This window comes from Eleutherodactylus coqui, chromosome 1, assembly GCF_035609145.1.
Source record: "Eleutherodactylus coqui strain aEleCoq1 chromosome 1, aEleCoq1.hap1, whole genome shotgun sequence".
Lineage (NCBI taxonomy): Eukaryota > Metazoa > Chordata > Amphibia > Anura > Eleutherodactylidae > Eleutherodactylus > Eleutherodactylus coqui.
Genome location: NC_089837.1, coordinates 287,871,924 through 287,996,957, shown reverse-complemented (window position 1 = coordinate 287,996,957; position 125,034 = coordinate 287,871,924). Strand labels below are relative to the sequence as shown.

Below are 125,034 nucleotides of genomic sequence, written 5' to 3'. Positions count from 1 at the left end.
AAAAAAACGCTGTGGAAAAGACAGAAGAATGGACATGCTGCATCTTTGAAAACCGCGCTGCAGTTGCATTTCCGCACTGCCGCTGTGCGGGAAAAAATCCGCCCTATGAGAACAGTTTTTTGCAAATCTCATTTGTGCTGCATTGCACTGCAAACGCAGCGGTTTTGCCGCAGTGCAGATATGCAACGGCAAAACCGCAGCAAATCCGCCCATTGACGTAGCTGTTTAGGACTTTTTTTGCGGGGTGAGATGTATTTCAATGGTACTATTTCATGTACCATATAATGTACCGAAAAATGTAAAAAAAAAAAAATCGAAGTGCACTAAAATGGAAAGAAAACGAATTTTCGCCATTGTTGGGTGAATCTTGTTTCTACGGCTCACAAACTCCAACAAAATTGACCTGATAACTTTATTCTATACCAAATCTATGGGGTTTTTTTTTTAGTTTTTTGGCTTTACTTTTTTTTTTTCAAAACTATTTAATATTTTAAATTGTTTAGTGCCTCCAACTTCTCACAGCCATAACTTTTTTTTTTTTTTTTTAATGTTCTGTTGACATAGTTGTGTGAGGGTTCATTTTTTGCAGTATGTCTTGTAGTTTCTGTGGGTATTTTGGAATACATATAACTTTTTGATCGCTTTTTAAAACTTTTTTTTTTTTTTTTTTTTTTTTAGATGGGTGACCAAAAAAAGCGCAATTCTGGTTTTTTTTTTGGTTTTTTTTTACGCATTATTTTGATCGGACTTCTACATACGCAGCAATAACAAATATGTGTCTTTTTGTTTTATTTAGATTTTTTTAATTAGAAATATGGCAAACTCGTTGGGAGGGGAGGGCTGGGTAAATTTTTTTAATTTTTTTTTCTGTAAATGATGTAGTAAAACTTTTTAAGACTTATGTCTCCTTTTTTTTTTGCTCCTACAGTATAATGTAATGCCATACCATTACATTATACTGTGATCTGTCAGGCATTCCCCTGCTGCCATGACACCCGCACAGCAAATTGCTAGGGGGGCCATACGGGACCCCACAACTTCGATTGTGGGATTTAAATACTGCTGGAAGAATTGACAGCTGGATTTAAAGGGTTAACAGCTCTGATGACCACTATATATCGGAGCTGTTGCGGGTGGGTGCTGGCAGTCGCGATGTGTGGAGCGAGATCACCTCGCGATTTCTCTTCATACATACCCAAAACTCTACGCCCTGCAACATTTAATCAGTAATTTTTGGAGGGGCAAATTATTTTGATCTAGAAAATGACTATGTATAAATCCAGCCATTAGGCACATTTACATAACTGATTTTCTCAAACTGAAAGCGATTAACTAATTTTAGCACTTTGTAGGCCATGTTTTGGTCTTAATTCAGGCCTTTCACTAGCCAAGACAGAATCCTACTGCACACTGATGAGGGATAAAACCCAGAAACAGCTGTCTTGGTTTACAATTCCCAATCATTTTTTTAAAGACTTGATTAAAAGATGTGAAATTGATTTGAAGGGATGCTGCCATCCAATAGGTGGCGCTGCAGAGGTATTGTTCCATCTTCCTTATTTGCAATTAGTGTACATCTTGTCACACCTAAAGTATAAAATTAAAAAAGAGATTTCTCATCTGTGTCATTGTGGGTTACAGCTCAGACCATGGATAGAGCTGTGGACACTAAGCAAAAAGATATTAGCTCCTCCTTACCAGCTATACCCCTCCTGCAGGCACCCAGCTAACCAGTTTTAACTTGGCAGCCATAGGAAGCAGGCCTCTCCATTTCCCAGTCTTCAGTCCTTTTTCTATCCAAAAATAACAGGTCAGCACGCAAAGCTTCCATAAACATGTCAAGTTCATAGAATTAAATATATAATTTTGCATACATGCTCTTTTTGAGCATATATAGTGCTGTGCCCTTCTTCCAGCTGCTTCTTTGGCTGCATACTACTACAACTGTGGGTGGTTGCTTCTGTAGGCCTGGACAGGTTCTGCGCTTGTGACCCCCTCAGCCCTTCCCCAGCACCCTAAGGCCATTCTCAGGCACTCCTTCATCCTTTCCTGCTTGCCACTGGACCATGATCCCCGGGGTTGGGAGAGGCATCTACTACAATACAAGAGGCGGGCTGTAGGTGGTCCTTCCTGGGGAATCCTCCATTCACGGCTCTGGGTGACCTTTTCCTTCTCTCCCATTCGCTCCTCAGGGTTAAGATCTGCCCTTGGGTCCTCTTCTTTTTTTTTTTTTTTTTCTTCTTTCTTACTTCTCCTGACCTTGACCCTATCGTCTTCTCCGCTGAGACCTCTGGTATCTTTTGTGGCTCTCCCTCTCACAGCAGTTAGGTCTTGGACCACCAGCATCTGATAGTGTAGGCTCTGCCTAACAGCAGAGGACTCAACCTGGTCCTACTTAATAGCAGAAGTATGGCACGGGATTAAAGCTTTTGCTCCTGCAAAGGTGGGGGATTAAAGCTGAGGACCAAGCGCCATATATTTAGCACACTTGGTCCTTAAGGAAAGCAAATTTGATTAACCCCTTATCAATAAAAGAAGTCTACACCACCCATCTAGTTTGAATTGGGAGCGTAGTGGTTCTAGATTTAGTTAAGAGTAATATCCTCCTAGATATTTAACCCCTTAGTGACAGAGCTTTTTTTCCATTTTTGTTTTTTCCTCCTCCCTTTAAAAAAATTGTAACTCCTTTTATTTATCCTTCAACATCGCTGTATGAGGGCTTGTTTTTTGCAGGACGAGTTGTATTTTTCACTGGTTCTATTAATTGTACCGTACAATTTTTTTTAAAAAAGTTTTTCAGTACAGTATAAGTGGAGAGAAATGGGGAAAAAAATGACATTCCACCATCTTTCGGTTCGTCCTGTCTCTACAGCACACAAACTGCAACAAAAATGACATACCGTAATGACCCATAGAATAAAGATTACTACAATACCAAACCTATAGTGTTTTTGGTTTTTTTGCTGTACTACTTGTATTTTTAATTTTTTTTTTTTAAAGATCCTTAATTTTTTAAAATTATTTTCTGTCGCTAACGTATTTATTTTTCCATCAATATAGTTGTGTGAGGGCTCATTTTGTGCGGTACGTCCTGTTTGTTGTATTTTTGAATACAAATGACTTTTTGATTGCTTTTTATTACATTTTTTCTTGGAGATAGGGTGACCCAAAAAGCGCATTCCTGGCGGTTTTTTTTTTTTCCCGATAACGTTCACCGTGCAGGGTAAGAAATGCATTACTTTTGATAGAGCTGACTTTTACGAACGCAGCGATACTAAATACGTATTTTTGCTTTATTATTTAGATTCTTTTATTGCAAATATGGCAAAAGAGTTTTTTTTTTAGCCTTTATTACTTTTTTTTTTTAATAGTAAAGCTTTATTGTTTTTATTTTTACACTTTCTTTTAGTCCACAACCAGCGATGCTTTGATCGCTTCTGCAGTATGATATAATGCCATAGCATTACATTAGACTGCATTCTGATAGACTGCCTATCAAGCCACCCCACGGGGCCGGTGGATGGGCAGTCTGCCAAGACAGTCCTGGGGCCTTTCAGAAGGCCCCCGGCTGCCATGACACCTGCACGTCTCCCCCAAGCATATATCTATATTACTCTCAAGCTCGGCACTGACAACCAATCAGGTTGAATCAGGGAACCCAAACAACCAATCGGGTTGCTGGAATTGCCTCATAGTACTGAGCTTGAGCGTAATATAGATATATGCCTCCCCCGATCTCACCGTGCGCGTGGGAGGGGGGGGGGGGCTGTACGCCCCCGCCCCCTTCCCGAACATTGGTCAGGGAATTTAAATGCCGCTGTCAGAAATGACAGTGGCATTTAAAGGGTTAATAGTCGCGATTTGCTGCGTGGCAGATTGCAATCACTGCCTGCAGGTGTCACCTATAATAAACAGCTGACGCCTGCGCTGTATGGAGGGAGATAGCGGTGCTATCTTCCTCCATACACGTTCTGCCATGGCAGGACATAAAAACACTCTGGGGCCATCAATAAGGGGTTAAAGACCAGTGCACAAATTAATGGAGTTTGTTTAGTACTAATAGTTACATCAGGTCCGTCTATTGGCATTATTATGGATTTTATTTCAGTTAGTGCTAAGACTAGAATAATGTCTATGCTTCTTGATCGTATTTATAGCTGTCTCCAATGATGTCTTGGCATTACCTAGAAAAAACAACGTATCCGCGTACTTTCTTCAGTAGTTCCCGTTTAAATCCCTCTATACCTGGATGTGATCTTATTTTATGTGCCAGAAGCTCAATTGCCATTGCGAAGAATAATGGCGGAAGGAGGACAACCCTGGCACGTTCCTCTATGCAACGAGATGGTGATAGGTTGGGTGGGGTCACACACTCTATAAGAGTGGATCCAAATCCCATTCTACTCATCACTTCCCACAGAAAGGGCCATTCTACCCTGTCAAATGTTTTGGCAGAGTTTAGTGTGTATCTTATTCGTTCCCCTCTATGATCTATTGGTAGTAGCAAATTAAGACACAGCCTCCAATTATTATTTGCTATGGATCTCGATGGTATGAACCCCCTTTGAGCTGGATGAATAAGAGATAAGACCACCCAGGAGAGACACTCGCCAATACTTTTGCTATGATTTTAACATGCCTTTTTATCTCTAAGACAATGGGCCTATAAGAATCAACCAGTAAGAGGGGACATTTCCTGAGTTGGAGATAATGGTTATTCCTTTTTTTCATACTTGATGGCAACTCATGTCTATGTTCAGCTGCAAGAAAGCGTGACAACAGCACTTCATCAAACTGTTTTAAATATCTCTACCAGTAGACAATCAGTACTCAGAGCTTTATTCTTCTGTATGGAAGCCACTTCCTCTTGTAACTCCTCCAGATCCACAGGAGAGTCAAGGAACTCTTTGTTCCCGTAATAGGGCATGGCATTGTTATGTTGTTAAATATTGTGTAATTTGCTCGCGGTTTTAATGAAGTCTGGTATACAGAGGTGCATAAACGAAATACACAGTTGTACTAATTGAAGGGGTGTCAGTGTCACTAGTTTCCTGATCATTTTTCAAGCCGGTGATAGTAAGTGCTGTATATCTGCGCTCGAGCTAGGACAGCTTGAATGTGCCCAGTTCTCTCACCCCTCCCTCCAAAATATGCCTGTTTTTTCATAAAGCTGACTTTAATAGCCGCAATTTCCAGAGTGTAATGGTTTAGTGCTTCATGCGCTCCCTTCCAGTTAGCTAATGTTTCATGTGTGCGGTTATTCACAAAAGAACTTTCAGGTTCAACTAATAGTTCTTAGCCCAGTATATTACGTTTTAGTTCAACCTGAGTAATTTTTTGAATGAAGAAGTCTCTAAGATGAGCTTTCATGGCCTCACATTCTGTAAATATGTTTGTTGTACAACAAATCGTTGTGTCATTTACAGCATAGGTGAGTGGTCAGAAAGCAATCTGGGTAAATATCTAACCACCAATACACAATTATATAACAAAGCATTGACTACTGCTAAATCAATGCATGATAGGGAGTGATATGCAATGACAGAAGTATTTAATCCCTGGATTTTTAATCCACCACAGATCCAGCCATAGGCATTTCCTGCAGGAGATGTAATAATAAAGTCAGAGTTCTCTTACTCATACTACCCTCTATCAGTACCCTATCCCAATAAGGGTAAATAATGAAATTCAAATCTTCTACTAGGGAAAGAGTATATGGTACCTCTGCCACAAATTCCAGTATGTGCTGCATAACTCTGCCATATAATGAGCTAAAAAGACAAGTATTGTTATATAATTTGCAATGTGAACTGATAAAACTGATAAAACACCCCGCTAGAGTCAATTTTCTATGAGATGCAATGGAATGGGATCGACTTATGAATCAGGATGCTAACCATTCCCCTTGAGTAATTCATATGCTTTTAGTGAAACCGGTTTCCTGCCCAATGCACTCTTATAGTATGTAGGTTTTACTTAGGTGCGTCTATTGTAGACAGAGAACTATCTAACTGTTGATATTGTTTTATAGTTTGAAATATAGTCAAGCACTTAACAGGATCATGCATGTCATGATATAACTATAAATTTACAGAGAGTGGTACATAAAACAATACACTGCTTCCATTTTAACCCTTTCCAATCCGCTGTCTGACGTCTAAAGACATTCCGATTGAAGGCTGTACAACTCCGATGTCGTTAGACGTCTGGCAGGGTATTCTTACTGTAGATTACTGGCCGCTCTGTTGTCGGGGCCTCTCCAGCATATCTCATACCGCAGTACTGGCTCAGAAAGAGAAAGCCCCCCCCCCCCCTAGGTAACCCTGAATCCAAAATTGGATTGCAAAGGGTTAATAACCTCAGAGACCGTTTGATCCCCAGCCTGCCAGAATACTTGATGGATCAGACTTAGTCCATATACATGAGAGAGAGTAGAACAAAAAAAAATGTATTCCCTACAACAAAACTTATAAACATGCATTGGCCCTAACCAGTCAGGGCACCAGTCCTCCATAAGGACAGCAGATTAGCAACAATCTGAGAATTTCTATTCATATCACGTTTCAGTGGTACTATCTGATCCTCCACTTCACTCATCCATTCCTCCACTGCAGTCATGTGCTCTGATAGCTTTTGCATATCATGTCTAAGATGTCCCATATTGTTCTGTAGTAAGCCCACCTGCAGAAGTAGAGTATTTAGTGCAGTATTGCATTTGTTTACTGCCCCCAGAATGTCTTTGTGTGGGTTCTACTTGTGCAACTACAGGTGTCACCTTCATGACCCTTGGTGTTGTGGGTTTCTCTGTCCTTGGTGTGCTCATTCCCCTCCACTCATCAGCATCACTCGCCACCCCTTCAGTAGTGGCACTCCTCATGGGGTTTCCGCAGGTCTCTTGCATACTCTGTTCAGACTGGGGATCTACTCTGGCTAACTGTGCCAGCGTCACAGCAGATTGTCTGCTCCAGTCTACTTTGTGTGCGCAATCAGTTTCCTCCTGCGCACTGTTGCCATCTTGGGTCTTCTCTGCAGCAAGTCATTTGTGCCCTGGAGTGTCAGAAAGGATTTCCCTGGTCCCCTTAGATATGTTAGCGGCTATATGTGCTTAATAGCGTGACTATTTCCCGGTTGCAGGATGTGCTTAGACGCTGCCCCAAAGCTATCTTCTTTAGTTTGATCGCTGTGAAGGATCCGGATCCAGAAGCATCCATATGGGAAGCTTCTCTTGGACGTCCAAAGCGTTCCTCGAAGGTCTTTCTTTCCCACAAGCAATTTGAAGATGTCTAGGGAATCGAATTTCCCTGACAAGCGTTTCACTTCAGCACTTGACATGTATCCTTTTCAAGAAGATGACACAATGAAATGGGCATTATGGTAGAAGAAAGACAGTGTCACCCTTGTCAAAATATATCTCTTCATCTATGACGGATGCCTGCGATCAGAAGCTGTAATTGTTGGCCAAATAGTTGGCCTCTTTGGAGGTGGTGGGTTCAGCACTACTTTGCTTCTACCTTGGTCAGCAGGTCCATTACTCAGTGGGTCAAATAATTGTGCCATGGTATTCTCAGCTGTCTTTCCTCTGTCTTTTCTCCTCTGTCTTTTCTCCTCTGTCTTTTCTCCTCTGTCTTTTCTCCTCTGTCTTTTCTCCTCTGTCTTTTCTCCTCTGTCTTTTCTCCTCTGTCTTTTCTCCTCTGTCTTTTCTCCTCTGTCTTTTCTCCTCTGTCTTTTCTCCTCTGTCTTTTCTCCTCTGTCTTTTCTCCTCTGTCTTTTCTCCTCTGTCTTTTCTCCTCTGTCTTTTCTCCTCTGTCTTTTCTCCTCTGTCTTTTCTCCTCTGTCTTTTCTCCTCTGTCTTTTCTCCTCTGTCTTTTCTCTCACTGACTGACTCGCCAATAATTCTCCAACTTCCCAATGTCGTGGAAACATGAAATTTGGCATTGATTATGTCATAAATAGGAAAAGTAAAGGGGTCCCAACTCGATTATTCAATTTTAGCGCAAAAGAACTAGCGTCCAAATTTTGCGTACGGAATCTAATTCTCTCACTTCCCGATGTCATTTTATATAAAGGAAACGTTGCATGGTTACCTCCACATGGTGTTTCCTGGGTAACGCAAGAACCATGCAAAATGGTGAACATATTTTTTTCCTCAGCATCTCTAAAGTAACCGTGACTTCATTAGATTTTCTGTGTGAACACCAGATAAACACCAGTACCAAATTAACTCGGGCGACGCTGGGTATATCAGCTAGTTATCAAATATTCGCAGGTTCTTCCCTAGAAGAACTCGCAGATATTATGTGAGGCCTCCCTGGATGTGGCTAGACTAGTAGCTCAGGCCTTCGTGGTCTCCAAGACTTTGTGGCTGAAATCTTGGGATGCAGATGCAGTATCTAAAAGGTTTTAACCTTAACTATACCTCCTTTTCAGGTTACTGCTTCTTTGGCGCTCGGCTAGACAAGATTATCTTGGCGGACACAGTTGAGAAAAGCTTCAACCTACCTTAAAACCGGTCTAGCTGAATAACGTTTACGCAGAAGCACTATATTTTGTTCCTTTTGGTGCTCCAATCTGCATGCCGTGGCTCCCAAGAGAACTACAGAGGAAGAAGCTTTCCTTTAGGCCCTGACCCTCTTGGTGTCCTCATAGCAGGTCGAAACATCGCAGCTTTTATGTTGGAGGAATAAAGGATTTATACGTCTTCGTAGCAAGTTCCTGAGTGCTGATCCATTTTCTCTGCTATATGGTAACTATTCTAAGGGTTCCTTGAGTCTGGACTGGATTTATGGGACCGTGCACAATGTTACAATACCCCCCCCCCCCCCAGTTGGTGATTATAGTGGTTGTGCTGCTGTCCATAACTCTACCTCCTAGTGACCTCGTCCACAGGCTTCAACGTCGTCCTCCACAAAATTCTCTGAATGAAGGGCGGCCACCATTTCAGACACTTGGGATGGGGGGGGGGGGGCAACTTTCCACATCACCCTGGATACCACCCCAAGTCATCCCTCTATCTTTCCCAGGGGCTGGAATTTCTGGATCTGATTTTCGATATAAGCACCTATGTTCTGCTACCATCACAGAAGCTTTAGCTACTCCAGGCACAGCTGCGCTCTTTGCACATTTAGACTCTAATCCACATTGCAAGACAGTCCTGGGGTTGATGGTCTCTTCTTAAAAGGCGATCCCATTCAGTCAATTTGATGCCCGACCTCTCCAGTGGACAATCTTCTCTTGACTGGACACTTGCTGGATTTGAAAATTCATCTACCCTTGATGCTTTGTCACTCCCTTAACTAGTGGTTGGAATCCCCTCTAGTTGGCATGGAGAAATCCTTTCGGACACTTCAGTGGTTGGTGCTGACCATGGATTGCAGTCTCCTTATGTGTAACGTCCTTCACCAACTTCATAGAGCAGAGGACGTTTACAGTACAAGCATCGGCCCTCTCAATAAAGGTCGGTGGAGCTTCGGGTCATCCTACTGTTCCTCCATTTCTTACAGCAGCTCACAGGGTTCCCAGTCCATATCCAGATGGATAACATGATGGCGGTCGCGTACGTAATCAAGATGGAGCCCACAGATCAGTCTTGAAGGCGGTGGAAAAAATCCTGCATGGGCAGGAGCACACCTCTCCGCGATCTTGGTGGTTTACATACTTGGTGTGGACAACTGGATAGCCGACTTTCTGGGCAGAGAGCAAGTCAATCTGGGAGCATGGGAACTCTGTCCCATCTTTTAATACCTGTGCCACGGATGGGGTCGCCCGGACATCGATATGATGGTGTCCAGAATCTATTGCAAGATTCCAACCTTTGTGTCCAGGATGAAGGATCACCAGGCTTGGCAGTTCCCCCTACATATCTTTCTCATTCCCACTTATTCCGAGACTCAAGAGGATCAAACTGGAAGGTCTTCCATTGGTCATTGTGGCTCTGGACTGGCCTTGATGTGCATGGTATGCGGATCTAGTTGACTTGCTCATCGACTTTGCAGTGCCATCCACTTCGAAACTATCTTCTCTTCCACCCGATTTTAACCATGCCTTGGTTAATGGTTTGGCGACAACCTGCAATCCTGAGGGCTTAGAGTTTTACTAATTTTGATATCCAGAAAAGCTAGGAAATCCTCCTGTTCTTGGATTTACCACCAGGTGAAGAAAGCTTTCTTCAGCTGGTGCGAACAGTGTGGTTTTGACCCCATGCTCTTTTTTTTTTTTCTCTTTCCTGACTACTGTCTTTTATCCAGGAAGGTCTCTATGTAGGCTTGGCCTCAGTTCCCTGAAAGGGCACCTATCAACCCTGTCCATACTTTTTCAGTGTCCTTTGGCATGAAAAGCGGCCGTCCACACCTTCATACAGGGAGTTGCGCACACTGCTCCTCCCTGTTGTTCTCAAGTTCCGCCTTGGGGCCTCAAATTGGTCATAGATTCCTTGCATTCGCATCCTTCAAACCTATGCAAGACATTCCAGCTCACCCTTTGGCAGTCAAGGTGGCGGTTTTTGTGGCTGACACCTCGATTTGCTGAGTCTTGGATTCGCAACTGTGTCGGCCAAGCGTACCTTTGCTATATTACTTCAGGACAAGGTTGTTCTTTCCTGTGCCCTCCTGACAAAGATAGAGTGACCATTCCACATCAATGAGGACATTGTTCTGCCATACTTCTCTCATCTGAGGGCACACATTCTATATAAGCTCAATTTTAGTTAATGATCTGGGAATCTATTTAGTTCAAATATCCGTCCGCAGGCGCTCAGACTGCCTTTCGTGATTTTGGTTTGAGAAAGGGCCCTGCAGTTTCCAAGGCAGTAATTTTATGTTTGATCAGGTTATCTGTGATAGAAGCATACCGTGCAAAGGGTAGAGATCCTCCCTTCTGTGTTACTGTGCATTCAGAGCGGGCTGTGGGCGCCTCTTGGTTGACGTGTAACGGCGCTTCCGCTCTTTAGATTTGAAAAGCTGCTACGTTGGTGCCTCTACACCCCTTTGCAATGTTTTTGTTTGTTTTTTAACAAGGTTCACACTTTTGCATCTGCTGACAACTCTCTCAGGCGGTACAGTTTGAAGACAGCCATAGAACTGACCACTTGACTTCTTATTTTTCCATTCAACCCGTGGACTGTTCTAGAACATCCCACATTATGAGCTGTGTCCTCCAATGACCAAGATTTTTGTACTTACCGTGGAATCTCTCATCCTGTTCATTGGGGGACAACACCTGCCAGGTTCTATATTGAGAATTGTCTGATATCTCCCTCCTTGTTGGAGTGTTCTCCCTAGAGTTACACATGATTCTTCTTGTTACAGTTTGTATTAATGTTTACTAGTTCTCACTACCAGTTATTTCTTTTCATATGCTACTCTGCTGCTGGTTGCATGCAAGCACTGTAGTTGGCTCCATGCTGTTAACCCTCCTCAGGGGGCTGTATTCCCAAAGGTAAGTGTAGAAAAAGGGCTGAAGACTGGTAATAGAGAGTTTTGCCTCCTACAGACACTAAGCTAAAACTGATTAGCTTAGTGCTTGCTGGAGGGGTAAAGCTGGTAGGAGGAGCTAACATCTTTTTGCTTAATCTGACTTCTAATTCAGTAGCTATACCCAAGGTCTGAATTGTGTCCCCTAATAGACGAGAAAGAGATTTTACGATAAGTACAAAAATCTTGTTATTTGTACACCGCAGATTTGGTCCTCTTTTGGGAAAAATGCCAGATCCTTTTTCTAATTTCGTACAAGCACTTTAAAATGATTGTATCACCTCTGTTTATTTATTGTAATTAAAACCAGATATAAAAATTTACATAATTGTTTTTTTAATTGGAGTAGAGCTTGTTGACCACTAAACATGCCTCTACAATGTAATCAGAGATTTTGCTTAAGCAACAGTTTGAAAGGGGGCGTATTATTGGAAGCAGGGTGGTAGTATTGACGACTGCCTGCCCCTGGGCCATTCTGACCAGCCTGTTAGGAATTATTGCGACCAGTGAACGCGTCAGGGCACACATACACAAGGTGACTAGGCTCAGGATACCCTCAACAGACCACTAGAAGAGTGGATCATCTGACGAGCACGAGCAGCTGCAACTGTTTTATCTGCTATCCAGAGGCAGGTGACACCATCGTTATAGACCTCTTTTTCTTCTTTGAAGCATTTCTAGGCACTTGGCTGAAGGACATTTGGTTTCATGGCACTCATTATATGTACTGGTTTTGACACCTACCCTCCATCTTCTGTGTTTGCAGTGGTGTCATGAATGACACGGGAAACTGGACTGCTACAGCGTGGAACCGAGCTGTCTTCGCTGTGGAGTGGCATTCTGCCCCCCATCCCCGCTGGTATGATGGGGGGGGGGGGGGGCAGCGCATACGACAGTTGGTCACCCCAAGTAGTGGTATGAGGGACAATGACAGCTCAGCAATGTTGTTGCAGGATGTCCTGAATATGTGTTGTCTCTCATGGCGGCTTCCAAGAGGCATTGTCCAGCAGGATAATGCTCAGCCACATAGAGCAAAGGTGTCACAGGAATGTCTCAAATGTTGTCACACTTCCATTGTCTGCTCGGGACAGATTTATCACAATAATACATGTATGGGAGTATCTGGGACGCCAACTTCGACAGCCTACAAGTTTGAATGACCTAGAGCCTCAGTTACAGCAAATGTGGACTTATATACCGCAGTAAACAATATGGAACCTGTATGCTTCCTTGCCTGGCTGTATCATATTTTGCATCCCAGCTAGAGCTTCTATGCCTGCCCATATCACATCTTGCCTCCAAGCTAGAGGGATACAAGAGGGTACCAGAGCCTCCCATCAAGTGTTCAGATCTTCACAATAACTTATCCTTTTGCTCGGACATTGTAATCACTTATATCAACGGTACAATCACAAACACAAAGTTTCATTTGATACCGACAACTAGGTGCTTCATTTTTTAAATTTGATTATATGTGTGTGTAATTTGCTTTTTTAAACGAAACACCTCTAATACGAACATTACATGCTCGCCTACACCAGAGTGTAGTTAAGTTTAGAGCACCCATCCTCAGGAACGCTCTACCCCAAGGCATCCGGACAATTCCCGATGCACGAAATTTCAGATGCGCCTTAAAAACGCACCTCCTGTGAGACGCATACCAAATGCCCTGATGTAGTCCACCTGCCCCTCTCTATGGCTCCCCACACCTTCCACCCTGCCTATCACACACGACCTCTACCCCTGCGCCTCCTTACCACCCCCACCCCGTTTGCTTTCTAATAACTGATTTCCACATGTAAATTGAGTACTGCCTGGGTTCCCCCATGCCTTATTCCCTCCCCCCTCCCCCCCCCATTCTTGTACCTCCTGTATCACCTCCATCCCGTTTGTTTCAAACTGATTGTATACAACATGTAACTGCGGAATACGTTGGTGCTATACAAGGATTATTATTGTAATGTTGCCTGTGATAATGAGATGACTTCTGAAACTTTCACTTTGGGTGTCTCCTCCCCCTCCGCCCTATACAGTTCATTGAGCAAAATGAAATATTCCCCCTCCTCCATGTCCTTTTCTAACATTGAGTCTCCTGTCAATCGTTTAACACCAGGCAATTGCCAGCAAGCTCGAAGGGAGTGAAACATTGTTCAAGTACAATATTACCCTGTGCTTCCTTGTTACTCATCCCAATTGAAATGTTCAGCATAGGGTGAGAAGACTGACATTCGGTTTAGTGTCCTTTATTGGTGCTTTACCATAAGAACTGATTTTCAATGCTTCTCTCACTTCTTCGTCCATCACAAATGTAACTGATGTTTTTACAGAACCCCAACAGATGAAAAACACCCAATGTACACCGCTCAATGTTTCCTTTAATCACAGATTTCTCTTTCTTCGGGTGAATGCCCACGAATGGATTTGCACCGTCTTTCCCGCGGCGGAAGTCTGTGCATAAATTCCGCAGTGGCAAGGTTCTATTGAAGCTAATAACTTTCTGCCTGCTAATGCACACATACGGATTTCTACCACGGGAGAAAAATCGTGGCATGTTCTATTTTACTGAGCTTTTATGCAGCGGGAGGGCTCCATTGATATCAAGGAATGGAGACTGCAGAAATCCGCAATCACTTGCTGGCACTTTTTTGTTTTGAATCGCGGTACTCCCGCGGCGGAAATTCACGGGTAAATTCCGCATCGCTCGTGGGCTTGAGCCCTTACAGTATAAAGCTGTTGTAAAGAACAGAGCCTGCAGTTTGTGAACTCCTACTGAGCAGCAGCCTGTATGCTGACTCTGACCTTGAGGTATTTCTATTTAGTCCACAGCCATTGTTACTTTCCTTTTTGGGGTGTTAAATGGTAATGTGCGCCAATATACTCTTGTTAATGCAAAAAATGTATGAGATCAGCTTAGAGCCATGGTATATAGAAAAACACAATAGTCGAGGGTGTTGACAGAAGACCTGTCAGCTCTCCTGTAATGTCTGCTAGCAGGTACTTGTATCCCCCTAAATGTAACAGTGCTGGATTCTTTTCTTTGCACTATGCTCTTCTGCTGTTATTCCTTCAGGAAAATTATAAATTGATAACTAGGTGTTACCATTCCCCCTTGTCTGAGACATGGCCCTACACAGTCCGGTACTGTCTAATATAGGGACACATCCCATGGATAAGGGCAGCAGTAACATCCAGTTTATACATTTCCAGGAGTTCTGCTCCAGAAGTTATCCCATGGTGAATACAAGTATTTACTAAAAAGGACACTGGATAGGACAGTCTGAGTTGGTTAAATACGAGCTGCCTCTAAGCTCTACACTTTCGGACGGGCTCACACAAGTGTAGGAGACCCACAATGGATTCCAACTGTGAGCCCGGCCAGTGACCCTGCGTACCTCCATCCCTGTAATGCAGGATCTCATGCACAGTGCAGTGTTTGGTTTTTTGCTTGTATTTCCCGCGCCGTTGCTTAGTGATGACGCAGCTACCCAAGGCAAATGTTAATTTCAAATTAACAGGGTCAGACAGCTTACATGGACATCAATGGAGGCTGTCCACGCAGACTCCGCGGCAAAATAGAGCATGCTGCAATTTTTCTTCTGCTCGGAGTACCTAACTTTTATCTGCAAGTGTAAACGAAAAATTGAAAATGACGTTCATTGCCTACGTTTTACTGCAGATTGCCTACACGGATGGCGATCGTGGAATCTACAATACAAATCCACCCGTGTGACCCTGGTCTTCTACAGATTACATGCTGTCAATAAGAGGGTGAAAACATTGTTCCAAATGCTTCAAAGGGAAGATATACCTTCACAACCACTATTGTTCCGCTGCATCTAACATGGAGTAACAATGCAAATGGTCTTAAACTTAACAGACTGAAAACTCTGTAGTCTGTCTGCAGTCACACTCCCTTCTATCTGTCCTATACTTCTTAATAAAGGCCCATTTAGACAACAATTATCACTCAAAATTTGCTCAAAAGCCATCTTTTGAGCAATAATCGTTGCGTGTAAATGTGCCCATCTTTCAGTTTTCTGCCGAATAATGGTTTTCAGTTTTGCTTGAAATCCGTTGTTCACCAGAACAGCTGATAAAAGGACCACACACTGTGTTCTGCCCGAGGACCGTTGATAACAGCTGATTGCATTCTCAGCTGTTCTCAGCTGTCAGCCCTGCCAGCAGAACAAAGAGAATTTATTCAGAGAACAGTGGGCAATCCCCTGAATAAATTCAGCTCTTTGTGGCTCACAGGCTGCTAATTGGTACTAAAGGCATTAGTACCAATTAGCAGATTATGCAAAATGATCGCTCAAAAGCCATCTTTTGAGTAATCATCTGTGTGTCTAAACAGGCCTTTACTCATGTTCTAATAGATTAGTAGGAAATAGGGGACAGTTTACATGGAGAACGGCGTCTTTTCCTTGAAACAGACTACAAACTCTATCGGAGCTGTAAACAAAGAATAATAGATTTTTTTCAGGGCTCTGGCTGAATTTTTGGTTGCAATAGGACAAAACACAAAATTTGTGTGGAGGTGGAGGTTGCCGTTACATCAAAACAGGTGATACTGTTTTTTGGGAAAGAGATTTTTTCATTTACTTCTTCGCAAGAGATGCAAAGTACAACAACATAGTACTTAAATTAGCAAAGCCTGGGCAAGGTTGCCAAATTTATTGAAATCTGGTATTCGAAGCCACCTATATACCCTATGTACAAGTTTAAGTAATGCAGATTCCAAGTAAGTCCAACCAGTCATCAGATTGCAAGCTTTTCTGGCCAATAATTCATTGTGCCTCTTTTATTCTACAAGGTACAGCGCTTTGTACACTGCAAGTGCTATATAAGATAAGAAAAGTATTGTTTGGATTAATTCAAAGTACATCAGGGTATAGGATAACCTACAGCCCAATCAAGATGTAATGCCTTCATCTTCCCTCTCCCCTTATCGTGAAATATCAAGGACAAGTTCACAGACTGGAGGAACTTCTCATAGATAAGAAACATTTCAGATGTCAGCAACATACACAAACCCCCAGAATGGGGTCTCCAAGGTTTGAAGTCCTATTCCTCTTATAGTGACGACTTTTATTATTTTTTTTGCAAGGTTGCCGAGACAGAGTCCAATACATGAACCTTCTGTGACTAAATGTCCTGGTCAGAACTTCCCTTGCTTCAGTTTATCTATGTGATGAGACAGCTTTAGAGCAGGACCCAACTTCAGACCCATATATTTCATCATGACATCACTTCTCAACAGGAGCAAGGCTTTTCCATCAATTTCCTGTTGCAAAAGAAAAAGCAGATGATAGTTTAGTCCACTATATTTTATCAAGTATTTTAGTTTGTAATACTTTATATTGCTTAACATTTTTTTCCTCTGTAAACATTAAGAGTAGAGATGAGCGAGTATACTCGCTAAGGCCAATTACTCGAGCGAGTAGTGCCTTAGCTGAGTATCCTCCCGCTCGTCTCTAAAGATTCGGCTGCCGGTGCGGGTGACAGGTGAGTTGCGGCGGGGAGCGGGGGGGGGGGGGGGGGGGGGGTGAGAGGAAGAGAGAGATCTCCCCTCCGTTCCTCCCCGCTCTCCCCTCCGTTCCTCCCCGCTCTCCCCTGCCGCTCCCCGACCCCCGCATCTTTAGAGACAAGCGGGGGAGGATACTCGGCTAAGGCAATACTGGCTCGAGTAGTTAGAGATGAGTGAGTATACTTGCTAAGGCTAATTAAGAGCCTATACAGCTCTCATTAAATGTATCTAACTCTGGCAAGAAACCAAAGACTTCCTTGTGCAAGAAACAGACGTTTAAACAGTCAGCTGTCCTGCACGGTCTCTCCATTTATTCCATCATATCCTCCTTTTCTCAGCTGATACAAAGAGGAAAGTATTATGATAGCAAATGCAAATTCAGTATTGTTTCAGCAAAGTGGAAAAACCTAAAATATATATACATATAATTTTAGCATTGTTGTAATCCTACTGACCCACAGAAAGAAGACATGCCTAGTTTCATTGCATGGTGAACATCGCAAAAAAAGGCATTTCATGGATTTGTTTTTTTTAAACCTGGCTTCAAAAAGTTATGTGATGCATTCTATGTACCCCAAAGTGGTACTAATAAAAACTACAGCTGGAGAATCAAAGAACAAGCCCTCATATGGCCATTTTAACAAATTAATAAATAAAGTGATGGCTTTTGAAAAGTGAAGATGAAAATCCCCCCAAAATTGTCATATTCTTACATCCAAAATGGGCTGTGACCTTAATGGGTTAAAACCATAATGAACCAATTGAGGAATGAAACTCACTTGTATTTTTTCTCTTCTTAAGCTAAATAGATGATTACTAGAGATGAGCGAGCACCAAAATGCTCGGGTGCTCGTTACTCGGGACGAACTTTTTGCGATGCTCGAGGGTTCGTTTCGAGTAACAAACCCCATTGAAGTCAATGGGCGACTCGAGCATTTTTGTATATCGCCGATGCTCGCTAAGGTTTTCATTTGTGAAAATCTGGGCAATTCAAGAAAGTGATGGGAACGACAGCAACGGATAGGGTAGGCGAGGGGCTACATGTTGGGCTGAATCTCAAGTTCCCAGGTCCCACTATTAAGCCACAATAGCGGCAAGAGTGGGCCCCCCCCCCTCCCAACAACTTTTACTTCTGAAAAGCCCTCATTAGCAATGCATACCTTAGCTAAGCACCACACTACCTCCAACAAAGCACAATCACTGCCTGCATGACACTCCGCTGCCACTTCTCCTGGGTTACATGCTGCCCAACCCCCCCCCCCCCCCACGACCCAGTGTCAACAGCGCACACCAAACTGTCCCTGCCCAGCCTTCAGCTACCCTCATGCCACGCCACCCTCATGTCTATTTAAAAGTGCGTCTGCCATGAGGAGGAACCGCAGGCACACACTGCAGAGGGTTGGCACGGCTAGGCAGCGACCCTCTTTAAAAGGGGCGGGGCAATAACCCACAATGCTGTACAGAAGCAATGAGAAATCCAATCCTGTGCCACCTCCATCAGGAGCTGCACACGTGGGCATAGCAATGGGGAACCTATGTGCCACACACTATTCATTCTGTCAAGGTGTCTGCATGCCCCAGTCAGACCGCGTTTTTTTATAAATAGTCACAGGCAGGTACAACTCCGCAATGGGAATTCTGTGTGCACCCACAGCATGGGTGGCTCCCTGGAACCCACCGGCTGTACATTAATGTATCCCATTGCAGTGCCCATCACAGCTGAGGTAACGTCCGATTAAATGCAGGTGGGCTTCGGCCCACACTGCATGCCCCAGTCAGACTGGGGTTCTTTAGAAGTGGACACATGCAGTTACAACTCCCTGTGGACCCACAGCATGGGTGGGTGGCAGGAAGCCACCGGCGGTACATAAATATATCCCACTGCAGTGCCCAGCACAGCTGAGGTAATGTCGTGCTTAATGCAGGTGGGCTTCTGCCCACACTGCATGCCCCAGTCAGACTGGGGTTCTTTAGAAGTGGACACATGCAGTTACAACTCCCTGTGGAACAACGGCATGGGTGGCTCCCTGGAACCCACCGGCGGTACATAAATATATCCCATTGCAGTGCACAACACAGCTGATGTAACGTCAGCTGTAATGCAGGTGGGCTAAAATTTCATTTGATTACACTGTAGGCGAGGGCCCCCAAAAATTGGTGTACCAACAGTACTAATGTACCTGAGAAAAATTGCCCATGCCCAACCAAGAGGGCAGGTGAAATCCATTAATCGCTTTGGTTATTGTGGCTTAATTGGTAACTAGGCCTGGAGGCAGCCCAGTTAAAATAAAAATTGGTTCAGGTGAAAGTTTCAACGCTTTAGGGTGCCCACCCACTGGCGATTTTTTTTTTCCCTGCGAAATTCGCAGCATTTTTTTCTCTGCAGGGGTCTATGGGACTTGTAATGTTAAAATCGCGATCGCGCAAAATCGCGATTTCGCGGTAAATTGCGATTTTGCGCGATCGCGATTTTAACATTACAAGTCCCATAGACCCCTGCAGAGAAAAAAATGCTGCGAATTTCGCAGGGAAAAAAATTGCCAGTGGGTGGGCGCCCTTAATGAGCATTGAAACGTATAAAAATTGTTTACAAAAATTATATGACTTGGCCTTGTGGGCCTAAGAAAAATTGCCCGTTCGGCATGATTATGTGAGGTTTCAGGAGGAGGAGCAGGAGGAGGAGGAGGAATATTATACACAGATTGATGAAGCTAAAAGGTCCCCGTTTTTGATGGGGATAGAGAACGATGCTTAGGTATCGCTGCTGTCCGCTGGTGGAGAAGAGAAGTCTGGGGAAATCCAGGCTTTGTTCATCTTGATGAGTGTAAGCCTGTCGGCACTGTCGGTTGACAGGCGTGTACGCTTATCCGTGATGATTCCCCCAGCCGCACTAAACACCCTCTCTGACAAGACGCTAGCCGCAGGACAAGCAAGCACCTCCAGGGAATACAGCGCGAGTTCAGGCCACGTGTCCAGCTTCGACACCCAGTAGTTGTAGGGGGCAGAGGCGTCACGGAGGACGGTCGTGCGATCGGCTACGTACTCCCTCACCATCCTTTTACAGTGCTCCCGCCGACTCAGCCTTGACTGGGGAGCGGTGACACAGTCTTGCTGGGGAGCCATAAAGCTGTCCAGGGCCTTAGAGAGTGGTCCCCTGCCTGTGCTGTACATGCTGCCTGATCTCCGCGCCTCCCCTGCTACCTGGCCCTCGGAACTGCGCCTTCGGCCACTAGCGCTGTCGGATGGGAATTTTACCATCAGTTTGTCCACCAGGGTCCTGTGGTATAGCATCACTCTGGAACCCCTTTGCTCTTCGGGTATGAGAGTGGAAAGGTTCTCCTTATACCGTGGGTAAAGCAGTGTGTACACCCAGTAATCCGTAGTGGCTAGAATGCGTGTAACGCGAGGGTCACGAGAAAGGCATCCTAACATGAAGTCAGCCATGTGTGCCAGGGTACCTGTACGCAACACATGGCTGTCCTCACTGGGAAGATCACTTTCAGGATCCTCCTCCTCCTCCTCCTCCTCCTCCTCCTCCTCAGGCCATACACGCTGAAAGGATGACAGGCAAGCAGCATGTGTACCCTCAGCAGTGGGCCAAGCTGTCTCTTCCCCCTCCTCCTCCTCCTCCTCACCACCGCGCTGAGATATAGACAGGAGGGTGCTCTGACTATCCAGCGACATACTGTCTTCCCCCGGCTCTGTTTCCGAGCGCAAAGCGTCTGCCTTTATGCTTTGCAGGGAACTTCTCAAGAGGCATAGCAGAGGAATGGTGACGCTAATGATTGCAGCATCGCCGCTCACCACCTGGGTAGACTCCTCAAACTTTCCAAGGACCTGGCAGATGTCTGCCAACCAGGCCCACTCTTCTGAAAATAATTGAGGAGGCTGACTCCCACTGCGCCGCCCATGTTGGAGTTGGTATTCCACTATAGCTCTACGCTGCTCATAGAGCCTGGCCAACATGTGAAGCGTAGAGTTCCACCGTGTGGGCACGTCGCACAGCAGTCGGTGCACTGGCAGATTAAACCAATGTTGCAGGGTGCGCAGGGTGGCAGCGTCCGTGTGGGACTTACAGAAATGTGTGCAGAGCCGGCGCACCTTTCTGAGCAGGTCTGACAAGCGTGGGTAGCTTTTCAGAAAGCGCTGAACCACCAAATTAAAGACGTGGGCCAGGCATGGCACGTGCGTGAGGCTGCCGAGCTGCAGAGCCGCCACCAGGTTACGGCCGTTGTCACACACGAGCATGCCTGGTTGGAGGCTCAGCGGCGCAAGCCAGCGGTCGGTCTGCTCTGTCAGACCCTGCAGCAGTTCGTGGGCCGTGTGCCTCTTATCTCCTAAGCTGAGTAGTTTCAGCACGGCCTGCTGACGCTTGCCCACCGCTGTGATGCCACGCCGCGCGACAGCGACTGCTGGCGACGTGCTGCTGCTGCTGACACATCGTGATTGCGAGACAGAGGTTGCGTTGGAGGAGGAGGAGGAGGGTGGTTTAGTGGAGGAAGCATACACCGCCGCAGATACCAGCACCGAGCTGGGGCCCGCAATTCTGGGGGTGGGTAGGACATGAGCGGTCCCAGGCTCTGACTCTGTCCCAGCCTCCACTAAATTCACCCAATGTGCCGTCAGGAAGATATAGTGGCCCTGCCCGCCTGTGCTTGTCCACGTGTCCGTTGTTAAGTGGACCTTGGCAGTAACCGCGTTGGTGAGGGCGCGTACAATGTTGCGGGAGACATGGTCGTGCAGGGCTGGGACGGCACATTGGGAAAAGTAGTGGCGACTGGGAACTGAGTAGCGCGGGGCCGCCGCCGCCATCATATTTTTGAAAGACTCCGTTTCCACAACCCTATTCGGCAGCATCTCAAGGCTGATAAATTTGGCAATGTGCACGTTTAACGCTTGAGCGTGCGGGTGCGTGGCGGCGTACTTGCGCTTGCGCTCAAACACTTGCGCTAGCGACGACTGGACGGTGCGCTGAGAGACATTGGTGGATAGGGCCGAGGACAGCGGAGGTGAGGGTGTGGGTGCAGGCCAGGAGACGGTAGTGCCTGTGTCCTCAGAGCGGGGTTGGATCTCAGTGGCAGGTTGGGGCACAGGGGGAGAGGCAGTGGTGCAAACCGGAGGCGGTGAACGGCTTTCGTCCCACCCTGTGGGGTGCTTGGCCATCATATGTCTGCGCATGCTGGTGAGGCTGGTGGTGGTGTCTCCCCCAATGATCTTGGCGCGACAAAGGTTGCACACCACTGTTCGTCGGTCGTCTGCAGTCTCAGTGAAAAACTGCCAGACCTTTGAGCACCTCGGCCTCTGCAGGGTGGCATGGCGCGAGGGGGCACTTTGGGAAACAGTTGGTGGATTATTCGGTCTGGCCCTGACTCTACCCCTGGACACCGCACTGCCTCTTGCAACCTGCCCTGCTGCTGCCCTTGCCTCCCCCTCTGAAGACCTGTCCTCAGTAGGCATAGCAAACCAGGTGGGGTCAGTCACCTCATCGTCCTGCTGTTCTTCCTCCGAATCCTCTGTGCGCTCCTCCCTCGGACTTACTGCCCTTACTACTACCTCACTGATAGACAACTGTGTCTCATCGTCATCGTCCTCCTCACCCACTGAAAGGTCTTGAGACAGTTGCCGGAAGTCCCCAGCCTCATCCCCCGGACCCCGGGAACTTTCCAATGGTTGGGCATCAGTCACGATAAACTCCTCTGGTGGGAGAGGAACCACTGCTGCCCAATCTGAGCAGGGGCCCGAGAACAGTTCCTGGGAGTCTGCCTGCTCCTCAGAATGTGTCATTGTAATGGAGTGAGGAGGCTGGGAGGAAGGAGGAGCAGCAGCCAGAGGATTCTGAGTTGCAGCAGTGAACGGCGCAGAACTGTGGGTGGACGATAGATTGCTGGATGCACTTTCTGCCATCCACGACAGGACCTGCTCACACTGCTCATTTTCTAATAAAGGTCTACCGCGTGAACCCATTAATTGTGAGATGAATGTGGGGACGCCAGAAACGTGCCTCTCTCCTAATCCCGCAGCAGTCGGCTGCGATACACCTGGATCAGGAGCTCGGCCTGTGCCCACACCCTGACTTGGGCCTCCGCGTCCTCGGCCGCATCCAAGTCCTCTAGGCCTACCCCTACCCCTCAGCATGCTGTATTACCAGTAATGCAGAAACAGAACGCTGTAATTAAATGTGCCGCTTATTGGCCTGTGGTTGGAGGCTGACTTCGCTTACGGAACGCCAGGAAATAATTTTGCGCAAGCCTGCTGTAACACTTAGCTGGCTGCGTATGAATTTGGAGAACTACTACACCCAGCAGAGACCCAGAACACTGAGGACACTCACAGGCAGCCCAAATAGATTTTTTTCCCCAAATGTTTTTGCAAAGGCCCACTGCCTATATTCAATCAATATGTCTTCTGTCCCTGCCTAAGCGCTTCTGGCCCTGGAGTATTACTGCAGGGCGCAATGCTCTGCACGGCCGATATACCAAAAAAAAAAAAATGTGCAACACTGCAAAAAGCAGCCTCCACAGTACTGCACACGGTTAGATGTGGCCCTAAGAAGGACCGTTGGGGTTCTTGAAGCCTAAAATACTCCTAACACTCTCCCTATAGCAGCTCCACCAAGACAGCACTTTCCCTCCTCTATGTCAGAACAAATCTGTGGCGAGCCGCGGGAGGGGCCGATTTTTATACTCGGGTGACACCTGATCTCCCCAGCCACTCACTGCAGGGGGGTGGTACAGGGCTTGAACATCGCAGGGGGAAGTTGTAATGCCTTCCCTGTCTTTCTATTGGCCAGAAAAGCGCGCTAACGTCTCAGAGATGAAAGTGAAAGTAACTCGAACATCGCGTGGTACTCGTCACGAGTAACGAGCATCTCGAACACGCTAATACTCGAACGAGTATCAAGCTCGGACGAGTACGTTCGCTCATCTCTAATGATTACATTGTTCTACCTATCCATTACTCCTCTATACAAGAAGTTGTCCTTGTTCCTACAGCTTCTACACCATGATTTGCATTGTATACCAGGGTTTACCTGGTCCTTTGGCACAGCATGCTAAATGTGCATCATAGGGGACAGAAGTGGAAATGCCCTAGCTGGCTTCACTCCCATTGAAATCAATGAGAGCTAAAGTGGTTATTGCAATTCCGCATCTGTCCCCGTTATCTGAGACAGAAGTGCTAGAAGTGTAATAGCTGATTTTAGTTCCCATTGATTTCAATGGGAGTGAAGCCAACTAGGGCCCTTCTGCTTCTGTACCCTATCATGCATGTCCAGCCCACTGCAACTAACAGAGTGCTGGACGATCAGCTAATTGCTCAGGATCTCAAGCCACTGGTCCCTGGCAATTAACTATTAATGACCTATCCTAAGGGTGGGTCATCTATATTTTTTGTCAGGAAAACCCGTTTAATCTCAAGTCCCACACTTAAGTCATAGCGTACTTTAAATCACAACTCATTTGCTTTTGTTGGCTTGTAAGGCAGGGTTCACACAGGGCGGATTCCCGTTGGAAATCTCGCGGTTTCGCCGCAGCAAAAACCGCGAGATTTCCGCCGGGAGAACCGCCGCGGTTTAAGCCGCGGCGGCTTTGAAGCGGCTCGGCCGCATGCTTTTCCGTTGCGGCCAGCGCTCCTATAGAGGAGAGCGGGGCCGCGACGTAAATAAACAAAAAAGGAAAGGTAAACAGACCTGCTCAACCGCAGCCGCGGTTTCAACCGGATTTACCGCAGCGGATTAGCCGTCCCGTGTGGACGAGTTTTCTGAGAAATCTCATCCACATGGCTGGCTAATCCCGAGATTAGCGGCCGCGGGCGGTTTTGCCGCGGGCGGATCTGCTGCGGCAAAACCGCGGCAAATCCGCCCTGTGTGAACCCAGCCTAAGCTCTCAGCTGCAGTACCTCCTGCAGATAAATAATTTGTTAGCACTTTATCTTAGGGCTCATGTGTACTGCTTTATTATGTGTCTGTGTGATTCTCATCCATCACACAATGCCCACACTGTACTGTACTGCCATTTGTGTCCGATTTTACACAAAAAAGTTTCCTAAATTTATTCAAATAAAATGTTATTTTCAGTTATATGATGTATTATGTAGGTATTTATGGGGAAGAAAACAAAATAGTGCCTCATGGAGGGTCTTTGGAGTGACCATGGGCTGAGCTCTAGATCTCTGTTGATTCTAGGTTCATGACTCATGGGAACTGTGTAAAAAATTCCACTATTCTGAATACATATCTTACACTTGGAAAACTCTGCCAAAACAGTCATTGGTCTGCCGGTCAATGTAGACATAGAAATAACCGTCAAAATCTACCTGTACTACCTTGTGGGAATGTTTAAGCTGTTTTAAGAATACAATTTCCTCTACGTCCTCACTCTTCTGTTGCAGTGTTCCGTCTCACATGCTGAAAATGGCATTGAGACAGAACCCTGGACAAACCTATAGGATTTAATGTTTGAAAAGAGACCGTTATGATCTCAGATTTATTAGATTTCTGTGTCTGGAAACCTTTGTTTATCTTTTTAGCTAGATAGCAGAGACTCAACCTATTGGACCCAGGCTCCCACAGTCTAATAGGCTGCTGTCATGGGCTTAGTAGTAATGCAGTGTACCATCCTAGCGATCGAACAATTCTTTTATTTTCCTTCATGGACTATAAAAAAAATGTCAAAGTTTAATTGAAAGAAAAATAATAATAAATGTTTTCCCCACAAAAACCTGTTTTTAATCGTTAAAATACCACCCAAAATGCAACATACAATGACCCAGACAATGAAAAAAAATTTGTTTCTTATCCCACATAGTGAAACAAAACCCCAAAACAATGTTGGGAGTTTGGGACGTCTTTATTCCATCTCCCCCATTAAAAATATGTAATAAAAGTTATATAACACATTATATGTGCCATTAAGATATACCCCCCCCCCCAAAAAAAAACCGACATATGCCCTTATTAACACTTTGTGATGAGCCTATTTTTTGCCTTAAGGTCCAAGCGATTTTCATTGTTACATTGCAAGAACTATAGCTTGTTGACAAAAGCTAGCAATGTAACAATGAAAATCACTTGGTCCTTAAGGCACAAAATAGGCTTGTCACAAAGGGGTTAAACTAGAATATAAGGTAGTTTGTATAGAATACACACAATCACTATATAAGCTGTTTCCTATTGTAGCTTTAAACATTCAGAAGACTCACATGTTTACGGAAGAGTTCAGCATGTGATCCTAGCTGTGGGTCGGCTTCTCTGACAAACTGCATTACATCTTCCATGTTCCATAAAGATGGGTCACGAAATCCCTGCCGACCATTTGCACACCTCTCAGATTCTGGGGTAAGAAGAATGAAAAAAAATGGTATAAATTATCCTATCCATTCAATAAGAAAGCGGGAGGAGCTAAATTTGGTTTTGCTTATCATATCATTCATTATGGTTTTCTAATTTGTCAAAAGATGTCTGTCTGGTTCAAAGGAGTATTTGGACCCTGAGTAAGGCTGTCATATACTTAAAGGAGTTGTTCCAAGATGGCTTATTAACATCATAAAGTGGGGTCCCCTGCTTGGGACTGCTTTCTATGTCCCAAAGCTGAGAGATGCTAAGAGATGTCCTGTCTTGGTGGACCTTTTGCTGTCCTATTTACAGGACAGTCATTCATGTGAATGCTCATCCCAGTACTAAAGGGCTGTTTGCTGGGGGGCAGGGAGAGTGGGACTCGGGACAATCAGCTGAGTGACCTGAGCCCTGCATTCTCTAAAGGGGTGTTGCATCTTGGCAATTGTGCTCTTTGTATTTTAAGGTGTTCTGCATCTTGGTACAATCCCTTTTAATACAGAGATCACAAATATAAGCGGTTTTCTGGGAATCTAATATTGATGACCTATCAATATCTGATTAACAGTAGGAGAATTTCTGCAGCACACAGGTTAGTAGCTAAATATTCAGCCCAGGTATTCAGTCATGCCAAGCCGCATTAGGGGCCATGGACCTTCAGTCCCCTCACCATAGGAAGCATGCAATAAGCGGCAGCATCAGCGGTGCATTCAGTATAAAAGCAGTTTTATTACTCCACGTTTTAAAAGAAACAGGCAACGTTTCGACTCTGATAGTCTTTCTCAAGCTTCATTGCATGCTTCCTATCAATATCTGATCACTGGGCATCCACTGCAGGAGATCCCCACCCATCAGCTGATTAAAGAGGCAACAGTACCTGGGTGAGGCTGAGGCCCCTTCTCAGGTCAGTAACATCACATTCATGACCTGAGGGCAGCTCAGTCCCATATAAGTGAAAGGGACTGTGCTGCTAAACCAGTCACAACCATTGTACAATGTATGGCAATGTGCCTGGTATGTAATAGGCACTGCGGGGCTCACACAAGTGCTACTGTTACTTCAGCTGATCGGTGGGGGTCCCAAGCAGTGGCTCCCACTGATCTCGTATTGATGGCCTATCCTGAGAATTGGAAAAGTTAAATTTCACTTTTGGATTTCATGCTGGACTTCTGTCATCAGGGAGGAGTTAGGACACCTCCATGCATGCCAAAATTGGGATAACTGGTCGCCTTTTTCGACCAGGAGGATCCAAATAGTTTACCATGTCCATTTTAGGTAACACAAGCTATTACTAACTGCAGGTGCTTCGCTTGTTGATTTGTTTTAGGAGTTTTCCCACTATCTAAAATTGCTTCACAGCTACTCTGTACTTCCTGGTTGCTGCTGACTAGGACATGTGACTACTGCAGCCAATCACTGCCTACAGAAGGTCATTGAGTGATTGGCTGCTGCAGTCACATGTCCTGGTCAGCAGCAACCAGGAAGTACAGAGTGGTCGCGAAGCAATTTTAGATAGTGAGATAATTTTAAAGTATGCCAGATACATATAAGAAGATCACACGGTGAAGCCTCTTATCTCTGACTTCCATCGCTTTTCAGAATGTAAGGGTACCGCTCAAAGATTCTCCTGCTGGAAATCTGAAGAAGATTCTAAGCAAAGGTAAAAGACCTTTTCCAAGATGGGCAAAAACTGCCCAAAGAGAAGAAATGTGATGAAATACTGGAAGAAGCAATACATATCTGTTTATTCCCCTGCTGGTCCAGCAATACTGCTCCTATCCTCTCTCGCAGGTCTTTGTTTACCTAACTGCAGTGATGACGTGCCCACATCCACATGACCACTGCAGCCAATCACTAGCTTCAGCGATATGGGGCACAAGCCCACTAAGGCCAGTGATTGGCTGCAGTAGTCATGTGGTTATACAGGCACATCATCACTGCAGCAAAGTAAACCAAGCCTGGCAGGAGAGCATTGGAATAGCAGTGCTGGAGTGGTGGATGAATAAATTACCAAGTAACTGTTTTTTATTGCTTTATCGCATTTATTCTGCTTCGGTATTTTTTTCCGAACACAAAAAATTCCTTCAATAGCAGTCTGCTTAGAATAGCATGTCATTTTTCTAGTAACAGATCTCTAAAAAGTGTCAAAGGGATTTAAAAGTTATTGTCTCACTAAGACCATGCTTTACCACATATCCAATTATGGCAGATAAATGTCAGAGTAGAATACTGACCACTTGGGAAAATAGAGGCCATCTCTTTTTTGTTTGAATGTGCTACTCACCGCCTGAGCTCAGCCGGCGTACAGTTCCTTGGGATAGACTGCTCGGCTGGTGGTGACTCCGAAAGGAAGGAGACCGATATTCTTTAGAGACTCTACATGTGTTTGGGCTACTAGGGGACTCAACAGGACCCAGACGCTGCTCCATTGACCCTGGTAGTCCAGCATCATTCAGGAATGTTTCTCCTGTAGCCATAAAAAGGTTGGAAAACAGATGCTAACATTATTATGAGTGTATTCAAGTTATATTCCTCATTTCTGTTGCACTCCTGAAGGAATCAGAGCTTTTTTGTTTGTTTTTGCTCTGCATTCTGAAAGCCACAGATTGTTTATTTCTCTGTCCATGTAGCTGTATGTGGGCTTTTTTTCTTTTGAATGATGTATAGTGCATACGCACAGCAAAATAATACCATTCGTAATGTATTGAATAATTTGATCACACTTTGATTGAGGGGGTGGGTTTTGGAAAAAGGATTTTTTTTTTTCTTTTTTACTTTTCGTTATTTCCATAAACAATGTTTAATGCGACAAATTTTTTTGGGATGTTCATCTCCACTTTTCAAATCCACATGTTTTTTTAATTTTCCGTCAACATGATCATACAAAGGTTTGTTCTTTTGCATGGCAAACTAATACATTTTTATTGGTACCATTTTTGGGTAAAGATAATGCATTGTACTTAAATAACCTACGGCGGAAATACAGGTTACTGCTCACTGAATATACCAAAAAGAAGTTTCTTTACACTCGTCACCAGGTCTTTGACCAGGGAGATAAGAACGGTCATCTGTTGGCCTATTTGGCTAGGGAGGATCAGACATTGCCGCCAATCACGGAGGTGCGCGATGCTTCGGGGACCCTGGTGGATGATCCCAAACTGATCAATCTAACGTTTGCCCACTTCTATAGTAATCTTTATACCTCCAAACTTAGCTGCTCGGATGAACAGCTAATAGCTTACCTTGATGATATCCCCTTCCCAGCGCTGAGCCCAAGTAGTGCCACTTATTTGGATGGGGACTTGAGTATAGAGGAGGTAATGGACGCTATCAAGTCACTTCCCAATAGGAAATCGCCAGGGTTGGATGGACTCCCTGGGGAATGGTATAAAAAGAATGTGGATTTCCTAGCTCCCCGGCTTCTAACGCTATATAATTCTATTCTGCGAGATGGTGCCCTGCCGGACACCATGCGCAAGGCCATAATTGTCATGATTCCTAAAGCTGGAAAAGATCCTGTAGATTGTGGTTCCTATAGGCCCATCTCACTTCTTAACAACGACGTTAAAATTCTGGCAAAAATACTTGCGACGCGCATAAATTCCATTCTTAAAGAGATCATACACCCTGACCAATCTGGCTTCATGCCTGGCAAAAGTACAGACATGAATCTAAGGCGGCTTTTTGACCATCTGACATATGAACATTCTAACTGCGGAAAACGCACCCTGGTATTTATAGACCAGGCAAAGGCCTTCGACTCAGTAGAGTGGAGGTACTTATGGGCAGTGATGCAACGGTTTGGATTTGGGCCAGTATTTATTAGATGGGTAAAGATCCTATATGATTCCCCAGTAGCCAGTATTAAAACCAATGTCCATATTTCGGCCCAGTTTCCCCTCAGTAGAGGCACACGACAGGGTTGCCCCCTGTCCCCTGCCCTGTTTGCCCTTGCTATAGAGCCACTTGCAATCCGGGTCCGGACCTCGCCGGTAATAAAAGGATTTAAATTTCACAACTATGAAGAGCGCATAGCACTATACGCTGATGACACCCTCCTCTTCCTCCAGGATCCGGAGTCTTCGCTTGACTCAGCACTCACCATTTTTGACATATTTGGCCTGCATTCTGGTATTCGGGTCAACTGGGACAAAACCCACTTAATTGCGATAGACTCTGCAGCGGCTGAGCTCCCTTTGCCCGCTCCACTGAGTTGGACAACTCAGACAACCTATTTAGGTATAAGAGTGTCAGTGAGGGTTTCTGCCTTCTCTGACCTTAACCTAGCTCCCCTCCTGAAATGGGCTGAGGGAATGGCAACACGATGGGCCTCTCTCCCGCTCACTCTGGTGGGCAGGGTCAATTTGATAAAGATGAAGCTGCTACCAAAAGTTTTGTACGTACTCCATAACTCCCCTGTCCTGGTCCCAATCAGATTCTTCGCTACGCTTCGTGGGATTGTACTGCGTATCCTGTGGAAAGCCTCCACCCCCAGGATTAAATTGGAGACCCTGTGCCTCCCGGTGAGCTGGGGAGGATTAGCCTTACCCCATTTTTACTATTACTACCTGGCTAGCCAGCTGGTGTATGCTGGGTGGTGGCTGACCTCATCGGATTACAATCCGGCGGTCAGGCTGGAGCGCAGGGTGGCGGACCCCACCCTGGGATTGAGGGGTCTGCTGATGCGTGGCCGCTCCTCTTCTATTGCCCCCTTACCTGCCCCCATGCTGGTAACACTTAAAATATGGCACAAGGCATTGCGGCTGACCCCTGTAGTGGAAGTCACATGGTCCCCACATACTCCTTTGTGGGATAATCCACACTTGCCGCACCTGCAGCGCTTTACAGAGTCTGCATTCTGGAGAGCTCAGGGTATTAATGTACTGTCTGACATAGTCACGGAGGGCGCCTTCTGCACCTTTCTTCAGCTGCAGATAGTCTACAACCTGCCTGAGCACTCCTATTTCAGATATTACCAGCTACGACATGTGATCAGGGCTCAGTTTCAGGGCCTGTCCATACCGCTGTCCCTGACTCGGCTGGAGGGATTGGCACAGATGTGCAACATGGTAAGACCATTGTCCAGCTTCTATGCCCACTTGGTGCAGTGTCTTGCCCCGTTAAGAGAGAGAGCCACCCAAAAATGGATCATCGACATTCCTGATCTGCTGGAGGGGGATGGTGAGGACATATTGGCGAGCTCTGGTCCTCCCTTGATTAGTGCTAGAGATAGGCTCATCCAGGTAAAGTTCCTACACCGGATATACTACACCCCATCTAGGCTACATGTAATGGGTCTACTCCCCTCGGCGACCTGCCCCCGATGTTTAATTGCCGACGGGACTATCATGCACATGTTTTGGGACTGCGGTGTCATGCGAGACTACTGGGGGGATGTCCTCATATTTATGGAGTCTCATCTGGGGGCCCCGAGGATCATGCACCCTGGGGTGTGCCTCTTTGGGCTTGTTGGGGACCTGCCAGTGGCAGCGGCAACCCGCACCTTATATAAGCTACTGTTTTTCTATGCTAAAAAGGTGATTTTGTTGAATTGGAAACACCCTGGTAGGCCGACCAGGAACGCATGGATCCAGGTGGTGAACTCTGTGCTTCCAATGTACAAACTGACTTATATGGCGAGAGGATGTCCTGAGAAGTTTGACAAGATTTGGGGGAGCTGGGTGAGCAGTCCTGCAACGGCAGTAGAGATGCCTGTCTAGATACTAGGAAGGGATAAAATAAGGTACACCGGCTTGAACCAATCTACTGTTTAGGCTAATCCTTTTTTTTTTCTTTGAGTCGCGCAGGTTTGTTGTTTAAGGGATTAAGGGGGGAGGGTTAAAATTCTTTCTGGGGGGGGGGTGTTCTCTCTAATCTTTCTTATGTCCCTTTGTTTATTTTGTCCTGGGGGGTGGGGGTTCCTCCCGTTCTCTTTTTATTACCGTTCCCTCTCTCCTGATATTTTGGGACTCCGAGGCTTGGAGCCCTAACCTGGTTTGGGTTTGTTTTATTATGAGTAGTTTATAAATAAAAGCAAAAATGAACAGCCAAATACTTTCTTATGAGAAATGCACACGAATATGCGAGACACTCAGTGTTCTTACTTTTGTCTCCTTTTTTTTCTCAATTCTCATATACTGTGATGTATCAACAAGATGTGCATTCTCTTTGGTGTCCGCTGTTTTTGTATATGTATCTATTTTGGCTAAATAAACGTTCCTTTATAAAAAAAAAAAGATAATGCATTGTAAAACTGTTTTATTCATTTTTTTTGGAGGGCAGACAGAAAAAAAACACACCAATTCTGCCATTGTTTTATTTTCTTTCAGTGTTGATCATGCAGCATAAACGACATGATTTTTTTTCTGCAGATTGGTACAATTAAGATGATACCAAAACATTTTTTGTATGTTTTTACATTTTTGCATAATAATAATACTTTTTTTTTTTTTCATTGTTGCATTCAAAGTCCTATAACCTTTTTATTTTCTGCTATGGACAGAGCTCTGTGTGGGCTTGTTTTTTGTGTGATGAGTTGTCATTTTTATTGGTACCATTTTGGGGGTACATAAGGCTTTTTTGATCACTTTTATTAGTGTATTCAATGTATTCTACACTATAAATAGTGTATTCAATGTATTCTGCAGATTGCTACGGATACGATGATACCAAATATGTTGGGTTTTTAAAATTTATTCTTTTATACAAACAGGGGAAATTGCCTAAAGTAGGGGGATTTTTGTTTCTTTTTCTTATGTGTTTTTTTATACTATTATTATTTTTTACCGCTTTTTTATTTCCCTGTAGGTGACTTGAACCAGGAAAGCTCTGATCGCTATGATTATGCGTTGTAGTACTGCAATGCATTATCACTCACTAACGATGACAGGCCTGGACACCATGGCAACTCATCAACCCTCTGTGATTACATAGCTGAGGGCCGATGACATCACAGAGGGAGCGTGCTCCCTCAGTAAACTCTTTACATGCCATGATCTACATTGATCATAGCATGTAAGGTGTTAACAGCAGGAATCGGTGGTCTCACCGATCGCTGCTGTTGCAGTGGGAGACTATCAGTCACATCTAGCTTCCTCTGCGAGATAGCGCGGGCTAATTTTGAGCCTGTGCCATCCACAGGACGTAAGTCTACATCCTGATGCGTTAACTGCTACCCTGCCAGGATGTAAACTTACGTCCTGTGGCATTAAGGGGTTACATTTGTTTTAAATGCTTTTAGTCTCATTATAAGACTTAGGGCTCCTTCACACTGGTGAGCAAATCGGGCAATTCTTTTTGTGTTGTGAGAATGGGTGAAAATGCAAAAATAATGAAGCCAATGAATTTCAATAGTTTCATTCTCATTTGTGATGTTTTCACACCTGCGATGCTGCATGAAAAAAAAATTTCAGCATCTCCTTTCTTTCTGCAATATTGTCTATTGTTTTCAGAGGGGCCGGGCCCATTTACAGCAATAGAAGATCGCGATCCCCTGCTGCTGCAGGGGACTCCTTCATCCAGGGGTTTCACTGTGTTTTCAATTAGACCGTCAGCAGCAGCACCGGCCCCATTGAAAGCAATGACAGAACATAACAATCTCCTGTCTCTGCTGCGACAGCAGTGGCAGGGGTGTTTAGTGATGAGGGGACTCCCTGAGGGGATTAAGGAATCCCTTGCTGCAGCTGTCACAGCAGAGACAGGAGATCGTGATGTTCTTCCATTGCTTTCAATGGGGCTGGCGCTGCTGCCGCCCCATTGGAAGCAATGGGATGAAGGGAACCCCTGCTGTAATGCGAGGCTGTTTTCACATTAAAACGCCTTGCATCCAGGGGTTCCACATCATGGCCCGATATCGCCCCCACCAGTGTGCAGGAGCCCTTACCCTGCAATCCTTTGATCCCATACATAATACACTGTAATGCTATATTACAATATATTATGCCTGCCAATGTTTTAATACGCTTTCATATTAGGAAGACCCGAGCTCCCCTCTTAGGCCCCTCAGCTGCCATAACAACCCGTTTTTGCCCTGCAATCTCATCACTGTGAGGCTCGTAGCTTGAGAGAGAAAGCTAGCTTTCTCTGAATAACCACTTTGGTGTCATGGTCAGCTCTAACTGTGGTATCTGAGGGGTTAAACGTCTGGGGTCAAAGTTAAGTGCGATCCTACCTGATGTAGCAAGGTGTAATCTGTATGTTACAGCTGGCACTAGCGGCAGATGGTGCAGGCACAGCTCCCAAGCCCACACCATCCAGTTAGAGCTGTAATGGTAGAGCACGGAGCCGTTACATATTAAACAAGATAGTTTTCCAAGCTTACCTTCTGACGCATGACAATCATTCTTTGGTACTTTGGGACACAGGGGGGCATTGTATGGAGGGATTTCTTGAGAGTATCTTTTGGATCCTCTGCCAGGACCATGGAGACTTCCCTCAAAATTACACCTTTCTAACAAATAGGAAAATGGTATTAAAAGCACTGTACAAGAGGAGGTTATGTGAATTCTAACTTCATACACTACAAAAGTTAACATCAGTACCTGTTAAATACCGGTCATTCTCATAAGATCCAGCCTGTGGTGCAGGATTCTGAGTGAAGGGCTGGTTTCCAAATAAGTTATCGCTACGCAGGTTCCGGCAAAGCTTCTCCAAAAAGCGAAGGACATACCCAATACTGTTTACGGCTGGAAGGTTCAGTGTGTGCTGCTCCCTCTCAAATACCGCTGCAAAATAAGATTGATGGTAACTTAATTATAAAATGAAGGTGAATCATCCGTTTAGATTTTTCAATTTAAACATTGAAACAGAGCTAATGAAAGTGAATCGGGTGGTGTGGTGACGACCGTGATATGACAGTTGACAAAAATACAGCCCATTACTGTCCACCTGGCTTTTGCAATCACTTTCATCTTATGGCCATAGGCCACTCCAACCAGATCTGCTAAAACCCATGGGAGATCTAATCCTGTGATAGAAACTGTGCTGCCTCATCTCCGCGCTCTGTTCATTTAAAGGCACAGTTCGCTATTTCAAATAAACCAGTAAACAAGCAACAATGAACATCTGAAGATGTCCTAAGAAAGGGGAGTTCCCCCTCTATAAGAACATGGAAGGAGATGGAAGAAGGAGAAGAAAGAAGGAGGCCACGTACTCTCTGATCGAATGGACCTCTACAAACTTCTAATGTCTAGGGATCACCTTGTGAGCCATTGTCAAAAAATATCTGAGGCCCTTTTTGGTCACGGAAATGAGGACAGGAAACAGTGACAGAAGGGCAATCTAATGAGTAGGCGTCAGTTTGGTACCAGTCACTTGGGAGTAAATGGCAAGAATGGCTTCCCAAAATGACCATAGGACTATACAAGTCCATCAAATGTGGAGCATCAACTTAACATTGTTATTGTAAAGCCAGAACAACATCTGATATCTGTGAATAGAGCTTATGGAGCATGCCAGGGCATCTGTACCATCTGGTTACTTATATGCGGGTCCTTATGCCAGACATTTGTGAATACAGTTGTTGGATTAGTTGATACACCCAGCAAAAATCCATAGAGTAGAGAGATTTCATGGGTGGAGAGCTAGAGAGAAGTAACATTATCTCTAATTCAGTGGCTGTAGTCATAGAAAGTCCTCTTGGAAATGAATGGCTGCATACCCTCAACTGGAATTGGACATATTTTAGGCAGGAGAGGGACCTCTTCATGTAGGCCCCCTGGATCTTAGAGAGTGAGGGAAGTTTGAGACTGATGCTTTTGTAACCTGCCATTACCTGACACAACCTAGTATTATCCACTGCCATTTTTTGCAGAAAATGTGTTTGCCAACTGCTGCAGGAAAAACTGGATTATCAAACAGTGGGCACATTAGCCCAGGTCAACGAGACACACCCCAGTTAACTAGGGGTTTATCACAGAGGCTGAGGAAGGGGCATACTTGTTGACTGTATATGTATGGTTCAAGTTATGCCATTTTTTTCTTGCTCCTTCCCTATCAGCATTTACTGCAGATATGCAGCTGAGTTGGGGAGATTTTTGTGGCACAACAGGTATCAGACTGTTCAGCCCTGTTATGTGCAATTTTCAAGTACAATGCCTCTGTTAAAAGTGAAGAGTCCAAGTAAAGTTTAACCCATTGGGAAGAGTGGACTGGTGTCATTATTTTTTTGGGGGGGGGGGGGGGGGGACCATCAACTGTCCTGCGTAGGTGTATAGTATAGGCACAAGGAAAATATCATGCAGTCAGAGTAGGATACAGAGGAAGAATGAATGAAAGTAGGTTTGTGCAGTTCTGATCTTCTAGCTGTCTTTTGAGCATTTAATGTGTTTGCTAATGAACCTACAGTTGTGCTGTGTTTCCATCTTGTGATATAGTTGAGTTTGAGCAGCTGGATCCAACAAGACAAAGATGTACTATGAGCAGGGCCAGCCTTTGATTACTTATTATAGAGCTAAGGAGCTGAGCGGTATATTTTTGCAGTGGTGTTGAGAGATTCTAGAGCATGGTTATGGGTTGAGATGACTTAGTGAATCCTGCACTGAGCAGGGGGTTGGACCCGATGACCCTGGAGGTCCCTTCCAACTCTACCATTCTATGATTGTGATTGAAGTCACAAGGAGTAAGCTTGGGTGAATACGGAGGATTGGGCAAGGGTGTCATACAGTTGTTTGTCAAACATTGCTTCACACTCAGCGCTGTGTGGGCAGATGCGTTGTCATTATGAAAGAACCAGTCAACTGTTTACCCACACAGCACTGAGTGGTAAGCAGTTTTTGAAAAAAGGCATGATACCCTGGTCTCACCCTCCGTATTTACCGGATCTTGCTTCATGCAACTTTTTTATCTACAAATGCTTTAAGCAGTGGAAAAGGAAACACAGTCCTACAGCTGTATGCTTTTTTTGTAAACAACTGAACAATTCCTGGAAAAAAAATAAACACTGGAGCCAAACCTTCCCCAAGGCTGGCTGGCGTACCGCCTCAGAAGATTTCCACAGACATTCACCTAGCAACAGAAGCCTGTAGTAGTAACACCCTGCCCACCAGAAGATTCCTATGTCTTTTGGGTACCCTCTTCTACACTGTATGATATGTGTGCCACATTGATGGGGGTGGGCGGGGAGTGGAAACTGAGGGTACATCATGGAGTACCACCCAACATAAGGCTCGTCATCGCTCTTAATTAGCTAAATGTTACAATCTGGCCATAGATATCCCTTTTAATAAGGTCAGGTCGGCTTTTCTAAAACTACAGTCTTCACGACCTCAACAGGTCATGATTTGAGGATATCCTGTAGAGAAAATCACTGTGGCAATGTCTGAGGCGCTGGCGATAGTTACATCAACTGTGTAATACTATTGAAATCCTGAAAACATGACCTGTTGGGGGGATCGTAAAGATTGAAGTTTGGGAAACACTGGGCTAGGTTTACACTATATACAAACTATTTTTTCTTTTAATGGGTCCATTTAAGAAGCTTTAGAGCATTCTTTATTTATTTCTTTTATCATGGGAAAGTTGTTTTTGGTAAACATGCAAATACATATCCATATGTTTGTATACATTTACTGTTACATTTAAAAGGAAACACATACCTTTTCCCCATAGAAACCTATAGATACTATACATTATGCACATTATGCACGTTTTCAAAGCACATTCTGAAGGCAGACTCCTTCAGACCCAGTAGTTTTACAAGCCTATGCTTATAATATGTACTTAGAATGGTAAAGATTAGCCATACTCATTAGATATAGATCGGCCAAACTCCCAGTTTTGGTGGGGCCTCCCAGCTCTTACCTGCCAGCAGGGAAATAAATATTTATGGAAAGAAGCTTCTGCCTGAGTAGTATGGCATTAGTCAATGTAGGGTGGGGATTGTGAAAATCTGAGGAAAAAGGAACTGAAGTGGATCCATGCCCTGGAGACATTGTATCCTAAAGATCTAAATGTGAAATTCAAATGGAGTGGGATTTAGTCATATTAGGGGAGACAGGGATTTGTACTTTTCCATCTTTTGGTTTCTTTTTTGTAATTATTAATTTGGATATTGTTTTATATAATGTCTTAAGTAAATGGATATTTTTGGAAATTTTTATGTTTTTCAGGCTAGTGATCTGAACAATCGGACTTCACCTTCTCTCGGCTCCATATGCGAGATGTTTTGGGAATTCCTTCTTTTCCATCCCTCCCCTCTACCTTTTTATTTAGATGTGGATTTGTGTTGTACATTTGGCATCTTAAGTAAATTGGCCATTTGATTCTTGTGGATGTGGGTATTCCATATTAATATTGAGTAGATGTGTGGACGTTGATGGTTAAATTTCGATAGAATCTTAAGCAAGATATGCCAATTGCAAATAATGAAGTCAAAGAGATAGAGAGCAGAAATCTTATGATGTCATGAGATCCGGAAGTGAACGTTGCGAGTTCAAATATGTGCTTGAAGACACGAGGACGCCGATCGTAAAATGGATTGCAGCTACCATTTCATATTCGTGTATATTCATCAGGTGCAGTGATTTGTTGAATGATATGATATGGTCATACATTTATGATGCATGTTTGCCTATGCTAAAACGTCGCTGGTGTACTTTTTGCTTGACCACCAAAATTGGAGCATGGAGTGCTGATGTCCACCTCATCTTTATTTTCCCATTTGTGGATGGATATGGATTGATCTGTCTTGACGTCTTTTGCAGTCTTTTACTGTAAAGACACTGGTGCTGCTACTAAATGCTGTGTGATTAGTCTGGCAGTGACTTTCACTCCTATCTACATTCAGAACACATGCATCCTCAGCTGAACCAGCACTCTGCAGACAGCCATCTAATATGTATGTCTGCACTTAGAAACCAGCTTTATTCTACATTAATTAAAACATCTTAAAAGGGACCTGTTAGGTTTTTTGCTGCCTTACTGTGAGCAGCATAAAGTAGTGAAAGACATGCTTATTTTAGCAGTTAGTCACTTACAGCGTAACATGTAGTGGTTGCTAAGAACTTACAGCTTGTTCCTCTGCATTTCTCAGCAAGAAATTAGTCCAACTTATTCATGAGGTGCTGCTAACCTTACCCAGCCTCCGTGGTTGATAGTTTTCTATTACACAGCATACTTAGAAAACTGCCAATTATGTGGGTGGATAGGGAAGGCAGGATCTCATGAAGAAACTCTCTTGCTGGGAGCTGCAGGAATAAGCTGTAAGTTCTTAAAAACCCATGCACATTACTCCATAAGTGACAGACTGCTGAAATCAGCATGTCTGTCACTCGTCTATGCTGTGCTCAGTGAGGATGGCAGAAAGTACTGTCAGGTTCCCTTTAAACCTCTGTTCACCTTATGTTCCCTATATTTGGCATATGTTTCAGGAAACCTCCCAGCATATAAGTCAAATATACCCATAGGATTGCATTCACCAGTCAGAAGCCTAAAAAATGCCCATGTTGCTATAGACGAAAATTGATAGCACAAAAGGACCCCCTGGTCCATCTAGTCTTCCTTTCTAGCATATTTCTCTCTAGGATGGATATATGCTTACCACAGAAACTGTTAAATTCATTTATTGTTGATTTTCCAGCCACATCTGCTGGACATTTGTTTCAAGCATGTAATACTCTTTCAGTAAAATAATATTTCCTGATGTTGGTTCTGAGTTTTCCCCAACTAATCTCAGATTATGCCCACTTGTTCTAGTGTTCAGCTTCCTAATAAAAAAACACCTTCCCTCCTGAATACTTCTCTAATATTATAATAAAATAAAAGAAGTCTCTTTATAAGAGGATGCAGTCTTCTTACCGCATCTTTAATGGTACTCTGATTGAGTAACTGTTGCTAGTGGGGTACCACAGAGGTCAGCTCCACTGGCAGAAAAATATACGGTAGATGTTATGGGTCTTAGCATGCAAAGATGCAGATTCAATTATTTTTCTTTAAAAACTTGTTTTTATTGTGCAAATGTTGTAAAGAAATAAAAAAAACCTATATAAATTGGAATTACAGTAATTGTGCTGATCCAGATAAAGTTATAGTGTTATTTTCACCAAATAGTAAACACATACAAGCAAAACCTCAAAACAATAGTGGAGCTTTTGGAAATTTTTCTATACCCACCAACCAAAAAAAAAGTTATAACATTTATACAACACATTATAGGTACCTCAGTATGATGCCATTAAAATATACAACTCGTCCCTCCCCACCCCCCAGAAAAGCCCCAATATGGCTATGTCAATGAGCTACAGCTCTTGCAATGCAATGATAAAAATCACCTGGTCCTTAAAGGGGTTGTCTCGCGAAAGCAAGTGGGGTTATACACTTCTGTATGGCCATATTAATGCACTTTGTAATATACATCGTGCATTAAATATGAGCCATACAGAAGTTATTCACTTACCTGCTCCGTTGCTAGCGTCCTCGTCTCCATGGCTCCGTCTAATTTCACTGTCTGCTTGCTTTTTTAGACGTGCTTGCGCAGAAGGGTCGTCTTCTTCAGGTTCGTCCGGGCACGAGCGGTGTTTGGCTCCGCCCCCTTCTACACGTCATCGCGTAGCTCCGCCCCGTCGTGTGTGCCGATTACAGCCAATCAGGAGGCTGGAATCGGCAATGGAACGCACAGAGCCCATGGTGCACCATGGGAGAAAACCGCAGTGCATCCTTGGCAAAAGAACCGGCGGCCATCTTTGGGAAACGTTTTATAAGTTGATGAAACACAAGAACTGTGAGTAGAAACCTGCTTTAAAAGCCATTTACACTGGTGCATAGTAATGTATACTTAAGAAGGGGGACTGGGCAATAAAAAAAAAATCACTTGCCTCGAGACAACCCCTTTAAGTACACAAAAAAGCAGAACACTAAGATAGGTTAACACAAGAGAGGAATGTACACTATGCATCTGAATAATTTGAGATGGCAACTGTTAGATGGATTCATAACTTGCTGAGTGATCGTACTCAAAGAGTGGTCATAAATGGCTGCACATCCAAGCGGAAGAATGTATCAAGTGGGGTACCACAAGGCTTTGTCCTAGGCCCAGTGTTGTTCAACAGTTTTATAAATGATCTGGATGAGGAAATTGATGGAAAACTTGCCGACGACACAAAGCTAGGAGGGATAGCTAACACTAGGGAAGAGAAAGAGAGTATTCAAAAAGATCTAGAAAAGCTTGAACAGTGGGTGGCGACTAACGGAATGGTATTTAGAGAAACTGGAGCAAGTTCAGAGGACAGTTACCAAGATGGTGAGCGGTCTGCAAATCATGTCCTATGAGGAACAGTTAAAGGATCTGGGAATGTTTAGCTTGCAAAAAAGAAGGCTGAGAGGAGACTTAATAGCTGTCTACAAATATCTGAGGCGCTGTCACAGTGCAGAGGGATCAGTCCTATTCTCATTTGCACAAGGAAAGACTAGAAGCAATTGGATAAAACTGAAAGGGAGAAAACAGATTATATATTAGAAAAAGCTTTCTGACAGTGAGGGTGATCAATGAGTGGAACAGGTTACCATGGGAGGTGGTGAGTTCTCCTTCAATGGAAGTGTTCAAACAAACGCTGGACAAATATCTGTCTGGGATGGTTTAGTGAATCCTGCACTGAGCAGGGGGTTGGACCAGATCACCCTGAAGGTCCCTTCCAACTCTACCAGTCTATGATTCTTTGAACAGGAGGATTCTTTGAAGGGAGCATCCTCTATGTCTAGAGGAAAGAAGGTTTCTACACCAACATAGAAGGGGAATCTTTACTGTAAGAGCAGAGATACTACGGAACTCTCTGTCTGAGGATGTAGTGATGGAGAATTCACTAAAAGAGTACAAGAGGGTTATGGACATCTTTCTTGAGTATAATAATATTATATGTGATTGTTACTAATAACTTCAGAAGGGCTGTTGATCCAGGGAGTAAGGGTCCTTTAACGTGGGCCAATTGTCAGGCACATAAGCGCAGGATCCCAAACATTATCGTTCATATGCTTTCACACAGGAGCAATAATTGCTCATTAAATAGAGCATGCCAGAGATCTTTTCCAGCTGCTCGCTGCCATTTATATAGGCAAGTTTTTCATAGGTGGGCGGAGACCTGAGGAGGAGGCCTGCTGCGACAGGGGGCAACCACGGGGAAACGAGATGGAATGTCACAGGTGGCTCTGCGATCTCTCCCATCAGCTTGGGCTAGCCCAGCTGCTCGCAGTACATAAACAAAGTATTAAAGAATCTGAATGTCATGTGATGGCAGCACCTCTTTTAGGCCGCTGTTCACCTGGCGTGAAATAAAGAGTCCACAGTCCAATAATAAGTTTTCCAGGAACTCAACCGGAGGTGCATAGTTGCACTTTACTCACAACTTTTCAGCTTGGATTCTGCAACAAGTAGTAAATTGTGCAGACATAACAATCTTCTTTACAGATATTCACTTCTCTTCCACACCTTCCATATTACAGGCTTTCTCGGAGACACTTTTCCCTCTGAACTCTAGGCATCTTCAGTCTCAGTTATCTGATAGACCGTCCATGGAGTACACACTCCAGATTAATTAACAGAATTAACTCAAGTTTTCTATTTGGTTCTCAGGCTTCTTAAGTTGCTTCCCTTCCTTTTGCAGTGGCAGGAGACCCGTTACTCTACGCCTAGCTCAGCGCAGGAACCTCCACCACCTCCGACTACATTTTCTCAACTCCTCTCTCTAACTCCGCCCCTCAACTACCCAAGCCTTTCAATCACGTCATTCACATAGTTAACACACACACACACACAGGACTTATCCACAACAGTCAGTCACATACATTCACACCACAACTTCAGGCCACTGCCGATGAATGATTGCCTGTTTACATGGGTCGATTACACTATGCAACAAATTTTAAAAAAATTTTACAACAGAAAGTAGTTGATGTGTTTCTATAGAATTAAAACATGCTGATTACACTGGTAAAATTGAATAGCAACTAGGAAGTCTCACTTTCAAGTTAAGAACCATTTCCTTTATTTAACCCCTTCATGACCACCGATACGCTTGTTAATAAAACAAAAATACTTTTTTGGTATTACCGTGTCCATACAAGTCCAATCTATCAAAGTAACGTATTATTTAACCTGCACAGTGAACGTCGTCAGAAAAAAATAAAGAACGCCAGAAATATGCTTTTTTGATCACCCTGTCTCCAAGAAAAAATGCAAAAAAAAGCAATCAAAAAGTGGTATGTATTCCAAAATGGTACTAAAGGAAACTACAGGATGACCCGGAAAAAGTGAGCCCTCGCATAACTATGTCGATGGAAAAATAAAAAAGCTATTGCACGCAGAAGATAATTTTTAAAAAATAAATATTTTTGAAACAAATACAAGTAGTGCATAAAAAAAAAAAAAACTATAAATTTGGTATCGTAATAATCAAACTGGCCCATAGAATAAAGTTATCATGTCCTTTTTATTGCAGTTTGTGCACCGTAGAAACAAGACGCACTAAAAGATGGCGGAATGTCATTTTTTTCCCATTTCTCTCCACTTAGAATTTTTAAAAAGTTTTTCAGTACATTATATGGTACACTAAATAATGTGTAAGCTCTCAATTACAACATGAAGGTTGCAAGTTCAATCCCCGCGTGGTTCAGGTAGCTGGCTCAAGGTCAACTCAGCCTTCCATCCTTCCGAGGTCGGTAAAATGAGCAACCAGCTTGGTAGGGGGTAATAAATAAAATAAGAAATTTCCTGAAAGCGCTGCGGAATAAGTTGGCGCTATACAAATAAGATTTAATAGTACCATTGAAAAATACAACTCGTCCCACAAAAGACCAGCCTTCATACAGCTATGTTAATGGATAAATACAGGAGTTACTTTTTAAAAGGGGGGAGGGAAAAATGGTCACTAAGGGGTGAAGATGATAACCGTTTCAATATGCCATCATATTACTATTCAACTGTTTTTGGTGGAAAATGACACTTGGATCTTGACTTACTCCTGTGAGAAACATTACTTTCCCTCTGTAAGAACCAGCAATTTGATTTCAATGGGTTTGTTCACATGATGTAAAAAATGCAGCATGACCTTGTTGGGACACATTACACACTACAATAAGCCATTGAAGTGAATGGGTGGGCATTACATTATTTCGAAAACTGGAAAAGCTTACGTGGCAGAAAAATCAGATATCATATTTGAATTCAGCGCACTTACTATGAGCCGCCTATCTGCTTATCTGTTACATCAATTGCGTTGCACAGTGTTATCGTTCATCATTCAATCACGGGTCGTATTTATAGTGAATAATTAGCAATCCAACAATTACCTGAACTAAAATCATTCTATGTAAAAGGGTCCTTATTGTGATTACCAGACTGGAGTCAAGAAGAAATTGTGTTCCCTAAAATGAGGAAAATGGGCTTCTACCTCATTGGGGTTTTTTGTCTTCCTCTGGATCAAAATTGCAGAATAATAGGCTGAACTAGATGGGTGTGTTTTTTTTAGTGTTACATACTATATTACTTATTTCACTTTGAAGATGCTGACTAAACTTTTTTGTTTTTGCATTGAGTCCATAAGCAATAAGTGTGTTTAGAACCTTTGTGGTGTAGTTTAAGAGTGAAAGAGTTAAATTAATGGATTATATTGTTAAAGAAATTATGCATCACTCACCAGATATAATTTCCCCGCCGTGACCCTGCTTTAGGAAACCAAATACAGTTTTCTGATGGTAAGCGCAGTCTATGCAGGCTTGAACTGCTTGCTGCAGGACTACAGATGCCCGTGCTGGTCCAAAATGATCTGGAAGGTGCTGAACCTTCTTTCGGTCAAGATGAGGTCCAGAATCTCCATTCTTGTTCAGATAAATACAAACTAGGAAAAAAATGCACAAGTGGAAATACTCATTTTGTAAGGCTGATGAAGATTAAGATAATCTTAATGGGCAATTAAGATTACAACATATCTATCAACTGTATTTACATAGATTTATGAGTAAAGGCCCATTTACACACAACGATTATCACTCAAAATTCGTTCAAACAATGTCTTTTGGGTGATAATCTTTGCAAGTATATGCTACCATCATTAGCTTTTTGGCCGAACGATGATTTTTAGCTCAGCATAAAAACCATTGTTCGGCCAGCCAGCTGATAGCAAGGACCACATGCTGTGATTTTCCATGGGAGCGCTGATAACATTGTTTTCAGTTGCTGACCAGCAGGAGAACAATGGAGCTGTATGCAGATAACAGACCACCCGCTGTTATCTGCATACAGTGAAGGGAGCTTCATTTACATGCAAATGAAGCTAATAAGCTACTAATGGCCATTAGTGCCCATTAGTAGTTTATGCAAAATGATCGCTCAAAACTGTCATCCAAGCTATCTTTTGAACAAATTTTGAGTGATCATCTTTGCGTGTAAATGGGGCTTTAGTCTAGGTGCTGTGTATATTACTAAATCTAAACCTCATTGTGGTAGATTGATCAATGTAATTACACTGAGCACATAGAGAAATATTGTAGGCCACTTTATCCAACACATATGGTTTGACTAGGGGTTGTTTTTAGCCTATGGCAGATGCACCACTGGGGCTCCCCGTTCATGAATCTAGTACACAGTGCACTGGAAGAAAGTAGTTATTAGCCTCCCCGATTGTGACACAACGTGTGTAACAAAGTGTCAGTTGATGTGTAATGGTATGGCCAGCCACAGGATTTCTGATGGGCATGACGCCTATTGTCTGAACAGATTATACATTAAACCCCCTTCACCTACATAGGAAGAGGGGGAAACAATGATGGCAGCAGTGTGGATTAGTAAACTTCACCTTACTACCGTATCTAGAGCAGAGGACATCAACCTTTGCCAAGCTTCAATAATACTATGATACTGGTGTCACTAGGGCAAAATACTATTTAGAATTGTCCCTAACTGGAGAGCCACAGGCATAGCGTGTGAGAGCCATTAGGTGGGGAACACTGAGCCAGAGGAGAAATTTGTAGGGCTAATTGTTCTTTGCAGTGCTATTGTACAAAAAGGAAGAAACGTTGGTGAAATAACACTAATGTAGCATATAACATGTACAGATAATTACTGTTGGGGTCTGATGTTATTACCTGTGGGTGCCTGCATGGCAGCGCATGGAATGGTGGCAGCATCTTGTGGTACAGTGCTTGTATCTGGTTCTGGGGTACTGTTTGTGGGGGAAGTAGGAACCTGGTTCAACAAAAGACGTGGCTTTCTCTGGCGAAAAAAAATATATGATTATGTGACGATATCTGCTGTGAAATAAGACTAATTAAAAAAATTAAAAGGTTGAACAATAAATAGAGAAATTATTGGCAGAATCATGCAGATATTTTATATGCAGAAGATACTAAAGTATTTAAAAAGAATCTGTCAGGTCCCCTTAACTGCCTGGGGCGGCGGGCAGCAGGGTATGGTGCCAGACACGCTGATTTCTGTGGTCTATCAATTATACCAATCAGTTTAGTGGTTTTGCCAAGCTTACTTTTGAAATTTTGCAGGACTGGACTGGAGAGGAGTCCAATAAAGCTCATGCATATTCATATATGTACCCTCCGTCTCTTTCCAGATGCTGACTGGCTAGTCCTTCTGTGTGTACTGTAACACCGCTTACATCAGTGTGTCTGTTACTTTAAATATTTGACACATAAGGTGATATTATATTGCAGATTAATTTAGAAATAGAGATATAGGTAAGGCTGCCTGCACATGGGCGGGTCGGATTTCGCATGCAGAATCCGGCCTTGGCAGCAGCATCCGCACTTACCTGGTTTCTCTTCGCTTCATTTGTACTGCGGATGGTCCGCACAGCAAGCTGTCGGACATGTGCAGTACAGATTTTTTTCTTGTAAACTCCTGCTTTTTCCACATCATCGCTATGCAATGTCAATTGCAGAAGGGCCGCAGATCGGACAGCTTCCGTTGATTTCAAGGGAAGCCATCCACGCAAAATCCGTGCAAAAATGGGGCATGCTGTAATTTTTTTCTCCGTGAGCGGAAAATCACATTTGATTTCCACTCGTGTGCAGGAAAAAGCGTTTTTCCATTGCATGCTATGGGTGGTATTTGCTGCGGAATCAGGAGTCGGACGCCAGCTCCGGATTCCGCAATACAAAATTGCCCGTGTGCAGACGGCCTAATTGTAATGCTAAGCATTTGGTATGTGACAGATTATTGAAGGGAATCTGTCTCTGGCTTTATGGTCTGCTCTGAGGATAGAATAATGTGGTCACAAGCACGCTAATTGCAGTGATAAGTCTGTATTGGGTATCTATGGGGTTGTCAGAAACATTCATTTTATCAGTATCAGTGCACACATACAAAAGACTACAGGAAATAGTCCTCAATATTCATGAGCTGCAGTCTAGCCCACCCCACCCTTCAGAAACTGATTGACAACTGCCTGCCTAGTTCTGTGTATAAGAGACAGCTGTCAATCAGTGGCTGAGGTTGCAGTGGGTGAGGCTAGCCTGCAGCTTATAAATATGGAAAACTACTTCCTGTAGACCTCCATGTGTGTTGCTGCTAATAAAATGTATGTTTCTGACAACCTGCTTCACGGATACATAAGGCAGACATATTGCAGCAATCAGTGTGCCGGCCATCACCTCATATAAAGTGTCCTCAGAGACAGCAGTATAAATGTGGTCACAGATTCCCTTTAAATTGGATACAACTGGGTAATGATGACATATCTAAAAAATCTGCTGAATTGTATCAGTATGTGGTAGCTTCTATGAAGAAAACTAATAGTATAAAGGAATGCAAATTGAATATGGGTAGACCTAGTTTTATTTAAAACAAAAAAAATAATATGGTTTGACTGTCATTCTTAATATAAATAAATATGACACTTATGATCTTACTTTGACACATCAGCAGTGTGTTAGCTTATGGACGAGTACCTTGCTTCCAGGTTTGGGACCTCTCTTCTTGGGAAAGCGGAAAGGCTCACAAAGTTTGGGTGGTTGACTTGTTAACTGATGTGCAAGAGCTTTAGGTAACTGCCCCTTCTTTCTTCCTGGCTTTCGACGTCTACGTCCTGGCACACCAGGTAGTAAGGTTTTAGGGCCTCGCAAGATCCCAGAAGCGATACCTGCAGCTGGAGCTGGACTTTTTGGAATGGCCACTGCATAAAAAAGTTGAAATATTTTTTTAGCACTGACATATAACCATTATATGAATAAAGAATGAAGAGGACTGGTAAGATGACGTGTCTACTAATCTGTTATCAGCCATTTATGTAAAGTACCGTCCGAAATAGCTTATTGTAATTGATAAATCTAAAATCAACTGACAGGCAACAATGCTATTAAACACTAAATGTTGCAAATTATATATGCGATCAAATAATCAGTGCCTCTAGTGTCCTAGTGTGAGGAAAAAAGTTCTTAGTTCAGTAAAGTTTAAAACTTTCATGCAAACTCACAGGCTGTCAAAGTTGATATTTCAGATGATCACATACATGCTCCAGTAGTGATTGGACATGTTGTGAAGGCATTCCTGTGATACCCTTGTTACATGTGGCTGAGCATTATCCTGCCATGAGAGGAACACATGTACCTGCAGGATGTCCTGAACATATGTCGCACGGTAGCTGTCATTGTCCCTCGTACCACTAATAGGGGTGACTGTCGAGTGCTATGGCTCCCCAGATCATCACACAGGCATTGGGGGCAGAGTGCAGTACTGAGCTGCTTACCCTTGAGTCATCAGACCCAAACACGGCAGTCAACAATGCCTAAACTAAACCTGGATTCGTCACTGAAGACAACCTGGTTCCACTCCCTAGCAGTCGTCATTCACGACATCACTGCAAACGGAAGCGATGGTGGGTCTCAAAGACAGTAAATGTAATGGATGCCGTGAGACCAAATATTCTTCAGCCAAGTGTCTATAAATGGTTCCAACAGACACGGTGGCCTGTAACAATGGTGCCATGTATGGATAGTGGACAATGAAATAGTTGGAGCTGCTTGTTAGACGATCCTCTCTACTGGTGGTCTGTCGAGGGTTTCCTGAGCTCGGTAGCCTTGTGTGCGTGCTCTCACACATCCACTGGTCCCAACACCTGTCTGGTCAGAAGAGCCTAAGTGGTGAGCAATTAGTTGATACGACCATCCAGCTTTTTGCATTTCAATAATATTCCCCCTCTCAAACTCTATTAACTTATCAAAACCTCTTCAATTGTATTGTAGAGGCATATCAAGTGGTCAACAAATTCTACAAGCGGAAAAACAGGTCAACTACATACAAGTAGCCTCTGAGAGCCTTTATATAGGCCAAGGGGGAAATCACTTTTAGAGCCTCAGGTGGCAAGACTGTTCATCTAATCACACCACAACTCTAAGCATTTACATATCTGCCTGAGATGTAACTGTATGCAAAGTTTTGCAACAAAATGACTTCTTCCAAGTGCCTGATTTTGTTTTCTTTTTAGAAAGAGTGTATATTCTGTTTCCAGTGAGTTAGAGGCTATTGCTGCACCAAGTGTAGGCTAATTTCCCATGTCACTATCCATATTTAAAAATACTCCTGAAATATTGGTATATTCACACGAGTTAGCCTGCCATCTTATTATTATTGTCACAGGCAGGATTGCAATGAAAGGTTAGGTAACACCTCGGTTATAAAGGTGCCCATGTACATTAAAGAGTCATGGAGTTGAGACTGCATGCTGAATTTTGCAGCAAAATGACAACTTCTTCTAGGTGCTTGATTTTTTTTATTTTACAAATAGTGCATATTCTGTTTATAGGGAGGCAGAGGGCCATTTCTGAACCAAGTGTAGGCTTAATGACAAAACAATACAAACAAAAACATCCTTTTTTATGCAGTGTACTACATGCCTTTAGTGCCAGGAGGTTGAAGGTTGTCACCGGTCAGAGAGCACCAGCCCACTGGAAAGATATCCCTGGAGTCATATCGGCACCAGTAATCAAAAGCTCCCCTCCATCCATCAAAAGTCACAAGAATCTCGCTGCCCCTCACCTCCCCAATAGTCGCTGGGCAGATAAAATGGGGATTTTTTCTGTCTACTGCTTCCAGCTTCATACCTATCTCAAAATTGTTCTGAGCTGGAGAAGGCGGCTCCTGTAAAGAGACAGTAAAATGCTTGAGGTACAGATCCCATTTCTGTAAAGCTAGAATTGTGTGCACTCTTACTTTAGTTTTAATTTGGTTAAGGCCAAATGCACATGACCGGGTTGGATCCCGGTGAGCCCCTGCGTACCTGTACGGATGCTTTTTCTTCTGTACTGTGGATGTGGCGGCTGCGGCATATGCGCAGTACAGATGTGACTGCACCGTCGGTAGGAGAGGACGCTGATCCCACGGCCTTTCCGCAATGATGATTGCAGAAGGGCCATGGGACGGACGTCTTCCATTGACTTCAATGGAAGCCGTCCACACAGAATCCGGCTCAAAATACAGCATGCTGCAATTTTCTGCTCGTGGCCATGGAAACCCACTTTTATGTTGCATGCTAGAGCAAGTATTTGCTGCGGAATCTGGAGGTAGATGCCCATTCTGGATTCCGCAATGCAAATCCGGCTGTGTGCATTGGGCCTAAGGATTGCAATTTCTCATAAAACCAATACAATCCAATATTATGATATGCTAGCAAAACCTCTGACAGGCTGCAAACCACAACATAACCCCTGGGTGGCCACAATATAGACAAATATGAAAGACATCTCATGACTTAGTATCGCAAAATCATGGTGCTCCACGTTAATAATAAGAGAAAAGGTGAAGAGTCTTTCACCAGGTGGGAACAGGAACAGGTAAGTACCAGTACTGCACTGTATGGCTGGCATTGTTATGGGGAGCAATGCATGTCTGGCATGTATTGTGGCTGCCATTGTTATGGGGAAACTCAGGAGCTATATGGGTTACCCAGACAAAACAGGTTTTGTGGTATGCCTAATGCAGACCATGACTATTCTCCGTAAGCAACAAACCGGTTAGGGATCCTAGCAGTGGCAAAGGGAAACAGTGAGTAAGTGGAAGGGTACAGTAAAATTAGTTATTTTTCTTATTTAAAGCCTACTTATGTATAGTTTTGCCCCCATGAGCACAGAATAATCACTAAGACCACAAAGAAAGGCATGCAGGCCATACATAGGAATTTAGACAGTATTTACACACGTTTACATTATTCTACATAAAATTATTACTAACTTTTCAGATATTTTACTTGTATCAATTTTGTAACAATTTCGAGTTACATGAAGTTTTTTTGCAAGTTGTTCTGTAACCAGAAATGGGAGTTCAAATGATGACATTTAGGCTGCTCTCATACATGCATTAAGAAAAAGCCTTGCGAAACCGCATTTTACGGCATTTTCGAATGCATGCTATATCGTTTAACACATCCCATGACTGTTATGGATGATGAGGTGCATTAAAAAACGGGCAAATAGAGCAGACTGCTTGTTCAAGCACTGGTCTGCGAAGCCCAATTGAAATCAATGGCGGTGTTGTACCGTGGTTAACATGGCATACAGGATGCCACGCTAATCATGGAAAAAAGCATCCTGTGTGAGAGCAGCCTCAGAAGTACACTGTTAGATCATGTGACGATGCTATAGGCTGATATTTAACCAACAGAGAAGTATTAGCCACATAAAAGAAACCTTATAGATCCTAATTCAATTCCGTTTTACTTGACAAAATATCTCCTGTACAGAAATTTTGAGTGAAAACAATTATTTTGAAGAACATAATTTAACTATACCTTGTGGAATATTTTAGCTGGTGCCATCTCAGCTCCATTTAGTGTCTTCAGAAGAAACATAGGCCAGGAAGAGGCATTGAGTCGAAAGCCTAAAAAACAGTTTTTGTTCCAGTCATGCTTTCTACATTATTAAGAACATATAGTAGCTCGTGAACAAAGGCTGTTAGCTACAATACTGGCGTAAGTCACTAAATTTTGAGCTTGCTGTGCAACTCTTTTAAAAAAGTGAGCTGGGCTTTCAGGAAGGGTGTGGCTGCCCCAGATCGACAGATTTATGTATAAATTATACCAGAAATGTATGCCTGGTCGGGACCATTAACAGTTCTGTTCTACTCTTGTAACACAGAGGAAAAAGAGATTGTATTGTTTGGTACTGCTTATTCTGTGCTTCTTGTATTTGGCGCACTGTCTGTTGGGGGAAATCTTAAGGCACATTTAGACACAATTGCTCAAAATTTGCTCAAAAGACATCTTTTGAGCAATAATTATTGTGTGCATTTACATGGCAAGATGGTTGCTCAAAATTTGCTCAAACGGTAGTTTGAGTGACAGTTTTGAGCATTCACTTTGCATAAAGTGTGTAAATAAAGGCACGCTGTATGCAGAAGACAAGCGGGACCGCTGATGTTGTCTTCTGAGCGCTCCGAGCGGGGTATGCAGAACACAGCTGGAGTGCTGTCTTCTTCATAGTCCGGCTGTGTTCTCCGAGTGGGATACCAGCTGAAGCAGTAGTGTCAGCGGTATCCCGCTGAGCACTCAGCGCGCAGGACTGATGATGCTCGTCGTTCTCCTTCAGCTTGCTGAAAGACAAAGATGAATGACTCGTTAATGAAAACTCATGATGTCCATGCAGTTAGACCCAACGATTCTCGCTGAAAAGATGGCTTTGAGCAATTTTTGAGCGGGAATCGTTGGGTCTAAATGAGCCTTAACTGACAGCTACCTGTGTATGACTGTGTATACAGCTGTAGCTGTCAATCACTGATAGGACCGCCCATTGGACTGTTCAGCTCAGAAAATGCAGAGATATAAAACACAAGTTATACTGAATGTTTCCACATGAAACTTTATATCAGTCCGCTCAGCTCCTCCTGCTCTATTACATGATGCCTGCAGTGTGGACAGCATGTTTAAGCTGACAGATTCTCTTAAAGTATTAGCAGTAGGCAGTTCTGCAGTTGTACTTTTGCTATTGCACTCATGAAGAACAGAATAAGCAGTACGAAACATAACAATCTCTTTTCCCTCTGTGTTACAAGAGTAGAACAGAACTGTTAATACACCACTGAAACACTCCATTATGTTATGTGAGTTGGCTGAGTACTTAGTGCCACATCAGTGCACTAACCCATAGGTGTATGTGTGTGTGTGTGTATATATATATATATATATATATATATATATATATATATACACACACACACAGTATCTATAAGTTTCTATGCACATTCTGTATAGAAAGAAATACACACCTAGGGGAGGCTGCAGCATACCCCCACTCTTTTCACATGTGCCAATGGGTTGGATCTCTGATGAATCCACCAGTCTCCAGAAATCATTTTTGTTGTCACTTCCATCAAGACGCAGTCTAAGCCTTGCTCCTGTAAGGCCTACCACAGAAGCAATGCAAGTGGAGGTTGTATTCCTTGGGTCCTGGGCTTCCAGCTTCATTCCAATCTTGTAATCGTTGGATGGGGGAGAACAGGACTAAGGATAGAAAATGGGAAATGGGTAAATATTTTACCATAAGTACACTGCATGATAAAACAAAACACAACTTTGTTTTGTTCCTTGTTTTAAATTATAATTCATTCTTCAGATTATATTTTGGTTACTTTCCTTTCCTTGTCAGCAGAGCCATTCATGATATAGTAGCAGATTTTTGTGACCAGAGGCTTCTTTTAGAATATTTGTCCTTGAGATTAGCTGGTAGGAAATGTGCATTAAGGAATTGCTCTACAGATAATTATCCGCACATTACTGAAAAGCAAGGTTTAGTTCTTAGTGTCTGTTATTTTTGATATCATGAGCATCACACGTGCCACTATAATGCATTTTTATGGCCTGTACCAATTGCCATGTAAAACAGGTACCCTCTATTAGAAAGGAAACTGTTGCTTTGTTATTACCTATTGATGCATGTGATACTGCATTTAGAGGTTCTCTTTTTTATTGAAACTTGTACTTCTATTATAAGCATGACTCATAATCGGAAAAACATTCATGAATATTGAAATTGTCCTACCAGCCTACATTGTACTTGCAATTTTTAGTTTATTCAAAACAGGTCATGATTTCAAGATCTTTTAAAGAAGGACATATATTTGCAACATTGTTCATACAATATCATTTTCAAAATCATTACACATTACCACTTATAGACTAATGAAAAAGGTTTGGTACCATGTTAGCAGGTAGATCAAAATGTGATTGTTCCCAGTTAGAGAAATCAAATAATTTTGTAGATATGAGACCTTTTAATTGCTAACAAAAATACATGATGTTATAGCGAGCTTTCAGATTTTTACCCTCAGTCCTTCATCAAGGCATAATGAAATGGATTTGAAGAGGCATGCCTCATTATACACACATACTTATGACAAGGCACAGACATGGATGTGAATAATTTGCACTTAAAAAAAATAAAAAAACTAGTCACTGGTAAGGGAGTCATGGTCACGACATAGAAGATATGAAAGTTATGATATTGAAAGGCAATTTCAAGTCACAAAGCCATAGAAGAATTTGGGAATATAAATTCATAACAACTTTTGACACTTTTAATAGAGGGCTAAAATTATTCATGAGGATTCATGCATGAGTGGGCAGTATGAGAAATCTATAATACAAATCACACTGCTGGTCTGGTAAAACCCCCCCAACACTAATGCAGGGACCATAAAACTTTCACTCCCTTATCAGTAATGTCTTACAGATGTTTGTATTTCTGTACTAATAAGGGAGATGGAATAATATTTCTGTGCTAGGATTCACTAACTTAGGGACCATAAAACCTTCACTCTCTTACCAGTGACTATTTATTCACATCCATGCATGTGCCTTGTTATAAGTATGTGCGTATAAATATGCATGCCTCTTCGGATCCATTTTATTATGTCTTGATGAAGGACAGAGCAAAAGTCTGAAAGCTTGCATTAACATCATGCATTTTTGTTAGCCATTAAAAGGTATCATATCTACAGGATTACCTAGTTTCTCTTACAGGGAACAATCACACTAATAGACTGTCCTGCTCTACCTAGATGTGACATTTGCAGAAGGCCTAAAGTTAGGTTCAAAACATGTTTTTTCATCCACTTGAAACATCCCGTTTTTTTTTTACATCATGTAATAAAAAGCAACGGAAAACAGAGGACAAATAGGAAGGTGCAACAGGATACTTATCCTATCATCAGTACAAACTAACATATATCACACCAATGAGAAATGTACATAATTTCTACTGAGAAACGCCCGTGAACAAAAAATAATTTACATACAAAAAAATTTAAGTTTATTGAAGTTCGCAATAGATAAAATTATATAACATATATATATAATTTTTTTTTTTTAATGGAAGCATAGAACACTCATTAGAAGCAGACGTCACCTTGTAATGATAGTATAAGGCAGTGCTTGTCCAAAAGGTTAAACCAATTATACAAATTGCCAAACATATGATACACAAAATAAATAGCACCTACACCACAACATACTGACACATCATGTCCAATATGATACATGCATAGAACACCAACAAGGGTGGCGCCTGATGTATTTTATGCTCTTATTATTCTTTATTTTGGTACATTAGGATGCCTATCCTTAGCTTCCTGTTGGTATAGACTGATTTTGTACAAAAGGTACAAAAAAACAGATCTATCAACAGGCTGAATAGGGTTGTTCAACAGGCTGAAAATATGGTAGACAGTCTCCATTTGGGGCCATAGCACTCAGTGGTTCTTTTCAATGTTTACCAAACACAGCTCTGTACGTCTGGTATGGCAATGCCTGGTATTGCAACTCAATTCCCTTTATTTAAGGGTTTTGCATTTTGGGAAAACCTTTTTAAAGGATTTCAGGGGAAACTTGTTGAAATTGTTAGACTATGGCAATGTCCACAAATCACTAAAACCAAATAACTAGCTATGCAAAGAAGAAGTGGAAGTTTTTTGGGGGGTAAATATTATTGGTTGAACACACTGGCCTTAAAAGAGAATGAGAATATTTTTGAAAGAAAATATGTAATTTCTCATCCGTATCATTGGAGAACACAGTTTTGACTGAGTATAGTTACTGCCGTTAAGAGGCGGACACTAAGCAGAAACAAGTGTTAGCTCCTCACACTAGCTATATTTCCCCTGCAGACACCAAGCTATCCAGTTTTGGCTTAGTGTCCATAGGAGGCAGACCTCTTTGTTACTGGTCTTGAACTACCGTAACAATTTAGGGAATACAGGGAGGCAGGAGTCTGCCTGTTACTCTGACGAGGAGGGCAAACAGAACAGAGTTAACCATTCTGTTGTCACCCATAGCTCAGAAAAAAGGAGGTACATCTGAACATTAACTTAAACTTGGTCCACCAGCCATAGTGCCCCCCCCTTTTCCCCCAATGGAGGACTCCCTTCCTTGCTAAAGGCAGGCGAACGCTGGGGTGGGGGAAGAGATAATAGCCATTCAAATTACCCCTCTGATTCCGATCTAGATAAGGATCAGGCTTCCAAATCTCCAATTTTGTGGGTAGCCTAATAATTGCCGTAACTATTGGATCAGACACCTAGTGTGTCTGTGGTGACTTTTTCCTTCAGGCTCCAAAGGCTTTCTTTGAAGCCCTTTCCTCCTCATGAGGACTTTGACCATGTGTTAATCAGAGAAAGGAATAATCCCGACAAATACTTCACTATACTTAGGTGCTTAGACCTTATGTATCCTCTTCCAAAGGAGTTGGTGAAAAAAGATCAGCTCCACCAGTGTCCCGTTTGGCAAAACATACCATTCATCCTATGGCAGAAGCTTTGTCTTTTCAAGACGTGCAATAAAGGAAGATTGAATCCATAGCAAAAACCTCTTTTGGCTTTCAGGCCAGTTTTCACCTCCAACTGGGTCAGCAAGGCCACTGCTAAATTGTGCCAAACAACTGCGCAGAGGTATCCTCTCCGGTTCTTCATCAGATAGTGCGCCTTAAATAGGCCAGACAGCGATGTTTATCTGTGATGTGTCCCTGAACATGGCCAGGCTTTTAGTTTGTGCATTGGCAGCTTAGGTAGCTACATGCCGCACATTGAGGTTAAAGTCTTTTCTAAAAGGTCTTTAACAAATTTTTCTTTTGCTGGCACAAGGCTTTTCGGCAACAGACTAGATGGGTTCATTGCTGATGCCACTGAATGAAAAAAGTTCCCACCTACTATAGAGCAGACCCAGATGTGCGAGAGCAACAGAGGAAAAGATCTCAATTTGTTCCTATTGACGCTCCAGATCCTGGACCTCAGATAGTGAAAAAAAAAATCTCAAGTTCAGAAGTGAAGGCCTTGCTTTAAACTGAGTCCCTCCTGACATCCCGGTCTACAGTGCTCTAAGTCATTGTCCACTAAATCTTCCACATGATAGGCAGGCCCCACCCGCTTTTTCCATTGTGGGCGCGGAAGAGGGGGAAGACTTTCTCTGTTTAAGAAAACCAGGCTTGCCCAAGTCTCAGACGCCTGGGTTCAGGAGGTTGTTTCTTCAGACTATGCCACAGAATTTTCTTTCAACCCTCCCAAATGCTTCTTCAGCTTAAAGATCTTCAAGCCTTAGTACATGCAATACATAAATCTATCTTCTCAAGGCGTTATCACTCTAGTTCTTCCTTCTCAACGCTTTTGATTTCCAACCTATTCATGGTACCCAAGAGGATGGGTCTGCCATACCTGTTCTGGACCTGAAGAACCTGAATTGGTACGTGAAAGGCCGACATTTCCGCATGGAGTCGCTGAGATCTGTTGTTGCAGCCATGGAGCCAGAAGAGTTTCTTTCATCCATTAGTGATGCCTACCTTCATATCCCCATCTGTCAAGTGCACCTGCGTTATGTACGATTCACCATCTGGTCCAATTACTATCAATTAATGGCTCTTGCATTTGGGCTGGCCACAGTCCCCCAAGTACTTAAAAAGGTTCTGGCATAGCTGATGGCCCTCCTGCATGCCAAGCGTATAGAAGCCATCTACTATCTTGGAAACATCTTGATAAAGGCCCCAACCCAGGCAGCTAACCTGGAATGTCTTCACATTGCTCTGGACATTCTGTCTAGGTTTGGATGGATCATCAACCATTCCAAGTCTTTCCTCTCACCCTCAGAATGTCTGGATTTTCTAGGACTCTCCTTCAACACAGCCCAAGCCTGTGTACTGATGCCACCAGGAAAACTACTCTGCCTCCAGAAGCAGATATGCTCTCTACATTCCAGAATCCCATGTCTATTTGCCACTGCATGAGTGCGCTGTAGCTGATGATGTCCTAGTTCGAGGCAGTTTCATTCTGCCAATTTCCTGCGCGGCCTTTCCAGTGCGCTATCCTCTCCAAGAAAACATGTAACAAAAAGCGATCAAAAAAGTCAGATGTATTCCAATATGGTACTAATAGAAACTACAGGATGTCCTGCAAAAAAATGACCCCTCACACAACTATGTCAACGGAAAAATAAAAAAGTTATAGCGTGCAGAAGGTGGTGGCAGAAATGTAAAAAAATTAAATATCTTCGAAAGAAAATAAAAGTAGTACAGCAAAAAAAAACCAACTATATAAGTCTGGTATCGTAGTAATCGTACTGACCCACAGAATAAAGTTATCATGTCATTTTTGTTGCAGTGTGTACGGCTTAGAAACAAGATGCACCCAAAGATCGCGAGATTTCAATATTTTTGTCCATTTCATTCCACTTAGAATTTTTTTAAAGGTTTTTTAGTTCGATATATTGTACATTAAATAGTACCATTAAAAAGAAAGAAAACAGGACCTCAGACATCTAAATCAATGGATAAATAAAAGGGTTATGAATAGAGATGAGCGAGCACCAAAATGCTCAGGTGCTCGTTGCTCGGGACAAAATTATCGCGATGCTCGAGGGTTCGTTTCGAGTAACGAACCCCATTGAAGTCAATGGGCGACCCGAGCATTTTTGTATATCGACGATGCTCGCTAAGGTTTCCATTTGTGAAAATCTGGGCAATTCAAGAAAGTGATGGGAACGACACAGCAACGGATAGGGCAGGCGAGGGGCTACATGTTGGGCTGCATCTCAAGTTCCCAGGTCCCACTATTAAGCCACAATAGCGGCAAGAGTGGGCCCCCCCCCTCCCAACAACTTTTACTTCTGAAAAGCCCTGATTAGCAATGCATACCTTAGCTAAGCACCACACTACCTCCAACAAAGCACAATCACTGCCTGCATGACACTCCGCTGCCACTTCTCCTGGGTTACATGCTGCCCCCCCCCCCCCGCACGACGCAGTGTCCACAGCGCACACCAAAATGTCCCTGCGCAGCCTTCAGCTGCACTCATGCCACACCACCCTCATGTCTATTTATAAGTGCGTCTGCCATGAGGAGGAACCGCAGGCACACACTGCAGAGGGTTGGCACAGCTAGGCAGCGACGCTCTTTAAAAGGGGCGGGGCGATAGCCCACAATGCTGTACAGAAGCAATGAGAAATCCAATCCTGTGCCACCTCCATCTGGAGCTGCACACGTGGGCATAGCAATGGGGAACCTATGTGCCACACACTATTCATTCTGTCAAGGTGTCTGCATGCCCCAGTCAGACCGCGGTTTTTTATAAATAGTCACAGGCAGGTACAACGCCGCAATGGGAATTCCATGTGCACCCACAGCATGGGTGGCTCCCTGGAACCGACCGGCTGTACATAAATGTATCCCATTGCAGTGCCCATCACAGCTGAGGTAACGTCCGATTAAATGCAGGTGGGCTTCGGCCCACACTGCATGCCCCAGTCAGACTGGGGTTCTTTAGAAGTAGACACATGCAGTTACAACTCCGTGTGGACCGACAGCATGGGTGGGTGCCAGGAAGCCACCGGCGGTACATAAATATATCCCATTGCAGTGCCCAGCACAGCTGAGGTAATGTCATGTTTAATGCAGGTGGGCTTCGGCCCACACTGCATGCCCCAGTCAGACTGGGGTTCTTTAGAAGTAGACACATGCAGTTACAACTCCCTGTGGACCCACAGCATGGGTGGCTCCCTGGAACCCACCGGCGGTACATAAATATATCCCATTGCAGTGCCCAACACAGCTGATGTAACGTCAGCTTTTATGCAGGTGGGCAAAAAATTAATTGGATTACACTGTAGGCGAGGGCCCCAAAAAATTGGTGTACCAAATTGCCCATGCCCAACCAAGAGGGCAGGTGAAACCCATTAATCGCTTTCGTTAATGTGGCTTAATTTGTAACTAGGCCTGGAGGCAGCCCAGTTAAAATAAAAATTGGTTCAGGTCAAAGTTTCAACGCTTTAATGAGCATTTAAACATATAAAAATTATATGACTGAGCCTTGTGGGCCTAAGAAAAATTGCCCGTTCGGTGTGATTACGTCAGGTTTCAGGAGGAGGAGCAGGAGGAGGAGGATGAATATTATACACAGATTGATGAAGCTAAAAGGTCCACGTTTTTGATGGTGATAGAGAACAATGCTTCCATCCGCGGGTGCAGCCTACGTATTGTTTAGGTATCGCTGCTGTCCCCTGGTGGAGAAGAGAAGTCTGGGGAAATCCAGGCTTTGTTCATCTTGATGAGTGTAAGCCTGTCGGCACTGTCGGTTGACAGGCGGGTACGCTTATCCGTGATGATTCCCCCAGCCGCACTAAACACCCTCTCTAACAAGACGCTAGCCGCAGGACAAGCAAGCACCTCCAGGGCATACAGCGCGAGTTCAGGCCACGTGTCCAGCTTCGACACCCAGTAGTTGTAGGGGGCAGAGGCGTCGCGGAGGACGGTCGTGCGATCGGCTACGTACCCCCTCACCATCCTTTTACAGTGCTCCCGCCGACTCTGCCTTGACTGGGGAGCGGTGACACAGTCTTGCTGGGGAGCCAGAAAGCTGTCAAAGGCCTTAGAGAGTGTTCCCCTGCCTGTGCTGTACATGCTGCCTGATCTCTGCGCCTCCCCTGCTACCTGGCCCTCGGAACTGCGCCTTCGGCCACTAGCGCTGTCGGATGGGAATTTTACCATCAGTTTGTCCGCCAGGGTCCTGTGGTATAGCATCACTCTCGAACCCCTTTCCTCTTCGGGTATGAGAGTGGAAAGGTTCTCCTTATACTGTGAGTCGAGCAGTGTGTACACCCAGTAATCCGTAGTGGCCAGAATGCGTGTAACGCGAGGATCACGAGAAAGGCATCCTAACATGAAGTCAGCCATGTGTGCCAGGGTACCTGTACGCAACACATGGCTGTCCTCACTAGGAAGATCACTTTCAGATCCTCCTCCTCCTCCTCAGGCCATACACGCTGAAAGGATGACAGGCAAGCAGCATGGGTACCCTCAGCAGTGGGCCAAGCTGTCTCTTCCCCCTCCTCCTCATCCTCCTCATGCTCCTCCTCCTCCTCCTCAACGCGCTGAGATATAGACAGGAGGGTGCTCTGACTATCCAGCGACATACTGTCTTCCGCCGCCTCCGTTTCCGAGCGCAAAGCGTCTGCCTTTATGCTTTGCAGGGAACTTCTCAAGAGGCATAGCAGAGGAATGGTGACGCTAATGATTGCAGCATCCCTGCTCACCATCTTGGTAGACTCCTCAAAGTTTCCAAGGACCTGGCAGATGTCTGCCAACCAGGCCCACTCTTCTGTAAAGAATTGAGGAGGCTGACTCCCACTGCGCCGCCCATGTTGGAGTTGGTATTCCACTATAGCTCTACGCTGCTCATAGAGCCTGGCCAACATGTGGAGCGTAGAGTTCCACCGTGTGGGCACGTCGCACAGCAGTCGGTGCACTGGCAGATGAAACCGATGTTGCAGGGTGCGCAGGGTGGCAGCGTCCGTGTGGGACTTGCGGAAATGTGCGCAGAGCCGGCGCACCTTTCCGAGCAGGTCTGACAAGCGTGGGTAGCTTTTCAGAAAGCGCTGAACCACCAAATTAAAGACGTGGGCCAGGCATGGCACGTGCGTGAGGCTGCCGAGCTGCAGAGCCGCCACCAGGTTACGGCCGTTGTCACACACGACCATGCCCGGTTGGAGGCTCAGCGGCGCAAGCCAGCGGTCGGTCTGCTCTGTCAGACCCTGCAGCAGTTCGTGGGCCGTGTGCCTCTTCTCTCCTAAGCTGAGTAGTTTCAGCACGGCCTGCTGACGCTTGCCCACCGCTGTGCTGCCGTGCCGTGCCGCGCGACACCGACTGCTGGCGACATGCTGCTGCTGACACATCTTGATTGCGAGACAGAGGTTGCGTAGGAGGAGGAGGAGGAGGAGGAGGGTGGTTTAGTGGAGGAAGCATACACCGCCGCAGATACCACCACCGAGCTGGGGCCCACAATTCTGGGGGTGAGTAGGACGTGAGCGGTCCCAGGCTCTGACTCTGTCCCAGCCTCCACTAAATTCACCCAATGTGCCGTCAGGGAGATATAGTGGCCCTGCCCGCCTGTGCTTGTCCACGTGTCCGTTGTTAAGTGGACCTTGGCAGTAACCGCGTTGGTGAGGGCGCGTACAATGTTGCGGGAGACGTGGTCGTGCAGGGCTGGGACGGCACATCGGGAAAAGTAGTGGCGACAACCACAACCCTATACGGCAGCATCTCCAGGCTGATAAATCTGGCTATGTGCACGTTTAACGCTTGAGCGTGCGGGTGCGTGGCGGCGTACTTGCGCTCCAACACTTGGGCTAGCGACGGCTGGAGGGTGTGCTGAGAGACATTGGTGGATGGGGCCGAGCACAGCGGAGGTGAGGGTGTGGGTGCAGGCCAGGAGACGGTAGTGTCTGTGTCCTGAGAGGGGGGTTGGATCTCAGTGGCAGGTTGGGGCACAGGGGGAGAGGCAGCGGTGCAAACCGGAGGCGGCGAACGGCCTTCGTCCCACCTTGCGGGCTGCTTGGCCATCATATGTCTGCGCATGCTGGTGGTGGTGAGGCTGGTGGTGGTGGCTCCCCGGCTGATCTTGGCGCGACAAAGGTTGCACACCACTGTTCGTCGGTCGTCTGCACTCTCAGTGAAAAACTGCCAGACCTTTGAGCACCTCGGCCTCTGCAGGGTGGCATGGCGCGAGGGGGCGCTTTGGGAAACAGTTGGTGGATTATTCGGTCTGGCCCTGCCTCTACCCCTGGCCACCGCACTGCCTCTTCCAACCTGCCCTGCTGCTGCACTTGCCTCCCCCTCTGAAGACCTGTCCTCAGTAGGTGTAGCAAACCAGGTGGGGTCAGTCACCTCATCGTCCTGCTGCTCTTCCTCCGAATCCTCTGTGCGCTCGTCCCTCAGACTTACTCCAATTACTACTACCTGAGTGATAGACAACTGTGTCTCATCGTCATCGTCCTCCTCACCCACTGAAAGCTCTTGAGACAGTTGCCGGAAGTCCCCAGCCTCATCCCCCGGACCCCGGGAACTTTCCAAAGGTTGGGCATCGGTCACGACAAACTCCTCCGGTGGGAGAGGAACCATTGCTGGCCATTCTGGGCAGGGGCCCGGGAACAGTTCCTGGGAGTCTGCCTGCTCCTCAGAATGTGTCATTGTAATGGAGTGAGGAGGCTGGGAGGAAGGAGGAGCAGCAGCCAGAGGATTCAGAGTTGCAGCAGTGGACGGCGCAGAACTCTGGGTGGTCAATAGATTGCTGGATGCACTTTCTGCCATCCACGACAGGACCTACTCACACTGCTCATTTTCTAATAAAGGTCTACCGCGGGGACCCATTAATTGTGAGATGAATGTGGGGACGCCAGAAACGTGCCTCTCTCCTAATCCCGCAGCAGTCGGCTGCGATACACCTGGATCAGGAGCTCGGCCTGTGCCCACACCCTGACTTGGACCTCCGCGTCCTCGGCCGTGTCCACGTACTCTAGGCCTACCCCTACCCCTCAGCATGGTGTATTACCAGCAGTGCAGAAACAGAACGCTGTAATTAAATGGAGGCTGACTTCGCTTACGGAACGCACAGCAGAGCCAGGAAAGAATTTTGCGCAAGCCTGCTGTAACACTTAGCTGGCTGCGTATGAATTAGGACAACTACCCCCAGCAGAGACCCAGTACACTTGTGGACAGGAATACAGCGGTGATGTAAGAGGCAACACAGAGGCAGGAAAGAATTTTGCGCAAGCCTGCTGTAACATTTAGCTGGCTGCGTATGAATTAGGACAACTACCCCCAGCAGAGACCCAGTACACTGAGGACGGTCACAGGCAGCCCAAATAGATTTTTTTCCCCAAATGTTTTTGGAAAGGCCCACTGCCCATATACACTAAATATGTCTTGTGTCCCTGCCTCACCACTACTGGCCCTGGACAATGTAAAATTACTGCAGGACGCAATGCTCTGCACGGCCGATATACAAAAAAAAAAAAAAAAAGTGCAACACTGCAAAAAGCAGCCTCCACACTACTGCACACGGTTAGATGTGGCCCTAAGAAGGACCGTTGGGGTTCTTGAAGCCTAAAATCCTAAAATAACTCCTAACGCTCTCCCTATAGCAGCTCCGCCACCTGCAGCACTGTCCCTGATCTCTATTAGAATGCATCTGTGGCGAGCCGCAGGAGGGGCCGATTTATATACTCGGGTGACACCTGATCTCGCCAGCCACTCACTGCAGGGGGGTGGTATAGGGCTTGAACGTCGCAGGGGGAAGTTGTAATGCCTTCCCTGTCTTTCTATTGGCCAGAAAAGCGCGCTAACGTGAAAGTAACCCGAACATCGCGTGGTACTCGTCACGAGTAACGAGCATCTCGAACACGCTAATACTCGAACGAGTATCAAGCTCGGACGAGTACGTTCGCTCATCTCTAGTTATGAATTTTTTAATGCTGTATACTGTAACAAAAAGAAACTGACAGTAAGCTAACATCTGTGTTATTCTTATTAACTCCTTAATACCCAGTGCAAGTAAGGGTTTGTTCATATCATTGTTACGGAGTTCCGTTTCCTTGCTTTGTTCAGCACCCTCTGGCCGAATGGTTCCATCTTATGGCGGAACTGAACGGCGCCGAATGGACTCTCCAATGCTGATATGAATGAGCCCTAATAGATGTTACTATGTCAATGATTATGTGGATGTGCAATTCAAGTCTATCACACAAATGTCAATGTTTACATGTGTGGCATGTAGGCAATGCTAATGAGATGTTGATTAGAGATGAGCGAGCGTACTCGGAAAAGCACTACTCGCTTGAGTAATTTGCTTTATCCGAGTATCGCTGTGCTCGTCCCTGAAGATTCGGGTGCCGCTGCGGCTGACAGGTGAGTCGCAGCGGGGAGCAGGGGAGAGCGGGCGGGAGAGAGGGAGAGAGAGATCTTACCTCCGTTCCTCCCCGCTCTCCCCTGCAGCTCCCCGCTCCGTGCCGGCACCCGAATCTTCAGGGACAAGCACAGCGATACTCGGATAAAGCAAATTACTCGAGCGAGTAGTGCTTTTCCGAGTACGCTCGCTCATCCCTAATGTTGATCTTTACTTTAAAAATGTCCATAAAATGTCTCACATGCGCCTCACCTGTTTGAAGCAGTGAGGAGGGGCTGGTTGAGATCCAGTCTCCTTCAGATATTTTTCCCAACTGAAGTGGCCTATACAGGAAAAAAATATCAAATATTATATACATTTTTACATAGTTATTTGCACTTCAATACTGTACACGGATAACACATTGGGATTTACAGAATATTGTGTACCCTAGACACTACGCTTGCTCAAGAGAGGATCTCTGTGTCCCCCCCCCCCCCCCCACCCCAAAAAAAAGAAAAGAAAAAGAAAGAAGAGATAGACAAAAGTACAGTATGGGAGGCAATGAGTACTGTATTGTGGATCCTTGCAAAATAGATCCCAAGTATCAACATTGCCCACACATGTAATAAAGGTCATAGGGTTGTATGAGATGTTAGCAGTCCTCCCTAGCAGCATTGAACTATAGAAAGTGTCTTTTTTTTAATCTTGTGCTTTAGGATGATGTCACTTGTCTGCAGGGCTATTGTCTGGGCATGCAATTAATATTCTGAGTAAACTCTTTCATTTATTTTACGTGCCAAAAAAATAATTAAAAGCTGATCAAAGGTTTCAGCACAATAGTGTCTTAGTATTTACAACTGCACTAATTTAAGAGTAAATAGACTTCTTAATAGTCTATAAAATAGTTGGTGCACTGAAGCTATTTAAAGTGAACATCTTTGTGTACAAAACAGTTATCACTGGTGACACACAGGAGTGCATGATTTTTTCAAGGGGGCTTAAATTCACCCTGAGCTACAAGACCCCAACACACGGCTCTCTACCCCCCCCCCCCAAAAAAAACCAAACAACCACACACACATATATATATATACAACCGTTTCACAAAAGTCATGGCGGGATTTCAATTGATTATTTAATTGGAATGAAGCACAATAGACAGATGGAAAAGTTGTCAAATGGAAGACAAAAGGTCAGATTTCTTAAGATGTAAGATTATGTCAGTCTTAAAAGGGGTTGTACCAAGATAGGGGATAACTTGCTGCTCGGTGGGGATTTCACATCTGCGACTCAAGCCTATCTCATGAGAGGTGGTCCCATACCCCCCCCCCCCCCCAGTCCTCCTCAATGCGGGGCTACTGCACCCTGTACAGGGAGGAGGAGACTAGATAGAGCACTGGTTGTGCAAGCACAGCAGCACTCCCTTCAATTTCAGTGGGGCTGCAGAAATACCCAAGTAGTAACAGCTTGGGTGTTTTGGTCAGCCTCATTGAAATTAATGGAATGCTGACCACACATGCTCACCCAGTACTCCCTTCATGCTGATCTCACTGCAGGGGTGAGGTGGGGGTGGAATATGACCCCCGTAGTGATAAGCAGGATGGTATACAGTAGTCCCGCTCAGAGGCTTTAAGTAGTGGGAGCCCTCCTGATTAGCAACTTATCCCCTATCATGTGGATAGGGGATAACTTGCAATCTTGGTACAACCTCTTTTATTGTTATCTCCATCAGCACACAATGCATCTAATACATGAAGAGGTACACATCTCTTAATTTATTAGGCGCATCTCGGCTCCCCGATGTGCCTATACATACATCTATGCCAGCTAGGAGTTGGAATGGAATTCTGGAATAATTTACGCCAGTTTCTGTCATCATAAATATGTCGATTCCTGGAGGTCACACCCCTTCCTGAAAAGCCACACCTCCTCTTGGGGAAAGTGGCACACCCGTCTAAAATTTGCTACATTTTTGGACTGCTTTAAATGTTTTGAACTGACGTGTTACTAATAGTTGGTCTTCCTGAATGTTTGTCTAGCAGGTTTGCCATATCTTTCAACTGTCTTTCCCAATGATGAATGCTAATTTTATGCTCTTTGTTAAACACATGTTGGTACTCATCTCACAGGCAAGTCAAAGATTCTAACTTTACTAGCTACAAAACACACCGCAGTCTGTTTCCTTTGAACAGTCGCCATCTTGTGCACGCTCATCCACACAGATACACACTTCCACTAATCTCAAGATAAAACGTGAAAACTTTGTCATTCATTTGAAACCTGTTTCATGTCCTGCCAGGTTTTATTCCAGAAACCTAATAACTTGAAACTCCACCATGACTGTTGAGACACACTGTATATGTCTAGGAGGCAACATATCTATAAGATAGGATAGTGGGCTCAGATACAGCGGCTCAGCTCTAATATACCTATAAATAATCCATATTACAATACAGTTACCGGCAGTGATCATATGTGATGTCTTCTTTGACTCGAGTCATCCACTTTCCCTTTTGTTCCCTACCTGGGTCTAGACCACCATAATGACTTCTTTGAACCACCACTTGAATCTATACACGCTCCCCATCCTCATGCTAAACCCCAATACCTCTGCATAGTATTCGTGTTTACACAGAGTAATAAGTGACCTTATAGTATCCACCACAAGAAATATTGCCTCTTTTGTGCCTCACAGTAATAGTTCTCTTTTTTGTGCCCAAACGCAAGGTAATAATGCCAAGTTTGTGCCACATCCTAGTAAGTGCCCCTTGGTATCCTCCAAAGTAATAGCACTCCCTCTGCGTCCCCACAACATAATAGTGCCCATCTGTACCTCCACAAAGCAATAGTGCCCTTCTGTACCCCCTGAAGAACACTCTTACCTAGGGATTTATTGAAGAAGTAACCACTAGTCCCAGTCCCTGTGCATCATGTGACCACCACACTGATGACTCCAATCCCACAGCGTGCTGTTTGGACCATAGTTCGGCCTCTCAAAATTAAGCTTTTTTTACGTGGAACGATTCTAAACCTGATGTAAATGAATGTCAGTTGACACTTTACTGCTTTTATTTATAAGGGGCCACAAATCACTGGTATGGGGACAAAAAATCGTTATCCCTATTCCCATGTACATCTTTCTGTTCACATTCAGAGATGTACAAGCCAATCTGCGAGCATTTTTACATTAGCTGAAAATCAGCAATCGGCCAACAAACAAGCGTTCGCACATTTATCATCTGAGTATTGCCTTTTTGTTTGCCTTTTATCAGGCAAACAAACATTCAATGGAACATTTGGACGTTATAATCAGGCCATGTAGAAGGGCCTTAAATCTCATACACTTACATAGAAAGACCGACTTCTGGTCCATACAGCATGCTGTGGGATTGGAGTTGTCAGTGTAGAGGTCACATGATGCACTGTCGATCACGATCAGAGCAATACACCTCACTCACTGGGGTTATGGTGCGCTATTCTGTCCAACATTTTGCGTTAGATCTGCACCAGATGGTCCAAGTCTCAGACACAGATGTGAATGTAGACCACGCCGTCCTACACACACTTTTTGTTACCTTTTGTTATACAAAAAAAAACGCATGTAGAAAAGCCAGTGTTTCTTAAAATTGTACATACATTTGTAACTAGGCCTTTTTTTTAATTCACACATTTTTAATAGGAGACTTTTTTATGGCATTTTTCATGTCCTATAGTGAAGCCTATGAAAAAGCATCGGAAGGAGGAAAAAAAGAAAAAAAAATTGTGCAGCTTGCTGTGATTGTAGAAAAACATCATTGACTCACAAAAAAAGACCAGAAAAAACCCCCCACAAAAATCATGGTGAAACACTAAAGCAATAAAAACACTAAAACACAATGTGCAAAGCCGATGAAAATAACCCAAGGCTTTTGAGTGTTGCATGGACAGAGAATTGATTTTGATGGCCACTATGTGTCGCTTCACTTCTTTATTATGGCGCTGCAAGGGAATTGTTGATAGACCCTAACACAAATTACTGCTGATCATTACGGGGTCCCTTTCTACTAAAAAGGAATTACCCAAGGTGGACAACCCCTTTAAGTATCATGAGGATCTCCTCTTTGATGAATGGCGGAATCAGTCAACTCTTGCAGCAAGGGGATGGTTAAAGGGATGTTGCTGACCATAGCTATCAGACCTTTAACGGTATCTTTACATCTGTAGCATATACTCATGTAATCAGAGTTCTTCTAACAATAAAAGCTTTATCACTTTAGCAGAAGTGGAATATTCAGAACCTGCTTTTTCGATGTTATTGGTAACTATATATTTAATCATAAGAAAAGAATTGCAAGTGTAAAAGCCTGTTTACATGTCGCTGAAGAATAATCTCAGAGCTTTACCCCTTCTATTGCCTCCAAAAATGTACAGAAAAACTGCATCAAACCAAAAAAAAATGTGAACTGAGCCATCTGCAGGGGCTTACAGGAAAGACCTCCGAAATCTAGAAACCCAGACAATGACTGATGGGGAAGTGCAACAGACATACCAGTTTATTCTAACTTTTCGGCTATGGGCAGAAATATCCATATATTATACAAATCTGTAAATAACTGTATTAAGTATATACCTGTTATACTATTAGTATAGGAGAATGTTTATATGGTGTACGGACAGCCCTGTTTCTAAATAGTCACTAACTGTCAGCACAAGGTGCAGTGTTACTGTATAGTTGGCTATGCAGTCAGACGAGCTCTAGAGTTTCATAGGTAATTCTCAATTTAATTAAGCACTGTCAATATTCCAAGGCGAGCTGCTTGCTGCAAAAGGCGTCTGATAGGACACAGCATTCTCCTTCTGAAGTCTGATTATATCAGAAGTAGTAAATGAACCAGACATTTGCAGCACCAGCTCACTTGGCAATCGCTTACTGTCTAATGTTTTTCAGCATTAACTGCAGCATTACAAAACTTCATTAAAAAAATGACAAAATCCTGTCCACTAAATGCCCGGTTACATCACTAATACAGTGCTAAAACACCACCACGCCCCATTTTTGGACTTGGCAAAAAAAGTGTCTAAAATTGTCTAAAAACCGAGCCTTTGAGCATAGACATTTCACTGGTGAAACCCCTGTTTAATGAAGTGCATGTACTGATTGGCTGCCTACTAGCTGCTCTCCACACCATTACCTGAATCAGGATGAGCAGTTCCTTTAGACACCAACTGAGGGCGACATCATGTCCTCTCCATAGAGAGTAATTTACATCTTCTAGAAGTTCTTTCGGACTTTTAAGGACTTGCTTTACCTGTATTAGTTATCTGCTTAATTTCCTTTACTCTTCATTTTGGATTATTTGGGGGCTTCGGAACCGATGATCAGTTTTCCATAGAGTTCTGGTTTCAACAAAATTTTTTCAAGATACAATGATCGCCCCACAGCCAAAATTGTATTTTACGGGACTGATGTATTTAGTTTAAGTATATGTATGTGCTATGTATATCCTGTGTATATACATTAGGTAAGCAATTATATACCTTATTCTATTAAAAGAAATTGGACACCTAAGCAGAATTCAAAAGTAGTATTTATTTGCATATGTTAATACTTAGTGGGGCCTCCTTTGGCCCTAATGACATTGGCTACTGTCCATGGCATACTTTCTACTAAAGGAAATATGAACAGGATCCATCTTCTTTGTGAGAACTCACCAGATGTTTGCAGGAGGAATGGAGGAAAATACCAGCTGAAATACATCATACGTTAGTAGAAAGCATGCCACGGAGAGTGTCCGATATCATTAGGGCCAAATCAGGCCCCATTAAGTATTAACATGTGTAAATGAATACTACTTTTGATTCTTGCTCAGGTGTCCAATTACTTCTTGTAAGAGACTGAGTATGTAATATGTAAGATATATAAGTATATATGGCATGCATATAACTGATTTGGGTCTATTACAAGACTCTGTGGTGTTTTCTAATGTTCTCAGGAGAATTTACATTATTCTTTATTACTCAGGTCTTGCAATGTTTCGTGTTGAACCCCTCTCATTTAGGCTTCCTGTCCACAGGCGTTGCAATATCCTGCGCAGTTAGGCTGACAGATAGGCTCACCGCAGAGAATCGTGGCAATTCGCAGCATGCTGCAATTTGCTGTCCGTGAGCAGAGAATCGCTATGATTCTCAGCTCGTGGACAGGGGGGCTGCGCTTTCCATAGCAACGCTATGGAGAGCGTGCACTGCATTCTACGCAGCCAGATTATCGCCACGGGGAACGCAATGCAAAAATGCCCATGGACAGGCAGCTTTACACACAACATCTGTAGTAGCTGAGGTGTATATTATAGTTCCAGTACAAGTAAATCCATACAATGCCAGCCAATATGTTCCATCTGATGCAAGCCACAATATGCCCTTTGTAAAGCCCCTTTTACACTGGATGACTGTCGGGCAAACGGTGCCCAACACTCATCACTGCATGTACTAGCTCTCGTGCTGTTGCACAGGAGCGGGTATTGTTGGCTCGCAGTGAGGTGGCTGGAGGAGATTTCACTCCTTGCTATCCCACGCCCCTCTCCATTTACATTAACAGCAACCATTCAGTACTGAACAGCTGCTGTTTACACTGAACGATCATCGATCATCATTTGTGCAGCATAAAATCCTGAATGATGATCGTTCACTGCATATAGCAGCTGTTCAGTACTGAACGGCCGCTGTGTTAAGTGAGTGGAGAGGGGCAGGGGAGAGTGATGAGTAAAATCTCGCCTCCCTGCTGGCCGCTCTGTCAGAGAGACAGCGATACTCGCTCCTGTGTGACAGCACGGGAGTGAGGATACACAGGGACGAGTGTCGGGCATCGTTTGCCCAACAGTCGTCCCATGTAAATGGGGCCCATAGTGCCATTGTGCATGACATTATTATTCTCTCCTATAGAAACTACATGGCAGTGACCAGTCCACAGTCGCTCACATGTAACGTCCTCTCAGAACGGGACTTCATGACAGCACTTATCTCTATCAACTTGGTTTTGAAATGAGAGACCAGCAAGTGTCATCTATCTGTATATAACCCAGTGTCTTGACATTAGAACAGCCTGATGTGAGTTATCAGAATATTGCGCCAGGTACTGCTAGGTAAAGCTCACAATTTATCACTTATTGCCTGGTGACACCTGGACTTGCAAGTCCAGGTACGGCCCAGCAGTTAATGTGTCTTCCAGCTTTTACCATCAGTTATCAATAGGGTAAGACTAGTAATTATTAGGAAATTATAGTACCAAAGTACTATGCTATGCTTCTGGTGGCACAGCTCTGCTACATCCATCCTGATTCCCAGACATCAAACACACAGCTCTGCTACATCTATCCTGATTCCCAGACATCACACAAACAGCTCTGCTACATCCATCCTGATTTCCACACATCACACAAACAGTTTTGCTACATCCATCCTGATTCCCACACATTACACACACAGCTCTACTACGTCCCTCCTGATTTCTACACATCACACACAGCTGTGCTACATCTACATCCATCCTGATTCCCCCACATCACACACACAGCTCTGCTACATCCTGATCAGTTCAGCTCATCCAGCAGGGATGACAACCAGCACAGCAGACTCCTGGATACAGTGATCAGCCCCTGGTCATGTGCTCCCTGACTCCACTCATATAGGTGATCACATGACAGTGACATCCTCACAGGCCCTGGTAGCTGCTGTCCAGCTCTGTTGGTGGCTCTTTGGTAGAAAGTATACTGTATACTCATAGGGCACAAACCCAAACTCGAGAATGGCTCCTCCCACAGCAGCACTGGTCACGTGGAAGTGACTTCACCACAGGTCCTTCAGCCCGCTGGATCTCTGTGGTGGTGGTAGATGTCTCTTGTCAGGACCGCTAAGAGATAATAACGCTTAGTTGTATTCTCATTTTGTTATTTTTGTCATCCCCTTCCAAGAGCCCTAACTGTGTTGTTCCTCTGTCGGTCAGGCTCTGCGTTTTATATATGTTGTAGGACCTGTGATGACATCACCGTTATGTGATCAGGGATAGAGCATGAGAAGCACCCACACACATACTCACGGACAAGTGGTCATTAGTAGTTTGATGACCGACAGCATGTTTTGTCATGCTATTAATGCCATTCTCTAATAGTTGTAAATCTTCAGTCTACAAGATTAGAAAAATATATCTGCTTTCTTCCAAAAGCAGTGCTACACCTGTCAACAGGTTGTCTCCATTATTCATTTCAAGGGAGCTGGGCTGCAATGCCAGACACAACCCATGTACAGGTGTGGTGCTGTTTCTGGAAGAAACTCTAATCAATGGATAAGAGCAGCCAGTGTTAAACTATACCTTGATGTATGTGCACATCCGCCGGTCGGCCATGTCTCCTACCGTCCTTCCAGTCTGATGCTAAAATAAGATAACACAATGAGTGAATCTGTTATATAAAGCTGTGTACTCAGTGTGCTTGATGTATGGAAAACTTCTGATTAAGGCCAGCTTCACGGGGAGATAAAAACACGCGCGATTTGTGCGTTTTAAGACGCACAAATATGAACCCTATTCATTTGAATGGGGTCATACACATAAGCGATGTTTTCCTGCATGGCACCGCGATGCAATGCTATGCAGGAAACAAATTGCAGTATGTTCTATCTGGCTGTGGTTTCTCGCATTGCAGCCCCATTGTTTACAATGGGAGAAACTCAGCGATCCTCTGCCATGGCTGTGACAGCCGCACCGGAGGACTCCTGCATCCCCGAAGTGATGCAAGACTGTTTTCACATGACAACGCTTTGCATCCTTGGGGATTTCACATGGTAGGGAGCGCGATATGGGGGCGGGATTCACGGCCCCATATCGCACTCACTAGTGTGAAGTTAGCCTAAGGGTGCATTCACATGGGCGAGAGAGAGTTGCACAATTGATGTTCTCTGGCGTGACTTGCATCGCACAGCACACGGACATACACGGACACTCCGTCTGTGTCCTGTGCAATGAGTGGAGCACTGCACATTTGCATGATCTACTCTCGTGCAAAACTCGCATGAAAATGCTGTGACCTCTGTCTTGCAGCATCCCTGTGAGAAAAATCGCCCATGTAAATACACCCATTACAAACAATGGTTTGTATGTTCATGCAAGTTTTATGCGTCTTGCAAAGCACAAAACTCAAGCGAGAATGTCGGCCTTACTGATATGTGTAAATACGGCCTTACTGATATATAACCATATTTAAATATGTTGTCCAATCAACCACTTTAAAACCCACTGTAATCAGCTATTTCTGTTGGTGAAGTTGTATCTGACAGGTGATTTCCCCTTAAGCCCCACTGCAGGAGACATCTAGCGTTCTGTGCCATGTAATGCATGGTTGGACCATTCCCACCAGAATTATTTTGTTGGGGTTATCAGCTGCATTCATCAAGAAAATCTCAGTGTTATAAGGAATACATATATTTCCTGCATACAGCACTCCGCTTCAGTACTTTGCCTCTCTCTGACTTCTATAATGGAAGGAGAGTATGTGTGCATGAGCACTGAGTGAAGATACAAGTTCACAGAAAGCAGCATCATCGGCGGACAGCAATGGAACAGGAAGGCAGAAAGAAAAAAAAAAAAAATCACACAGCTAATGGGGCTCATAACACTTGACAGATTCCCTTTAGATCAAGTAGTACCTTCCGAACCACTTTCTACACTTCAGCCAAACAACTCTGCTTCAACAAGTCATGCGGTGTGAAAGTTTCTAAAATGCTGCCTCTGCTCTGTCAATGTGACTCTAATGCTATCACTGTACTGAAGGTATTTGCGGGGGAACTACAGGGTCAGTGGCTGAGGACTCATGGGCACTCTTTGGCTCAGCCACTTTGGGTGGCTCAGTAGGGTTCTGGAGAATAATGTGACATTCTTTCTTGTGGGGACACTAATGCAACCACTGTGCGCTCTTAATGGGGGCCCTGAAAAAGGGACATATGAGAAATTTGCAGCAGTATGTATTTGCATGTCATGGTCGTAGTATGAAGGAGTAACCTGATAATATACATACTGAGTCTTTGATGACATATAAGTCGGACATAATTACAAATAATTACCCCTGAGATGCCCAGGTTTCCTCATGACTCCACAAGCAGGGTGATATTGTAGGGGCAGTTCTGCAATCCTTCAGGCTGGAGTCAGTTGTGGACAATTTATGTTTCTGCAGAAACCGAGTACTGAGCTTCAGTGGACCAAATATTGGAGGAAGCCAGAAACGGATTCAGCGTTATGTTTTCATGGAGTTCATTAGTTTCAGCAGCTGCTCACTAGACAGGCAATGTAGATCTCCAAGGCAGTGAACTGTACAGCGTGCAAACGGAGGATGGAGAATGCAAAGGGGCAAGGAGGAATCCACTCTAGAAGAAATAAAAGGAAGACGTTAAAAATATAAATTCTGCAGATTACCTCCATGACATAACATGTTTGCGCATGTTTGTCCACACATGTCCTGAGTTATGCTAAATGACCATATACTAAGTATTATAGTAGCCACATAAGGCTCCTTACTTCCCAGTGATATTCCAGACAGCAGTGCAGGATTCAGAAAGTCATTGAATCCTGTCATTCTGTGATCACAGAGACTGGTGCAGAAAGGGCATGCTGGCACATACAGTAACAGCTATGCCATGGCAAATCTGATGAGTTTCAATTTCAAAGAATTCATGATAAAAATCCGATGCTCAGATTTATGCTGCGGATGTGCCAAAAATGCACCCTAGACCTGCACCAGAATTAACCCACTTGTCATTAATGAGGTTAATTCTCAACTTTTCTGTGTGAAATTCGTTGAACATTTTTGTCACTTTCTTTTTTAACACACAATGGATTTGAATTGGCGCTGGTAATTTCCAATGCATGTGAACATGGTTGGAAAAACCTCATTAACTTACATTGGAGATGGATTGTCATTGCACTTGACAGAAATTGCAGCATGAGATCCACACCCAAATCCATGTCAAATATGGAAACGTGAACATACCCAAGGATGAGACTTACATTTCAGAGGCTTCTGACTGGCTGCTCTAATTGCCATTCCAGTTAGAGTTGTATAGACGTAGTTGTGGTTGCACAACTGTACAGGCAATTCCCTAACCTACAACAATAATCATATAGATGTATGAAAGTAAATACTCTGTAGCCATTGCTATGTGATTGGAAGGACAGTATTGTCTTTAAGGGTTGGTTTTGTATGTGTCCAAGAAAATTAGGGAATCAGATTGGGGTATATCACACATCTGAAAAATTTGTTGCATATTTCTATGATCAAGTCTTCAGTATATTGTGCTTGTATTTACCTGCCTGATAACTTGAAGCTCCTGAGCCTTAAAGCAAAATGTGTAATAGCCCCCTACATACCATGTTCCATCTATAATATGAGTATCTTCTTGTGTGACAGAGGGGCCTTTGGGACCTATTAGGAAGCAGGGCCCAGGAGTAACTTCTACCTCTGCACCCCCTATAGCTAAACCCCTGTTCACCTGTGGACTTCACTGGGTACTGATCGCAAGATTCTCATACAGGACAACAAACCTTTGATTATTTCTGGACATATAGGACAACATCAAGTAATATGCTCCTGGCCTTCTAGTCCTGGGACAGAATTTTATCTAGAAGTACTCCTCCACACGAGTGTATGCGTTTTTGCGGTCACCTGCACGCGCCGTTAAATCGTGTGTATGAAGAAATGACGCAATCAAGTCCCAAGCTTAATTAGCGTTTTCTCATCCATTCACACGGCTGGGTGCGACGTGAAAAGATAAGCTGCAGGCCGGAAATCCCTCGCTCTACATAAATCCTCGGAATAACTTTGAATGCCTAAATAGAGGCATCTGTAAGCTTTTCCCTGTGTTGGACATTGCTAAACTGCCTCTGCCTCCCCCTCCCTATTTTTCCAGCTCCCATAGGAGTCTATAGGAGCCGCCAGCATATATCGGTCGAGAGATAGATCGTAAAAGTAGCTGCTGGAATCGGCAGTGTATGTGCTATTTTCCCCCGCCAGGCGATTGTTCGTGACGCAAAATCACCCTTGTGAATGAATGCATTGGAATCCAATACCTCAGAAGGTCACAATTTTCGGCTATAAGCTGCGTAAAATGCTTGTATGAATAAAGCCTATGGGCTTATTCGCATGACAGTTTTTGTCTTCAGTTTTTTATTAGCCAAAACCAGGCGTGGAGAGAAAGTGTAAATGGTAAGATTTGCAGTTCTTCCATATTTTGGATCCACTTCTGGTTTTGACTGAACACAAAAACTGTCATGCGAAGGAGGCCTAAGACTGTCAAATGCAGCAAGTCTCAGTTCGTCAGGTGGCTCAGTACATTATTATAATAGTGCTGTGTTGTCCGTATTATTACGTAGGACTGCAGGTAGGTATGTTAATGGGATAAACAAATCCTACAGACTGCAAGAATTAAATGATAAATCTGGCAATGACATATCTGTAATTTCTTGTCTAGTTAAGGGGCCATACCCGTAAGGCCATATTTACATGCTCATTACCGACTCACCACGTCTGATTTTTTTGCGATGTGTGGGACATTGCACATTTGCATGTTCTATTTTCGTTCAAGACTAAAATGAACACACAAATAGGACATGCTGCAACTTTTCTATCTCACAGCATCGCTGTGAAAGAAAAATCATCCATGTAAACAGACCCATTGCAAACGATGGGGTATATCTTCATGCAGGTTTTATGCATCTGATACTGTAGAAAACTCGTGCGAGAGTATTGGCCATATAAATATGGCCTTAGACAGTTGCTGGCTGAATGCTTGTTGAACAGACTCCTATCGACTCCCCCAAATACACTTTGGGGACTCAAAATTGACAGTTTCAGCAAAATGTCATCTAATGTATATGGACAGCTTTCATAGTACACAAAGTGCCACTGCATTGTGTGTTGTGTCCGTCTTACTATAATTTAATAGGGTACAGAAGCTCATGGCAAATGTGCCTGCATGGGAAGCAAATCTCAAAATTATTGCCTTAATCCTGGCAGCGGCAAACTTTACAGTACAGTAAGAATGAGTGCTATATAAAAGGATTGAATGAGGCACCCTAGAAGCTTACAATCTAATAACAGACACAAGAGAGCAGCCACCAGCATGCTAAGAAGATAGGTCAAGTATGGGCAGATCTGTCGCTCTTGTGGGTGTGATTGAAACAAGGAATGAATGGGCAGTAAAAAATGCACAGGCAATCCGAGCGGCAGTGACGTATAGCTGCTTACAGTCACATATATATTAATACGTGCCTGTATACATGGACAGCCATGTAGATAAAGCTCACCAAGGGGTTGCCAGGCTTAAGTTTACATTCGGTGTAGGAGGGCACCGCATAAGGAATGCTGCCCACTGTAAATACAGCAGAAAACAGGGAGCACTGCCCCGGTGCTCACACCGTATTATGCAGACAAACATGTCGTGAGCACAAAGACTTCTGGCCAGCGGAGCTTGCAATCTAATCACCGACAACTGACATATTTAAATCCACATTCGGCTGGTCTCATTTTGCAGAGCACTCCTCTTGCTGTCTTTTCCCCTCCCCCTCTCTCTCCCTTCCCCCTAATCTAGAACCATAACACAAGCAAGTGAACAGCAGCCATTGCTCTCCTCCAGCCCTCTCCTCTGTTCACTCCAAAGCTAGCTTTTAACCCTCCTATTCCCCTGCAGGGCCCAGTATGGATGCCTGGGTGCCTGCTCTCTCTGTCACACTCTGCTGCAGAAGTGACAAGGACACAGGACAACAGCTGGCCTGCTGCTAGCACTGTCTTGCCTTAGTCACTAGTCCTAATGTTTACTTACCCCTCTGCTTATTCAATTTTTTTCTCCCGGGCTTTGGCAGAGAAGGGGGGGATATCAGTCTCCATCCGCCATGATCTTTCCTACGCAACCAGACGTAAAAACAGACACCCCCTCCTTCCCTCCACTCCTCCTTCTCCTTCCTTCCCCCTCTCCTTCTCTCTCTTTGCCAAAAAGGACACCTAGTGCCTGTTGTCTAAAACACAGGCCGTGTGACGTTAACCCTTACAAAGTCACATCTAGGAACATGGGGCAGTCTACATTCTGCAATCATAGTAGGGTTTGTAGAATACAAATGTACTAAACTGTAGGCATTTTCCAAGAGAGTTCTAACATCCGGCTTGTTTGGCTTCTCTTGATACTTGTATGATTGTATTGAAACATTGTAGCAAAATAAAAAGATATGAAACAATAAATATATCAGCAGTGACAGATACTTCTCATCTTACACATTCCAGCCCGTTTGTAACTATTGTATTGTCAATTCTAAATACAAAAAAGAAGTAGCAATTACTGCCAAAAATATGAAGAAACCAGTATGTGGGAAAAAGCAGGGGAACCCAAAGCTGCGGGGAATATGACTTGTATTTTAGAATTTTTCTTACAGCATGGTGAGCACCTCTTGAAAAAAAATTGCACCAGATTAAATCCTACAATGCATTATTAAGAACATTTACATTATATAGCACACTATTAAATGCGCGGCTTATGGCATTTTTTTCTCTATAAGGGCACCCACCCACTGGCGTTTTTTTTTCCCTGCGAAATTCGCAGCATTTTTTTTCTGCAGGGGTCTATGGGACTTGAAATGTTAAAATCGCGATCGCGGTAAATTGCGATTTTGCGCGATCGCGATTTTAACATTTCAAGTCCCATAGACCCCTGCAGAAAAAAAATGCTGCGAATTTCGCAGGGAAAAAAAAACGCCAGTGGGTGGGCACCCTGAGGGTGCCCACCCACTAGCGTTTTTTTACTGCGAAATTCGCAGCGTTTTTTTTTTCTGCAGGGGTCTTTGGGCTATGGGACATGCAAAGCTAAAATCGCGATCGCGCAAAGTCGCGATATCGCGGTAAATCGCGATTTTGCGCGATCGCGATTTTTACATTACAAGTCCCATAGACCCCCTGCAGAAAAAAAAAACCTGCGAATTTCGCAGTGAAAAAAAACGCCAGTGGGTGGGCGCCCTAAGGGTGACTATCCACTACATTTTTTTACCACTGCGAAATTCGCAGTGTTTTTTTTCTGCAGGGGTCTATGGGACTTGTAATGTTAAAATCGCGATCACGCAAAATCGCAATTTACTGCAAAATCGTGATTTTGCGCGATCGCGATTTTAACATTACAAGTCCCATAGACCCCTGCAGAAAAAAAAAACGCAGCGATTTTCGCAGTGAAAAAAAACTGTAGTGGGTAGTCACACTGAAAAAGAGCAGAAAAACTGCATTCATTAAGGGCTTATTCACACAAATGCATTTATGCTGCATATTACACATGCAAAATTTGCAAGCACAATATGCAGTGAATAGAACCCATTGATTTCAATGGGTTCGTTCACATGAGCATATTTTGTGCTTGCATTTCGTTCGAGAAAAAAAGGAATGTAGCATGCTCTATTTTCGTGTTCATTGCGCACTAAAATAGCACATATTAACCCCTTACTGACCAAGCCTGTTTGTGCCATAAAGGGGTGGTCTCGCGAAACCAAGTGGGGTTATACACTTCCGTATGGCCATATTAATGCACTTTGTAATATACATCGTGCATTAAATATGAGCCATACAGAAGTTATTCCACTTACCTGCTCCGTTGCTAGCGTCCTCGTCTCCATGGTTCCGTCTAAATTCGCTGGCAGCTTGCTTTTTTAGACGCGCTTGCGCAGTCCGGTCTTCTCCTTTCAGCACGAGCCGCTTCAGTGTGCTCCCCGCTACAGCTCTTCTGCGCATGCGCAAACGAGCTGTCACTGCTCGGGAGCGCGCTGGAGTGGCCATTCTGTACCTTCCTCTGTTAGAGGAAGGTGCAGAGCTGCCGAGCTGTCCGGAGAAGCCGCCCAGCTGTCCCGCCGTCCTGCTGTCCTGGTAAGTGATGGGCCGGGGGGGCTGCCGCTGCGCCGGGCTGCGCCGGGGGGGGGGGGGCTGCCGCTGCGATGGGGGGGCTGTCGCTGCGATGGGGGGGGGCTGTCGCTGCGCCGGGGGAACTAGCGCTGGGCCGGGGGGGGCTGTCGCTGCGCCGGGGGAACTAGCGCTGGGCCGGGGGGGGGGGGGGGGCTGTCGCTGGGCCGGGGGAACTAGCGCTGGGCCGGGGGGGGCTGTCGCTGGGCCGGGGGGGGCTGTCGCTGGGCCGGGGGAACTAGCGCTGGGCCGGGGGGGGCTGTCGCTGGGCCGGGGGGGGGGCTGCCGCTGTGATGGGGGGGGGGCTGCCGCTGTGATGGGGGGGGGCTGCGCCGGTTACCTTCTGCCTGGCGGTGGGTGACTGGTCGGCCGTGTTCACTCCAGGGGTCCGGTCGGCGGCTGCGGGGCGTCTGGTTGCCATGGAGACACAGCTGGTAGCGTCTCGGGAGCGCGCACGTCGGGCTACAGCAAGCGATGCGAAAAGAGCTGGCGGCCATCTTGGGAAAAAGTTTTATAAGTTGCTGAAACGCTGGAACGGTAAGTAGAAACCAGCTAGGAAAGGTATTTACAGGGGTAATTAGTAATGTATGTTTAATTAGGGGGACTGGGCAAAAAAAAAAATTCACTGCTTTCTCGAGACATCTCCTGTCCAAATTTTGGAAATCTGACATGCGTCACTTTAGGGGTTATTTACACAAGCATATATCGGCCGGCGTTTTCACGGCCGGCCGATATACGCTTCCCTCTAAGCAGTTCCCAACTTCCCTCCCACTCACCGGCTCTCTGCCTCTCTCCTCCCCTCTGAGCAGTTTGCAATGGGAGTGGGCGGGGCTAAGCTCCTACCCCCTTCCCGGCCCTTGTTCATTGCCAGCAATGGGAGTGGGCGGGACAGAGCAGAGCTTAGCTCCTCCCCATCCCACTCCCTCCTATTGCAAACGCTGGAATGGAGGAGAGAGGCAGAAAGTCGGTGAGGGGGAGGGAAGGGAAGAACTGCTTAGATGAAAGCGTATATTGGCCGGCCGTGAAAACACCGGCCGATATACGCCCATGTAAATATGCCCTAACATAGAATAACTCTATAAAGGTTTTGCATATCCAAGTAATTCTGACATTGTTTTTTTTGCCACATATTGTACTTCATTTAGCTGGTAAAAATAATTAATAAAAGTGCCAAAATTGGGAAAATGTTGACAAAATTGCCTTTTTTTTCACATTTTCAACTGTAACATGTCAAATATGTGCAAACATACGGTACACATTTTTGATAAGCTATAGATTTCCATCTGTTTACTTTATACTGGAAGCACATTTGAAAAATGTTAGGTTTTTAAAAATCTTTTAGGAGATGTACAAATTTAACATTTCTACTAAAATTTTGAGGAACATTTTGTTTTCCCTCAAGATTGCAAAGGTTCATAGGTGTCAGAATGATAGATACCCCAACAAATGACCCCATTAAAAAAACTACACCCCTTAATGTATTCACTGAGGGGTGTCATGAGTATTTTCATCCAACAGTTTTTTTTTCAGGAGTTAATGCAATTTAGAGGAGAAAAATAAAATTTCATATTTTTGCAAATATGTCATTTTAAAGGCAGTTTTTTTTCCTATAGTGCACATGAAAATGAGGATTTTCACCCCATAATGAATACCCCTGTTTGTCCAGTGTTCAGAAACATACCTGTTGTGGCCCTAATCGTCCGTATCTATGCACAACGCTTTCAGAACAAACATTTTGCATGAAGGTGATTTAGGCCCCATTCCCCACTTGTAGAGCCCTTGAGCGGCCAAAACGATAGAGAACCAGCACAAATAATCCCATATTGAAAACTAGACCCCTTAACGAATTCATCTAGGGGTGTACTGTGTATTTTGACCCCACAGTTTTTGAATGAATCTAAGCAAAGCAGAAGGAAAAAAAATACAATTTTCATTTTTCTGGCAATTGTGTCATTTTAAAAATAGTTTTTTTTGTACAGCACACATAGGAATGAAGGCTTGCACCCCAAAATAGACACCTTTGCTTGTCCTGTGTTCAGAAACATCCATTGTGGCCCTAATCTGCTTACTGGACACATGGCTAGGTCTGTAATGAAGTGAACACCCTATATTAGTGATGGCGAACCTTTTAGAATCTGCAACTCAAAACCCACTTATTTATTGTAAAGTGCCAACATGTCAGGGGACGGAGCTTATCACGACGTATGATTTTTACCTCCGTCGTTCTTAAAAGGACAAGGCTGTTTCAAAATAGACCGGGTGCAAATTTTCACTTCTTTTGGATGCGGAAATGCTGTGGAATTTGCCACGGAAATTTCCGCTGAGGACATTCTGCAGCATTTCCACCTCATGTAAACATATCCCAGCAGTGATATTGACCCCCCCCCCCCCAGAGCGGCCCCAGCAGTAAGGGTGATCCCCCAGAGCAGCCCCAGCGCTAATAGTGACCCCCCCAGAGCGGCTTTAGTGGTTATAGTGACCCTGCACAGCGGCCCCAGCAGTAATAGTGACACCGCACCGTGGCCCCAGTCATAATAGTGATATCCCACAGTGGTCTCAGTGGTAATAGTGACATCCCACAGCAGCCCCCAGTAGTAATACAGACATCCCACAGCAGCCTCCAGTAGTAATAGTGACATCCCACAGCGGCCCCAGTAGTAATAGTGACATCCCACAGTGGGCCCCAGTAGTAATAGCGACATCCCACAGTGGCCCCTGTAGTAATAGCGCCCCCCCTTTGAGAACCAAATACCCCCCACCCCCCTCCTCTGCTTGGCGCTGTTGCTGCCACTGATCCCAGGAGTACACAGTGACGTGCTGCCGGACACCTCCTCCCCTGCCCTGCTCTAGGAGACATCAGAGGAGGGGGGAGGAGGATCCCAGCTGCACACTGACATCACAGTGTGCGCTGGGATCAGCGCCTCTAGCAATGCTGCTGAGTGAATACCAGCAGGGGAGGTACGGCACCCCTGCCGGTATTTACTAATGTGGTGAGAGGACAACGGCAGCGAGTGCCAGCTGGGAAGGCTCTGAGTGCTGACAACACATTGTTCCCCTCTACCCCCCTCCCTCACATATCCCTTTATTAACCAACAGTTTATACTAAACCTTATAACACCCAACCAGGTACAACTATCCTGCTTCATATCCCCCTAGCGATCTCTTCCCTTCCCTTCCACGGCCAGTCACGTTACCTTTAGAACTCCTAGCCGGTCTATGTCATCATGAATATGATACCAAGTAGTATTTGTGAACTGAGACATACATTCCATAATTTCCCTAAGGCCAAGAAATTTTTACATGAAATCCCTCCATTTTTCAAAAAATTTTGTGGCTGGAGACTCCGTTGTCTAGTCTAAAGGCCCATTTACACGAGCAGATAATCGCTCAAAGATCGCTCAAACAATAGTTTAAGCAACAGCTATGAGCGATTATTTTGCATAAAAAATAATTGGCATTCAAGTAGCTACTCAGCTACCTAAATACCAATTATGTATAATAATGAAGCCTTCACTGAGCGCAGGCTAATAGCCTGAGGCTATTATCTGCGCTCAGATCCAGCAAAGTTTTAGCGATAATCGTCCAGTGTAAATGGGCCTTTAGTTTAGACTACCTTAATGTACTCCAGAAACTGCCTTAAAATGTGCAGGAACACCCCTTTGTCAGACAAACTTAAAAATTTGTCTGAACGTATCACAAACACATAGTGTGTCACAAAGCATGTTTGACAGTTTTCTGGCACAATTTGCTATAGAAAACTATTACATTTTCAATAGTAAATAAGCCCCAGTTTGTATATAATATGTATATTCCTGAACAACCACTTTTAAATTAGGTTCATAAAAGGTCACTCTTTAATATACATATAATCAGATTCATTCCCTTTGCAGGGGGATGTGATCAGGTAATATAGTAGATAATGGGAATCGGAGAGAAAATGAAATTGCTCATGACTTTTCAGTCAGCTATTATTCCCTTTTAGGTTTTGTTCAAACTACATTATTGGCATACATTAGAGTAAGAGTAAGTATGCAAAAATGGCCCTAATGTAGCTGCATTTTAGTATCTGTATTCATTTCAGCATCAGTATTAGCACTGAAACATCCGGACACCCCCCGTTCCCTCGCAGTTCTACTGAAGCAAACTAATGGCCATGTGAAAAGGGCCACACACTGTAACTTTACTGTAGGAAAAGCACAGACCTCTACTCTCAAGAATCGCAAAAAAGGCATTTGATTTTTTTTTCTATGATGAAATACTATTTTATTAGTAGATAATGTTCACAATACAGAAAACAGACATACAAGATAATAAAGTATATAAAGTTACAAGGAGAATCTGAATAGATCACAGAGTAAAAATTTTTTGCATAGTACCGGTAGTACAAATAAAATTGAAGAGAATGAAAGGGCCATTCTGGCAAAAATACATTTTTTTCATCTCTGCACCCCTCACCTGATTTCTGGTTATCATACTCTATAGGCCTCCTATGTACATTGCAGTAATTTCCATGTGGAGCAGCCTCCTATCTAACACTTATCAAGCATCATCTTGATGTTGAGATTTGTCCCTGCTTTCTCTTTCTAGTCTGTGCGATCAGTCACATCATGCATCAACACAATGTGACATGAGCAACTATAGCCTGTACCATCTCTGCCTGCTGGGAGAACAGTGTAAATATCATTACCTTTCATATGCACCTAAATAAGCTACAGACCATAAGTATACACTCAGGAGGCTGAACTGTCATCTCCTTCATTGTAACTGTGTGACAGGAGCCTCCTAACCATCATCAGTGACTGTGATAGGAATTTGTGTTTTCCCCTCAAAAGAGCTTATGGGAATTATGCTGATTAAAAAACTGACTATTTGAGAGGAACATAAAGCCAAGCAAATCTGATCTAGTCAGAATGAGATCACATTACACACCAGAGGAGAAGGACTCCAGAATGTTTCTGATAGAAAGGTAATACTAGCCATCTTATACATACCGGGGGGGGGGGGGGGGGGACTAGTTACTCCAGTGAAATTTTCCTTTCATAATTATTATGTATCTCTTTAAAGTTAAGGAGTAGGGGAAAGAAAGGGAAATTACTTTATAATTGAAGATAGGGATATTTATGTGCTCTCCCTTCTACAACCAAGTAAAGAAGCTGGTCGAGCTTTTAAAACCAGTCCAAAGGAGCCAAGTTGTATTAAAGGCAGAATATGTGTCATGTTCATTAGGGTGTATTTACACAGGTGAGTGTGATATCAGTCTTAGATATTGTGTAGTGTCCCGGAAGGTCCTCCAGAATAGTCACAATCATTTGTCCTGTTACACCTAGCTATGGACTCCTAGGAGACATAGAAGGTGCTGTACGTTGGAGAAACCCCGTTTCCCCCTTTCTTCTCAAGCTTCAGCTAACTGCTTGGCAACAGCTGTCTGCTTATTGTGTGCTTGTCAAACTATCACTGATTGGTGGAAGGGTATGGTGTGATAATCCAGAGTGGGAAAATATCAGGTGGAGACAGGATGTTAGGGGGAGGTGTAGACAAAAAGTGTGGGAGTTAGACAGGAAGAGAAGGCAGTTGGAGAGTGAGTAGTGAAGGGAGTCGGGAGGAGGCAGAAGTCGGAAGAGGACGTGAAAGAGGAGTTCTTCAGTGAGAGCAGAGATATTGTGTCCTTGAGTGAAGAAGCCAGGATTCACCAGCTTCTTCATCAGCAGCAGTGTGGAGGAGCAAGTTTGGGATCTGTTGCACACAACTGGTGAAGTCAAAGCCAGGGAAAGTAAAGAGGCCCATCTTAAAGTCCACTTCTTTATCTGCATTATAATCTTCCAATAAGCCCAACAGATAACTAGGATTGTGGGAATTCTACTGAGTAACCTCTAGATTCAAATAGAAAGAGAGCGTTGAAAGTTAAATTGTACCATACTGATTTCAAATGGGCATCAACGTCTATTCTACTTCAAAGTAATATCTCTGCTAACTTCTGCAAGACTGCCATTGTTGTTGTTGTTGCATTACAAAACAAGCTGAAGTAAAACTGTGCACTTCCAGTTTACTAAATCAAAGCTTCCAGGACTCGTGTCAGTTATTTTGCCATTAACTATTGGAGTCCCGGATGAAGTGCTGGGGTCACGTGACAAACCACTATTAGAGAACTATACATTATAAAACCCTTTTGCCACCATGTGGCGACTGAGCCAGGCACCTTGCCGCATTGCCAGAAGAGATTGCAGAGCCACCTGTGACAACCATCTTTATTCCCTGTGGTCTCCCCCACTTTGGTGTACCTTGCTCGGACGCTGCAATTACATACTTAATGCTGAACTTACATGTCTGATAACGCGCAAGTTCTGTGCGATAGTGAGATGAAAAGAACTTGTGCGTTGTAATAACCTATTGTTTTCAAAGGGTTAAAATAAATGAGTGACCTTTTGCTCGCACCAATAATATGAGATTGAAAAGACACAGCATGTCCTATTTTTGTGCAAGAATAGGACTTGTAATGTGCGGTTTCCCACACATAGATATGCATGAAAATCACATATTTCAATAGTAAAAATCTAAATTGTGCTGCCATTTTTTTCACACAGCCATATTAATGAATGGGCGATATCTCTAAAAAAACAGGACATATTGCATTTTTTTTTATCTCGGACCCTTATTCCGAGAGAAAAAACGCCTATGTCTATAAATGAATAGGAAATAATGGGTCATTTTCTTATTGTAAGTACCGTTCATATCACAGTCAGATGTAACTTGCACGAAGAAATTGCCCTTCTAAACATGGCATCAACCAGGAGATCTGGAGAAAATTCATGCTATCATAGGGAGAATCTTTAGGGGTAGATGTTGAGTCTTCCCTGTATGGTTAGCTGTGCCTTAATTCAGCTAATTTTGTCTACCCGTAAATGGCCCCTTACAAAACTCAGATGCTCCAACACCAGAATCAGGATGACCCAGACTGTGGGTTAGAACTTGCAGAATGGGTGACTCGGCAACTTCAGATAAACCCTCGTTCTCCATATCCGGTGCTGTTCAATGATGAAGCAGATTTGGTAAAAAGCTTGTCAGCTTCGCTGTGGGTAATGGGAGGCCTGTTTGTATGGCCTTGGTTGAAATCTTCTGTGATGATATGTGCTTCGTTCACTGGAAATCACAATCCTCTCAACACGTCAGTGCTGTGGGTATTGCCTTTTCGATTTCAGCAAAGTCTTTGACACGGTTCCATATAACTCATAGAAAAGTTATTAAAAATTAAACTTAATTCCTGGGTAGTCCAGTGGATTCACAGTTAAAAGATATCAGAGTGGTCCTGTTAATGGAGTATATTCTGAACACAGCTGAGTAAAAAAGGATGACTGCAAGTGTCTCTCCTGGGTCCGGCTCTTTTTAATCAAACTACTAATGACCTCTTGTCCACTTAATTTGTGTGTGTGACCTGTGAGTTACATGCAGAGCCTGACAGCACCTGTGATGTCAGTTATTATCGGTTTAGCTTCGCCCCCTGATCACATGATGGTGACGTCATCACAGGTCTTTTATCCTCCTTCTGCAGTGAATGAGGAATTATGGGCTGACTACATCCCCCACAAACTGCTGCAGCCTCAGTTGCTGCACACCTCCAATAAATGACACCTAACAAATTTACACATACCGGCTCTTAGCTCTGCCACCTGATCACATGATGATGATGTCATCACAGGTCCTTTACACATACTTAGCTAACGGTGCATATTGACCAACAACATTGAAGCATGGTCCTTCACCACTATCTTCACATCTCCTGAACATGATATCATGTCATTGAGAAGGTACAGGTCCATAAAATGGAAGAATCTGTCTCAAAATGGCCGCTAGATACAAAATGGAGCATTATAAGATGTAAATAAGCTTGTGCGTAGTGAAACAATAAATTTGCAAAAATAACTTTACAGCAGGGTATTCGGTGCAATGTCTAATGATTTGTTTTTTTCTTTCTATTCATCCGAGAACATTTGCCTGGTACAGCCGCTATCAGAAAAAAAACTCCCCCATGTCCTGAGCTTTGGGAAAAGAGCAAATCGTGCTGATAAGACGCTGCGATCATCCAAACTCACAAGAGAGAATAATCATTTGAAGGACATTTCACATATTTATTCTCACTGCGCTGATTGTTCAACAAAGCACAATTCTTGATGTTTTTCTAACCCAATAAGATTAACCTTGTGACTAATGACGTATTGCTTTCCTGTATTAGAACTATAGTCAGTCAATAAAGATTCAGTGTACGCGCCTTAAGCAGGGTGGGCTGAATACTTGCCGCGGCTCATCTCTACATATCTGTGAGAGCTAATTACTATAAATCATATAGTTTTCGGCCTCTCTGATGCATCCAGGTATGAACTAATTTGGAACCCAAGGCTTGAAAGGTTAATGTGACCGGTCATGTGTAACGGTCCTTAACATCATCTCAAGTGCTAATGCCGCCAACACCAGTCCAGTCTTCATCTAATCGTCAACCATTGTCCAATGTTGAAACAAACCGTTGCTGTTGTGCAAGCATGTCACCGCAGAGAGTTCAACGCTGCCATGAAGCTAATGCAGCCACTAGCTGAAGTTCTTAAAACACATGCTTCTCATATGCGAAAGCTACGTAGCAGAGCTGTGTGGCGCATCGCGCCACCAGAAACACTGGTACTATAGTTTCCTAATACTAGTATGTTCATAAGTAACACAAGAGAATGTTTAACAGGTAAGGCCTGTCTGTTTACTGATTACACAAAAGTGTGTTATAGGGTTGATACTCCTGAATATGGAGAAAGATTTAGCTTCATTGATAAATGGTCAAAACAATGAAAACTGCAGCTCAATGTTTCCATTTGTGTAATAATGTACTTGAGGAGAAGGAGTTCTCTGTCTGAGGATTGTATTGGAAGTTGTGTGTTTGCAAGGACTCTATAAGAAAAGAATTTGTGGTTCTGATTTCTGACAGCTTCAACATGAGTCCACAGTATGGTCAGGCAGTAAAGAGAGCAATGACGATGCTTGGCTGCATAGCTACAGGTATCTAGAAAGTGGGCAATGGTTTTTCTCCTGACAGGACCAAGGATTCTTTTTTCAACTCATTATCATTTGAGGGGCCCTAAATACATTAGAGTATGTATACTGCATGATGTAGACTCCATTCTACTGTGGCTGCTACAGTTATGGGGAGGCTCTGTGCAGCGACTGGGAACTAGGCCTTCAGCCGAGAGGATGGCAGTTTATAGTTTGGCAACAGTTCACGGTGGCTCTACCATCTCCCTTTTCCAAAATGGCCAAAGGATAACCTAACTCAGCCCCTCGCAGGGGAGAATAAGGATGTGTAACTTGGTTACCTCAAAGTAGTTCCTGATTGTCGTTGTGACGCCAGTGCCCCTGGATAGGTGGCGAATCACCAGCCCTGAATAAAGATCAGTCCACAACAAAATACTTTTAAAAACCGGATGTGAGGGTATATGTATATATTGCCATATGTTTTTTATGCTTTTATACCTGTATGCAAGTTCTATTCAATGCTAAAATGAGAAAAACTTAATATGCCAAGGCCTTGCAAGGCAAAGACAAAATGTATCTTGAAAACCGCAAGGAAGAACTGGATACGAAGGCCGCGTGCTTGGCTGTTTTCCCAGAAGCACCATATCTAGATAACGACTGTTTAACTACGTATATAACTATCACTGCCTCAGGCGGAAATGCGGACTTCACATATATGGTTATGCGGTAAATTTGAGCCAATGAGACCATTACCCATTCCTAGTGACGTGACCAAAGGGTATAAGACCCCATGTAATCTGTAATAAAGTGCGCAGTTATGTCCTCGTGTGAGGAACTATACCAGACCTCCGTGTGTGGTGTCTCTTCTTTACCGCCGGCAGCGTGGCATTGGGGTGGGCCTGATTGGTGCTGTACGCAAAATTTCCCTGACACGGAGATACGTGGTTTCCTTTTACTCACGATTAACTTGGTTATTTTCAATTACAAACGGTTCACTTGAGCTTTACAAATACAGCATTCAGTGCTTCAAATTACCTTCCACAATTTACATTCCTTGACTCATTCAAATTAAAGTACAGTTCTTTTCCCAAAGCACATACATCCTCAGTCGCTGTTATCTGATGGACGCTTCTCTTGAGGCAAACTCTATTACACATCACGATTCTTTCACACACGTTCCTTTCTGTTGCTAAAGACAATCAGCTTTCTCACTGGTTACTTTAAGCTGCAGTTCAGCGGGGGAGCGGGTGGTATTGCATTCTCACACCAACTCCTTTCCTGCACTTCTTGCATTTCAATGCATTCCAATGAACTTCCCAGGAGGAGCAGCCTTTCTCTCCTCCATCTCCATTCTCTCTAACCTCTCTCCAACAACTCCTGCCTCTTCTTCTCTCACATGATCTCTCTCTATAACGTCTCCCACTAACACCTGGCATATTACAAGGCATGTGCATACATACCTTAGGACAGACAATACACATAACTAGACTAGACTGATGCAATTCCAGACACCAGACATTAACTCATTCATGCTTTGTTTTGTGGTAATAAAGATAACACTGTACCATACACCACTCTCAACAGTGACATGAGACACACACAAAGACCAATAGGTTCAGTGCTGGAGGGTCCCTACATTGCATGTCACTGGAATTGTACAGATAAAAGAGGCTTATCCTGGAATGTCCTGTTCCTATCTAGATTCATCACTCAGGCCGGTCTCACGCATGTAATTGCGTATGGGCAGTGTGGATTATGTGCCCATAGAGAACAATGGGCTCTCTCACATGTAATACACCGCAAAATAGAATGTGCTGCGTTTTTTGCGCTCGTGTTTTACGCAATTCCTACATGGAAATGTGAGCGGAACTGTGTAAGGCAATGTATTTGCCTGTCAATTACTGCGTATCACACGCACATTTAGCGCACATGCAATATGTGATAATCTTACGCTCATGTGATCCTGGCCTTACAGTCTACACAACCCTGTTAAAATGCCATGTTTTTGTCATGTTGATAAATCCTACAACGAGGAGTCCTTTCAGATTTATTTCCACCTTTAATGTGACCCATTATCTGCACAATTCCATTGCAAAACAAGCGGAAATTTTTTATGGTGGGAAAATAAAAATATTAAAACTAAAATAATGCGGTTTGCTTAAGTATGAACACATTCTTATATTTTGGGATCTGGTTGTGTTCAGAATTAGCCAATCACATTTAATCTCATGTTACATAGTGATCAGTTCACGGCTGCATTATATACAGTGATTCCGTTTTCCCCCATATAAAGTTCAGCTCCTCTAGAAGGATTTTCCTGACATTTTCTTAGTTACATTTTTCAGTAAAAGCAGTTAAGAGCTCACAGCACATCAAAGGGATCTCATTGTTCAAAGGTATCAGTTAGGAGAAGGGGACCAAAACATTTCCAGGCATTACATATACCATGGAACACAGTGAAGATGGTCAGAAAGAATCGGCACAACAGTGACATCACCAAGAACTAGACATCCCTCACAAATTAATGAAAAAAGCAAAAGAAAATTGGTTCGGGAGGCTGCCAAGAGGCCGACAGCAACATTAACCCTTTCCAATCCAATTTTGGATTCAGGGTTTCCTAAATGGCTTTCACTTTTTGCTTTTATAGAACGGTGCCATCTGCTGGCTAAAGCAAGTGTGTGTGTGCCAGAGAGGCTCTGACAGCGGAATGGCTGGCAATAGATGGTAAGAATACCCTGTCGGACGTATTCTAACATTGGAGCTGTACAAGCTTCAATCAGAATGTAGGAAGACGTCAGACGGTGGATTGGAAAGGGTTAAAGGAGCTGCAGGAATTTCTGGTAAGTACTGGTTGTGTAGTGCATGTGACAACCATCTCTGGTATTCTTCATATGTCTGGACTGTGAGATAGGGGGGCAAGATGGAAGCTTTTTCTAACAAAGGAGAACATCCAAACCCGGCTATGTTTTGCTAAAACATACATCAAGTCAGCCAAAAGTATGTGGGAGAACGTGTTATGGTCTGATTAAACTAAGGTTGAACATTTTGGCCATAATTCCAAAACGTATGTTTGGTACAAAGCCAACACTGTTCATCACCAAAAGAACACCATACCCACAGTGCAGATGGTGGGGGCAGGATTATACTTTGGGACTGTTTTTCTGCTGTTGGAACTGGGGATTTAGTCAATGGGGGGTGGGTGGAATTATGAACAGTCCAAAATATCAGTCACTTTTGGCACAAAACCTTCAGGCCTCTACTAAAAAGCTGAAGATGAAGAGGAATTTCACATTTTTGCACAACAATGAACCAAAATATACCTTCAAATCAACAAAAGAAAGGCTTTGCCAAAGGAAGATGACAGGTTTGGAATGGCCCTGCCAGAGCCCAGATCTGAATCCCATTGACAATCTGTGGGTTGACCTGACGAGGGCGCTACACACGAGATGCCCTCTCAATCTGACAGATTTGGAGTACTTTTGCAAGGTAGAGTGGGCAAAAATTGCCAATTCAAGATGTGCTATGCAGATAGGAATCAACCCTAAAAGATTGAATGCTGGTATAAAGTCAAGGGCACATCAATAGAGTATTAGTTTTAGGGTGTGCATATTTAGACAAGCACGTTATTTTAGTTTCATTTTTCCACCATAAAAGATTTCAGCTTGTTTTTCAAGGGAATTGTACAGATAATGGGTCACATTGATGGTGGAAATAAATCTGAAATGATTCATCTTTGTCGCATTTTTTATCATGACAAAAAACTGGCATTTCAACAGAGTGTGTAGACTTTATATTCACTGTAATACAGCTGTAGGGTTGTGACAGAGTCAAAGCCCCACTGTTCACCTCAGTTGTTGATGCAGTTAGTCTGCTGACAGCAGCATTAGAATGGTGTTTGCCACAGGAGCATATATACAGCTTTCATTGACTTGGACTTGTAGAGATCTGTTTGCTATAAGTATTCTCTATCAGTGGCTGTCAGCAGACAGATGTTTAACATGTAAATCTATAGTGGTGTGAAGGGGATTTGGAGCTTTACGTATGAGAAAAAATGAGGTCTGGTCCCAATGAAGATATGAAATTAATCAGCACAGAAATGTGGGTGTATTCAAATAAATAATACAAACTGATAGCGGCACTTTAACTCATATACAGTCCTCGATCCTCATTCCTAGTTCCTGGACATCCTGCACTGCAGCACATATGTAGGAGGACTTATTCCCCTACAACATGCTTTGGACAGGTGACTCGAAGGGTTTATTCAACTCTAAACAAGCCTATAAAGCATCTTAGCTTCTCCCTCTCATTGTATTTTATTCTCCCGCTAAATGTTCAGACAGGTGGCTGCTTCTCTTCCCAGAGATTATTTTATTCCTTTCTCGAGCTTAGCTTTGAGTAAACGTAAAAAGATCTACCACTAGAAATTGAGTATCCTTTTTATTTTGAAACTCAATATTTCCCCATAAGGCTGTCTGCTCACGGGTAGATATTTACTGCGGAATCCGTGTTCGTCATGAGCACCGTGAATCCGCAGCAAATACCGCCCGTTGCTTCCTACTCATGAGCGGAAATTTTCATGTGGGCTCCTCACGGATGGCTTCCATTGAAATCAAGAGAAACCGTCCGACCCATGGCCCGTTTGCAATCATTATTGCGGACAGGTCACGGATTCCATGTCATCACCTAGCAACGGCGTGAGGAAAAAAATATAGAAAAAAAAAATCTGTACTGCACATGTGCGACGGCGAGCCGCTGTGTCCATCCGCAGTACTGAAAAGACGGTGACAGAGCAGGTATGCACGGACGCCATTGCTGCCAGAGCTGGATTTTGCTGCGGGATTCTGCATGCAGAATCCGGCTCTGCCGTGTGCAGGAGGCCTAAAATAAATACTTTTATAAATATGTGTCATTAAAAAGTACTAAAGAAAATGCTGCATATCTCTAAGTGAACAACTAGTCCTCCCGCAGGAGTGGGGTCCCAATTACTGGATTAAGCAATTTCAGCCTAGGAGGCTTCACACGTTGTCATGACACGAAATCTCACAGCTCTGACAAAACAAGGGCTGTAATAATAACTGCTATGTTAATGCGGTCACCCCTCATTTAAGGACCTTTTACATGGAATAATTATCGTTCAAAAATCATTCAAATGAGTGAAAGTGACCAATAACACTGGGAAACATGATTTCTTTCACAGGAATATCTAATGGTGATTCTAATGATTCTAATGATTCTATTTCACCTCCCAAATTCAAATATGTCATTAGAATTTTTCCATCAGACAGGTTTTTTTCTGTGACACACACCAAGTTTTATTAAATTAGTACTTCTGTAAGTCAACATTTAATGAAATACAGTTTACTTAGAAAGTTTTAGATGATGATTGATGGAAATATTTTGCTTGTGTAAAGTTGGTGATACTGATAAGAACTGAGCTCCACATATTTATCATGTGTGGACAGTCAATATATGGAGAGCAGCATTTGGGGGAGTATCAAAAAAAGGCAGAGGCAATTTCTCATAAAGTCGTCATCTTTATTCAAATCCACCGCATACAGCAACGTTTCAACCACTGTTGTGGTCCTTGTCAAGCTGATGTTTATCACGACTTCTTATTGGTTAGAAAAGCGATTCACATTATATGCCATTTGCCATTTCGATGATTTGGAGAGAACAGAAGGAACATCTAACAGATTGCTATTATTGCTTAACTAACATTAAAGGTTTGCAATCTGCAATGAGGCCTGTCTTACATAGTGAAGAGTATCCTGTACCAAAGTATCCAGATTTTAGGAAACAACCAAGATATACCAGCAGCACTATTAGGAAACCACCCTGGGTAGGACTGTAAAGATGCAGCAGCCAAACAAGGAATCCAAACTGTAGTTCCTCTAGATAATCCAGACAGAAAGAAGCGACTTGGCAGCATCAATAGGTGCAAATAACATAAATCTGTTTATTCTCCCATATCGCACAGATACAGGCTACGTTTCAACCAGTATGGTCTTTGGCAAGCTCAGTGAATCACATACAGAGTCCACTGCACTTTGTATGTGATTCACTGAGCTTGACAAAGACCATACTGGTCGAAACGTAGCCTGTATCTGTGCGATATGGGAGAATAAACAGATTTATGTTATTTGCACCTACTGATGTTGCCAAGTCGCTTCTTTTTGTCTAAAGTATCCAGATTTTGTGACTGTAAGTGACAGCTCTGACTCTGACCTTTTGTCCCTTTTACACAAGCCGACAGTTGGGTTGAACAACTGCTTGAGTGCTGACGTCACCAGTAAGGACGTCAGCGCTTGTGCAGAGCGTTAACACTGACGGACTTAACCGCTGGATCGTGGGCTTCTCGCTCAGCGCTTCACTTTCTATGTAAAATGCTAAGTGGGGAGTGTTTACACTGAACGGCAAGGTCACGATCCAGCAATGGTTTTTATGCTGACTGTAAATCAGCAATAAGAACTTGTAAACGGAAAGTGAGTGATTTTTTTTTGGCATTCACACTGCACGATAATCACTCAAATTCGCTCAACTTCTCGTGTAAATGGCCCATTACTCACACTGAAGAGGAAACATACAGCAATTTGCGAAGTGATCCTTCATTTCAAGTAAAGGCCCATTTGCAGACAATGATTATCGCTCAAAATTCGCTCAAACGATGTCTTTTGAGGGATAATCGTTGTGTGTAAATGCTACCATTGTTTACTTTTCGTCTAAAGGATGATATTTAGGTGAGCATAAAATCTATTGTTCAGCAGAACTGATAGCAGGGACCACACACTGTGTTCCCCACGGGAGCGCTGATTGCATTGTATTCAGCTTGCAGTCCCACAGCAGAACAAAGGAGCTGTATGCAGAGAACAGACTACCTGCTGTTCTCTGTATACAGCTCCAAAGGCTCATTTACATGCAAATGAAGGTAATAAGCTGCTCTTGAACTTATGCAAAACGATTGCTAAAACTGTCAATCATACTATCTTTTGAACGTATTTTGAGGATGAAATCTACTTCACAACACATACAAGCATGTAGATATTGTGGCTACAAGAGTGGTTTTAAACAGTATTTTTCTTCATAGTGTTTGTTATCTTATGGAGGCTATTGGAAATGAACACTATGCAGATGAGCGGTGATTGTTCATAGACTTATTAAAGTTAGTTTGAAGGCTGCACTTTTGCATAATGGTAACCCATCCCCGTCAATACCGTACCTGAAGCGCATGCTGATCATATGAAAGAGACCTATGAAAATATGAAACTGTTATTAGAAAAAATCCAGTATGAAAAATAAGACTGAAATATCTATAGGAATTTGTAGGTCATTGCTACATTGCTTGGAATGCAATTAGGTTTACTAAACTTGGCTGTTTCTTCTAAGATTGGGCAGTAGGGATAGGAAGTCCCACTATATTCGAAAATAATACCCTATGTATCTCTTATTCCTGGACAAAAAAAATATGTCAAATGTACCTTTTAGTAAATTCTGAAAAAGTGTATTTGCCTCCATATACAACTGGGACTGATTTGTAAAAGCCATTAATAGAAATTCTACAGCATTTATGCATTTGTAATCTAAATTTTGTTTAATGACCTATGTGGTATTTACTAAAGTATTTGTTTTTGGAATCTGTTGAATTTTCAAATAAAATGGAAACCCAGTTTGTGATGATAGGTCTTCTTAAATGGGGTAGATGGGGATACATAATTTTTTCAGAGCTGCTTACCAGGCTGTAAAAAAAGAAGAAGCCATACTCACTTTGCCCACTTCCCCACCAAATGGGATGATGATTGGCTGCAGCGATTACATATCCCTAGTGTCAGTGAAGTCATCGTTGACTCATTGTAGCAATAAGTGAAGATCAGCAGATTACTGCGCATCAGTGGAACAAGAGCGGGGTTGGATGAGTATGGCTTATTTTAATTTTTTTACAGCCTGATGAGCAACTCTGAAAAATATTCTGTTTTGGGATAACTCCTTTAGTGTATGAACACATGTACATTCTGCATTCTGAACAGGTTGTATGTCCTTATCCTAAGGCCATGTTCATGCAGAATTTCTCCACAGAAAATCCATAAGTACTTACATTCTCCGCAAAACAAATGAGATTTTCAAAATCCCATCCACATGCTACAGAAAAAATCTGCATGTAAATTGACCAGCTATGCAGATCTTCAATCTGCAGCATGTTCATTTATGCTGGAGATCTTCAATGCAGATTCCACCTCTTTAAGTGTGCTGCAGAGAACCGACTAATGTGAACATAGCCTAAGGCCTCATTCACGTTGTAATACTGTATAATTGACTGCAACTGGGTATTGCTAAAAACTCAGTTTATTATTACAACCAGCTTGTATACGCTGACATAGTAATTCGGATCCCTGACAAACTTTTTAGTTTACTTGATAAATTTTGATCTAATTCTAATACTGAGACAATAATATCTAGTCCCTTTTCATTCGAGTTCACCTCCCATTATATCTATCATTTAAATTGTGCAATAGCGACCCTGCTTTCTGTACCCTACTCCCTATTCCCGCTAGCCAATTGCATTAATACGGCACTTCTCTCTTCTTTTCATGCCCCTTGACTCCCACGAAAACGGCAACTCAAGTAACGCTACAGCCCTTTCAAGCAATCACTGCTGAAAATCTCTCCGCCAGATACGTCGCCAGCGACTTAGACGGTAAGATTACTATTTATTCTGATTCAACACAATTCATCATTTTAGAAAGTATTCAGGTTCATTTAATGTATTAATATATCACCAACAGCTATATAAATGTTTAATACATAATGATTTAGTTATTTTATTCCACATTATTTACACAAATAAAAAAAGCGAAGCATTTAGGTCATACAATGGCATGTCATACTTTATCCCACACTCTGCTACAATACTTGATGTACATTCTGGGTTGCTTTTAAATATGATTCAAATATTGTTTCTAAAACTACTATTATGAAACATTAACTTGATGCTTTGAAAAGAAGGTATTGTTACTGGCAATATTCACACTGATATTGCTTGTAGGCTGTTTATTTGTCATGCATTATGCTATACAGCTGCAAATCATTCACTTCTTTTAATGAAAAAAATCTGCGTTATATTAAGATTATTATGTATTCCTTAATATTTTTCTGACATTTTAAATGAGATTCTGTTTTTCTTTTAATTCTTTATTTATTGGTCTTTCGAGAATATAATTAAACTTTAACATTGTCAAATACAACAGGGATGTATGGGTTTACATATTTTCAAAAGCTTGTCCCTATCAACAACAGATAGGAACAAGATATAGCTTAACACGTTGTTGAGGGTGAATAAGTTTGGAACCCATTCGCCAACAGGAATGTTGGACCTGCAATTCTTGCATTCTTGAAGTTGACTGTTGGTCCACTTGAACCATAGGTGGGTGGATAGGTGGGAGAAGTGGAGGAAGGGGACATGCTGGAGGTACAGGGGTATAGAAGGAAGAGGGGAAAAAAAGGAGGGGTGAAGAAGACCAAAACAACCCCACAATCCTGACCCCCTTTTGCCTTATTGGGGAGATAGGGGTGTGGGAGCAAAAGATCTAGTCAACCCATACTTGGGTCCCCAATAATGAGTCAGGGAAGTCATTGACCATGTAGGTTTTTGTATTCATGGTATTTTATGAACTCAATCCAGTAGTGCCAAGTTTTGTCAAACTTGTCTTGTGAGTCTTTAATGCATGCAGTAAGGTCCTCCATCTTCTCGTGGAACATGTGGAACCACATTGAGATAGAGGTAGGTGAAGCTTGTCACCATAGTTTCGGGATGCATGCCTTTGCTATGTTAACCAGATGCCTTACCACAGAGAGCCTACATGAGTATGCAGGTGCAGGAGGAAGAATATGGGTGACTTTGGAAGAGCAAAATTCGTAAATCTGTAGGTAATATTGCCACACCTCAGACCAGAAGCCTGACAGCATCGGCCAGTCCCAAAATACATGAAGTATGGTGTCCTGTTCTGTACTGCATCTCCAATAGAGAGGTGAAACAGATAGTATCATTTTGTTAAGTCAGAAGGGCACCCTATACCAGCATGAGAAATTTTTTAATCCAGTTTCCTAGATCTTACTGGAGATGGAGGATTCATGTGTGAAGGTGTAAACTTTAGTTAGCTGTTCAGGTGTGAATGATAGTGACAGATCTCTTTCCCATGAGCGAATATACGATGGGGGTGGGGCCTCTAAATGCTTAAGGCCCTTTTAGACAGGACGAATGTCAGGCAAACAATGCCCGACACTCGTCTCTGCACATACTAGCTCCCATGCACCTGCACGGGAGCTAGTATCATTAGCTCTCAGCAGGAGGCTGCAGCAGATTTCTCTCCTCGTGCTCATTTGCCCCTCTCCATTGACTTAACATAGCTGCCATTCAGTACTGAACGGCCGATATTTACACTGAATGATGAGCGATCAGCGCATTGTCCATTGTTTATGCAGTGTAAATAGCGGCCATTCCTTACTGAACGGTATGTAAAGTCAATGGAGAGGGACGTGGGAATGAGAGGAGAGAAATCCCCTGCTATCCGCTCTGTGAGCGAGCCAGCACTACTAACTCTTTGCCCGACATTCGTCCCGTCTAAATAGACTTTTAGTTTGTATGTTATATATGTGTGATAGGGTGTGATGGGAAGGGCCAGACCCACTAAAGAGTTGCTCTAAGGGAGTCTGTACTCGAGAGAATCGTAGAGAGGGAGGTAGAGAAAGAAGATAGTGTCTGAGTTGACGGATTTGCCAGTAGGTCAGTGGTGTGGGTTCTATGATATTTTCTAGTGTATCTATTAGTAGCCACTGTCTTTCTTAGAAGAAATAGAATGCTCTAAATTTACCGCTACAGTGAACGATCCACTTACGAGATTGAGAGAAAAAGCTGGGTTTCCCAGAATTGAGAATAGGGGCAAAGGCATAGGTAGGATTCCAGGTTTGGGGAAGACTCGAGGTAAAAACCTAAGAGTGGGTTTTATTGTGGGGTGAAAGCTGGCCTCCAGAGGAATGTCTTCTTGTAGCCAAGGTAGGGCAGTCAGAGGTATAGCAGAGAACGTCTCTTCCAGTGCGATCCACTTTTTAGAGTCAGTATGCCTATGCCAATCAACTATACGCAGTAGATGGGAGGCTTAGTGATAGGCCAACAGATCTGGTAGGCCCAAGCTGCCCATCTCCTTAGGTCTAGTGAGGGAGCTACGGGCTATGCGGTTGGGCTTGTCTGCCCAGATAAACTTTGTAAACAAAGAAGATAGGTGTCTCAAAAATAATTTAGGGATTGGAGGGTGTATAATATTCTGGGAAGGGCATTCATCTTGAATATCGAGCACCTGATGAATGAGATTCATGGCCTTGATAATGTTGCCTCATGCCTCCTGTTGGGTCCCGAAACTCACCTCGTTTAATACATATCGGAGAAGGGGGAATTGGCAATTGGCAATGATTTTTGACAAGACTTTTATGTCTATATTTAACAGGGATATGGGACTGGGAGGGATCCTTCCCCTCTTTCAGGATTACTGTAATGATAGGCAACTGCTGGGGGAGTTTCACAGGGCAACCCACTATGTAGTATACAGTTTTTCTTCAAAAAGCCTTGAAAGAATGTTTTTCTTCCCTTATTTGTTGTTCACAATGTATACCCATTGGGTATAATGTTATACAGGGTAGGTTGCACCTTCCAAATTTAAAAGACTTTTCCACCATATCTTTGCAACTAAGCTCCAAACTTGTACTTCATTTCTCCATTGGTGGGTTAGCTCCACCATTTTTTCCCCCTTCTATTACTCTACATTCGTTCACGTTATGGAACTTCTCAACAGATTTAGGCTTCCTTCACATGGGCCATATGTGTTTTTACGCTTGGCTGATCGCGGCTAAATATCACATGGATGAAGAATAGCTGCGATCAAATACCCTCCCCCACCTTTTTTTTCCAGCTCCCATTGAAGCCTATAGGGGCCTTGACAAATGATAGAGCAAGCCCTATCTTCTGACACTATGTATAAAATCAGTCAGACCTATTTTTGGAATTCAATGCTCCAGATTGTTGCGATTTTTGGACCCAACAACAATAGCTGTGTATATACAGTCATGTGAATAAGGCCTTAAGCGCATTTCCTGCAGAAAACCACATGGCTGCACACAGATTGGACCCATTTACTAGAATAAAACTCCACAGCTAAACCTTAGAGTTCTGCTGCTGATTAAACTGTCAGATGCACTTCTGAAAAATCCAATTTGTTGGAACTGACAGCAAAGGCTTATTCACACGAGTGTATATCGGCCGCCGTTTTCACGGCCTGCTGATGTATGCTGCCATCTGATGCATTGGATTCCAATGCATCAGATCCCACAGGTGTATTTCTGCGGTGTAAAAGTGCCCGGTCAGGCCGGACTGCGGCTGCTGCATTGACTCCTAAGGGAGCCAATGACAGTGGCCAGAGAAGGGTGGGGGAAGGAGTTTAGCAGCATGACTGCTAAACTCCCTCCCCCTTCTCGCCTCTTCTCTGGCCATTGCCGCTGTTTGCAATGAGAGGGGGTGAGCAGGGGCGGAGCTAAGCCCCACCCCTCACATTGCTGGCAGCGGACAAGGGTCGGGGAGGGGGCGGGATGGTAGCTCTGCCCCCGTCTCACCCACTCCCATTGGAAACAGTTGGCGGGGAAGAGAGAGGAGGTGAGCTGGCGAGGAGAAAGGAAGGGGGAGGTAAGGGGGAGACAGCTTAGCAGAGCTAAGCTGTCTACCCCCGCCCCACGGCATATACGCCGAGCCCGTGAATCACATGGTAGCGTATATTGGCTGGCCGTGAAAACGCCATACGATATACGCTCATGTGAATACGCCCTAAGGCTTGACATGGGCGTATTTGTGTGTGCAATACGCAGAGAATAGAACTCATTGATTTCAATAGGTTTGTTCATATTTCTGTATTTTGCATGCTCATTTCAGTCACACAAAAACATACAGCATGATCTGTTTTTCCCCACAGAAGTCAATGGGAGATGTACAATATGCAAGGAAATGCGTGAAACACTGCGTAATTGCACTGGGAAAAGAACATACCTGGAGCTCATTAGACTGATTAGCAATTTCAATCAGTGCATCTTTGTTTTTCATGTACAAATAAACAAGGGTGCAAAAAGTACAGTAAAATATACCAATGCGAGTGCAAGAAAGCAACGCTCATGCTGTAAAAACACTACGCTCAAGCATGCGCAAATACGCATACACTCGTGTGAATGCAGCCTTGGCCTTGTGAACATGCCCTAAGATTATTGTCCTATGCACAGGTTTTTTGATGCCAAAATCAGATGTGGATCATAAAAGAAGAGAAAGTATATAGGATTGATACTTTTTTAAAATCCATTTCTGATTTCCGCTTTTAAGGGCTCATACCTGCCACTGTTGCGGGATACACCTGCGAATTTATGCCGCAGGAGTACAGCGGTGGTAAAACGCGCTTGCTGGTGAGCGCTGGGTGGTAGAGTCTGCACAAACGTTTGTGATGTTATCCTTGCCGATTGCAATCGTTACCGGCCCTGAAACTGCACGACAAAGCGAGGCAACGTTCTTTCTGTGAGAGTATGCAAACTAATGGAAACCAATAGCTTCATGGAATCTTTAGTGATGACACTGCCTTCCATCTTTGGGCACAGTTACCATAATGTCAGAATCTTGGGGAGGGAAAACCCACCTGTCTATGTGAAACATATGTGTGACTCCCCAAGGTGAATGTATTTTGTAACCTGTAGGAAATGTACAGCCCCTTCTTTTATCATGAGGAAACGATTACGGGCATCTTGTACCTGGACATGCTGCAGATATGGCTTCTGCCGCAGAAGGAACAGGAAATCCCAGGCTCCATCTTCCAACAGGACCACCCCCCCCCCCCCTTTATTATCTCAATGAAGTCAGAAGTGAGCTCAATAGGCGACTACCAAACAGATGGATTGGCCATGCGGGTTGTGATGATAATGAACTTCTTCCTTGTCCTCCATGTTCCCCGGACTCAACGCCTTTTGATTTTTTTCTCTGTGAGAGTGTTAGAGTCTACATTCCCCCCTTACCACCCACCATGCATGATCCGCAAGGATACATCACAGAAGCCATTGCATCAGTCAACCATGATTCGCTACAAGGCTATATGGCAGGAACTTGACTACTGGCTTGATGTGTGTCGAGTGACAAAAGGGGGCTCACAGTGATCACCTCTAATATGGAAAACATTTTTGATGTTGAGCAACAAAACCTTTTGAGTTTCCGTTTCCATATTTATGTATATCAGTTTAAATTGAGTTATGAGGGTTTCAAATCAGGAAGATCATTTGTAGTAATCCTGTATATCTATTGCTTTTGATACTCACATCACAATTTTATTTGCAGCAGCTGCCTGACACTGGAGGTTTATAGTCTCTTAATTTCACAACATCTGTGTGTTTTATCTAAATGTTGTTTATTATGCAACTTTAAGATTTCTTATCACATCCTTAGAGCATAGCTTTTGGTAGGATTTTATCTCACACAGTAGTTTAAAAATTTGCGGTTTATCTTTTTTTCTTTCAATGAAATATTATATATTTGGGAAAATTAACTAACTGTCCTTTGGGAACCAAAATAACGACTAGCTCCAATTTAGGAGCCTCAGTTATAAAAGTATATAAGCATATGGTGCAGCAAATGTTTTAGACGTAAGCCCCACTTTAACATTGTCCCATATTTCTTGCCCAGACCTCCAGAACCACTTTGGATATAAAGGTAAGACAGTCCTATGTCTTCAGATTGTGTGCTGGGATCTAGTGATGGAAATGATACCCCTACATTGTTATAACTAGTAGAATCCACAGAGTATTATGTTGACTATCTGCACAATACTGCCTCAAAGTACATAAAAAGTTGTATTACTGAACTTTGTATAGTAGCTATTTCCCATGAAGAAGTATAGAGTCAGAACAATAGTTACATCAACATATAATATCCCAAAGCATTGTGCTAGTCACAAATCAACAATAGTAACAATAGTGTCTTTTCTCTAAGACAGTACCAGGAATGTCCCACAGACATGGGCTGGAACAGTCAGTAGCTGCATGAAACAAAGCTTTTTTTGGAAAAACTCTAGCATGAATTATACATAAATGTAATGATCTGGGGTAGCTGTATCGCTTCCAGTCAAACCACACCCCAGTTGAGCAATCAAAAAGTCACAGAATCTGGCATAAAATGCTTCACAAATTCCTCCCAAGGTGTGTGAAACCACTTTTAGGGCTACATGTGGCCACCCATGGTATATATTTCTAAATTAATTTAGCAACAACTAAACTTTTCTGTCAATCTCTTGTAATTTCTAATCTAGCCACTAGGAGGAGCTCAGGTTACACAGTATTCTTCCAATACAGGTCTTGACTTTTAACATTGCTCTGGGTACATTGACTTTACTGGGTCATATATTTAAGTTGATGATGCATGATCTGGCTTTATACTTGTCTTCTATTACATCCATTGTGATATTTTATACAACCTTTTTCTTTTTCCTTTTGTGAGGTAAAAATATAGTGAGGTATAGAAAGCGTTATACATTTTAACATTAAAATAGTACAATATTGATATTTAAATGTCAGAGGCTATATGATCGGATAGTCATGAGAACATTGAGAGTTAACAGTGACCAAGAATACATGCTGTCCAATTCTGCCATTACCTTGAATGACATGAGACTGCGTATTTAGAAACAGTAAGGTGGTTAATCTATGAGACCCAAGAATATGCACATTTATCTCTAAAGACCATCAATGGTTCCTTTATGAGATATGAACCATTGCATATCTAACACACACATTCAGATCTATAGGAATTGTAGGTACAATGGACAAGGTTCAATTAGAATAAAGCAGAACCTTTGTAATTAGCACACAATGACAAATCTTTTATACATGTGGTTTACTTTCCAAGGACAAGTCATTCCTAACTCTAGGACAGTGAATCCCCTCCAACACGCACTGTATCAATTGTTTATTATAGGTCTATGTATACTAATATATGGCCGTGCGCATCTATCTATTTCCCATTATATTCACTGAAATTGACATTTTAATAAACTGTTTCCCACAGGTCACTGATTAGATCTTGATGGAAACGAGTGTCGTGTCTGCTAATTAGTGCAGCTTTTTTTTTCTCTCCTCCAATATCCTCCCCTTTCTGTCCTTTGGTCTCGCTCTTTTCTCAATATCTTTCCTTCTACCGCTGTTTCTCCTCCCCTTTCTCTCTCCCTCCCCACTTTTCTCAGCTATCACTAATTACTCTGCCCACGGAAAACAGGATCATCTGGCACAAACCGCGCGAAAAATACTTTCCGAGAAAAGGCGTCAGGAAGACGAGTGGGATTTAACCCTCATGATTGCTGATAGTCACTCTGCTGCTTTCATCTCAACATACCATGGCTAAATCAATTTATATCTACTATCGGAGCATCAATGAATACATTGCATACATTATGCACACTGATTGTACATATATGTCTCCTATAAAAGGACAAAGCACTAGGGCAATATATAGATTGTAGCCAAAATATCTACACCGAAGTAGTCTGAATTGCTGCACTATAATTTTATAAAATGTCACTCTCCTACTATAAATCTATCTGTGAAAGCCTCCGGTTCAGCTTTATGCCAAGATGGAATTGGCATTATTTGTGCACAAATTCAGACACATAGAAATGTCATAATCATTTGGATTTTTTATGAATGTGTGTTGCTATTGAGCATTCTGAAACGTTTTCGGCATTTTCCCCAAAGATAAAAAATAGAATATATTGGAAGTAAAAATATATTTAGCATTATCTTCTCTAATTGTCATGCATGCCACAAGTGTGTGCTCGGTGCATACAAATACAATTAGGATCTATGTTTGCAAATAGTTAGTTGTCCCCTTGGTTCTATAATGAACCAAAATTGGGAAATAAATGAAAATTTCCTTACTTAATAGAAAGTCCCTATAGGTGTTTAATAATCTAGATGCTGTCGATTCGCAAGATACCAGATTTCTTCACTGGGAGAATATCTCTGTTTTAGTAATGATGCTGGCTGGACACTAGACAGCACATATCACAGTGTGATAGTTTGTGCTCCTGGGTCTTGTGGTGCTGTGCACCTCCAGGAGAACATCTCTGCAGGTGTGATTGATTTGGCTGGCTGTTTTATGGATTGCTCCAACCAGCCAATCACTTGGGGTCTGTGCACATACATACCAGCCCCTCTTGCTAGAATGTACTGGTCATTATGTGTTGAACGATACTGGCGATAGCATGCATGCTGTGCAGATCTCTGTATGTTCGTTTGTGCCTAGTTCTGTCTGTCTGGTTTGTGGTCTGCATACATGCAGTTCTGTTTAAATCCCCTCTGCCTGTGGGTGTGTGGATGCCAGAATCCTCGTCGTCCATAGGTGTGCAGTTTTCAGATCCCTTTGTATCAGAGGTATCTGTGTTTTTTGATTTTGGATCTGTTCCCTGGTCTTGAGGGTTTGCCCTTGTTTGTTGTTCATGTTGCTCTATTTGTTGGAGTTTATATTACGTGTCATCTGTACCACTATTTCCCGCTGCCTTTTAGGGAGAGTTAGTTTGGCCCTAGATACCTGACGTGGGGCCGTCCTTATTGGGACGATAACTCCGCTTATAGACAGGTTTCCTCTCTCTGGTTAGACAAGGGTCAGATGTACCCTTGCTGTTTGTATGATCATACAGTTGTATATTGCATACTTGTCTAGTCTAATAAAATGATTGTGTTTTCTATATCTGAGTGATTTCCATTTATCCCCAGATACCTATTGTCCCATTTGGACCTTAGGGGTTATTTTTATGCAGATTGAGGGCAGTTATTCTGTTCATGGTAATAATAGGCAGTTCATTTTGGACGCCATTTGTATGTTCATGCAGGCAATGTGAATAAGCCCTTCAATGAGTCAAGCAGATTTCGACCTATAAATGTCATCTTTCCTGGGTACCTACAGTGTCTCCCGACACTTGGATACCCCAAGGACTTATCGTTGAGCTGAATTGTGTAACAACCAGACAGTGAAGAGAAAACATATAAAATACATATCAACAGTAATAGAAATCACAAATGCAAGACTAGGAACCCACCAGTAGATGGTTTTAGTGTATCTTGACGCCACCGGAAGCTAGTGGTTTGACAGGAGGAACGCCCCTCTCACACCCCTAGCTCTCGATTGGGCCAAGGCTGGAAGGTCCTAGCAGCAGCATGTGCATTGATTTATGAGTTCTCTGCAGGCTTACAGTCGGTAACATCTCTTCTTAGCCTTGCATTATGAGCTGTAAATGCTACTATGTTACCGCTGTTACGTGCCAGCATTAACATGTAATCATTTAAGACTAAGAAGAGATTTTACTCTCACCCTAAGGTCCTCCCGCTTACTGCTGCCGCCCTCACCGCTTGTTGTCTGCTGATGGTGGTACTGTCAGCTCCCTGTCTTGCGCTGGGCCGCTCACAGCTGCCGCTGGCAGTGCATCTGCTCCATCGGCGGGACTGTGATGTGGCTATACACTGCTCCCTCCACTAAAAGCTTGCGGCCTCAGCGCTTCTGCTCCAGTGCCGGAACTGTCCCGTCCCTGGCTGCCGCTTCCCCTGTTGAAAGGCTGCATTCTCAACGCCTGTGCTCCACCGCCGGGAAAGGTAGATCAGGTGCCGTGGGGAAGCTGGTCGACATGTGCTCCAGCACTATGCGACTGCCACATAACAGTCTACCCCCGCCGTGTTGACTCCCTGCAGCGGCCGCAATTACTAAATTATATGGGTGGGGGTGCGTCTTACGGTGCGCCACTGGTGGCTCATGAACAGCTGCTTCGGGAAGCTTTCGCCTCCGTGCCACACCACATTCCGGGGTTCTGCCTTGTGTCTCAGTGGCTACTAAGACCGTTACAGCTGTAGCTGTGCATTAGCACCAGAGCCCACTGTATGGTCTTTCCTTGCTCTTTTTGTAGCCTTCCAGGACCTTTTTGGCAGGCTGTGTATCTGTACAGCCAATCAGATACAGGGGGCGTCACCCCCCTGTCAATTTTGATTTACCAGGAGCAGGGAGATTTTAAATTACCCCGGCAATCCGCTGCTTTTGCACATGCGTCCGCCATTTTGAGATACACTAATACCCCAGTAGATAACAGAAACGGAGTGGTGATGAAGGAACAGGAGATAGGGAACAGATAAGAACAAACTGACAATTGCTGATCCTAAAGCCCCATTTAGACAATGATTATCACTCAAAATTTGCTCAAAAGCCATCTTTTGAGTGATAATTGTTGTGTGTAAATGTGCCCATATTTTACAGTTTGACCAAACGATGGAGCATAATTCAGCATAATAGCTGATAAGCAGGACCGCATGCTGTGTTCTGACGGGGTGGGGGGGGGGGGGAGCTGATAATAACTTATTTTCTTTGTCTCAGCTGTTCTCAGCTGTCAGCCCCGCCTGCAGACCAAAGCAAAACTAATCAGGGAACAGTGGGTGGTGTGTTCCCTGATTACAGCTCCTGGCAGCTCACAGGATGCTACTTGGTACTAACAGGCATTAGTACCAAGTAGCAATGCATGTTTTGGTTCTGGAGGGATAACCTTTGAGCTGGATACTGATCTGGAAAGCAATAATAAACAACATCAGATGCCACCAATTTAGAGAAATGTCCCCTGTGACCACTTGAGATAAGGGCAGCTTTACATAGGATAAATATTGGCCAAAAAAAAAAAATTGCTCAAATGAGCGATTTTCCAAAATAGTTGTCTTGTGTAAACATGGGGCCCAGCAGGGTATTGAGCAAAAAGTCTCTCAGTAGCTGCTCCCCTCATCCATGAGGGGGGATGAAATTACGTACCCAAGGCCCCCGGTTTTATCCACGGACCTTCCCCCATCTTCTGCGCATGAACCTGTCCCCAAAATGGCAGACGCATGTGCAAAAGCAGCAGATTGCCGGGGTAATTTAAAATCTCCCTGCTCCTGGTTATCAAACGTAGCTGAGGGCCTGGAGGTTTCACAGGGGGTCGTGGTATGCGGTCCTTGGCCATGTGATTGCTGTTATCCAATGTAAAAGTAAAAAAAGTTAAAGTTTCACCTCCCGTCACAGATCAGATCTGTGAGGGGAGGTGAAAATACTTACCTAAGGCCTCCGGTGATGTTCCCCTACAGGATCCTTATCCGTGGATCTCTCTCCAGCTTCGACGAATGCTACTAAAGGTAGCTGAGAGCCTGGAGCATACGAGGTTCTCTATCGTTTTGGCTGCTCAAGGGCTCTACAAGTGGGCAATGTGGCCTAAATCACCTTCAAGCAAAATTTTTGTTCTGAAAGCCACTGGTACTCCTTTCGGTTTGGGCCCCGTTGTGCATAGAGACAGAAGATTAGGGCCACAATGGGTATGTTTCTGAACACAGGTCAAACAGGGGGATCCATTTTAGCGTTAAAGTCTTTATATGTGTGCTGTACAAAAAAAGTGTTTTTAAAATGATACAATTGCAAAAAAAAAACAAAAATTGTAATTTTTTCCTTCTGCTTTGCTTAGATTCATTCAAAAACTGTGGTGTCAAAATGCGCAGTACACCCCTAGATGAATTCCTTAAGGGGTCTAGTTTTCAAAATGGGGTCATTTTGGGGGTTTCTCTGTCATTCTGGTCACTCAAAGGCTCTACAAGTGGGCAAAGGGGCCTAAATCACCTTCAAGTAAAACATCTGTTCTGTAAGCAACTGGCTGCTCCTTTCATTTTGGGCCCCGTTGTGCATCCAGACATAAGATTAGGGTCACAATGGGTATGTTTCTGAACACAGGACAAACATGGGTGTCTATTTTGAGGTGCAAATCCTCATTATCACGTGCACTACAGAAAAAAAATCCTGTCTTTAAAATGACATATTTACAAAAATATAAAATTTTATGTTTTCTCCTCTAAATTGCATTAATTGCTAAAATGAACTATGGGGTCAAAATACTCATTCCACCCATCAGTGAATACATTCAGATGCGATTTTTTTAAATGGGGTAATTTGTGGGGGTATAACTCATTCTGACACCTATGAGACTTTGCGATCTTGGCTTGGTGTAGGAAAACAAAGTGTTTCTCAAAATGTTAATAATCAATTTTAAATTTGTACGTCTCCTATATGGTAAAAACAATTGAAGTTTTTCTAATGTGCTTCCAGAATAAAGTGAACAAACGGAAATATATCTCATCAAAAATTTGTACAGTACATTTGCACATATTTGAGATATTGCAGTTGAAAATGTGAAAAAAATGACAATTTCTATGTATCTATTTTTACCACCAACATGAAGTACAACATGTGGCAAAAAAACAATGTCAGAATTACATGGATATGCAAAAAGAGTTATTCTATGTTAAAGTGACAAATGTCAGATTTCCAAAATTTAGCCTGGTCATTAAGGCGCAAACAGGCTTGGTCACTAAGGGGTTAAAGGCATGCTCCATCCCTGCAGTTCATGGCTGCTTGCTTCTGCTCAATAAATTCACACAAAGGTGACTTAGATTCTCCTCAGTATATACACATAGAGGAGCATTAGATTCTCCTCAGTATATGCACACAGAGGTGAGGTAGATTCTCCTCGGTATACAAGTCATTTCTCTAGGCTTTATGGTTTCTGAGAAAAGAACTATGTCAGGTATTGTGGATTTTTTCACACTTATAATTGAATAATGAAGTTGTGACTCCTTAACTGGCAAATTTCATGCTTGTGAGGTTCAGATGTGTGTTATTAGTTACATTACATAGGGGGTCACTTACTTAGAATTGAATAATAAAGTTGCAACTTTACTTTTACTATTTAGAACTTAAAGAATGTCCGTGCCAAATTTCACGTCTGTACAAGACCGGGAGATTAGAGAATTAGATTAGATACATTACATGTGAATAACACTGTCAATGAATTCCAACGATGAATGTCCATCACAGCGCATGCGTTGAGCACACCCTCAAGAGCAAAAATAACACAGCACCGCCTCTCACGATGCTACTCACAGTTATTGAAAAGCTCAGACAACATCTAGTATAAACGTTTTACACTGCACATGTCCAATCCAGCTTTTAAAACGGACACAATAAAGGATGTAATTTTTAATAAGGATTCCTGTGTGCTGCTTGTTACACTCCTTTCTGCTTAGGATACAACTTTTACTCCGCACATGTCTAACAATGATATATTTATACCTCTATATTTTTATGTGATGTTACATAATTGATTGGATATGTATTCATGGATTTCAACTAGTGCTCGATTGTTTTCTGTGATTCTCCTGCTAATGTGTTTTTTTACATATCTTTTTATTATTTTTTTCTGACAGTATAATTATGTCTAGTGCTCTAACTTCCTGATCTATCTATGATAGACAAGAAGGCCGCTGTAGAAGTATCTGGGCCTGGTCGTTGTGTCTGGTTTGTCCACACCTGCCACTCGTCCACCACCTACAATTCCCCTCCTTTTCTCCTGTGTGAAAAGCTATTGAAAGAAAAGACCGGTGGAATAATAACTCGTATATAAAGGATAGCAACACATAATAAATATTTTGCAAATGTAAGAACAGAAAACAATAGACACCCCCCCAGCCACTTACACAATAGACACGCCCCCTCCCTATCCCCTCTGAATCTCATCCCTCACACTACAACAGCGCGTTTCCCTTTCCCCGATGCTTGCTCCTACTAAACTGTTCCCAAGCTACTCAAACATCAGACACGTCCCATCCCTACTGCCCCTGAGTCTCCTCACCACTCATCTGGCTTGCTTGCCTCCATCTGCACATTCTCCAGCCTGCCATTACAAGCTCATTTAAAGGGGTTGTCCCTCGAAACAAAGTTGGGGTATACACTTCTGTATGGCCATATTAATGCACTTTGTAATGTACATTGTGCATTAATTATGAGCCATACAGAAGTTATTCACTTACCTGTTCCGTTGCTAGCGTCCTCGTCTCCATGGTGCCGTCTAATTTTCAGCGTCTAATCGCCCGATTAGACGCGCTTGCGCAGTCCGGTCTTCTCCGTTCTGAATGGGGCCGCTCGTGCCAGAGAGCTGCTCCTCGTAGCTCTGCCCCGTCACGTGTGCCGATTCCAGCCAATCAGGAGGCTGGAATCGGCAATGGACCGCACAGAAGACCTGCGGTCCACCGAGGGGGAAGATCCCAGCGGCCATCTTCGCAAGGTAAGTAAGAAGTCATCGGAGCGCGGGGATTCGGGTAAGTACTATCCGTTTTTTTTTTTAAACCCCTGCATCGGGTTTGTCTCGCGCCGAACGGGGGGGCGATTGAAAAAAAAAAAAACCCGTTTCGGCGCGGGACAACCCCTTTAATGTTAGTCCCCTCTGGGGACTAAAAAAAAAAAGTAAAAATAATTTTTTTTCAAAAGTTTTAATAATTATTAAAAAAATGAAAGGTAATTAAAATAAAAAAGACCTTTTACTATATTTATAATAAAAGAATTGAAGTAAGAAAATAACAATACATATATGGTATCCTTACGTCTAAAATAGTACCAAGAGAGACTACAGGACATCCCACAAAAAAAAATGAGACCTCGCACAATTATGTCGATAGGAAAATAAAAAAAATGTATGGCTGTCAGAAGATGGCGGCAGAAAATTTTTAAAAAATAAATTAAAACCCCATATAAAGTTTTTAGTATATAGTAATTGTATTGACCAACAGAATATAGTTATCATGTCATTTTTGTTGCAGTGTGTACTCTGTAGAAACAAGACGCACCCAAAGATGGCAGAATTTTGTTTTTCTTTCTATTGCACTCCACTTAGAATTTTTTTTTTAGTTTTTCAGTACATTAAATAATACAATTGAAAAATACAACTCGTCCCACAAAAACAAGCCCTCACAGGTCTACGTCGATGGATAAATAAAAGAGTTACGATTTTTTTAAAAGGGGGAGGAAAAAACGAAAAAGGAAAAAACAAAAGGGCCATGTCTTTAAAGGCTTAATATATTTACTAAAAGAGAAGTTGGATAATTTATCCTACCATTCCACCATCTTTTCTGGAGAGTTATGCCTATCCACCAGTCTTTTATTTCTATAGCTCTTCACACATCAGCCATACCTACCTTTAGTGTGTTCTCCTGGTCGGCAACACCTCCACAGTTCATACATTCATCACAGCCCTCGTAAGACATTTTTTGGTCTCTAGACATTCATCTAGGACCAAAACCTCCGATCCCCCCGATACCATCAGGTTTGCTCCACCCCGCTCCTTTTTTGCTCCTTTTCTCCTAGCATGTTAACGAAGTGGTGTCTTAACGAATCACCATCTGTTGTATCAAGTGAGACAGACTGGTCCTTTCCCAGGTCAGCATACTCTTACATAGTGTACAGGGAATAGATCTGTTCCCTGGGCCCCTGCATCCCTTACAGCAACAGCCACAGACAAGACAAACATAATAGGCATATTCATTTTTACATTCTGAGCATGCTCAGAGTGCAGAATACATCCTCTGGCTCGTCATCAATGCTGGGGCATCTCTTGAGCATGTTCTCTAGCTGTTCATTATTACTATAGCACACCCCATGGAGTATACTCTGATTATGCTGCCTGTGCTCCGTCAAAAAGCAGGGTTAAAAGCACTGCATCAAGATGGCGGCCCCAGTACAAAAACTCTTCTGTAGTTTATCCTGGACGGACAGTTATGCATCAAAGAAACTGCAAGGATGTACCTGTCAAGTTAGTATACAGCAGTTCTCTGCGTGATAATTATTATTTATGGTGTAATCTGGCTGGTCTGCACTAATCAGGCTAGAATGGCGTGAGTTGTAGGAGATCCTCCCTCTACAGGCTGTTCATGATATCATCAGCTGGATCATGAGTGCTGTGCACTCCAGAAGGTCACGTGATTCACTCTATGATGTCACGGATTACTCTGGGAGTAATCCAACTATGTGAAAATGAATATGCCTAATAAGAGCTAGACAGAACAATCAGAAACCAGGGTCCACAGCGATCTGTGGACAGCAAAAAGGGTGGACTGGGTCATACTTATCAGTTCAAGTATATGCAGAATTAATATCATAATTAGAGATGTAGCTGAAATTCAGTATTTTTTTCATTTTTTTCACTTTGCATTGTATATGTTAGATCCATCTATTTTATAAGTCACGCAGCTTATACTGATGACATGCTGCTTTTAGGAATTGCTCCTGTTGATGCCAATGGATGTACATCTTCTGTGGTTCCTCAGTCCTGATTAGCTTGTAAATTGTACATTATTGAATTGTCAATATATGTGAATGATCTTGACTAAGCTAACAGTACCGCCTGAGAACAAAAAAAAATGAAGGCAATTGTAAACACATCAATAAAACTGATATTGTTAATTTGTGTGTATTTCATTATTCTGGTCTAGTTCTCCGTTTTCTCTGTCTTTTAATGAAAGCTGAAATGATTGGAAATCTAAAATATATTTATAATGAAATTCAGTGCTTTTTAAAACTTTCCTTGTGCACGAAGGACTCATTCACACTACCGCTATTTCATTCTGTTGTTTGGCTCAGACCTATGAACTGAACAACAGTATAACTGGACATGAACAATATGCTGGACATGAACAATGCTGGATGAACCCCATTGGTAATGATGGGTCTGTCCGACTTTTATTACAGAAATAGTTCTGCATGCAGCAAAGGACAGATTGGAGCCAAGGTGCATTGAAATGTATAGATTAGTATGGGGCCCCGGGAAAGTGCCCATCAGGCCCATGCATTAAGATGGCACTGGAGAGGGATCCTAAATAGTGGAGCCAGCTCATGCTCTAATAGGTATTAGGTATATGAACAAGGGATGCTATCTTGGCACAAAAACCCTATAAGCAACTTTAGAAATAGCTTTAATTAAAAATGGTCTACTATTTAGCTGCTGTAGAGTTTGTATAACCCTTTTAAAAGGTGACCAGACATCCCGATTTAGGCAAGACAGTCCCACCTTGGGACCCCAGCTGGACAGCCATTTATCCCGCTTTTAGGACATTGGGTCACCATTCTAGTGATTATCAGCTGATGTGCCGCAGCTCCCTAGCTGGTAATCACGTTGCAGCGCCGCGGCGGGATGCACACACTGATGGCAGTGTGTGTATCTGTGATCTTCCTCCCCTCACCTCTCCTCTTTGGTTCCACAAGAGGAGAGGAGAAGGGAGGAGATGCTGCTGCAGGTGCACACACTTCTGCTGTCGGCACCAGTACTGAGAGGAGCAGCGGCGCTGTGAAGACCAGGAAAAGGGAAGAATAGGGGGCTTAGGGGGAGTGCTAAAACTATGGGGCTTCTGTGGGGGTTCACTATTATTGCTGGGGATACTGTGGGGGGTGACTATTATTGCTGGGGATACTGTGGGGGGTCACTATTATTGCTGGGGATACTGTGGGGGCCACTATTATTGCTAGGGCTGGTATGGGGAGGCGCTAATTCTACTGGAGCTACTGTGCGGGTCATTGCTAGGGCTGGTATAGGGGATACTATAACTACTGAGGCCACTTTGCATGTGGCAGCATACCTCAAGCTGACTTAGGCCGCCTGCAGACGAGCGGGTCGGATCCGGCAGCGAGAATTCTCGCCGCGGGACCCGACCCGAGAGCCTGCTGGGACGAGCGCGTACTCACCCGCACCTGGCGGCCCCGGCTCTTTCATGTGCCGGCTGCCGCGCAGCCGGCGCATGCTCAGACCGGAGCCGGCGGCCGGGTGAGTGCGAGCCCCGTACAAAAATAGGACATGCCGCGGCCAAACCGCGGCCGTCTGCATAGGAGTGCGTATTGTAATGCACTCCTATGCAAACTTTCAGTGGCGGAAATCCCGCGGGAAATACCGCCGCGGGATTTCCGCCCGTGTGCAGGCGGCCTTAGGTTGTGTTTACATATGGCGGAATGTCTTCAGCAAAACTGTCATAATCTGTACGATTGGTGCAAATTTTGACTAAAAATCAGCTGCAGATATGCAGCGACGCTCCCCCTAACCTACTCAGTAGGCTTCCCGCTGTCAGCGCTCCCCAGTTTCCAGTTCCCAGCGGTCTGGTCAGGTGCGACTCCGCTGGTTAGGTGACACTGCTACATGCCACTGGGCACTGAAAGCCGGGGAGCGCTCACAGCAGGAAGCCTACAGCAGAGGTGAGGTGGAGCACCACATGGTATGAAATCATCTGTGGATATGCAGCTGATTTCCAGTCAAAATCTGCACCAATGGTATGTATTTTCACAGTTTTTTAGTTGCAGAAATGCAAATTTGCCCCCTGTCTTTTTTTGAATTAGCTCTGTACTGCTTATAACAACAGAAGAAAAACCATATGTCATGATAAGCCCCGTCCCCTGACCACAACCCTATGGCCCACTTTGACCCTGGGAAGATCTGGTCACCTTACTTTTACATATCTCACTGATCTGCTGCTTCTGACATAAATCTGACAGCACACTGCTCATAAAGGTACCTCTACACGGAAAGACAATTGGTTCAGAAGATCGCATGCAAAAGACAGTTATTCAGTATAAACATGGCCACCAACAGGGTGATGAGCGATAAATCACTAGTTGTTTCATTTCAGCTTAACAAAAAAATAGTTGATCAAAACTCGACTGATGTAAAGTCACAGTTCTTCATATCTGAATGACTTGTGAACAAATTTGCACGGAAATCCCCTCTATGAACGATATCTTGGTAAACAGTAATGAACAATCATTACTCTGTGCAGAAGCAGATGAATTACTGCTGTTGTTATGCTTCAACAACCTTTCTGAGTGACTATTTGAATGATAGTTGCTCCATGTAAAGGAACCTTAACTCTGTCGGCTTTCCCTGCTCTCGCCATCCTTCCTGTTAGTCATAGAGCTCATTCATATGGATGTATGCAATTTCGGTCCCTGAAAAACTGACCGATTTTACTGCATGTGTATGTGCGCGTTGTGTGCATTTTTGTTGCATATGTGCTTTTTTTACATTCATGTGTCATCTGTTTTTCATGTGTACAAAAAAAAATACACAAGAAGGCTCAATTGATGTCCCTGTCTCCTGCCAATATGCATAAAAATTGCTCCCATAGACTTTCATGGGTGATTTTGGTCCTTGAATACAGATCAAAATGGACATGCTGCAATTTTATTGCCCAACATTGGTCCACATAAAAATACACATCTGACTACACTAATTTAGGGCTCACACCCACTGGCGTTTTTTTTATCTCTTGCACTGCGAGAGCAAGTGAAAACACTCGCCTCGCAGTGTAAGAAAAATGCTGTGATATATCGCTAGTGTTTTCAATGGGGCCGCCATTGAAAACATAGGGAGAATATCGCGGACTTCTGCCACAGCTGTGACAGCTGTGGCAGAAGTCCATGCTATCCCATTGCATATATATATGTATATTACAATCTCTTGAAGATTCTGTCTTTTTACTATATATTTAAGGCGACTATTCCTGTGTTTTAAATTTTAAGCTTATTTTAAAAAATGTATGTCTATCAAACATATTTCCCATCATATGTACAGTGTATCCCCAGCTAAAATACTGAGGAAGGGGCGCTACAGCCCCGAAACGCATCTGTATGCAGGATTACTTTTCAATAAAAGCAGGAGTTGAGCTCAAAAACATGTCTTGTGCCTCTTTGAGTTTAATGGGATTGCACCTATAAGCACAATTTTTCCTACATATAGGCCGCCTGCACACAAGCGTTCCGGATTCCGCTAGCGGATTTTCACGCGCGTATGGTACCTAAATGTGCTTGCGGATAGGTGCGGATGCGTGAAAAATCACGCGCGGATATACACGGATGTGTTGCGGAAAAAATCGCGCAGAAAAACCAGCAGACACCCCTTATTGTAAACCCAACCCCTAGAGAACTGCCCATTCCTTGGAAAGCTTAAAAACCAACACCCAGACTCCGCTTTGTCCCTCTTGCTTGTGCGAGCACCGTTAAATTATTCTGGCAACATGCTTTCACCCAGTGAGCAGATGTCTTTGTGGGCATGGTTGATCCATGTAACTTTTTTCGGGCGCTTCTCCAGCGTGACTTTATTTGTCACTGCAAAAAAATTCACAAGAGGAATTCATTACTACAGATTTTGCGTTCTTACATCCTGCATTGGCAAGAAATACTACCTATCTCCCTCTACACATTGCGGGTGTCTGCTGAACAAGGCTATTAACCCAATAAATGCCGCTTCAGTAGCACCAGTGGAAAATACAACTGTTCCCGCAAAAAACAAACAGGGAGGGCTTAGTAACTTGGGTGCATCCTGGCGGCTGATGCACCCGTCTTCCTGCACAAGACGGCCGCAATGCAGGATGGACGTCTTTCCACAGAGCTGGAGGAAAGAACACAAGTCCGGCAATGGAGCCGGTCATGTGCTCTTTTCTGCCAGCGTTGCGGAGAATCGTCCGTCCTGCAGTGTGACCGTTTTGGTATCGCTGCATCCGTAAAAGTCTGATTTATCAAAGTAATGTATGATTTACCCTGCACGGTGAATGTGGTCAAAAAAAATAAACTACGCCCGAAATGCACTTTTTCGGTCACCCTATTTCTGAGAAAAAATGTAATAAAGGCGATCAAAAAGTCAACTGTATGCGAAAATGGTACCAACAGAAACGTCAGGACATACCACACAAAATGAGCCCTCACACAACTATGTCGCCAAAGAAATAAAAAAGTTATTGCACGCAGAAAATGGACACAGAAAATAATTTTAAAAAATTAAATATCTTACAAAAAAAAAAAAATACAAGTACTACTGCAAAAAAAATACTATATAAGTTTGGTATCGTAGTAATCGTACTGACCCATAGAATAAAATGATCATGTTGTTTTTGTTGCACTTTGCGCGCTGCAGAAACAGGACGCACCGAAAGATGGTGGAATGTCTTTTTTTTTTTTCTCTCCGATTACAATTTTTTAAAGGTTTTTCAGTAAATTATATGGTACAATAAATAGTGCCATTGCAAAATACAACTCGTCCCGCAAAAAAACAAGCCCTCATACAGCGACATCGATGGATAAATAAAGGAACTACGATTTTTTTAGGGAGTAGGGGGAAAAAAAGGAAAAAAAGCAAAAAAGCTCCGTCACTAAGGGGTTAAAAGTGGGGATGGAAAAAAGCACAATAAAAACAAAAGTAAAACTGCTTGGCCACTAAGGGGTTAAAATGGAAAAAAAAAGGACATTTGACGCAATAGCGAATAATACTCACGCAAGTTCTTCTTTTCCGCTTCTATTGCGTTCGTCCAGGCATCCCCATAAACCTGAGCGGAGAGTTGAAGCCAGGATTGTTCCTTTCGATTCTTGTTTAAGTACTCTGGGCAGTTACTGTCCCATATGCTAGGGAAGTCCTGCATCATTGCGACAAGTTTGCCCATGTCGATCATTATTCATTACGCCTGGTGGCTGCAGGCTGGTGGCTGCAGGCTGCTGTCTGGTGGATGAGGTGACTGGAAGGACAGTGCTGCTGCTGAAATTTGCCTGTGAAGCTCTGTGCTGTGTGTTGGGACACCTCCTACCATGCCTACTTCCTGTAGTCATAGCAACCAGTGACTCCATCCGCAGCTGCACTGCGGATGTACTGCGTGAAAAAACGCACCCATTCACTTGTATTGGAGGCTTCACGCGCAGAATCCGACCCAAATTAGAACAGGTCGCAGATTTTTTTCAAGCGCGTGAAAAAACGCGATACAAATCCGTCCGTCTGGGGACAACTGCGGATCCTCATAGGAGTATATTGGCTGCGGTCTGGGGCAGATAATGTGCCTAAAATAACGCACTAGAAATTCCGTTCGTGTGCAGGCACCCTGATTTTATGAAACTAGAATTAGGTTCCAAACTGCTGATCAGGGGTCTAAAATTGAGTAAAAGAATTAAGACTGCAGCCTGAATTTTCCTTTCGTTACTAACTTACTCAAGGTAAGCACTTATATGTGAAAAATAAGTGATTTGCTTCTGAATGGTATCTATAGCCTCTAAAGGGGTTTTCCAAGAGCAAACTCTTGATGACCTATCCTGAGGATACCTCACCCATTGCAGATTGGTACCCATTGCAGGAGCCCGCCAACCAACTGATTAGAAAGAGTGGTTGATGACCGTAACTATCAAACTGCAGTCTGTGGTGCAGTATCCTGGTTTGGTAGGGCAGCTCTCTTCGAAGGAAGTAAATGGTAGAGAGCTGCACTACCAACCGGGGCCACTGCACTACAGATAACGTTTTGACAGATCCATTTATCTGTAATGGATCAAAGTTTCTCCTTTAGGTGAAATATTCAGAAGGAATGTTAAAGTGTCACCACGTAGTCATACAAACTCGAGGGAACAGAGTCTAAAAGGGATCAGTGAACTACCTATTGCTGGGTTTTCTTGGTCATAAAAGGGCAAGGATGGATGGACGACAGGCAGACAGCTAAATAGATAATTAAATAGATAGTCTCAAACTTGTTTAATTTTTTTTTTACTTTGCTTAATATTATTTTTCAAATGTTAGAAAAAAGAAAAAACCCTCCACAGTTTTCTTGGACGGCTTACTGAGGATTTCTGTGATTTGTTCTCAGATTCCAAATGGAATCTGAGCCAGGAGCTAATTAAGCAGGAGGAGAAATTATAGAACAGGTGGTGATGTCAAATATTCCTAAAGGAAGAGGGGGGTGGATTATCCCACTATGTGCCTTATTACAACCCCAAACCAATCCCTTTTCAGCTAAGTGAGCCTTGAGTGGGAGGCTGTAAGTTAAAATTTTGTTGTCTTAAAGAAAGCTTATTCCCATCACATCCTAATAATTAGGGACAGACACTTTTTACATGTCACCCTTTAACAAATGATGTGAATGATAAAATTAACTAAAATAACAATACTTAGCTTTTTCTCAGATTCCAGTGATAATGCATTTGGTTATTAGATTATAATAAATCCATTTTGGTTTGCTTCACTTAAAGGAATGACAATACTGCATATACATACACTAATCAGTTATAACATTACAACCACCTGCCTAGTATTTTATAGATCCTCCTAGGGTCGCCAAACTAGCTCTGACCCATTGGGGCATAAACTCCACAAAACCTCTGAAGGTGTCCTGTGGTATCTGACTGTAGTGGCTTAGTACATGCTTTCCTGGCCCCCTCCATAATGTCATACATGTAATGTCCTGTGTTGATGCGCTGTGCAAAACTGTCTTGTCATTTTGTTATGTGTATTGCACAGCTGCAGCAAATGAAAGGTTAATGTCTGCAAAGTGTGAGCTGACTTGTCTGTAAATGTATCAATTTATGTCCTGTCATATGGTATGAGAGAGGCTATAAATGTGAGTGACTGAGATCAGGAAAGGAGTCCGAGTCTTCCATCTTCTGAAGCTGAGAGAAAGTAAAGCACAGAGGCACATGAGGGCACATTCAGCCCTCATGTGTTGAAGATGGAAAAGGAGGAGAGATTTCCTGAGTGCAAGGAACAGCATGAGCAGTGAGTCAGCTAGCCCCAGAGAGAGAACGAGAGAGCATGAACCAGTCCTAAGTTTTGTTACTCAAGGCCCAGTGTAGAGGTACTCTTTCTGTTGCCAATTATTCACACCCAAGCATCCTGAAGTCAGAGACCGCTGGGTGGAGGTACACGTCTACAACTGTCACACATACAGGCATCCTGAAGTCTGGGATTACTGTGTGGAGGTACTCATCTGCAAGTCTGTGTATATATCTATAACTCTATCTGCACTTGGAATACTGTCTATTTTTGCCTTGTATTATTGGAGTTGTTACCCAGTAAAGTTATTCCAGGCCCTGACCATTCCCAGGGACCTGAGGTACTCTATTCCTGTCTGCGGCTCGTTTATTCTCCGCTGATGTTCATGCTGGTGTATACCAGAATGGTAGCATTAACCCGTGACAACCGCAATCCCTGTTTTCCAGTCTATTGGGCATCCCTATGCCATGGGTGTCCAGTAGAGGCCCAGCGCTGCCCTGGCCTTGGCTGCATGCGTCCCTCGGGGAAGGGGGAGCGTTGTATGTGCTGCCGTGACAAGCCAGCATCTTGCTCTCCCAGTTCCTCAGCGTTTGCCATGTCTCTGGGGCACCATATGAGACTCTGCATGACACCGAGTCATTAGCAGCAGATCCCTTCAGCCTTTAGGTTGGATTTCCATGGATCAGGCTTATTTTTCTAGCCCATTCCACAGATCCTCATTTGGATTGAGATCTATGGAATTTGGCGGCCAAGTCATCACCTTTATCATGCTCCTCAAACCATTCCACAGCAATGTTTGCAGTGTAAGGCCTCATGTACACAGGTGGATTTTTGCTGCGGAATCCAGAGTGGGCGTCTGCCTCTGGATTCCACAGCATATACCCTCCAAAGCATGCTATCGAAAAGTGATTTGTCATGCACATGAGCAGAAAACAATTGCGGTTTCCGCTCACGGAGGAAAAATCGCAGCATGCTCCATTTTCATGGGGTGTATCCCAAGAATGGCTTCCATTGAAGTTGACATTGCAGATGGGCCCTGGATTCCGCAGGAAAAGCAGGAGTTTAAAAGAAAAAAAATCTATACTGCACATGTCCGACGGCAAGTCGTATGGACCATCTGCAGTACAGATAAAGATTCAAGAAAGCAGGTACTCGCGAACGCTGCTGCTGCCAGGGACAGATTCCGTCACGGTATTTTGCATGCAGGATCCAACTCTGCTGTGTGCATGTAGCCTAACAACATGTATTTTCAGCTGCAAGATGCCACTAACATTAGAGAATATTGTTGTCACGAAGGGCTGTACTCAGTCTGCAGCAATGTCTATGTAGGTGGTATGTGTCAAAGTAACATCCACATGAATGTCAGGTCATAAGGTTAGTAGCAGGACATTGCCCAGAGCAACACACCATTGTTGGCTTGCCTTCTTTCCATAGTGCATCATGATGCTATCCTATGTAAGCGATGCACATGCAACGGACTGTCCACATAATGTAAAAGAAAATGTGAATCCTTAGGGCGCCCACCCACTGGCGTTTTTTTACCTGCGTTTTGCGTTTTTCCTGCACAGGCATAGAGATAACATGTGTTCCTGTCCACTGGCGTTTTTTTTGCGTTGCGTTTGCGTTTTTAACATAGGAACTGTCAGTTGCATATGTGTCCTTATTTTTCTCCTAATGCACCCATGAAAGTCAATGGAAATTAATGGAAAAGCCGCGAAAACGCCGCGAAAAACGCCACGAAAAACGCGCGGAAAAATCGCGGTAAACGCGGCGAAAACGCCAGTGGGTGGGCGCCCTTAGACTGGGCATCTTCTTACTTTGCTCCATGGTCTAGCTCTAATGCTCACATGCCCATTGTAGGTGCTTTTGTTTGTAGGTAAGGGTTAGCATGGGCACCCTAATTAGTCTGTGGCTAATACATCCCTATACATAGCAAATTGCAAAGCATTGTGTGTAGAGATGAGTGAGCATACTCGCTAAGGCAAACTACTCGAGCGAGTAGTGCCTTATGCGAGTACCTGCCCACTCGTCTCTAAAGATTTGGGTTCCGCCGGGGGGCGGGGAGCGGCAGGGGAGAGCGGGGAGGAACGGGGAGGGAGATCTCTCTCTCATTCTCTTCCCCCCGCTCCCCCCTCCTCACTCCTGCAACTCACCGCTCT

General features: G+C 43.6%; 1 protein-coding gene across 1 annotated transcript; it reads right to left on the bottom strand.

Annotated features, from left to right (window-relative positions):
• Nucleotides 1–16,226: 16,226 nt before the first annotated feature.
• Nucleotides 16,227–79,423, bottom strand: SCMH1 (Scm polycomb group protein homolog 1). Its single transcript, XM_066572613.1, has 15 exons — nucleotides 79,285–79,423; nucleotides 75,535–75,834; nucleotides 73,790–73,849; nucleotides 65,716–65,786; nucleotides 53,517–53,751; nucleotides 52,045–52,133; nucleotides 50,156–50,399; nucleotides 48,212–48,435; nucleotides 46,397–46,523; nucleotides 44,950–45,150; nucleotides 34,867–35,049; nucleotides 34,647–34,775; nucleotides 28,611–28,793; nucleotides 26,194–26,324; nucleotides 16,227–16,752 (listed from the first exon to the last, which is right to left on the bottom strand). The coding sequence occupies exons 2-15, from the start codon at nucleotides 75,557–75,559 to the stop codon at nucleotides 16,627–16,629; spliced, it is 2,028 nt and encodes a 675-aa protein (XP_066428710.1). The 5' UTR covers nucleotides 75,560–75,834; nucleotides 79,285–79,423; the 3' UTR covers nucleotides 16,227–16,626.
• Between the last annotated feature and the right edge of the window lie 45,611 nt (nucleotides 79,424–125,034).

Excerpts from the sequence above, each read along its gene's own strand:
- SCMH1 (XM_066572613.1), bottom strand. The coding sequence starts at position 75,559 with ATGAGGAAACCTGGGCATCTCAGGG. Across the intron at positions 45,151-46,396 it reads TGCCATGCAGGCACCCACAG|TTTGTATTTATCTGAACAAG; the intron begins GTAATAACATCA and ends TTTTTTTCCTAG. Across the intron at positions 35,050-44,949 it reads CGGCGGGGAAATTATATCTG|CGGTATTTGAGAGGGAGCAG; the intron begins GTGAGTGATGCA and ends CTTATTTTGCAG.